Raw genomic sequence first — 133863 nt, forward strand, 5'->3', positions numbered from 1 at the left:
CACTCTCCTGTTCAACAACTTCCTCCTCACCTCCAGCCTCACTCTCCCCACCTCCAGCTCTGCTCCATTCCCCCCACTCCTGCCACTCCCTCACAGCCTCAAAAGTCCCTCCCCAGCTTTTTTGGAGCCCCCTTCAGACCCTGGCAGGCCACAAGAAGGTCCCCTGGGAGCCTCCTCTGCTCCAGCCTGCACAGCCCCAACTCTCTCAGCCTGTGCTCACAGCAGAGCTGCTGCAGCCTCTCAGCACCTTGGTGACCTCCTCTGGCCTGGCTCCAACACTTCCATGCCCTGCTGGTGCTGGGGGCTGCAGAACTGCACAGAGGACTCCCTGCTAGCTTGGGCTCCATTCCAGCAGCCTGATGCTGAGCAGAGCCAAGCTGAGGTCCCTGTCTGGAGCTGCTCTCCCACCCAGCCATGAAGACCCAGCCCAGAGCCCTGCTGGCAGCACTGCCCCAGGCTGTGCCAAAGCTGCTGCAGGCTGGAGCTGGCCCAAAGGACAGTGCCAGCTCCATTAGAGCACCACAGGGAAGGCATCTGCAGGGCTGGCTCCAGCTTCCAGAGCAGGGCAAAGGCAGGCAGCTTTATTTTTCCCCTCTCCTTTTCCTGCTCATTACCTGTGGAAATGAAACAAGCTGTGGAAGTTGGCAAGCAAAATGGATTTTCTGCCTCAGCACCTCCCAGGCTCCCACCCCAGGGAGCAGCAGGGAAGAGCTTTGCTCCTCTGTGGGCATCTTGCTTCCTCCTGGCACCTCTCCTTCCCAGATTCACAAGTCCAAGCCTCTTGCTGTGCCCACCCTTGCAAGGAGGAGTTTTTCCCAGGCTTGGGGTTGCTGCTTAGACAGCCTGGAAACCCTTCCAGGCTCAGGCAAGAGGCTGGGAAAGCCTCTCCAGATCTTGCAGGAGCACAAATGATGGATTGATGGAATGAGTTGGGTTGAAAGGGACCCTCAAGGTCGTCCAGACGAGATGAGGCAGCTTCAGAGCTGCACAGAGGAGGGCAATGGGGTCCTGGGGTTAGTCATAGTGTTGTGGAATGGGTTAGGCTGGAAGGGATCTTCCAGGTCATAGAAGCACAGAATCAGGCAGGTTGGCAGAGAGCTCCAAACTCAGCCAGCCCAACCCAGCCCCCAGCCCTGCCCAGCCACCAGACCATGGCACTCAGTGCCCCAGCCAGGCTTGGCTGCAACACCTCCAGCCACAGCCACTCCACCACCTCCCTGGGCAGCCCATTCCAGTGCCAATCACTCTCTCTGCCAGCAACTTCCTAACAACATCCAGCCTCAACCTGCCCTGACACAGCTTCAGCCTGGGTCCCCTTCTTCTGGCTCTGGCTGCCTGGCAGCAGAGCCCAACCCCACCTGGCTACAGCCTCCCTGCAGGCAGCTGCAGGCAGCAATCAGCCCTGCCCTGAGCCTCCTCTGCTGCAGGCTGCACCCCCCCAGCTCCCTCAGCCTCTCCTCACAGGGCTCTGCTCCAGGCCCCTCCCCAGCCTTGCTGCCCTTCTCCAAACACCTTCCAGCACCTCAACAGCTCTCTGCAATGGAGGAGCCCACAACTGGACACAGCACTGCAGGGGTGTCCTGAGCAGTGCTGAGCACAGGGGCACAAGAACCTCCCTTGTCCTGCTGCCCACACTGCTCCTGAGCCAGCCCAGGCTGCCATTGGCTCTGCTGCCCACCTGGGCACTGCTACCTCCTCTGCAGCTCCTCTCTGCCAGCACCCCCAGGGCCCTCTCTGCCTGCCTGCTCTCAGCCCCTCTGCCCCCAGCCTGCAGTGCTGCTTGGGGTTGTTGTGGCCAAAGTGCAGAACCTGCCCTTGGCCTTGTTCAGTCTCATCCCCTTGGCCTCTGCCCATCCATGCAGCCTGGCCAGGTCCCTCTGCAGGGCTCTGCTCCCCTCCAACAGCTCCACAGCTGCTCCTAGCTTGCTGCCATCTGCAACCTTCCTGCTGCTGGACTCAATGCCCTGCTCCAGCCCATCACCAGAGATGGATCAGGATCCCTTCCAGCCCATCCTAGGCTTCAGTGAAGCTCTCAGAGCTGCTTTCCCAAGGGGCAGCCTGGGCTGCTGTCATTTCCCACAGCTCCAAAGCTTCACCTTTGTGTCTGCTCCCAGCTCATTGCTTCCACAAAGCCAACAACCCAAAGCAGCAGCGACTCATTAAGCCTCTTTAATTGCCCTCGGGGCTGGGCTCAGGCAGGCAGGATTTAATTCAGCTAAGAGCTGATTGTCATTAGGAGGTGGAGAGAGACAGACTTGGCCTGTGCTGCTCTGGCCCCGTGGCAGCTGCTGGCAGAAGTGCCAGGGGCTGAACCCCCCCACCCCATCCCTGCACCCCAGCTCCCAGCCAAGCTTCCCCTGCTGCAGAATGGGTTGGGTTGGAGCAGAGCTCAGAGCTCAGAGCTCAGCTCCTCCACGGGCAGGGACATCTCTGAGCCAGACTTAGCTGCTCAAAGCCTCATCCAGCCTGGCCTTGAACACCCCCAGGGAGGAGGCAGCCTGGGGAGCCCCACAGAGCCTCAGCACCCTCCCTGGGGAGCCTCACACAGCCTCAGCACCCTCCCTGGGGAGCCCCACAGAGCCTCAGCATCCTCCCTGGGCAGCCTCAGAGCCTCAGCATCCTCCCTGGGCACCCTGACCAGAGCCTCAGCACCCTCCCTGGGCACCCTGACCAGAGCCTCAGCATCCTCCTTGGGCAGCCTCAGAGCCTCAGCACCCTCCCTGGGCAGCCTCAGAGCCTCAGCATCCTCCCTGGGCATCTTCACAGGGTCTCAGCACCCTCCCTGGGCATCTTCACAGGGTCTCAGCACCCTCCCTGGGCAGCCTCACAGAGCATCAGCACCCTCCCTGGGCAGCCTCAGAGCCTCAGCACCCTCCTTGGGCAGCCTCACAGAGCTTCAGCACCCTCCTTGGGCAGCCTCAGAGCCTCAGCACCCTCCCTGGGCAGCCTCACAGAGCCTCAGCACCCTCCCTGGGCAGCCTTAGAGTCTCAGCACCCTCCCTGGGTAGCCTCAGAGCCTCAGCACCCTCCTTGGGCACCCCTCACAGCCTCAGCACCCTCCCTGGGCAGCCTCAGAGCCTCAGCACCCTCCCTGGGCAGGCTCAGAGCCTCAGCACTCTCCTTGGGCACCCCTCAGAGCCTCAGCACCCTCCCTGGGCACCCTCACAGGGTCTCAGCACCCTCCCCGGGCATCCTGACCAGAGCCTCAGCATCCTCCCTGGGCAGCCTCAGAGCCTCAGCACCCTCCCTGGGCACCCTCACAGGGTCTCAGCACCCTCCCTGGGCATCCTGACCAGAGCCTCAGCACCCTCCCTGGGCAGGCTCAGAGCCTCAGCACTCTCCTTGGGCACCCCTCAGAGCCTCAGCACCCTCCCTGGGCATCCTGACCAGAGCCTCAGCACCCTCCCTGGGCAGCCTGATCAGAGCCTCAGCACCCTCCCTGGGCACCCTCCCTGGGCAGCCCCACGGAGTCTCTGCTGTTGCTTTAGGCAGAGTGCCCCAGAGGCAGCTTCCAGGACCTGGTCCTTATCTCCTCACAAGGATCCACTCCACTCAGTGCTGCTGCTCCCAGCCTGGTGTGGAGAGGATTCTGCTGCTGTTGCTTTAGGCAGAGTGCCCAAGAGGCACCAGGATGATTAAGAGTGAGGGAACCCATCCAGAGGCAGAGTGCCCCAGGAGCCAGGGCCCAGGCAAGCTGCCAGCCTGCAGTGCTGGCAGCCAGGTGGAAGTGAGCTGAGTCCAGAGCTGCACTTTGGATCTGCTGCCAGCAGCCTTTAGGGAGGCTCTGGTGGGGCTCATAGACTCCTAGGACCACAGAACCAGTCAGGGTTGGAAGGGACCAGAAGGATCAGGCAGTGCCAACCCCCTGCCAGGGGCAGGGCCACCCTACCTGTGGACCCTCAGAGCTCAGGCACCCTGCTGGAGGGCAGCAGAAGCCTCTCTGTGAAGGGTCAGGGCTGGCTCTGGGCTCCTGGCTGCAGGCAGTGCCCAGAGCCATGGGATGGGTTGGGCAATGTGCCCCTGGGCCAGGGCAGATGGGACTTGGCTTGGGGATGAGGTCACCTGAAGGGTCCTGCTCCACCTGGCTGAAGCTGGTCCCAGTCTCAGCTCCAGACTGGCACAGAGCAGGGTTTAAGAGCCTCAGGGAGGGCTTCAGGCAGCTGCAAGGTCTCCAGGACCTAAAGCTCCTCTCTTGCTTGCAGCTCTTCAGAGAGCTTCAGTCTGGGCTGGATTTGAGGTCCCTGGGGAAGCCTTCCTGAACCAGGTCCTGTCCAGGCTCAGCCAAAGGGCCAGGAAGCAGCAGGAGACCCTGATGAGCTTTGTCCTCTCCCTTGTCCCCACCAGGATCCTGCCAGCAGGCTGGGGCCAGAGCAGTGTGCCCAAGGGTAAGAGCTGTGCCCTCCTGGGGCAGCTGCAGGCAGCTCAGCAGCACAGAGCAGGGCAGCAGAAGCTGCTGGGTCACAGAGTGGCTTGGGCTGGAAGGGACCTTCAGGATCAGGCAGTTCCAACCCCCACACTGCCACTTAGACCTGGCTGCTCAAAAGCCTCCTCCAGCCTTGGGCACCTCCAGGTGTGGAGCTCCTGTGCTGGGTGCTGAGCAGGGAAGCACTCACAGGTTTGGGCTGGGGGATGGAGCCTCCTACAAGTCCCTGCAGAGCCCCAGGGAGCTCTCCTCGACCCAGGCAGCAAAGGGAGGAGGAAGAGGAGGAAGAGAGCTGCTGTGGAGGAGAGGGAGGCCTGGCTGCTGCTCCTGGAGGGGCTCCTGCCTCAGGGGTGCTCTGCCCCTGAGCACAGCACCTATGAGCTAGGACCTGCTGGCTGCTGAGCAGCCTGGAGGGGGTTGCTTAGCTTCTGTGCCTGCTGCTGGCCTGGGAGTCACTGCAGAGGAGCCTGAGCAGGGTCCTGGGAAGAGATTTCCTCCTCCTTCAGTGTCTGCAAGCTGTGTGCCCCCCACAGCCCCATGGCACTGCAGCCTCCCTCTGCCTGGTGCCACAGCACCCCAGAATGGGTTGGGTTGGAAGGGACCTCCCCAGCCCTCTGCCATGGGCAGGGACACCTCCACCAGCCCAGGCTGCTCAGGGCCTCATCCATGCTGCTGGCTCCTCTTCAGCTCCTCTCTCCCAGCACCCTCAGGTCCCCTTCTGGAAGGCTGTTCCCAGTTTTCCTCTGCTCCCCTTTAAGCCCTGGCAGCCAGAAGTGCTCTTTTTAACCATTCCCTCACCTTTCCTCCTCTCCTTTCCCCTCTCTGTGCTGCTTTAAAGCCTTCCCCAGGGAGCTGAGGTTAGAGTTTGGCTTTCTTAAGGAACAGCCTCCCCAAACCTCTCCTCCAGCTGCTGCTGAGGAGCAGCAGAGAGGCCCCAAGCTCCCTGGCAGATGCTCCCCTGGCAGCTCTCATCCCCTCTCTGCGAAGCACAGGAGATCAGGAGCTGTTCCTGACTCCACAGGGATCCATTCTGCTCAGGTCTGGTGCTGGGGGAAGCTGAGTGCTGCTCTCAGCAAGGTCAGAGCTCTCCCTGCCTGCAGAGCAAGCCCTGGGGGTGAGTCTGTGCTCAGCTCCAGCAGCGTTTGCTGGTGCTGGGGAGAAGCCTCACCCCGGGCTGGGATGCTCCAGCTCCTGAGCAAGGCTGGGCTGGAACTAAGAGAGCTCAGGAAAACACTTCCCAGAGTCCCAGCAGGGAGGGGCTGGAAGGGACCTCTGGAGCTCAGCCAGTCCAAGCCCTCCTGCCCCAGCAGGGCACCCACAGCAGCTTGCCCAGCAGCACAATGCCCAGGGGGGGTTGGAAGCTGTGCAGAGAAGGAGACTCCACAGCCTCTCTGGGCAGCCTGCTGCAGGCCTCCAGCACCTTTACACCAAAGCAGTTTCTCCTCTTGGTCAGAAGGAACCTCCTGGGTGCCAGTTTGTGCCCACTGCCCCTTGTGCTGTCCCTGGGCACCACTGAGCAGAGTCTGGCCCCAGCCTCTTGTGCCCCACAGCAACTTCAGCTGTTGCTGAGCACTGCTCAGCTCCCCTCTGGGGCTGCTCTCCTGCAGGCTCTCAGCCTTTGGCTCCTCACAGAGCTGCTCCAGGCCCCCTCAGCAGCTTTGCAGCCTCCTCTTGCTCCCCAGTCTTTCTCTTGCTCAGCTGCCCTCTGGGGCTGCTCTTCTGCAGGCTCTCAGCCTTTGCTCCTCACAGAGCTGCTCCAGGCCCCCTCAGCAGCTTTGCAGCCTCCTCTGGACTCTCTCCAGCAGTTCTCTGGTCTCTTGAACTGGGGAGCCCAGAACTGGTCCCAGCAGCACAGCTGTGGCCTCTGTAGGACAAAGCAGAGGCAGGTGAGAACTGCTCCAAGCCCAGCAGGCTGCAGAGAACAGCCCAGAGAGGGCAAATTCTGGCAGCAGAGAGGGCAGTGCACTGCAGCAGAGAGGAGTCTGCCCCTCAAAGCCCAGGGATGCTGCTGGCCTGGCTGCAGCTCTCTCCAAGGGCAGGGAACCAACTCCACCTGACTTGAGGAGCCTGGAGCAGAGGTGCCCTCCTCTGCCAGAAGTGCTGACCGAGGCAGGATGGTGCCTGCAGGCTGCCTGCAGTCACCTCTGTCATGCTGCCTGCCTTGTCACCTCTGTCACGCTGCCTGCAGTCCCCTCTGTCATGCTTTGTCCCCAGCTGAGAGCTCCAAGAGCCCAGGGCAAGGCCAGGCAGGGGACAAAGCAGCAAACACCAAGGGGCAGCTCTGCCAGCAGTTCCACTCAGCCTTCCTTCCAAGGGGGCCAGAGTTTGGGAGATGAGAGGTGAGTCCCAGAGGTGACTTCTCCAAGAGTGGCTTCCAGCTGTGGCCCAGATCACAGCCCCTGGCTGTGTGCTGCAGTGTCCCTGAGCAGCAGAGTGGCTCTGGAGGAGGGGGGGAAGGAGGAGGTGAGAGGCAGAGCCTAGGAGCAGGAAAGAGCTGCAGTGTCTGTGGGGGAGCAGAGGTGTTGGAGGGGAGAGGAGGAGGAGGCCAAGGGGAACAGGGAGAGGTGGATGAGGTCAGGAGCAGCTGGATGGACCCAGGACAGCCTTGGAATGATGGAACTGGCACCTCCAAGACCATCAACTCCTCCTCTCAACCAAACACCACCATGGCCACTAAGCCATGATGTCCCCAGGTGCCCTGGCCAAGGCTTCCTGGTAGCCTCCTCTGGATCTTCTCCATCTCCTCCTTGTGTTGAGAGCCCCAGAGCTGGCCCCAGCCCTGCAGGTGAGGTCTGAGCAGAGCAGAGCAGAGCAGAGGGGCAGGATCCTCTCTCCCCATCTCCATCCACACTGCTTTGGATGCAGCCCAGGCTGCCCATGGCCTTCTGTGCTGGCAGTGCCCACGGCTCATGCCCAGCTTCTCACCCACCAGCACCCCCCCAAGCTCCCTCTGGCACCTTCTGCACTTGGTTCCTATTTCCCAGGCAGCTTTGGAGGGGGTGATGGAGCTGAGGAGGTGCCACCAGCTCTGTGCCCCCCTCCAGCCTGTTCAGCACTACCTAAGCCCCCCCAGCTGAAGGTCCTGAGGCCCTCCTGGGCAGGAGGCTTTGCTGTGAGCTCAGGCAGTGCCACCAAAGCCTCTCTCAGTTGATTTCCAATGCATGAGGAGCAGGAACAGCTCAAACCCTTCCTGTGAGCACCACATCCCAGTGGCTTTCATCTCCCACCCTGCTGCCCAGCTGCCTCCATTGCTTCTTTGTCCTTCCAAGGATCCTTCCAAGCCTCCCTGAGCTGAGGCTGTTCCAAACTCTCTCTCATCTGCATGGTTTGCTGTGAGCCATCTGGTTTTGACAGCCACTCACTGCTGCCTTTTCAAGGCAAGCTCTGAGCAGCTGCAATTATCCTGCTCCTTGCACAGATTGGTAGGGCTCAGAGCTGCTCAGCCCTGGCCAGGCTGAAGTTTGCTTCTTCAATCTCCTTCTGGGTTGGGTTCTTCTTATTTCCTGACTGATTTCCTCATCTATGAGAACTTTGAAGTCCCCAGCAGGAGGAGGACACAGAGATGCTGGGTGTGAGGCCAGAGGAGGCCACAAAGGTGCTGCAAGGGCTGCAGCAGCTCTGCTGTGAGCACAGGCTGAGGGAGCTGGGGGGGTGCAGGCTGCAGAGGAGAAGGCTCCAAGGGGACCTCAGAGCTGCTGCCAGAGCCACCAAACCCTGGCCCCAAGTGCCATGGCCACAGGGGTCTTGGGCACCTCCAGGGATGGGGACTCCACCAGCAACCTGGGCAGCCTGTGCCAAGCCCTGACCACTCTGGCAGCAAAGGTTTTCAAGGTCCTGCTTTTCTGGGAGCCAAACTGCTCCCAGCACTGCTGCCCTCACCCCCAGGACACAGCTGCTGGAGTGAGGCCACAAAGATGCTCCAAGGGCTGCAGCAGCACTGCTGTGGGCACAGGCTGAGGGAGCTGGGGGGGTGCAGGCTGCAGAGGAGAAGGCTCCAGGGGGACCTCAGAGCTGCTGCCAGGGCCTGAAGGGATCCTGCAGGGAGGCTGCAGAGAGACTTTGCTGAGCCAGGCCAAGGGAGAATGGTTTGGAGCTGAGGCAGAGCAGGGGGAGAGTGGAGCTGAGGAAGGAGTTGTGCAGTGTGAGGGTGCTGAGAGCCTGGCCCAGGCTGCCCAGGGAGGCTGTGGCTGCCTCCTTGCTGGGGGTGCTCAAGGCCAGGCTGGGTGAGCCTGGAGCAGCCTGGGGTGGTGAGAGATGTCCCTACCATGGCAGGGGGTTAGACCCTTCCAACCCACCCCATCCTGTGACTAACCACAGCACCACATTGCTCTTCTCTGAGCAGCTTTGAGGCTCCATCACCTCAGCTGAGATCTTATTTGTGTCCAGAGAGCTGCAGGGTGGGTGCCAAGCAGGAGCCAGGCTGCTTCCTGCTGCCCATCTACAAGGGGACAATGAAGAGGCAACAGGCTCTAAGACCTCCACTTTATTACTGGGTGGTGGCTGCTGGTGAGCTGAGCAAACCCCAGCCCTCACTCAGCAGCAGGGAAGGGTTTGTCATCAAGCTGCTGGGCCCCAGGAGCACCTGGGCAGGAGCTGGAGACAGGACTGTAAGGGTAGTCCCATCCCCACAGCATCTGGCCAGAGCCCCCCCAGCCTTTGGTCACCCCAGAGAAGTGGAACCTGAGCCCCATAGAGGGGGCAGGAAACAGCTGGAGCCAGGGAAGTGGTGATGGAAGCCACACAGGTGGGTGATGAGCCCCAGAGAAGGCTCACTGGGTACCCAAGGCCAGGGAAGTGGTGATGGAATCCACACAGGTAGGAGCTGAGCCCCACAGGTGGGTTAGAGGACAGCCAGGGGCAGGGAAGTGATGATGGAAGCCACACAGGTGGGATCCAAGCCTCACAGCAGGGGCAGGAGGCACCAGGGAAGTGATGATGGAACCCACACAGATGGGATCTGAGCCCCAGAGAAGGCTCATTGGGTACCCAGGGCCAGGGAAGTGGTGATGGAATCAACACAGGTGGGAGCTGAGCCCCACAGTTGGGTTAGAGGACACTCAGGGCCAGGAAAGTGATGATGGAAGCCACACAGGTGGGATCCAAGCCTCACAGCAGGGGCAGGAGGCACCAGGGAAGAGATGATGGAACCCACACAGGTGGGATCTGAGCCCCAGAAAAGGCTCATTGGGTACCCAGGGCCAGGGAAGTGATGATGGAACCCACACAGGTGGGATCTGAGCCCCAGAGAAGGCTCATTGGGTACCCAGGGCCAGGGAAGTGGTGATGGAAGCCACACAGGTGGGATCTGGGCCCCACAGCAGGGGCAGGAGGCACCAGGGAAGTGGTGGTGATTGGTCCTCCCATGGCACAAAGAGGGGTGCTGAGCTCCTGCCCTCACCCTCCTGCCTCCAGGGACACAGGGTGGCAGGGAAGGAAGGCTCTCAAGTCCCTTTTGTTGCTGTGGTGGGGGTCACTGTGTCCCAAAGCCTGGCCCAGACACAAGCAGTGTGAGGTTGAGACACCACCAGGATGGAAAAACTGCCCCTGGGCCACCCCCAGCAAGCTCCAGACACATCCCAGGTGCAGAGCTGGGACTGGCTGGAAGCTGGGTTGGGACACAGCCAGCCCAGGACAGTGGCAGAGCTCTCCACCAGCTGCAAGGTAAGGTCCTGGGAGCAGCTCTCTCCTCAGGCAGCTCCTCAGGCTTCTCTGCCTCCCCTCCAGGCTGGGCAGGTGAAGATGAAGGACTCCAGACAGTCTGGAAACCCTGATGGCTTTGATGCCAGCTCCAGGTGGGGCTCTGGGGAGCATCTGCTGCCAGCTGGGAGTGGGGACAGTCCTGTGAGCCAAGCTCTGGGCTGGCTTGGGGGCTCCTCAGTCACTGCTGCTGTCCTCACTGTCTGAATATGCCCCCAGCAAGCCCAGGGAGGAGGAGGAGGAGGTGCCCGTGGGGAAGGAGCCTGGAAGAGAGCAGACCCCAGCAGTTAGGAGGCAGCAAACCCTGCAGTGGGAACAGGACCCTGCCCACAGCTGCAGGGGAGGCTGCCAGAGCCTGGCCTCCAGCAGAACCTCAACTCCCAGCCTACATTCCCAGCCCAGGTGAGATCAGGTGGACAAAGAGACTCTGAGCTCCCCTGCTGGAGCCTCTTGCTTCTGCCCTGTGCAGAAGGAAGCAGCAGGAGTGGCCCTGATGGTCTGTCCCCAAGGCCTGGGCTTTCCACCGAGGGCCAGGAAGGAAGATCTCCCCCAGCACATCTCCTGCTCCAGCAGGACCTGAGGGCATTCAGGCTCTGAGAGGAAGCCAAACACCACATGGGTGCTGCCAGACCCCTCCCCAAGGCCCACCCCTCCCCCAGAGGGACAGTTACCAGTGCTGGCTGTGGTGCTTTGGTTCCCTGCCCCATTAGGCAGGGCAGGGCCTGGCTTTGGCTTCCTCACTGCCACCAGCCCTGCCAGCTGGGCCTTGCTGTGCAGCTTGCCCACGCTGCGCTCCCAGCTCTCAGTCTTCAGCTTCTTACTCTGGGGCTGAGGCTCCTGCAGAGGAGAGCAGGAGGTGTGAGGGTGCTCTGGTTTTGGAGGGGAGGAGGAGGAAGAGGAGTGGGGAAAAGCAGCAGCAGCACAGAGAGCAGAAGGCAGGGGAAGGCTGCTGGAGGCGGCCAAGGGGAGGTGCTCTGCACAGAATCCCAGCGAGGAGCCCCCAGCAGGCTGGGATCACAGAATCACTGAACCAGCCAGGATGGAAGAGAGCTCCAAGCTCAAACAGCCCAACCTAGCCCCAGCCCTGGCCAAGCAACCAGACCATGGCACTCAGTGTCTCATCCAGGCTTGGCTTAAACACCTCCAGGGACAGCAACTCCACTGCCTCCCTGGGCAGCCCAGGGATGCTTGGGGGAGCCTCTGCTCTGCTCTGCTCTCCTCACTCACCCCCCTGGGCAGCCCAGGGATGCTTGGGGGAGCCTCTGCTCTCCTCACTCACCTCCCTGGGCAGCCCAGGGATGCTTGGGGGAGTCTCTGCTCCGCTCTGCTCTCCTCACTCACCCCTCTGGGCAGCCCAGGGATGCTTGGGGGAGCCTCTGCTCTGCTCTGCTATCCTCACTCACCCCCCTGGGCAGCCCAGGGATGCTTGGGGGAGCCTTTGCTATCCTCACTCACCTCCCTGGGCAGCCCAGGGATGCTTGGGGGAGCCTCTGCTATCCTCACTCACCTCCCTGGGCAGCCCAGGGATGCTTGGGGGAGCCTTTGCTATCCTCACTCACCTCCCTGGGCAGCCCAGGGATGCTTGGGGGAGCCTTTGCTATCCTCACTCACCCCTCTGGGCAGCCCAGGGATGCTTGGGGGAGCCTCTGCTCTGCTCTGCTATCCTCACTCACCCCCCTGGGCAGCCCAGGGATGCTTGGGGGAGCCTCTGCTATCCTCACTCACCTCCCTGGGCAGCCCAGGGACGCTTGAGGGAGCCTCTGCTCTGCTCACTCACCCCTCTGGGCAGCCCAGGGACGCTTGAGTGAGCCTCTGCTCTGCTCTGCTCTCCTCACTCACCTCCCTGGGCAGCCCAAGGATGCTTGGGGGAGCCTCTGCTCTGCTCTGCTCTCCTCACTCACCCCCCTGGGCAGCCCAGGGACGTTTGGGGGAGCCTCTGCTCTGCTCTGCTCTCCTCACTCACCTCCTGCAGGATGTCTGTAGGTTTAGTTTTGGCCACAGGCTTCAGGTGTGACTTTGCAGGCTCCTCGTCGGAGTCGGAGTCCACCAGCAGCCGCCGGTTCTGGGCCTCCTCCAGCATGGCTCTGGGAGGGAAGGCCACACACAGAGGCTCAGAGGTGACCTCTGCCACCACCACAGCCAGCAGGCCTGGCTGAGCCCCACGCCTGTGCTGGCTGCTGTGAGGGCAGCTGGAGCTCAGCAGCACCGCAGCAGGATCCAGCCCCTCAGGTGCCAGAGTCAGGCAGCGGCAGAGGCTGAGGGCTGCAGCCTCAGGCAGCTGCAGGACACTTCTCAGCTGGCCCAGTGGGACCAAAAACCCTCTGACTGCACCTCCCTGAGCACTGGGGCAGGACAAACTGTCCTCAGAGCCTGCTTAAGACCACCTCCCACCCCCACAGCTCCCCTGACCTCAGGCTCTTCAGGCAGGACACTCTCAGGGTGCTGAGGAGCAGGGGAGATGCAGCCCAGCACGGTCAGGTCCACCCTGGCTGTGGTCACAGCCCCATGAACCCTTCCAAGCCACTCACTTCATCTCCTCCTCATCCTCCTCTTGCTCCTTGCGCTTCTGCTCCTCCTCATACTCCTTGTACTGCTTCAGCATGGCCTCAAAGTCCACATGTGCCTGGCGCTGGTTGAGTTCCTTCAGCTCCTGGAGGTTCTCCAGAACCTCCATCTCCAGCTTGGAGTCCTTGGTTCGGTTCTCCAGGACCTGAGGGAGCAGAGAGAAGTTGGGCAGAACTTGGCAGCCACCCCCCAGCACCACCTCTCCATGTAGAATAGGGCAGGAAGCATTAAGAGGATCATCACCATCATCATCATCATCATCATCATCATCACTTTGAGGTCTTAATAGCACAGCAAAAGCAGGGGCAAGATGCAGCCTGTCACAAGCTGCAGCACAGGAGGAAAGCTCCTGGGAGCAGAGAGTTGTCTGCTGCCTGTCCTGAGAGCCTGCAGAACTAAATCCATGGCTACCAAACCAGCTGGTGCCAGGGCAGCAGAGCAGTTTGCCCTCTGCAGAGGGCCATAGAATCCAGAATGGTTGGAAGAGACCTCTGGAGCTCACCCAGCCCAACCCCCACCCTGCTCCAGCAGGGCACCCACAGCAGCTTACCCAGGAGGACAATGGCCAGAGGGGGTTGGAAGCTGTGCAGAGAAGGAGACTCCACAACCTCTCTGCTCCAGTCTGCTCCAGGCCTCCAGCACCCTCACACCAATCAGGGTTCTACTCCTGCTCAGGTGGCACCTTCTGGCTTCCACTTTGTGCCCATTGCCCCTGGGCACCACTAACAAGAGTCTAGCCCCAGCTTTGTAGCCTCCACTGGACTCTCTCCAGTAGTTCCCTGTCCCCTTTTAAGTTGGGGAATCCAGAACTGGAGCAGATGTGATGTGAACTCACTAGGGCAGAGCAGAGGGGCAGGAGAAGGTCACGTTTCATACCTTCATAGGATTGTTGAGCTCTTCCTCTTCCCTCTCCTTCTGCATCCTTTTCTCCTCTTCCTCCAAGAGCTTCTCAGCTTGGAAGTTGCGAGTGGCACCGTGCTCCATGGTGTAGTCTGTGTTCTCTGGGTCTGTCTGAGGGTGAAACCAGACAGCCTCAGGCCAGCTCTACCCTAACCACACACACAGGGCAAGACAACCAACCCACAGCCCTTCTGCCCTGCTCCAGCTCTGAGACAGCCCAAAGCTCCCAAGAGCCACGGGAAGGGAAGAGGAATCAGAAAGCGACAGACTCAAAGAGTCATAGAAGGAGTTGGGTTGGAAGGGACCTCAAAGCTCAGCCAGTTCCAAGTCCCTGTCACAGGCAGGGACATTTCCCACTAGAAGAGGTCACTCAAGGCCTCATCCCACCTGGCCTGGAATAGCTCCAGGGAGGTTGTGATCAAAGATCACATTGGGTGCTTCTGTGCTCCACAACCTCCCTGGGAAACCTGTGCCAGGGTCTCAGCATCCTCCCTCTCTGTGCTCCACAACCTCCCTGGGCAACCTGTGTCAGTGTCTCCCCACCCTCAACCTGTGCCAGTGTCTCATCACCCTCCCCCTGTGTCAGTCTCTCACCACCCTCAACCTGTGCCAGTCTCTCCCCACCCTCCCTGCCAACAACTTCTTCCTAACATCCACTTTCAATCTCCCCTCTGCCACTCCAAACCCATTCCTCCTCCTCCTCCGCCTCTCATTCCAAGCCCTTGTCAATAGTCCCTCCCCAGCCCTCCTGTAGCCCTTCTTCAGATCCTGGAAGGTCTCCACAAAACCTTCTCTTCTCCAGGCTGCACAGCCCCAACTCTCTCAGCCTGTCCTCAGAGCAGAGCTGCTGCAGCCCCTCTGAGCATCTTGGTGGCCTCCTCTGGGCTGGCTCCAACACTTCCATATCCTTCTCGTGTTGGAAGCTCCCGAACCGCACGCTCAGGCTCAGACCTTGCTTGGACATCTCCTTCCACATGAGATTCAGCAGCCACTCACCTCCAATGACTGCAAGGACCTCCTCAGAGAGGCAGAGAAGAGGTGAGAGGAGGAGGAGAAGGGCTCACCTTGAAGGTGATCTCTGCCAGGCAGCGAGTGCACTTGATGTAGAAGCGGAAGATGGGCAGCCCCAGGTACACCTCGTTCTGCACCGTCTCCTTGCGGGCATTGAACTTCTTCCCCTTGTAGATGTATTCACCACAGGTCTTGCAGCTAGGGAAAAGCAGGAGGACAAGTCAGAGAAGCCTAGAAACACTCAGGGAGCACAAGGAGCAGGCAGTGCCAACCCCTGCCATGCCCAGGGACACCCTACCCTAGAGCAGGCTGCACACAGCCTCAGCCAGCCTGGCCTCAAACACCTCCAGCCATGGGGCCTCAACCTCCTCCCTGGGCAACCCCTGCCAGGCTCTCACCACTCTCCTGCTCAACAACTTCCTCCTCACCTCCAGCCTCACTCTCCCCATTTACAGCTTTGTTCCATCCCCCCAACTCCTGCACTCCCTCACAGCCTCAAAAGTCCCTCCCCAGCTTTCTTGTAGCCCCCTTCAGACCCTGAAATGCCACAAGAAAGTCACCTGGGAGCCTCCTCTGCTCCAGCCTGCACAGCCCCAACTCTTTCAGGCTGTGCTCACAGCAGAGCTGCTGCAGCCTCTCCTCACAGGGCTGTGCTCCAGGCCCCTCCCCAGCCTTGCTGCCCTTCTCCAAACACCTTCCAGCACCTCAACAGCTCTCTGCAATTCAGGAGCCCACAACTGGACACAGCACTCAAGGGGTGGCCTGAGCAGTGCTGAGCACAGGGGCACAAGAACCTCCCTTGTCCTGCTGCCCACACTGCTCCTGAGCCAGCCCAGGATGCCATTGGCTCTGCTGCCCACCTGGGCACTGCTGCCTCCTCTGCAGCTCCTCTCTGCCAGCACCCCCAGGGCCCTCTCTGCCTGCCTGCTCTCAGCCCCTCTGGCCCCAGCCTGTAGTGCTGCTTGGGGTTGTTGTAGCCATAGAATCATAGAACCAAGCAGGTTGGAAGAGACCTCCAAGCTCATCCAGTCCAACCTAGCACCCAGCCCTGCCCAGTCACCCAGACCATGGCACTGAGTGCCTCATCCAGTCTTTGCTTGAACACCTCCAGGGACGGTGCCTCCACCACCTCCCTGGGCAGCCCATTCCAGCAGTCCTTTCCCTCTGCCCTCTTCTGATCTCTGTCACCTCCAACGGCCGCTGGCAGCGGCTGGAAGGCAAAGCAGCTCCCAAGCAAGCTCCTCCTTCCCCTGCCACTCCCCCCCGCAGCGCCGCAGCCTCTCTCACCGCATGTTGAAGGGGGCCATGAGCCGCACCACATACTGCCGGTCCTTGGGGAGCTTGAGCTTGGGGATCTTAGCCGGGTCGAAGTCCGGGGGGTAGTATTTCTGCAGAGACAGGGCAGAGGTGGGCAGAGTGCTGCCCGCTGGGGGCAGTGGGGGCAGGGCACAGCCACCGCACCCCAGGGAGCAGCTTCACACAGCCTTGGGCCACCGCTCCCTGCCAGGGCCACGCCACGCCGGGGGGGGGCTGCCTGCCTGCCTGCCTGCCCTCAGACCCAGGCCACCCCAACCCCCTTGCATGATGCCAGCCCCCTGCAGCGCCGCTGCCAGTCCTCAGCCTGAGGAGCCCCAGCCCAAGCGCCCCCAGCCTGAGCCTGAGGTTCACCTCAGGGCTCCCTTTCCACCTCAGGGCTCCCTTTCCACCTCAGGGCTCCCTTTCCACCTCAGGCCTCCCTTTCCACCTCAGGCCTCCCTTTCCACCTCAGGACCCCTTTCCACCTCAGGGCTCCCTTTTCACCTCAGGGCTCCCTTTCCACCTCAGGGTCCCCTTTCCACCCCAGGGCTCCCCTTCCACCTCAGGGCTCCCTTTTCACCTCAGGGACCCCTTTCCACCTCAGGGACCCCTTTCCACCTCAGGACCCCTTTGCAGCTCAGCACCCTCTGCCTCTGCCCACCCATCCAGCCTGGCCAGGTCCCTCTGCAGGGCTCTCCTGGGCGCCCCAAGGCTGCAGACCTCCGCCCTCACCGCCCCCCCCGCCCCGTTCTCCACCTCGGGACCCTCCAACCGATCGAAGGCCTCACTCAGCGACCACAGTCCCCTCCCGAGACCCGGCCCAAGTCTCCAGACCCTCTCTCCAGTTAAGGGAACACCTCCCTGCCCCCAGACTCACGTTCAACACTTTCCGTTCCGACATAGCTGCGACCTCTCTCCGCTGCCGCCCACCGACAGCCCCCGGTGCCGCCGGGCACTTCCCGGAACACAGCCCCGCCTCCGCCCGCCGCTCATTGGTGCGGCGAGAGAGTTCTCGGCCCTTATTGGCTAATTTAGATGCCTCTCAGAGAGCTCCGCCCACCGCCGCTGCAGCACGACTAAAGGGTCCGTCGGTGCACCGCGGCCGCGTAGAAAGGTTCCGCTGCCTTTGCCCTCGGAGGCATTTTGGGGTTCGCCTTCAGGGCAGGAAAATATCAACTTAATGATCGCTAAATACAGCAGAAACAGCACTGGGGGGGAGGGGAGATCCTGTGGCCGAGTGCTCTGCTGTGCTCCCGAACCAAGGGGGAGCTTACTGACGATTTCCTGCTTTAATGTTTCATAGAAGCCCAGAGCCAAGCAGAGAGAGCTCCAAGCTCCAACAGCCCAACCCAGCCCTGCCCAGGCACCAGACCATGGCACTCAGTGCCCCAGCCAGGCTTGGCTGCAACACCTCCAGCCACAGCCACTCCACCACCTCCCTGGGCAGCCCATTCCAGTGCCAATCACTCTCTCTGCCAGCAACTTCCTAACAACATCCAGCCTCAACCTGCCCTGCCACAGCTTCAGCCTGGGGCCCCTTCTTCTGGCCCTGGCTGCCTGGCAGCAGAGCCCAACCCCACCTGGCTACAGCCTCCCTGCAGGCAGCTGCAGGCAGCAATCAGCTCTGCCCTGAGCCTCCTCTGCTGCAGGCTGCACCCCTCCCAGCTCCCTCAGCCTCTCCTCACAGGGCTGTGCTCCAGGCCCCTCCCCAGCCTTGCTGCCCTTCTCCAAACACCTTCCAGCACCTCAGCAGCTCTCTGCAATGGAGGAGCCCAGAACTGGACACAGCACTGCAGGGGTGGCCTGAGCAGTGCTCCGACTTCGTGAAAGGAGGTTAGAGCCAGGTGGAGGTTGGAGCCAAGTGGAGGTTGGAGCCAGGTGGAAGTTGGAGCCAGGTGGAGGCTGGAGCCAGGTGGAGGTTGGAGCCAGGTGGAGGTTGGAGCCAGGTGGAGGTTGGAGCCCAGTGGAAGTTGGAGCCAGGTGGAAGTTGGAGCCAGGTGGAGGTTGGAGCCAGGTGGAGGTTGGAGCCAGGTGGAGATTGGTCTCTTCTCCCATTAACAAGTAACATTACAAGAGGAAATGGCTTCAAATCACACCAAGGAAGGTTTAGATTGGACAGAAGAAGACATTTATTCACCATAAGGGTTCTCAAAGACTGGAAGAGGCTGCCCAGCATGGTGGTGGAATCCCCATCCCTGCAAGGGCTTAAAATCTGCTGAGATTTGGTGCTGACCTGTGGTGTGTTCAGCACCAGACTCAGCAGAGTTAGAGGATGCTTGGCCTGGATGATCTCAAAGGTCCTTTCCAACCAAAACCATTCTGTGACTCTATGTCCATGAGGAAGGAAGAGCTGCACTTGCAGTGTCTTAAGGGGAGCTACAAGAAAGCTGGGGAGGGACTTTTGAGGCTGTCAGGGAGTGATAGGGCTGGGGGAGATGGAACAAAGCTGGAGATGGGGAGAGTGAGGCTGGAGGTTAGGAAGAAGTTGTTCAGCATGAAGGTGGTGAGAGCCTGGCAGGGGTTGCCCAGGGAGGTGGTGGAAGCCTCATCCCTGGAGGTCATAGAATCATAGAATCAACCAGGTTGGAAGAGACCTCCAAGCTCATCCAGTCCAACCTATCCCCCAGCCCTATCCAGTCAACCAGACCATGGCACTAAGTGCCTCATCCAGTCTTTTCTTGAAGACCCCCAGGGACGGTGCCTCCACCACCTCCCTGGGCAGCCCATTCCAATGGGAGGTGTTTGAGGCCAGGCTGGCTGAGGCTGTGTGCAGCCTGCTCTAGTGTGAGGTGTCCCTGGGCATGGCAGGTGGCTTGGCACTGCCTGCTCCTTGTGCTCCCTTCCACCCCTGCCTGGTTCTCAGATGATTCTCTGCACCTCTCTGCTGTCTGCAGTCACAAACACTTCTTATGCCTCAAGTCACAGCAGATGAGAAGCTGCAAATCCTTGCACCAAGCTGTCAAGCCCTCAGCCCACCCCACCAGCAGCCCACACACAGCTGGCAACGTTTGCCCTTAGCCCCTTCAAATGCTCCTTCAAGCCAGAACCTGCCTCCTCTTTGCCAGCATCCCTGGTGGTGCCCAGGGACAGGCCAAGGAGCAATGGACACAGAGTAGAAGCCAGGAGGTGCCAGCTGAACAGGAGGAGAAACTCCTTTGGTGTGAGGCTGCTGGAGGCCTGCAGCAGGCTGCCCAGAGAGGTTGTGGAGTCTCCTTCTCTGCACAGCTTCCAACCCCCCCTGGGCATTGAGCTCCTGAGTGCCCTGCTGGGGCAGGGAGGGTTGGACAGGAGGAGCTCCAGAGGTCCCTTCCAGCCCCTCCATGGCCTCTGTCACTGCTGTGGTGGCTCTGAAAGGTGCCAGGCTGAGCTGGGCTAAACCCAAGGCTGAGCTGACGGCGGAGCAGGGAGGACACTGCAGGGGGACAGAGGAGCAGGGAGAGGAACTTCCACCTGCCTCAGGAGTGCTCCGCACAGGCCTGACGGGGCTGAGGGCAGGGCCGGGGCAGGCTCAGCAACTCCACTCCCGCAGCAGCTTCGCCGCCTCTGAGCTCCTGACGCCTGTACGGGCCCGAGGGCGCCTCACGCCGGTACCGATCCCCTCAGGGCTCCCCACGCCGGTACCGACCCCTTGAGGCTTCTGAAGCCAACACCGGCGCCTCAGTTTCTGACGCCTGCACCGCTCCATCAGGGCTCCCCACGCCGGTCCCGACCCCATAAGGCGCCTTATGCCGGTACCGGCGGCTCAGGGCGGGCAGTGCACAGGCGCAGCGCGGGGAGGTGTTGGGGGGGGGCAGTGCGCAGGCGCATCAGGGTGTGGGGGGGAGGTGTGGGGGGGCAGTGCGCAGGCGCAGCGGGCGGGAGGGGGGGAGGTGTTGGGGGGCAGTGCGCAGGCACAGCGCAGGTGTTGGGGGGCAGTGCGCAGGCGCAGCGCAGGTGTTGGGGGGCAGTGCGCAGGCGCAGCGCAGGTGTTGGGGGGGCAGTGCGCAGGCGCAGCGCAGGTGTTGGGGGGGCAGTGCGCAGGCGCAGCGCAGGTGTTGGGGGGGCAGTGCGCAGGCGCAGCGCGGGGAGGTGTTGGGGTGCAGTGCGCAGGCGCAGCGGGGGGAGGTGTAGGGGATGCAGTGCGCAGGCGCAGCGCAGGTGTTGGGGGGGCAGTGCGCAGGCACAGCGCAGGTGTTGGGGTGCAGTGCGCAGGCGCAGCGGGGGGAGGAGTTGTGCCCCAGTGCGCAGGCACAGCGCAGGTGTTGGGGGGGGGGCAGTGCGCAGGCGCAGCGCAGGGAGGCGCTGGGCCCCAGTGCGCAGGCACAGCGCAGGTGTTGGGGTGCAGTGCGCAGGCGCAGCGCAGGGAGGTGCTGGGCCCCAGTGCGCAGGCGCAGCGCAGGGAGGTGCTGGGGGTGCAGTGCGCAGGCGCAGCGCAGGGAGGTGCTGGGCCCCAGTGCGCAGGCGCAGCGGGGGGAGGCGCTGGGCCCCAGTGCGCAGGCACAGCGCAGGTGTTGGGGTGCAGTGCGCAGGCGCAGCGCAGGGAGGTGCTGGGCCCCAGTGCGCAGGCGCAGCGCAGGGAGGTGCTGGGCCCCAGTGCGCAGGCGCAGCGGGGGGAGGCGCTGGGGGTGCAGTGCGCAGGCGCAGCGCAGGGAGGTGCTGGGCCCCAGTGCGCAGGCGCAGCGGGGGGAGGCGCTGGGCCCCAGTGCGCAGGCGCAGCGGGGGGAGGCGCTGGGCCCCAGTGCGCAGGCGCAGTGCGCTGGCTCCCGGCGTGCCCCGCGCTCGGCTCACACAAAGGCGCAGCGCTGGGAAATGGCGACCACGGCGGCGGCGGTGGCGGCGGCCGCGGAGAATGCCGGCCTCAAGATGGACGAACCGGCAGCGGCTCCGGTGGCGGCGGCGGCGGTAGTGGTGGTTCCGCCACCGCCTAACGGGGCTGGCGTGCCCGGGGATCAGCCTCCCAAGAGGTAAGGCGGCCGCGGTTAGGTCGCGCCGGCTACCGGGGCCTGGCGCGCCGCATGCGGCCTGCGCGCCGCGGGCCTTGCGCTGAGCCCGGGCGTGGAGGGGAGGCCTGGAGCGGGGCTGGCGGGAGCGGGGGCGGCCGCGGAGGGAGGTTGAACAGGGATTGAGGCCAAGGCCGTTAGTGCGGCGCTGGTCGCTGCTCGCCCCGGGAGCATGGGCGCGGCCTGGCCGCTGCGGGCATGGAGCCGCCCTGGGGGGGCGAGTCCTCAGAGGCGAAGGTTTGGAGTGGGGAAGGAGCCGATCCCTCAGCCTGGCACACAGGGGGAGCTTGGGGGTTGTTGCCTGTGCTTAAGAGATATTTCTGCGGGGCCTTAAGGGTCCACTTAAAGCTTTTGTTAGAGCTGTATCCCGTGCCGGAGGGATCGTAGAATCAGGCAGGTTGGAAGAGAGCTCCAAGCTCATCCAGTCCAACCTAGCACCCAGCCCTGGCCAGTCAGCCAGACCATGGCACCGAGTGCCTCATCCAGGCTTTGCTTGAACATCTCCAGGGACGGTGCCTCCACCACCTCCCTGGGCAGCCCATTCCAATGCCAATCACTCTCTCTGCCAACAACTTCCTCCTCACATCCAGCCTCAACCTGCCCTGGCACAGCTTCAGCCTGGGTCCCCTTGTTCTATTGCTGGTTGCCTGGGAGAAGAGCCCAACCCCACCTGGCTACAGCCTCCCTTCAGGTAGTTGTAGACAGCAATGAGCTCTGCCCTGAGCCTCCTCTTCTCCAGGCTGCACACCCCCAGCTCCCTCAGCCTCTCCTCATAGGGTTTGTGTTCCAGGCCCCTCACCAGCTTTGTTGCCCTTCTCTGGACACCTTCCAGCACCTCAACATCTCTCTTGAATTGAGGGACCTAGAACTGGACACAGCACTCCAGGGGTGGCCTGAGCAGTGCTGAGCACAGGGGCACAAGAACCTCCCTCAGCCTACTGGCCACACTGTTCCTGAGCCAGCCCAGGATGCCATTGTCTCTGCTGCCCACCTGGGCACTGCTGCCTCATCTTCAGCCTACTATCTGTCAGTACCCCCAGGTCTCTTTCCTCCTGGCTGCTCTCAGCCACTCGATCCCCAGCCTGTAGTGCTGCTTGGGGTTGTTGTGGCCAAAGTGCAGAACCCTGCACTTGGCCTTGTTAAATCTCATGAAGTTAATTGCCTTTGTTTCACCCTATTAATGGCAGGCTGTAATAACAGAGCCCTTCTCGGGCAGGCATTTCCCCTGCACATGCAGGAGGATTGAAACTCGATTATTTTCAAGGTCCCTTCCAACCCAAACTGTTCTATAATCTGCCTTTTTTTTATGGTAGTTGATGATTTACTTGTGGAGTAGGTTAGGAACACGAGAGACACTGGCACAAGTTGCTGAAGGAGGTTGTGGATGTTTCCTCCCTGGAGGTGTTCAAGGCCAGGCTAGGTGAGGTCTTGAGTGACCTGGGCTGGTGGGAGGTTTAAACTGGATGGCAGAGGGGAGATTTAAACTGGATGGCAGGAAGAATCTCATTACAGTGAGGGTGGGGAGAGACTGGCACAGATTGAGGGTGGTGAGACACTGGCACGGGTTGCCCAGGGAGGTCTTCAGGACCAGGTTGGATGAGGCCTTGAGCAGCCTGAGCTGGTGAGAGGTGTCCCTGCCCATGGCAGGAGGGTTGAAACTGGATGATCTTGAAGGTCTCTTCCAACCCATTCCATGAATCTTAAGTGCCTGTAGAGTGAGAGATTGAAGGTGATGCCTAGCACTGAGTGAAGGTTGTGTGGCTGATAGAATACTACAGAAGTGGAAAATAGAGGTCACAGTTTTTGATCTGTAAGTATGGGGATAATGAGCAGGAGAAGCTTGAGCTGTTTGTCACTTCCCTATGTTAATGCCAACCTCATTTTGGAAGAGCTTAAGAGTTAGCAAAGCCTTTTAAATGTGGAATAAAGACACCAAGCTAGGAGCAGGTGTTGATGTGTTGGAAGGTAGGAGAGCCCTGCAGAGGGACCTGGCCAGGCTGGATAGGTGGACAGAGGCCAGTGGGATGAGATTTAACAAGGCCAAGTGCAGGGTTCTGCACTTTGCCCCCAACAACCCCAAGCAGCACTACAGGCTGGGGCCAGAGTGGCTGAGAGCAGCCAGGCAGAGAGGGCCCTGGGGGTACTGAAAGATAGTAAGCTGAAGCTGAGCCAGCAGTGCCCAGGTGGGCAGCAGAGCCAATGGCATCCTGGGCTGGCTCAGGAGCAATGTGGGCAGCAGGGCAAGGGAGGTTCTTGTGCCCCTGTGCTCAGCACTGCTCAGGCCACCCCTGGAGTGCTGTGCCCAGTTCTGGGCCCCTCAATTCAAGAGAGATGTTGAGGTGCTGGAAGGTGTTGAGAGAAGGGCAACAAAGCTGGGGAGGGGCCTGGAACACAAACCCTGTGAGGAGAGGCTGAGGGAGCTGGAGGTGTGCAGCCTGCAGAACAGGAGGCTCAGGGCAGAGCTCATTGCTGTCTACAACTACCTGAAGAGTCATTGTAGCCAGGTGGGGTTGGGCTCTTCTCCCAGGCAACCAGCAATAGAACAAGGGGACACAGTCTCAGGTTGTGTCAGAGGAAGTGTAGGTTGGATGTGAGGAGGAAGTTGTTGGCAGAGAGAGTGATTGGCATTGGAATGGGCTGCCCAGGGAGATGGTGGAGGCACCATCCCTGGAGGTGTTCAAGCAAAGCCTGGATGAGGCACTTAGTGCCATGGTCTGGTTGACTGGCTAGGGCTGGGGGTTAGGTTGGACTGGATGATCTTGGAGGTCTCTTCCAACCTGCCTGATTCTATGATTCTTTGATTTTCCTCAGTCCTGTTTTGGCCCTAGGCCTCAAATGCTGTGCTTGATAAGAATCAGCATTTTGAACCTGATGTTCTATGAGTAATGTTTCTAACTTGAGGTCACATTTCCTTATCTGCTCTTCCTGAGGTGTTCCCCATAGCTGTGTTGGTTGGGCTGTGGCTTGTCCCGCCCAGGCTTGTGGCATGTTTGCCCCAGAGCTGCCAGATGTGAGTGACCAAGGCCAACTTCATGGTCTGTTGTGAACTGGAGATAAAATGGTTTGAGTTGATGATGGTTTGAAAGAAAACTCCCATTTTCCTCTGCTTCCTGGAGGATTTGTGATTCTCAGTGTGATAAGGAGCATGGGCTAGGCTGACACTTGTCTGGAGTGGATGCTGCTGTGGCTTGGCTGAATTCTTCACAGGTATATCAATTTGAAGTTGACTTGGGAGCCTTAAATGCAGAAAATATCTGCACTGTGCCACATCTGTTGGCTGAACATGACCCTGAGTGTGCCCAGCTGGCAAAGAAGCCCACCAGCATCCTGGCTGGGAGTAGCAAGCAGGAGCAGAGTAGGGATTGCTCCCCTGTCCTGGGCGCTTCTGAGGCCACACTGAGTACAAGGTTTAGTTTTGGACCCTCACTCCAAGAAGGACACTGAGGGGCTGGAGCAGGTGCAGAGAAAGGCAGCAAACCTGAAGAACAGGATAGATGAAGAGCAGCTGAGGGACCTGAGGCTTAGTCTGGAGAAGAGGAGGCTGAGGGGAGACCTCATTGCTCTCTAGCTCTCTGAAAGGGTGCTGGAGTAAGGTGGGAGTTGTGCTCTTCTCATCCTCGTAGCCTCTGCTGGACACTCCAGTAGTGTTTTGTCTCTTTTGGCTTGGGGAGCTCAGAACTGGACCCAGTGTTGCAGATGTGCATTTAACTGATGTATTCTCCTGAATTCTTTCTAGAGCTGTGTTTGCAAATCTTCTCAACCAGCACAAAGACAACTAATTGGATTAGTTAAGACAATCCTGTCAGGCTGAAGCTGCAGTGTTTCATTGTCCTGCCTTTTAAAATGCAGTTATTCAGGGGCAGTTGTGTCCTGGCAAGACCTGATCTAGCTTGAGAAATGATCTTCATTCCTAATTGTCAAATTATGGACCTCTTAGAGCTGTAATTCTAAATCCAAAGAATTTGGACTGCTCCAAGGCTTTCAAATTTCTGTTTTGTAAAACCTTTATTAATTGGAGGAGGGATTAGGAAAAGAGTGGTTAGGAAAGAGTCATTGACTTGCAGGGGTCACTTACCTGAGGGTTTAATTGAGTATGGGATTAGTTTTGTTAAATTCTTCTAGTGGAAGGCCAGAAATGTGGTGGCTTGAGGTGTTCTGGGAGTGAAAGGTGTGTAAGGAGAGAATAAATAGGGTGGCCATCTGCACTTTGGCCACAACAACCCCATGCAGAGATACAGGCTGGGGTCAGAGTGGCTGCAGAGCAGCCAGACAGAAAGGGATCTGGGGGTGCTGATTGATACCCACCTGAACATGAGCCAGCAGTGTGCCCAGGTGGCCAAGAGAGCCAGTGGCATCCTGGCCTGCATCAGGAATGGTGTGGCCAGCAGGAGCAGGGAGGTCATTCTGCCCCTGGACTCTGCACTGCTTAGACCACACCTTGAGTGCTGTGTTCAGTTCTGGGCCCCCCAGTTTAGGAGGGACATTGAGATGCTTGAGTGTGTCCAGAGAAGGGCAACGAGGCTGGGGAGAGGCCTTGAGCACAGCCCTATGAGGGGAGGCTGAGGGAGCTGGGATTGGTTAGCCTGGAGAAGAGGAGGCTCAGGGGAGACCTTATTGCTGTCTACAACTACCTGAGGGGAGGTTGTGGCCAGGAGGAGGTTGCTCTCTTCTCTCAGGTGGCCAGCACCAGAACGAGAGGACACAGCCTCAGGCTGCACCAGGGGAAGTTTAGGCTGGAGGTGAGGAGAAAGTTCTTCCCTGAGAGAGTCATTGGACACTGGAATGGGCTGCCCGGGGAGGTGGTGGAGTCGCTGTCCCTGGAGCTGTTCAAGGCAGGACTGGACGTGGCACTTGGTGCCATGGTCTGGCCTTGAGCTCTGTGGTAAAGGGTTGGACTTGATGAGCTGTGAGGTCTCGTCCAGCCTTGGTGATACTGTGGTACTGTGAGATCATGAGGAGACTGATCAAAGCTTGGGAGGTATTAGAGATTTAGTGAGGGTGATGAGACACCAGAACAGACTGCCCTGGGAGGTTGTGGATGTTCAAGGCCAGGTTGGATGAGGTCTTTAGCAACCTGGACTGGAGAAGATGTCCCTGCCCATAGCAGAGGGTTGGAGCTGGGTGACATTTAAGGTCCTTCCCAATCTATCCCAACACTGAAGTGTTTGATTTCATAAAGGTGGAAGAAAATGCAGGCTCTTCATGGCACAAGGGTGTCTGCTGGCAGGAGGTCTTTGTCCCAGCACAGCCTGTGCCACTGATTCTGCCTTTGCAGCTTCGGTTGGAAGGTCTCCATCCTTTCCAATGACCTGAACAGATGAACTTAGGCAATTTAGCAACTTCAAATTGAATTTGAAGCATGCAGCAAGCTCTGTTTCAAGAGCTGGTGTGCCATGGGTGGGATGGCAGCGTGGTTTGTGTGTGTGATTATCTCCCTTTGCTTGCAGCGACGGAGAGCGACCGAGCCAGAACGAGAAGAGGAAAGAGAAGAGCGTCAAGAGAGGAGGCAATCGCTTCGAGCCCTATGCCAACCCTGCCAAGAGATACAGAGCCTTTATCACAAACATCCCCTTCGATGTCAAGTGGCAGTCTCTGAAAGACCTGGTCAAAGAGAAAGGTAATGTACAGCTGAGGTGGCCAAGGGATGTCTGTCTTCCGACTCGTGGCTCACTCTGTGTGTCTGTTCTTAAGAGCTGGAAGCTCTGGGTGGACTTTAGTGCCACAGGCTCTGTGAAAAGGTCTTCTTGAAGCCTTTTGGGGTTGTTTTTTTGGGTGTTGCAGAACTTCTGCTTCCTGGCAGCTTTCCAGATGGCTTAGTTCTTTAGAGGCATGCTGGTGTAGTGCTTCATTGGAGAGCTAAGGGTACTTATTTTAGAGGGGATAAACTGAGTCTTTGATCAGATTTTAGCCTTGACATGCAACAAGACTTTGTGAAGCATTTGAATGTCTTTAGGGTGAGGGAGGTAGGTAGTTACTACTGATTGGCTGTGTCTGTGTGTACCTAGCTGTGTCCCCACACTGTGTAGTGGCTTGCGCTTAGATAAAGATCCCTGCTGCTATTTGACAGCAGTAAAATGTATTTAAGGGTGACCTGCAGAAAGAGAAACATCAGGTTTTGTGCTTTGGCATCTGCTGCAACAAAGTCAGGGCTCTGGAAATCCTCTTTCTGGTGTTTCCCTCTGTCCTCACTTCTATTTAACTGACCCATGTGAGTGGGAGCTGCCTCAGTTTTGCTGAACTTAGTGTCTTCATCTCTTGGAGGAGATGATGAAGTGGAGCTAATTACTCTCAGGTGGTGACATGGCTAAATGTAGAGTTATTTCTTTAAGCTGCTGAGTTTAAGTCACCTTGCAAATGCAGTAGAGTGGCAAGACAATGCTTGGCTTCTCCATCACTCAGATGTCTCCAGAGCAGTTCAGAGTCACTTAAGAGAATCAGTCCTCTTGTGGGTCATTTCTAAAACACGTCTCAGCAGTCAGCAGGATCTCAATGTTCGCTCGTGTTTGAGCTAGGTGAGGAGAGAGAGTTCAATGTCTCCACAAGCTGTGACCTAATAAGTCTCTAAAGGGTTTGAAAATGATCTGTCTTTGGTGGCCAACTGGAACTTGGTGTAACAAATTTCAGGACTATAAGCCCTGGGAAACTTCCCTAATTAGAGGCTGTGAAACGTTGATGCTTTGAGGTTCAGCAGTGGCTTTCTGTAATGGGAAGAGTTACAGGTTGAAAAGCTGCTTGAACAGGCCCTAATTAGGAACAGTACCTTGCCTGAAACTCTGCTTTCCCCTTGCTCCACCAGCCCCATGGTTACCAGGCGTGTATCTATGTGTGGATGTCTTTAATTGTTTTTAAGCTCTGTGTTGAATTCCCTTCCAAGTGTCTTGTGGTTTCTCTCCAGTTCACGTGGATGGAAAGAGTCCGGGGGTGAGATTGTTTCCTGCCTTGCTGTCCAGCAGATAACTCCTAGGGGAACGTTGCAACCTCTCCCTTCTGTCCTCAGGGCTTTGTTCTGCCTTGGCCAAGCCTTGCTGGTGGTTATTTTTGGGGTCTACTCGTTACCAATCCCAGCAGTTGTTGAGATTTCACTCCCCATTAGCCACTCAACTCCTACCGACTTGGTGCTCTGGTGCTGTGCTTGAACTCGCTCCATCGGTACTCTTGAGTAGTTCCAAGAACCAGGAATGTGACTGTGGCACAATCTAAACGTTGGCAATTCTTTTTGGTTTGCAAGTGTTTTTAAGCATTACAGGGCCAAGCCTTCCAAGGTTTTTGGCAGCCCAAAGGGTAACCATAGGTGTTCCGTGACCGCTCCAGCGCTTGGCAGCCGTGAAGACTTTCTTTTGAGCTGTTAGCAGCAGGTTGCTGAAAGGAGGAGGAGTTCCCCTCCCTCGGCTGGTTGGTGGCAGTAAGTATTGGCTTAGGAGCCCAAGAGCTTGGAGGTCTTGCTCATGTTTTCTGCAACCTGGTTCTTCTCTCAGATGTGTTACAGTCTGAAAAGGTGATCCCTCCCCCCCCTAATCCAAGAGGAATTTTCCTTGGTTCAGCCATTCCAGTGTGTTTGGTGGTGAAACTCAATTACAGGTATGCAGTAGGATGGAGTTAATTAATGTCATCAAAAGATGTTCTTGTTTGTAACTCCCTTGTATTGGTTGACAAACCCCCATGGTGCTGCTGAACCGTGGTGGTTGAGCTGGAGTTGCTGGCTGGCAATTGGTGAATGGCTTCAGCAGGAGGAGGAGGAGGAGGCAGCAATTGAGTCTAAACTTAAAATGATTGACTGTAAATAGCTGTCTTCACCTATACCCCACCCTAAACGGCTCTGTCTTGGGAAAGAAAAGGGTTGTGCTTCATGGCAGCCGGCAGCAGTGAGGTGATAACCACCTCATAAACAAGAGCTTGAGAGCTTTTCCTTTGCCTAATCCAGGATTTAACCCTTATTAACCCCTTTTTCCTGCCTGGAGCAGCAGGGTGGCAAGAAGAAAGCTGTCAAATGAGGCAATAACTGTGTTCTGCTCTCTTGCACAGCAGCTGCAGTCAGTGCCAGGCTCATGTCACATTCAGAGACCCTAGGGATAGTTTGTTTTCATGTGGCTATGCCCAGTTTGACACGGGGCAGTGCTGTGGCATGGAGCAGGCGTGCAGACCTCTTCCCATGTGAATGGATGGGAGGAAAAGCAGCCAGAAAGCTTATCCAGCCTGAATTCTCTCTGAAGAGCAGCAGCTGCTCAGCGTGATGTGCTGTGCTGCAGCTCCAGAAATGCTGCAGCCCCCTAAAGATGTATCTCATGCCCTCTTGCTCCTGTCCTACATCACACCAGTGCTAACAGCTCTTACACCAGTACCAGAGGACAGCTGCTGAGTTTGGTGCTGAAGAGTCTGTCCCAGGCTGAACTTTTAGGTGGACAAAGAGAACAACATGGAAGTGCTGAGCCACATCTGACTTGTTTGCCTTACTTCAGTAGATGCTCTGTTTTCCTTCACCTTCAAGGAGGCTCTGGGCCTTCCTCAGTGGCTGCAACAATCCTCTTCACTTCCTTTTTAGTGCTTACCTTTGACCCTGTAGGCCAAAGTAGTGATTCATAGAATCCCAGCTAGGGTTGGAAGCTCTGCAGAGGAGACTCCACAACCTCTCTGGGCAGCCTGCTCCAGGCCTCCAGCACCCTCACAGCAAAGCAGTTTCTCCTCCTGTTCAGATGGAACCTCCTGGCTTCCAGTTTGTGCCTATTGTTCCTTGTCCTGTCCCTGGGCACCACTGGCAAGAGTCTGGCCTCATCCTCTTGCCCCCCACGAGCCACTCAGCTGTTACTGAGCATTGCTCAGCTCCCCTATGGGGCTGCTCTTCTGCAGGCTCTCAGCCTTTGCTCCTTACAGAGCTGCACCAGGCCCCACAGCAGCTTTGTAGCCAAATAACTGTGGGATGAAGCTTTTCCTCCTCTCAGTTTCTGTGCTCCTCCTCTTGCTGAGACTTGCCTTTGCACCTTTCATGCCTTTGAGAGCTGCTTGGTTTATTGCTTACTATTAAAATCATATTGCCAAACTTTGGTATCTTCAAAGTTGACATTATGTCTGAGCTTGTTGTTCAGTTACTTCCCAGACGTGTCTTCAGGGCTGGGTGAGTCCATCTGAGCCTTGCCTCGGGTCCTCACAGGGCTGTACTTATCTGAGCTGGCATTCTGACAGACCAGCCTGACTTGGGCATCTTAAATATCTGTGCAGATAAACTTTGGGAATCCCAACATGCAGTGGGTTGAGAGGGACCTCTGGAGCTCAGCCAGTCTGAGCCCCCTGCTCCAGCAGGGCACCCACAGCAGTTTGCCCAAGAGCACAATAGCCAGGTGGAGATGGAAGCTCTGCAGAGAAGGAGACTCCACCACCTCTCTGGGCAGCCTGCTGCAGGCCTCCAGCAGCCTCACACCAAACAAGTTTCTCCTGTTCAAGTGGAACCTCCTGGCTTCCACTATGCCCTTTGCCTGCTGGGCACCACTGAGCAGAGTCTGGCTCCATCCTTTTGCCCCCCCAGGTCCTTTACCTCCTGCTAAATATGGCTCAGGTCCTCTCTGGGGCTGCTCTTCTGCAGGCTTTCAGCCTTTGCTCCTAACAGAGCTGCTCCAGGCCTCTCAACAGCTTTGGAGCCTGTGTTGGACTTTTCTCCAGCAGTTCCCTATCTCCCTTGAATTGGGGAGCCCAGAACTGGACTCACTACTGCATATGTGCCCTAAACAAGGCAGAGTAGAGGGGAAGTAGAACCTCCCTTGACACAATTCTTTATGCACCTAAGTGGCTATGAAGTGGATAAGAATTTTGAGGGTCAGGAAATGACCCTCCAGGGTCAAGAGCCCTGGAGATCCCTTTGGTTTGTGTTTCTGCTTGCTGCAGTGATTTCTGCTTCAGTCTCCTGTAGGAAGTGCTGAGTTTCTAAACTTTCTCAAGTGTGAAGTTCAGAAAATCAATCAATCAATCTGCTCTGTTAAGGCACCATGGGGAAAGTGTTGCTTAGTTAAGCTTGCATTGATTTTGAGCTACTCTTTATTTTCTGTGAGTTTTATCTCTCTTTGGAGGCTGAAGCAGTAAGAAACTGAAGTTCCTGAAGTAGGAGTCTCTTGTGCATGAGTGGAATTTCTTCTTTTATGGCTACAGGATCAGTTTCCTGATCCAATCCAACTTCTCCATCAGGAAGAAGATCTGCCTGGATCACTGTGCAGGTGCCCTCTGGAGCAGGTTCATCTGCCCTTGGAGTTTCCAACTGTCTTAGGCTGCCCTTGGCTGCTCTTCTGCTTTATCCCAGTGCCTCTTCTTCTGATGCACTGTGGGCTAGCATCTAGAACATAAAGCCAAATAAACATTACCCAGCTCCTTTGGCAGCCTCAAACCATGTCCTGGAGGAACCTTTGAATGGTTTTCCATGATTTCCAAGCTGGGGGCAAAAGCATTTTAATTGGACTTGTTGTGTACTCTGGACTTGCTGCCTTGGATTGCTGTTACAACTATTTGTGATGTTCCCTTCCCCTTGCTCTTTAAATTGTGGCTGGTTTAAGAAGTTCAAGAGTCCTGAGAAGGAATCAAACCACCTCAGGATGGATAATTAGCTTTTAATAGAGGTGTCTCTTAAGGCTTGACCATGAGGCACGTAACAAAACTGGTGCATAATAGAAACTTCCAAGTGCCAGCCAGTGGCTGCTGTGACAGACTCCTGGGAATCTTGTGGCTCAGAGATTCCCTTCCATGAGGAAATGTTAGTTTCTCTGGAATTGCTTGCATTCAAGCTTGGCAAACTCCTTTTGGAAGGGTTTGTGTGGAGCTAAATTGGATGAGTAGTTAGGACTGAGGGCTCTACTTTCCCGGGACTCGGGAGTGTTACTAAGAGCAGAGTCCTCCTGCCCTGTGACTTTTTGGCCTCTCTGTGCCCTGGAGTGGTTTTGTGCTGTAGGGAGCTGGGGAAATTTATCTTCCCACCTAAACTGTTAGCTGATGTTTGCCTTCTTGCTCACAGTTTGGTTGGATTGGCTGCTGCTGTTGATGGATGGCTTCAGAACAACTTATTTCTGCTGAAGAACATTTGGCCTGGCTGCACAGCCACCACTTGCCACTAAGGAGTAGGCCAGGAGGGCTTCTATGCAGTGCAATCCCTTCTGCTACACACAGACAATTCCATGTCCACTCAACACCATTCAGGTTGCAGGATGGGGTTCATTTTGTTGGGTTTTATTTCAAGAGAGATTATTTAGCTAACTCAATAACCCATGGTGGTCACTCTGCTCTGTCCCTTTCAAAGGGACTTGCTTGTAAACCTCTGCCAGTCCCAACCACCATCCTCATTAATAACACCAATGAATCCAAGTTGGTTTATTCTCCCTAGCTAATTATTCTTTGCCTGGAATGTTGAGACTGCTAAATTATTCTTTTAACCAAGAAATAAAGATTAAACTCTCCCCAAAGAGATAGACTCCTGAACGTGAGGCTCTGGTTCCTTGCTCACTGGGATGTCAGTATCCAGGCTGGGTCATACTTTGCCACACAGGCTGCTTCCACCTTTCAAACAATGCCTCATGGAGTCCTTCTAGCTTGAACTTCAAAACTGAAACTTCTAAAACCAGGCAGAGAAAGTCCAAAATGGTTCTTTTTGATGATTCTTCTGGATGCCAGTCACTTCAAAGGCAGCAGCCATTTCGGTAGTTGCATTCTGGGGGTCATGATCTGATGCTGTGGTCATGAAGAGGCAGTCCTCATTTTGTGAGGAAAGGTGCAGGTGTAGTTTACCAACCCTTTTGTCATGACAGCCTTTAAACACTACTTGTTGAAGCCTTAAAGAAATGCCAAAACACTTTTCTTTGCTTGTGGCTTCACAAAAGGCTGAAAACCTGTTGAAATAGATAGTGGGCAGTGAGTGATCTCTTGGTTCAGCCTGATTCCCTCTTTGGAAGTTGAAATCCAGAGGAGAGCAAGTAACTGTTTGGGCTCTGGAGATTGGAATCCAGAGAGCAGGTAGCTGTTTGGGCTCTGGAGATTGGAATCCAGAGAGCAGGTAGCTGTTTGGGTTCTGGAGATTGGAATCCAGAGGAGAGCAAGTAACTGTTTGGGCTCTGGAGGATTGGTATCCAGAGGGCAGCAGGTAGCTGTTTGGGCTCTGGAGGACTGGAATCCAGAGGGCAGCAGGTAGTTGTTTGGGCTCTGGAGGATTGGAATCCAGAGGGCAGCAGGTAGCTGTTTGGGCTCTGGAGGATTGGAATCCAGAGGGCAGCAGGTAGCTGTTTGGGCTCTGGAGGATTGGAATCCAGAGGGCAGCAGGTAACTGTTTGGGCTCTGGAGGACTGGAATCCAGAGGGCAGCAGGTAGCTGTTTGGGCTCTGGAGGATTGGAATCCAGAGGAGAGCAAGTAACTGTTTGGGCTCTGGAGGATTGGAATCCAGAGGGCAGCAGGTAACTGTTTGGGCTCTGGAGGACTGGAATCCAGAGGGCAGCAGGTAGCTGTTTGGGCTCTGGAGGACTGGAATCCAGAGGGCAGTAGGTAGCTGTTTGGGCTCTGGAGGATTGGAATCCAGAGGGCAGTAGGTAGCTGTTTGGGCTCTGGAGGATTGGAATCCAGAGGGCAGCAGGTAGCTGTTTGGGCTCTGGAGGACTGGAATCCAGAGGGCAGCAGGTAGCTGTTTGGGCTCTGGAGGATTGGAATCCAGAGGGCAGCAGGTAGCTGTTTGGGCTCTGGAGATTGGAATCCAGAGGGCAGCAGGTAGCTGTTTGGGCTCTGGAGATTGGAATCCAGAGGGCAGCAGGTAGCTGTTTGGGCTCTGGAGGATTGGAATCCAGAGGGCAGCAGGTAGCTGTTTGGGCTCTGGATAGCAAAGCAGTGAAGGAAGCTTTGTTCTTGCAGACTTCCCCATGGATTTAGATTGCCTCAAATAGTGGACACTAAAGCTGAAGGAAAGGACTCCTGTGGCAAGAGCTGGTTCTGTGAAGCGGAGGAGAAGCAAGAACATGCTTGAACCATTTGAAGCCTTTACTGCATACCTGTAATTGTCCCGTTTTTGTGCTCTGCAGAACACGGAGTGTGTTTCTGGGCTTTCTTTTAGGGCAGAGGCTCCATGCACGGTCGTTGATTGTTCTAAATTCCCATTGTTTTCTTGGCTTTTCTCCCTTGGTATATGTGTCGTCTGGAATCTGATTTGTAGTTGGTGAGGTAACATACGTGGAGCTCTTAATGGACGCTGAAGGAAAGTCAAGGGTAAGTGTCTTGAGAGATATTTCTTCTGTGGATTTTCTACATGACAAATGTAACTTGTGGCCGGTGGCGTGGAACCAAAGCAAGCCAGGAGAGGCAGGGGATGTGTCTCTGCTTAGAGGTTCTAACCCAGGAGTGCTTAGAGCCGCTGTTGGGGGCGGGGAGGAGGTGGGCTCGGGGCTTTGTAAGCAGCCTTTTTAGGTAGGGTGGTTTTCAACCGCGTTCAGTTGGTGTTTTGGCTGTTGGAACAGAGCCAGGGACCCTAGCAGCATGTGAAGAGTGGTTCTGGGAGAATTCCTCCTCTTCGTGCTTTGGAAAACGTCACTGGAGCGGTTTGCTGACTTCTCGTTTAAGGCCAGGGTCTGTAAGCTACACCTCCCGTGCAGGGAGCCTCCAGCCCTACACCCGACCCCACTGCCTGCAGAGGGAGCCAAGTCCTTTAGTCAGCATCTTACCAGGGAAAGGAAAAAAAACGGAGGCATGCTCAGGTGTCCTGGAAGAGATGGCTTTAGGGTGAGAGATCCTGGGCAGGGCTTTGCTGGACGAGCCAGAGTGCAGGTGACAGGCAGCGTGTGGTTATGTTGTGGTTGGAGAAGCCGGGACTTAGCTCTGTTTTGTTCCACCTTGACAAGTGACAGCTTTAATCCCGTTCCACAGCAGGCAACTCTGGAAGGCTTTATTGGCTGAGGCCACAGGTATTTTCACTGCTAGGGCTAACTGATGTGATTTGGCTTTTGAAAACAAGCAACAAAACAGACTCTTTTTTTTTTTGGGGGTGGGTTTTTGGTGCTTTTACTCACTTTATGTCTTCTTTTCTTCCCTCCTCTCCTCCCTGTTACTCGCCTGGGAAACCATCTCGCCAGGGATGCGCGTAAGTTGGCTTCTGAATTTCTAGCAAAGAAACAAGGCAAGCCTTAAAGCAGTGTTCTTAGGTGTTTTGTTGTCCCCCCTCACAGTGTTGTTGAGTTCAAGATGGAAGAGAGCATGAAAAAGGCTGCAGAGGTTTTGAACAAGCATAGTCTTGGTGGAAGACCTTTGAAAGTGAAAGAAGTAAGACGTGCATCTGTTCTATCAGTATGTTGAGTTCTGAAGGTGAAGGGGACTTCTTGGTTGTCATTTATGGCTGACTCAATAGTGGGCAAAAGAGGGTTAAAAATAGATGCTCATGCTTTTTTCCACCCACCCCACCCACCCATCAGCACCTACTGCCAAACTGGAGTTTGAATGTGATGGAGAAATTGTGTAGAGTGAGGGTGGGGAGACACTGGAACAGGTTGTGGATGTCCCCTCCCTGGAGGTGTTTGAGGCCAGGTTGGATGAGGCTTTGAGCAAGCTGGGCTGGTGGAAGGTGTCTTCCAAAAATAAACTCAGAATGGCACTGAAAAGGTCAGACTTTGAGACAGCTGTGGCTGAGGTTTGGTGTTGGTTTATTCTGAAGACTTTAATTGGTTGACTTGAGGAGTAGTTAAAAGAAACCAAGCGAGTAGCTGGCAGTGATGCATGAAGCAGTTTGACTGGGGCTGTGTTGGGAGCAGACAGCCCTGGGTCAAAGGAAGGCTTCTCTTTTGGAGATGGCTTTAGCCATGCCCCTAACCCCCCCAAGATATGGAGCCCAGGAGGAGCTGAGTTTGTGCTTTCTGTCTCTGCAGGACCCCGATGGTGAGCATGCCCGCAGAGCCATGCAGAAGGTGATGGCAGCTGCTGGTGGGATGGGCATTGGGCCGGGCCCCGGCGGCCCGGGCATGATCAATATCCCACCCAGTATCCTGAACAATCCCAACATTCCCAACGAGATCATTCATGCCCTGCAGGCAGGCAGGCTTGGGAGCACTGTCTTTGTTGCAAATGTAAGTGCTGTGTGATCCAGGAACCACATCTGGCTCTGAGCTGGGGTGATTCTGAGCAGGAGTTTGGTGTGTGGCTGAGCCTCTGTGCTGCTGAACTCTCCTTTGTGTTACTGTGTCTCTCTGTTTGAGTTTGAGCAAAGCAAAGAACTCTGCATTAAGCTGGGCCATATTCTGCCCCAGTCTGGCCACAGCTGCACTACTGGGTCCAGTTCTGGCCTCTTCAGTTCAAGGGAGGCAGGAGAACTGCTGGAGAGAGCCCAGCATGGCCAAAAAGCTGCTGAGGGGCCTAGAGTAGCTCTGTGAGGAGCAAAGGCTGAGAGCCTGCAGAAGAGCAGGCCCAGAGGGGATCCGAGCAATACTCAGCAAGAGATTAAGACTGAGGGGCAGGAGGATGGGTCCAGACTCTGCTCCGTGGTTCCCAGTGGACAATGGGCACAAACTGGAAGCCAGGAGGTACCACCTGAACAGGAGAAGAAACTTGTTTGGTCTGAGGCTGCTTGGGGGCCTGGAGCAGGCTGCACGGAGAAGTTGTGGAGTCTCCTTCTGTGCACAGCTTCCAACCCACCCTGGGCATTGTGCTCCTGGGCAAGCTGGTGTGGGTGCCCTGCTGGAGCAGGGGAGGTTGGACTGGCTGAGCTCCAGAGGTCCTTTCCAACCCCAGCATGTTGGGATTCTGGGATTCCCAACGCTAGCTAAGCTTTATCCTGAGTGATTGCTGAGATACTGCCAAATAAAACATAACACAGCTAAAGCTGGTTTTGGAAGGAGCTTTTCCTCATGCTTCCAATCTGCTTTATCTTGCAGCTGGATTACAAGGTTGGCTGGAAGAAGCTGAAGGAGGTGTTCAGCATGGCTGGGGTGGTTGTCCGGGCGGACATCCTGGAAGACAAGGACGGCAAAAGTCGCGGCATCGGCACCGTCACCTTCGAGCAAGCCATTGAGGCTGTGCAGGCCATCTGTATCCTTGAGCAGTGGGGGTGGGAAACCAGGCAGAGAAGCTGGGGAACAAAAGAATCAAAAGAGAAAGTGTAGTGGTGCAGGTGAGGATGTTGCTGGGTCACAGCACCACCATGATTTCATCGTGGTGGAAATATAGGTAGGTGCAGGGAGAGCAGAGGATGTAATCTGTCTTGATCTTAGCAAGGCCTTTGGCACTGTCTCCCATAATATTCTAGTGTGCAAGCTCAGGAAGTGTGGGATGGAAGAGCAGGCAAGAGGAATTGTTTCAGCCCCACCGTGCCCTGCCTGGCAGCCCAGAGCTGATCTGATAGGATCACTCTGTTAGGTGAAAGTGGTTGCCAGAGAGAGTGATTGGCACTGGAATGGGCTCCCCAGGGAGGTGGTGGAGTCTACAGCTGCCTGCAGGGAGGCTGTAGCCAGGTGGGGTTGGGCTCTGCTGCCAGGCAGCCAGGGCCAGAAGAAGGGGCCCCAGGCTGAAGCTGTGGCAGGGCAGGTTGAGGCTGGATGTTGTTAGGAAGTTGCTGGCAGAGAGAGTGATTGGCACTGGAATGGGCTGCCCAGGGAGGTGGAGTGGCTGTGGCTGGAGGTGTTGCAGCCAAGCCTGGCTGGGGCACTGAGTGCCATGGTCTGGTGGCTGGGCAGGGCTGGGGGGGGCTGGGTTGGGCTGTTGGAGCTTGGAGCTCTCTGCCAACCTGCTTGATGCTGTGGTAAGATTTGATTATCTGTTGGTTTGGAAATGTTGAGAGCTTTTGCATGATTTAAGTGTCTCAGGCTGCTTGATGAAACAGTTGAACAGCAAAGATGGTTTGGAGTTTACCTCCATGAACCTGTTCTTAACCAGAAGAGGTTTTTAAGCTTCATAAGCAATATTTTATCTCTTCAGTTGTTTGACTGTCAAATCTTTTGAATTCTGGAGCAGGCAGAAGGGAGTTGGGATAATCTCTGGATGATAGCTGGAGAGGGGAGGGTTTTCTGTCTCTCTTCTGCTTCAGAGAGCACTTCAAGCTTGAAGGCTTTGATTCTAGCTCCTGAGTGATGATCCTTAATGAGGCCAAAGCGATGTTCAATGGGCAGCTGCTGTTTGACAGACCCATGCATGTGAAAATGGTGAGTAGCTTCCAGCTGCCTGCTTTGGGGCTGCCTTTGAGTGATGTCTTGATCTAAGGTTGGGTTAAAATATGAGAGGGAGATGTGAGCCTTGCCTGATTCCCTGATGAGCTCAACTCAAACCATCAGGGAAGGTTAATGCTGATTCTTTTGCTACAAGGCAGTCATAATGCACCTGGGGTACAGCAAACCTACTTCAGGCTTGGATCAAGGTAGCTGGAAACTGCCCAGCAGAGAAAAACCTGGGGGTGCTGCTTGATCATGACTGGAAAGGAACCAGTGTGAGCTCAGGTGGCTAAGAAGGCCACAAGCATCCTGGCTTGGATCAGGAAGAGTGTGACCAGCAGGAGCAGGGAAGTGAATGTCCCCTTGGACTCTTCACTGATGGGGACACATCTTGAGTACTGGGATCAGATTTGGGCCACTTACTCCCAAGAATGACACTGGGAGGCTGGAACAGGCCCAGAGAAGGGCAATGAAGCTGGGGAAGAGTTTAAAGAACAGAGCTGGGGAGGAGCAGCTGATTGAGCTGGGAGTGTTTAGCCTGGGAAAGAGGAGGTTTGGGGCAGACCTTGTGGCTCTTTGCAAGTCCCTTAAAGGAGACTGGAGCCAGTTGGGGGTTGGTCTCTTCTCCCAAGCCAGAAATGATGGGATGGTGGCTTGAAACTTGAAGAGGGGAGATTTAAACTGGATGTTAGGAAGAAGCTCTTTACAGTGAGGGTGGGGAGACACTGGCACAGGGTGAGGGTGGGGAGACATTGGCACAGGTTGCCCAGGGAGGTTGTGGAGCACAGAAGCACAGAATGGGATCAAAGATCCACAACCTCCCTGGAGGTGTTCTAGGCCAGCTTGGATGAGGCCTTGAGCAACCTGTTTTAGTGGGAGATATCCTTGCCTATGGCAGGAGGTTGGAACTGGCTGATCCTTAAGGTCCCTTCCAACCTAAACCATTCTATGATTTTATGAAACAGCCTCAAGTTGTGCCAGGGGAGGTTTAGTTTGGACATGGGAAGAACTTCTCCACTGGGAAGTGTTCTCAAAGACTGGAGCAGGCTGCTCAGGGATGTGACTGAATCCTCATCCCTGGAGGTGTTCAGCTGTGGTGCTGAGGGTCAGGGTTTAAGCCCCAGTTCTCAGTTAGAGAATGGTTGCACTGGATGATATTAAAGCACTTTTCCAACCAGAACCATTCAATAAAGCTAAAGAGATCTTCACTCTCCTTTAAATTTCTGTGTTTTAATTAAAAAAAGAAGACATTTCCTTACTCTTCTCCCAACCATTCCTGCTTTGAATCCTTTAGGATGAACGAGCCTTTCCCAAAGGAGATTTCTTCCCTCCAGAGAGACCCCAACAGCTCCCTCGTAAGTATCTCCTCCATGCCTCAGCAGCATCTTTGTCTTTTTGTTTTGCTGGTTCACAACTGGGACTTAAATCCCAGCCCCAGGAAAACTCTGGGGAATCCAAACAGCTGAATCCAAGGGGAAAGAACAAAGAGCAGCTGCTCAGTCCTGCCTTGTTTGGGGTTTTGGGGGATACTTCTCTCAGCTCATAGCTAGAAGCTTGTCTTAAAACAACACAGTTCACCTTCTGGAGGCTTCCACATCTCTCAATTGCAAGGCAGAGGCCCCAGTGCCTTGTAAAACCACTGCTAACAGTGGGATTTAATGGGAACCTAAGGAATCAGTCAGTAGGGCAGAGTGTGCCTGCTCCTGCCTACAGGTGCTCTGCTTTGCCTTTATTTAAAGGACCTGAGAATTGAGAACCTGAGAATCTTCCAGGCCTTCAGGATTCTTGTCATGAAAGGAGAATATAAAGAGGGGGACCAGGCTCTTGTGGTGCCCAGGGACAAGGCAAGAGGCAGTAAACAAACCACAGGAGACTCCTTTTATGTAAAGAACTCTCAGGTTGCCTGTGGAGCCTCTGTCCATGGAGATGCTCTAAAGCTGCTTGGACATCCTGGGTAACCCTGCTGAAGCCAGTGGGGTCAGAGCCAGGTGATCTCCAGAGCTCCCTTCCAACCTCAACCATCCTGTGATAAGCTCCTGACAGAACTAAACAGGAGCAATCAGGTTGGAAGGGAGATGGAAGGCCACAGACTTGATGTCTTCAGACATAGCAACACCCTGAAGTGTGGCTGGGAGCTGTTCATGAAGCCAGATGTGGGAACCAAACCTGCTGTGTGCTGAAGCTGCACAATCTGATGGTCACTCAATGCCTCCATCCCAGGCTGGTGGTCAGTCAGTCAATGCCTCCATCCCAGGCTGGTGGTCAGGCAGTCCTTGCCTCCATCCCTCAACTAGTTGAGTTTTGTGCCTCAAAGCCTTGAGTATTGGTTGTGATCTTCCTGCTGCTTTGCCTTTCTCTTGCAGTCTCTTTCTCTTCCAAGAGAAAGTTGTTGGGGGCTGCAGCTGGGGAGAAGCCTGGGGGCTGCAGCTGGGGTTGTCTTACTCTGTAAGCCCACAAAGGCCAGCAGAAGCCTTTCCTGGGGTGGGGATCCTGTGTTGTTTTAAAACAAGATTCAAAGCTTCCTATGTCGTTGATGCTGAGCTATAAATGAGAGAAGCCTCCTTCTGCTAGGCCAAGAATGCTGCTAAGCTGTTTGATGTGCAAGCAGAGAACTCTCTCTTCTTCCTGATTTAAGGAAAACCAGGAGGGCTTCTTTTTTCCCTTCTCTCTTTTGGACTTGGGGGAGGGGAATCCTGGATTCATTTGGCTACAGGAAGGTTCCAAATTCTGCCTGGGGAGGGAGGTGGGGGAGGGGCTGATCTCGAATGCCCTTTTTTTTTGTGCTCAGAGAAGAGGCTGGCTGTGTGCTCTGAATTCTCTAGGTGGCTATAAAATAGGGTTGAACTCTGTGGTGAAATTCTTTTGACCTAGGTGAGAAGTAAACCTTGCCAAAGGTTTGTCAATCAAGGGTGATCTTGGTCAGAGGTTTAGAAGACCTCTCTACTAAATTGCCCACTCTCCTCTCCTGAGATTTGAGGAGTTGTACAACAACCAAGCAGTGTTCTAGCCAGTTGCATTTTTTTTTCTCCCAGGAGTCAGTTTCAAACCAGGTTTGCCCATCCCTGGAAGTTTTTTAAAGCCAGGCTTGATGTGGCTCTTGAGCAACCTGATCTAGTAGAAACAGATCCCCTGCCTTACAGCAGGGGAGTTGGAACTTAAATGATCCTTAAGGTCCCTTCCAACCCTGATAAATCTGTTAAAAATAGATGATGGAGTTAAAAACAAAAAACCCCACAAATAAAATGAACTACCTGAGAGAGTTTTTAGTCTGTTTCAAGACCTCTACTCTGGATTTACTCTACACTTGGCTGCTTTAAGTACACACCCTGCAGCTGGGGGCCATGGAAAATGGAAAGCAATGAACTTTGAAGCATAAACCTTGCTGTATATTTTTTTTTTGGTCAAACTCTGGCAAAGAAGGCTTTTTTGATATCTGAATATTTCCTTCAGATGGTCTTGGTGGTATTGGAATGGGCTTAGGACCTGGAGGTCAACCTATTGATGCAAATCATTTAAACAAAGGCATGGGAATGGGCAACATGGGACCTGGAGGTAAGAAGATTACTCCTATGCTTTTGTTTCATGAGAGCTTTAAGCTGTTTAGAAGGGGTTTAGATAGCTTTGGTTTGCCTACACTGCAACAACAACCCCAAAAGTTGGAAGTGTCTCAGGAGGGCTTCAACCTAATTCAGAGCAATTTGACCTTTTATTATCATCATTATTTTTTTTCCATTTAGTTTTTCTATCCTTTTGATTTCTCTCCCATTTGTGGTCTCAAGGCAACCAAGCTCTCATTTTCTGACTCTGTGAGCAGCAGACACTGCAAAAACTAAACCAAAACCAAACCAACAAACCAGACATGAAACTGAAAAGCAAAAAGCAGAGCAAACAAACAAAAAAACCCTAATCTCACTTTTGGTTTTAACACTCAGCTCAGCAGTGGGCTTGCAAATCTTTTCCTTCAGGGCATATTTAAACAGCACAACTTTCTCAAGAGCCACCTAAAAAGTAGCACACATTCAGCTTTCAATTTCTTGATGGGTTGGGTGTTTGGGTTTTATTTTTCCTCCTTCCCCTCCCCTGCTTTGTTGTCTCAGAAGGGATTTTGCCATCTCCTTTAGAGTTTTGAGCCAGTCTCAGATCTTCAGTCCAAGCACTGGATGTGATCTGTGGTGTCTTGTTTCTGCAGTCAGTTTTAAAGGGCTGCATTTTTGTTGGTGGGGTTGGGGGGTTTGATTTGGGGTTGGGTTTTTTTTGGGGGGGGAGGGAGGGGAGAGGTAAATCTGCTACATAAAAGTTTTCTCTTTTATTTTGAGGCATGGGAATGGAAGGCATGGGCTTTGGAATGAATAAGATGGGAGGTAAGCAAGAGTTGTGTTTTGACCTGTCTACAGCTGAAAAGGTCACAGAAACTTGGCTGTGTGGCTAGCAGGGTGCTGTGACCCCTCAAAACTTCAGCAGTTTACTCCTGACTTGTTTCTTCCTCAGCTTTGCAACTCTCATAGCTGTTTGGGGAAGGGTTAAAATCTCAGAGAGAGACCTAGGAGTGTTGGTTGACTGCTCTGAGGCTTCTCAAGAAGGCCACCAGTGTCCTGGTCTGCAGTGATGTAGCCAGCAGGAGCAGGGAAGTGATTGTGCCCCTGTACTCAGCACCTCTGAGGCCATACCTTGAGCCCTGAGGTCAAGTCCTCTCACAGTACCACAGTATCACCAAGGCTGGAAGAGACCTCACAGCTCATCAAGTCCAACCCTTTAGCACAGAGCTCAAGGCCAGACCATGGCACCAAGTGCCACGTCCAGTCCTGCCTTGAACAGCTCCAGGGACGGCGACTCCACCACCTCCCCGGGCAGCCCATTCCAGTGCCCAGTGACTCTCTCAGGGAAGAACTTTCTCCTCACCTCCAGCCTAAATCTCCCCTGGTGCAGCCTGAGGCTGTGTCCTCTCGTTCTGGTGCTGGCCACCTGAGAGAAGAGAGCAACCTCCTCCTGGCCACAACCTCCCCTCAGGTAGTTGTAGACAGCAATAAGATCTGCCCTGAGCCTCCTCTTCTCCAGGCTAACCAATCCCAGCTCCCTCAGCCTCTCCTCGTAGGGCTGTGCTCAAGGCCTCTCCCCAGCCTCGTTGCCCTTCTCTGGACACGCTCAAGCATCTCAATGTCCCTCCTAAACTGGGGGGCCCAGAACTGAACACAGCACTCAAGGTGAGGTCTAACCAGTGCAGAGTACAGGGGCAGAATGACCTCCCTGCTCCTGCTGGCCACACCATTCCTGATGCAGGCCAGGATGCCACTGGCTCTCTTGGCCACCTGGGCACACTGCTGGCTCATGTTCAGGCAGGCATCAATCAGCACCCTCAGATCACTTTCTGTCTGGCTGCTCTGCAGCCACTCCGACCCCAGCCTGTATCTCACTCCAAGAAGGACATTCAGGGGCTAGATGACGTCCAGAGAAAGGCAACAAAGCTGGGGAAGGGTCTGGAGAACAGAGCTGGGGAGGAGCAGCTGTGGGTGTGCAAGCCTGAAGAAGAGGAGGCTGAGGGCAGAGCTCATTGCTCTCTACTTCCTGAAAGGAGCCTGGAGCCAGGTGAGGATTGGGCTCTTCTCCCAAGGAACAAGTGATGAGACAAGGAGAAACATCTTCAGGCTGCCCCAGGGGAGGTTTAGGTTGGACATTAGAAGAAACTTCTTCCCTAAAAGGGTTCTCAAAGCCTGTCCCAGGCTGCTCAGGGAGGTGGCTGAATCCTTGTCCCGGGAGGTGTTTCACAGCTGTAGTGCTGAGGGCTGTGGTTCAGCCCCAGCCTTGGCAGAGCTAGAGGGTGGCCTGGATGATCCTAAAGGCCTTTCCCAACCCATTCTGTGCTTCTGTGGCCAATGTTTGGGGTTTCTTTTACCCTCCCACCTTGTTCCAGCTGCCCTTGGAGATCTGCCGTGACCAAATTCTTACCCGGGTAGGGTTTTTTGTCAGTCTGTGATGCAAACTTAACCCATCCTACCTGTGTGGAAGCAGCTTTGTGGGGGTGAAGTTGTAGCCTGAAGCTGATCCTCTTGCTCAAGAACCCCTGAACTGCTCTTTTCTTTCAGGAATGGAAGGTCCTTTTGGTGGCATGGAGAACATTGGTCGCTTCCCAGCTGGGATGAACATGGGTCGAATGAGTGGTAGGCGTGAGTTGTTTTAATGTATTCTCCTCCTGCTCTCTGGAAGTGAAGCACTGAAGAGGAGGGATTCTCCTGAGCTTTTGAGTGGAAAAGCTTTTAAAAGCTAAGAGCTGATGTCTACAGGTTGGTCACAGCCTGTGGGGCTGTGGAAAAGGAGAGATTCCTTTTTGAGGTTGCTGTAAGGGACTGGTTGTGAAGGAGAGGAGCTGTGTCTTGTCTCTTCAGCACCCAGAAAGTGCCTCCAGCTTTGCCCATCTTCACAGTACCACAGTATTATCAGGGTTGGAAGAGACCTCACAGATCATCAAGTCCAACCCTTTACCACAGAGCTCAAGGCCAGACCATGGCACCAAGTGCCACATCCAACCTTGCCTTGAACAGCCCCAGGGACAGCGACTCCACCACCTCCCCGGGCAGCCCATTCCAGTGTCCAATGACTCTCTCAGGGAAGAACTTTCTCCTCACCTCCAGCCTAAATCTCCCCTGGCACAGCCTGAGGCTGTGTCCTCTCGTTCTGGTGCTGGCCACCTGAGAGAAGAGAGCAACCTCCTCCTGGCCACAACCACCCCTCAGGTAGTTGTAGACAGCAATGAGGTCTGCCCTGAGCCTCCTCTTCTCCAGGCTAACCAATCCCAGCTCCCTCAGCCTCTCCTCGTAGGGCTGTGCTCAAGGCCTCTCCCCAGCCTCGTTGCCCTTCTCTGGACATGCTCAAGCATCTCAATGTCCCCCCTTAACTAGGGGGCCCAGAACTGAACACAGCACTCAAGGAGAGGTCTAACCAGTGCAGAGTACAGGGGCAGAATGACCTCCCTGCTCCTGCTGGCCACACCATTCCTGATGCAGGCCAGGATGCCACTGGCTCTCTTGGCCACCTGGGCACACTGCTGGCTCTTGAGCCAAGTCCTGCTTTTTGTTGAGGTTTTTGGTCTCAAGGGCACTTGAGAGGGACTTGGAGCTGTTCAGCTTGGAGAAGAGGAGGTTGAGAAGAGACCACTCTGCTCTCTGCAGCTCCCCGAAAGGAGGCTGGAGCCAGGTGGGGTTGGTCTCTTCTCCCAAGGGATAACAGACAGGATAAGAGGAAACAGTCTGAAGTTGCTCCAGAGGAGGTTTAGGTCGGACACAAGGAACAATTTCTTCCCCAAAAGACTTGCCAAGTTCTGAATCAGGTTGCCCAGGACAGTGGTGGAGTCCCCATTCCTGGAGTGCTTTCCAAGCCCTGGTGCTGAGGTGTTCAGTGGTGAGCTGGCAGTGAGTGCTGAGTAAGGGATTGAGCTCCATGATCACAAAAGGTCTCTTCCAACCCAAACCATTCTGAGATCAAACACTTAGTGGAACCTCCTTGGTGGCTGTTTATAGAGACCCTGAAGACCACTTCATCCTTCATCTTTTCAGAGATGGATCATGCTTTGAGGGAAGGTTTTAAGAGTTTGGAAGAAGTGAGATGGGAATAACTCATAGTTTTGGAGAGACCTTGGAGAGAGGAATAGGTAAAGAAGGACACAAAGCTGAGCATTTCTGCTTGCTGCTTTTCCTTGTGACTCAACAGGAGCTGGTTTATTCTTTTGCAGTGCTGAAGTTGATTTGATAGCTGAAATCCTTCAGACAACAGCAACATGCCCCCAAAATGTGGGGCAGGAACTTGAGGAGTCTGTGGAGGAAGCAGAAGAGCTCAGGGCAGGGATGTTCTGTAGCAGACATAAACTCCCTCCTCTTGTGTTTCATGGCACAGTCAACCTCTTGCTGTTTCTTCTCATGCTTGGTGACTTAGAGCTTCTGGTGTGGAATTTAGGTTCTTTTTCTTGGAGCTCTGACTAGAGGAGCTCTCAACTTTGGGCTTTTCTTGTCAAAGCCTCTCCCTCAGCAGGCAGCCACAGTCTGAGTTAAGGTGGCAGGGAGGATGTGATCTCATTCCTCTGCCAAGCAATCTGGGCTCTCATTTCAGCTCCTAAATTTCTACTCCTGCTGTGCAGTCCCCAGTGTGCTGCCCAGGCCAGCTAGCAGCTAAGGTTAGATTCAAGATAGTCCTTTGGCCACCTTCTCTCAGCTTTGCATCTGCCTTCAGAGGAGACAACCTGGAGTGGTTTTGGAAGGCTTTCTTGGTGTGAGCAGAAGTCAAGCTCCTTAGTGAAGGGATGAACTCTTCTCCATCCCAGCTGTAGTCTGTGGCTTGACTGCTCCCCTAAATCATGTCTTGCAGTCAGGATGCTTCATGGCATCAACCACAGGACTCTTTTGGCTTCATATTCTGTTGATCCTGCAGCCTGAAAGAGGTCTTCTGAGTGGCCTGATGTTGTCCCAGGGAAGCATTAGGTTGGAGATGAGGAGCAGCCTCTTGCCAGGGCTTGAAACAGGCTGCCCAGGGAGGTTGTAGAGTCACCATCCCTGGAGATGTTCGAGGAAGGTATGGCCATGACAACTTGAGGACAGGATTTAGTGTGGCCATGGTGGTCTTAAGCAAACAGTTTGGACTCAATCTTTGAGGTCTTTCCCAACCAAAACAATTCTGTCATCCATTTAGGGTCCAACAGTCTCCAAGCAGCTCCAGCTCAACCCAGAGGTTCTGCCCACTTCTTTTTGAGCCAAAGACTTCAAAGGCTCAACAACAAACTCACTCCAGGTTATTTGGGTGGCACAGGGCCTTGTTTTCCTGGCTTCAGTGTGGGGAATGAAGCATTGGATGGCAGAAGGCAGTTGTGGGGCTTGGGTGGTTGGCTGGGCCCAGGAGCTTGGGGACTTGGGTGGTTGGCAGAGCTCAGTGGTTCATAGCTTCAGAGAATGGTTTAGGTTGGAAGGGACTTGCAAGCTCATCCAGCTCCATGGGCAGGGACACCTCCACCAGCTCAGCTTGCTCCAAGGCCTCATCCAACCTGGCTTGGAGCACCTCCAGGGAGGTTGTGGAGCACAGAGGCACCGAATGTGATCTTTGATCACATTCGGTGCCTCTGTGCTCCACAACCTCCCTGGGCAACCTGTGCCAGTTGTCTCCCCACCCCCTATGGCATCTCATGGCCTTGCCTCCCTCCAGGAAAGAGGCATCCACAACCTCCCTGGGCAACCTGTGACTGAGCCTCCCAAGCATGCATTGGCTTCTTTCATCCTTCTGTGCCCACTGACCCTACCTGTGTCTTGCGTTTGCAGGTGGCGCCAACGCCAGCATCCCTGGCATCGAGAGGATGGCACCTGGCATCGAGAGGATGGGCACAGGAATAGAAAGGATACCTTCAGGAATGGGGCATGGGATGGAAAGAGTAGGGACAGAAATAGACAGGATGGGGCTGGTTTTGGATCGGATGAGCTCCAACATGGAGAGGATGGGGTCAGGCATCGACCGCATGGCCCCGTTGGGCATCGACCACATCGCTCCCAACATCGAGAGGATGGGGCCAGCCATTGAGAGGATGGGCACTGGCATAGAGAGGATGGGCACTGGCATAGGCTTTGGGATAGAGAGGATGGGAGCTGCCATCGACCGTGTGGGCACCACCATGGACAGAATGGGCTCGGGCGTAGAGCGGATGGGATCCGGCATGGAGAGGATGGGAATAGGTATGGAGAGGATGGTCCCTGCTGGGATGGGCACGGGAATGGGGCAGGTGATAGAGAGGATGCCAGCTGGCTTGGATCGTATAGGTGCCACCCCTATGGAGAGGATAGGAATAGAAAGGATGGGAGCTGCTGGCATGGAGAGGATGGGCCTGGAGCGCATCGGAGCCACCAACATGGAACGCATGGGCCCAGCCATGGGGCAGGGCATGGGGGCTGGCATCGAGCGGATGGGACTGGCCATGGGCACCAACTTTGAGAGGACCATGGACATGGAGCGAGGCAACTTTGCAGGCAACTTTGCAGGCACCCTGGGAGGAACTGGAGGACCTGCAGCTGGGGTGGCCAGGAAGGCCTGCCAGATATTTGTGAGAAACGTGAGTAGCCTTCTACTAGCCCACCCCTGAGCTCCAGAACCTGCCTGCTGGGCTCTGCTGGCCTTGTTTGGTCTCAGCCTGCCAGCCCCTGAGCTCCAGAACCTGCCTGCTGGGCTCTGCTGGCCTTGTTTGATCTCACCCTGCCAGCCTGGGCTCTGCTGGCCTTGTTTGGTCTCAGCCAGCCAGCCCCTGAGCTCCAGCACCCGCCTGCTGGGCTCTGCTGGCCTTGCTTGATCTCAGCCTGCCAACCCCTGAGCTCCAGCACCCACCTGCTGGGCTCTGCTGGCCTTGTTTGATCTCAGCCTGCCATCCCCTGAGCTCCAGCACCCACCTGCTGGGCTCTGCTGGCCTTGTTTGATCTCAGCCAGCCAGCCCCTGAGCTCCAGCACCCACCTGCTGGGCTCTGCTGGCCTTGTTTGATCTCAGCCTGCTAAGCCCTGAGCTCCAGCACCCACCTGCTGGACTCTGCTGGCCTTGTTTGATCTCAGCCAGCCTTAGCTCCAACACCCACCTGCTGGGCTCTGCTGGCCTTGTTTGATCTCAGCCTGGGCTCTGCTGGCCTTGCTTGATCTCAGCCTGCCAGCCCCTGAGCTCCAGAACCTGCCTGCTGGGCTCTGCTGGCCTTGTTTGATCTCAGCCTGCCAGCCTGGGCTCTGCTGGCCTTGTTTGATCTCAGCCTGCCAACCCCTGAGCTCCAGCACCCACCTGCTGGGCTCTGCTGGCCTTGTTTGATCTCAGCCTGCCAGCCTGGGCTCTGCTGGCCTTGTTTGATCTCAGCCTGCCAACCCCTGAGCTCCAGCACCCACCTGCTGGGCTCTGCTGGCCTTGTTTGATCTCAGTCTGAATGGCTTAAGTTGGGGAGCTGCCAGAGATGGAGCTGGGGTTGGGGAGGGCTGTGTGTGGCAACCTCCTCCTGAGCAGCACAGGAGCTTGCTGCAGCTGCACCTGAAGGTGCTGAGGAGTGGCTGGGCCAGGAATGGACATCCCAGGGAGCGACATCTGCTCCCTGGGGAGAGGGGAGATTGAAACTGGTGTTAGGAAGAAGTTGTTTGCAGTGAGGGTGGTGAGACACTGGCACAGGTTTGCCCAGGGAGGTGTTCAGGACCAGGCTGGATGAGGCCTTGAGCGACCTGTTCTAGTAGGCTGTGTCCCCCTGGGGTTTGGAACTGGCTGAGCTTTGAGCTCCCTTCCAACCTAAACCATTCTGTGTTTGGAAGTGCTGGGAGTGCTTGCAGGTCGTCACCAGCTCCTCAGTGCCTTCTCTGCTCTCCTCTTTTCACAGCTGCCTTTTGATTTCACATGGAAGATGCTGAAAGATAAATTTAATGAGTGTGGTAAGTTAATCACTGCTCATTACCCTGAGAATGGGCGAACTAAGCACTACCTCCTGGCTCTTTTGTTTCCGTGATGATAGTATCTTACAAGGGCTTGTAGTGATAGGATGAGAGGGAATGGATTGAAGCTGGGGGAGGGGAGATCCAGACTGGAGATGAGGAAGAAGTTATTTACAGTGAGGGAGAGGAGACACTGGAGAAGGTAGCCCAGGGAGGCTGTGGATGCTTTCTGCCTGGAGGTGGAGGAAACCATGGCTTGGAGTGTGACATGGATAGGCTGAGGGGTCCTGGAGATGACCTTCACTTGCTGGGCAAGGTCAGGGAGAAGCTTGGATAGGGAGCTCCAAGCACCACTGCAGGTCTGAGATCCACTCCAGTGCTGTGTCCAGTGCTGGTGTCCACATCATGGGAAGGACACAGAGCTGCTGGAGTGAGGCCAGAGGAGGCCACAGACATGATCCAAGAGCTGCAGCAGCTCTGCTGTGAGCACAGGCTGAGGGAACTGGGGGTGTGCAGAAGACTCCAGGGGGACCTCAGAGCTGCATTCCAACAGGTGAAGGGATCCTGCAGGAAGGCTGCAGAGAGACTTTTGCTGAGGGGCTCTGAGCCAGGCCAAGGGGGAATGGTTTGGAGCTGAGGCAGAGCAGGGGGAGAGTGGAGCTGAAGCAGACATTCCAGTGCCTGAAAGTGGCATACAGGAAGGATGGAGAGAAGCTGTTTCCAGAGGCCTGTAGTGACAGCATGAGGAGCAATAGGTGCAAGCTGGAGAAGAGCAGAATGAGACTGGATGCTAGGAACAAGTTCTTTACTATGAGGGTGGTGGAGCACTGGAACAGGTTGCCCAGGGAGGTGGTTGAGGCCCCTTCCCTGCAGACATTCCAGGTGAGGCTTGAGGGGAACCCAGGGTGACCTGGGCCAGTGGGGATGTCCCTGCTGACTGCAGGGGGCAGGACTGGATGACCTCCAGCCTAGACCATGCTATGATTCTTCAGTATGAGGGTGGGGAGACACTGGCACAGGTTGCCCAGGGAGGTTGTGGAGCACAGAAGCACCCAATGTGATCAAAGATCACATTGGGTGCTTCTGTGCTCCACAACCTCCCTGGAGGTGTTCAAGGCCAGCTTGGAGATGAGGATCCACAACCTCCCTGGAGGTGTTCAAGGCCAGCTTGGAGATGAGGATCCACAACCTCCCTGGAGGTGTTCAAGGCCAGCTTGGAGATGAGGATCCACAACCTCCCTGGAGGTGGTCAAGGCCAGCTTGGAGATGAGGATCCACAACCTCCCTGGAGGTGTTCAAGGCCAGCTTGGATGAGGCTTTGAGCAGCCTGAGCTGGTGGAGGTGTCCCTGCCCATGGCCGGAGGGTTGCAATAAGTATCTCTGAGGTCTCTTCCAACCTGAGCCATTTAAAGTCTCTCTGCCTCCTGTTACTGAGCTCAGTTTGAAGTCTCCTCACCACCTGTGTTGCTTGGAGTTCCAAACTGTGCTTCTGTGATCCACAACCTCCCCTGGAGAGGTATTCAAGGCCAGGCTGACTGAGCCCCTGAGCACCTGAGTCTAGTTCAGACGCATCCCTCACCCAACAGCGCAGAGAGAAGGGGGTCACAGTAACCCATCTCTTGACCTCCCTTTCCAACCTGCTGCCCACCCCAGCTTCTCCCAACCCCTTTCCTCTTCCTTGGCAGGCCACGTGCTGTATGCTGACATCAAGATGGAGAATGGCAAGTCCAAAGGCTGTGGGGTAGTGAGGTTTGAATCCCCCGAGGTGGCAGAACGAGCCTGCCGCATGATGAACGGCATCCAGCTGCGGGGCAGGGAGATCGACGTCCGGATCGACAGGAACGCCTAAAGTCAGCTGCCTTTTAATCACCCATCCCAACTCCCTGACTCTCATTTGGGGGGTTCTATCTGTTTGGTTTTTTTAATTATTATTTTTTTGAGGGGGGGGTTGGTTTGGTTGTTTTCTTCCCTCCCTTCTCTCCTTCCCCCCTCTTTTTCATTTGCCTCGATGTAAAAGTGGTTTCCGAACGACTTCGGTTGCTTCCCTGGGAGTAATTTTAATTCCTTTTTTTAACAACAACAACCACCAAAAAAGGATTTGTTTTTTTTTTTCCCTTCCCTCCCCCTCCCCCCTCCCATTTTACTGGTTTTTTGCCTTGGGGAAAAAAACAAACAAACAAACAAACCTGCAACTGTGCACAATCCTTTCTTTTGTAGTTGTGGCATTGTTGTCATTACAGATGTAAACAGTATGACTTTGATAATAAACGCGAGTTAAAGAGCCCAGGTACTGCATCCCATTACTGGCAGCTCACCCTGCAAAGCAGCTCAGGGAGTTGGAGGTGTGTGAGGTTGTCTCTTTTCATCCTTCTTCCTATCAGTGAGTCCTTGAAATGATGCTGTTGTGCAGTTAGGTAGGTGGGCCTTGAGCACAGCCCTGCACTGGTTAGACCACACCTTGAGTGCTGTGTTCAGTTCTGGGCCCCCCAGTTTAGGAGGGACATTGAGATGCTTGAGCGTGTCCAGAGAAGGGCAACGAGGCTGGGGAGAGGCCTTGAGCACAGCCCTACGAGGAGAGGCTGAGGGAGCTGGGATTGGTTAGCCTGGAGAAGAGGAGGCTCAGGGCAGATCTTATTGCTGTCTACAACTACCTGAGGGGTGGTTGTGGCCAGGAGGAGGTTGCTCTCTTCTCTCAGGTGGCCAGCACCAGAACGAGAGGACACAGCCTCAGGCTGCACCAGGGGAGATTTAGGCTGGAGGTGAGGAGAAAGTTCTTCCCTGAGAGAGTCATTGGGCACTGGAATGGGCTGCCCGGGGAGGTGGTGGAGTCGCCGTCCCTGGAGCTGTTCAAGGCAGGACTGGACGTGGCACTTGGTGCCATGGTCTGGCCTTGAGCTCTGTGCTAAAGGGTTGGACTTGATGAGCTGTGAGGTCTTTTCCAGCCTTGGTGACACTGTGACACTGTGATACTGTGAATGGAGACTCGGCGCCTGCGCTCCCGGGGGGCTCTGCCCGCAGGCTAGACCCGTGCCCGCCGGCCCCGCTTTTGCCCGCAGGCCGAGGCCGTGCTTGCCGGTCAGGTCCCTCCAGCCATGCTCCCGGAGCAGGCCCGGTCCGACCCCGTCCGGGCTGCCCCTGCCGCTCCCCGGCCACGTGGCGGCGGGCGGCGCACGGCGATGACGTCAGCCGGCGGCGCCAGGCGAAGGTCACGGCAGCGCTGCGGGGATGGCGGCGGCGGCGGCCGGCGGCTGCCGGGTGAGTGCGGAGCGGCGCTCACGGCCTGGGCAGCCGCAGCCTTCCCCGGGCCCGGGCCTCTCCCGCGGGGTGCGGATGCGCCGTGAGGCTGTGTCGGGGCGGAGGGAGGCAACGGCGAGGCGCGGGCGGGAGGGAGAGCCCCGGGGCTGAGCGCCGTGGCGTGGCCGGGCTGGCCCCGCAGCCGGTTCCGTTCTCCTCTCTCCTTCCTCGCTTCTTCCCGGGCTGCACTGGCGCCGCGGGAGGGCTGCCCGGGGCTGCTGAAGCAGCAGAGCCACCGAGAGAGCGGAGCTCAGGGGTAGTGGAGTTGCTGAGCCTGCCCCGGCCCTGCCTCAGCCCCATCAGGCCTGTGCGGAGCACTCCTGAGGCAGGCACTGAGTCCTGGGCAGCATCTCTGGGGGTGCCATGGGCAGAGGCACTGAGTGCAGCCTCAGCAGGTTTGCTGCCCACACCGAGCTGTGTGCTGCAGCAGCCAGGCTGGAGGGCAGGGATCCAGCCAGAGGGAGCTGGGCAGGCTGCAGAGGTGGGCACAAGCCAAGCTCAGGAGGTGCAACAAGACCAAGGGCAAGGTCCTGCAGCTGGCTGGAGGCAATGCCAAGCACCGATCCAGGCTGGGCAGTGCCAGGCTGCAGAGCAGCCCTGAGGAGAGGCACTTGGGGGTGCTGCTGGAGGAGAAGCTCAGCAGGAGCCAGCAGTGAGCACTTGCAGCCCAGAGAGCCAAGCAGAGCCTGGGCTGCAGCAGCAGCAGTGTGGCCAGCAGGGCCAGGGAGGGGATTCTGCCCCTCTGCTCTGCTCTGCTGAGAGCCCACCTGGAGTGCTGCATCCAGCTCTGGAGCCCCTGGGACAAGAGGGCTGTGGAGATGCTGGAGAGTGTCCAGAGCAGGGCCAGGAGGATGCTGAGAGGCTGCAGCAGCTCTGCTGTGAGCACAGCCTGAAAGAGTTGGGGCTGTGCAGGCTGGAGCAGAGGAGGCTCCCAGGGAACCTTCTTGTGGCCTGCCAGGACCTGAAGGGGGCTCCAAAAAAGCTGGGGAGGGACTTCTGAGGCTGTGAGGGAGTGGCAGGAGTGGGGGGAATGGAGCAGAGCTGGAGGTGGGGAGAGTGAGGCTGGAGGTGAGGAGGAAGTTGTTGAGCAGGAGAGTGGTGAGAGCCTGGCAGGGGCTGCCCAGAGAGGTGGTTGAGGCCCCATGGCTGGAGGTGTTTGAGGCCAGGCTGGCTGAGGCTGTGTGCAGCCTGCTCTAGGGTAGGGTGTCCCTGGGCATGGCAGGGGTTGGCACTGCCTGCTCCTTGTGCAGCCTCTTCCAGTAGCTCTCAGGATGTGTTCCCAGCCCAGTGGCTTCTTTCCTTTCTTCTCCCCAAGGCTTCCTCTGCTGCCCTGTGCTCCCCTGACCTTCTCTTTGCCTTGCAGAAGTGTCTCATCACTGGGCTCTGGCTCACCTCCAGGAGATACCCAGGTCCTTCCCTCCACAGGGGCACAGTGTATGGATTGAGCAGGCCTGGGCTGGAGCTCCTCCAGGTTGGTTCATGGCTGAGAGGTTTTATTTCAGGCTCCTATTTAGAGGAGACCTCCCCCATGGGTCTGTTGGGAGGGGGGTAGGTGGTTTTGAGAAGCCCATTCTGGGCTGAAAGCTTCCACTTCTGCTGAACCCTGCTGAGGTTTTATTTCAGGCTCCTATTTAGAGGAGACCTCCCCCATGGGTCTGTTGGGAGGGGGGAAGGTGGTTTTGAGAAGCCCATTCTGGGCTGAAAGCTTCCACTTCTGCTGAACCCTGCTGAGGTTTTATTTCAGGCTCTTATTTAGAGGAGACCTCCCCCATGGGTCTGTGGGGAGGGGGGAAAGTGGTTTTCAGAAGCCCATTCTGGGCTGAAAGCTTCCACTTCTGCTGAACCCTGCTCAGATGGGTGGTGAGGAGCAGCTGAGGGAGCTGAGGTTGTGCAGCCTGGAGAAGAAGAGGCTGAAGAGAGACCTCATTGCCCTTTAAACTCTGGAAGGAGGTGGGGTTGGGCTTTCCTCACTAACAAGTGATGGGGTGAAAGGAAAACAGCCTCAGGTTGCCCCAGGGGAGGTTTAGGTTGGGCATGAGAAGAAACTTCACTGGAAGGGTTCTCTAAGCCTTGCCCAGGGAGGTGACTGCATCTCTGTCACCCTGGAGAGCTTTAGAAGCCCTCAGAGCTGTGGTGCTGAGGGCCAGGGTTTAGCCCCAGGCTTGGCAGAGTTAGGGAAGGGTTGGGCTGGATGATCTGAGAGAACTTTTCCAACCAAAACAATTCTCTGCTTCTGACTCCAAGGATTTCCTGGGAACTGAGTCCTCTCTGGGGATTTCATTTCCCAAAGTGTTTAAGCCTGAAGTAACCTCTGGGGTTAAAACTCCTCTGCAGCAGCAGCAGCAGCAGCAGCAGCAGCAGCAGCAGCAGCAGCAGCAGCAGCAGCAGCAGCAGCAGCTTCTTGCTGCCTGCAGTGACAGGATGAGGGGCAGGGGTTTGGAATGAGAGCAGAGCAGATTCACAGAACCAAGCAGGTTGGCAGAGAGCTCCAAGCTCCAACAGCCCAACCCAGTCCCCAGCCCTGCCCAGCCACCAGACCATGGCACTCAGTGCCCCAGCCAGGCTTGGCTGCAACACCTCCAGCCACAGCCACTCCACCACCTCCCTGGGCAGCCCATTCCAGTGCCAATCACTCTCTCTGCCAGCAACTTCCTAACAACATCCAGCCTCAACCTGCCCTGCCACAGCTTCAGCCTGGGGCCCCTTCTTCTGGCCCTGGCTGCCTGGCAGCAGAGCCCAACCCCACCTGGCTACAGCCTCCCTGCAGGCAGCTGCAGGCAGCAATCAGCTCTGCCCTGAGCCTCCTCTGCTGCAGGCTGCACCCCCCCAGCTCCCTCAGCCTCTCCTCACAGGGCTGTGCTCCAGGCCTTGCTGAAGTCAAGGCAGACTCCATCCACAGCCTGCCCCACCTCTTGAGGGGCAGCTGCTGCTCTTTGAGGCTCTCTGGGTGGTTTCTCACCATGTTGACTACTTCAGGAATCCTTTTGAGTGCACGAAATCAAACCTGTTGCTGCCTTTGCTGCTGCTGCTTTCAATTCCTTCCTCCTCTGCCTGCTCCTCAACTCCTTGCTGCTTTGTCTCCAGTCTAGATGCTATGCTTCAGGAGGAAGGAAAGGTTTTATCTCAGGCTTTGTGGAGAACATCAAACAGGAGCTGGCAAAGAACAAAGAGATGAAAGAAAGCATCAAGAAATTTCGGGATGAGGCTAAAAAACTGGAGGAGTCTGATGCCCTTCGGGAAGCAAGGAGGAAATATGTGAGTCTGTGTCCCCTCCCCGTGGTGGTCTCCCTCCCTGGGCACTCAGCTGCATGCCAGGGGTGAGGCATTCTGCAGCTGACCTGTTTAGTTGGGAAGAAGATGTCCAAGGAAGACCTGGAGCTGCTGGAGTAGGTCCAGAGGAGGTCATCCCTCCCTGTGGTGTTCTCCCTCCTTGGGCACTCAGCTGAATGCCAGGGGGGAGCTTTCTGCAGCTGACCTGTTTAGTTGGGAAGGTGTCCAAGGAGGACAGCCAGTTCCAACCCCTGTGCCATAGACAGGGACACCAGAGACAGGCTTGGTTTGGGGCTGGTGTGGGGTTGGTTTGGGGCTGGTTTGGGGTTGGTTTGGGGCTTGTTTGGGGTTGGTTTGGGGTTGGTTTGGGGCTTGTTTGGGGTTGGTTTGGGGCTGGTTTGAGGCTTGTTTGAGGTTGTTTTGGGGCTGTTTTGAGGCTTGTTTGGGGTTGGTTTGGGGCAGGTTTAGGGTTGGTTTGGGGCTGGTTTGAGGTTGGTTTGGGGCTGGTTTAGGGTTGGTTTGAGGTTGGTTTGAGGCTTGTTTGGGGCTGGTTTGAGGCTGGTTTGGGGCTGGTTTGAGGTTGGTTTGGGGCTTGTTTGGGGTTGGTTTGAGGTTGGTTTGGGGCAGGTTTGGGATGGTTTGAGGCTGGTTTGGGGCTGTTTTAGGGCTGGTTTGAGGTTGGTTTGGGGCTGGTTAGGGGCCAGTGTGAAGCTGGTTTGGGGCTAGCTTGGGGTTGCTTTGAGGCTGGTTTGAAGTTGGTTTGGGGTTGGTTTGAGGCTGGTTTGAGCTTGGTTTGAGGCTATTTTGGGGCTGGTTAGGGGCTAGTTTGAGGCTGGTTTGGGACTGGCTTCAAGTTGGTTTGGGGCTGGTTTGAGGCTCGTTTGAGGCTGGTTTGAGGTTGCTTTCTCTCCTGATGCTTCCATGCAGGGTGAGGTTATTTTTGGTTTGGGTTTTTTTCTCTCTCTCCCCACAGAAAAGCATCGAGTCTGAAACAGTGAAAACCTCAGAGGTGATTAAAAAGAAGCTTGAAGAAATCACTGGCACAGTTAAAGAGGTAAAAGGCAGCTGGGGAAGGACCTTGCCCAGGCTGGCTTTGCTGGGAGGTTCTGGTTCTCTTCTCTCTTGCTGGTTGTACTTCTACTCAGTCTTTGACTCTACTCAATCTTTGAGGCCAAAGAGGCCACCAGCAGCCTGGACTGTGCCAGGTGTGGGCCAGCAGGGTCAGGGCAGGATTGGGCACTGGGGAGGCAGCACCTGGCACACTGGGTTCAGGTTTGGGCAGTCCGCAGCAGGGCGCAAGAGCTTTGGTTCCTTAGCTCCTCACTTCTGCTCCTTCTCCATCTGAGCACCAGTATGGAGTCAGTCAGGAGGAGGAGGAGTGGACACTGCTGCCTCTGCCCACCCCTCCTCAGCCCCTGCCCCTGCCCTCTGCTCCCCTGCCCCTGCCCTCTGCTCCCCTGCCCCTGCCCTCTCCTCTTTGGCCCTTGCCCTCCCCTCCTCCTTGGCCCCTGCCCTCTCCTCCTTGGCCCCTGCCCTCTCCTCCTTGGCCCCTGCCCTCTCCTCCTTGGCCCCTGCCCTCTCCTCTCTGGCCCTTGCCCTCTCCTCTTTGGCCCCTGCCCTCTTCTCCTCTGCCCCTGCCTCCTCCTCAGCCTGCTGAGTGTCCCCTGCGCCACGCAGCTGTCATGACCTCAGCTCTGGGAGGCCTTGTTGGGTGTGCATGAGGAGACCTTCAGCATCCACAAAGAGGACATCTCTGAGTAAGTCTTCCCCTGAGGTGGCCCTGAGTGACCTTTTGCTTTGCTGTTTGCTTTGTTCTGCTGGGGCAGAGTTTGGATGAAGTCAGCAGGAGTGACCTTGGGCGGAAGATAAAGGAAGGGGTGGAAGAAGCAGCAAAGACAGCAAAGCAATCTGCTGAGTCTGTCAGCAAAGGAGGGGAGAAGCTGGGCAAGACAGCAGCCTTCAAAGCTATTTCTCAGGTACCTGAGTCCTGTCCCTTGGTAGGAGCCAGCTGGTGGAAGGCCTAGACCCACACAGTGGGTTGGGTTGAGTTGGGTTGGGTTGAATTGGATTGGGTTGGGTTGGATTGGGTTGAGTTGGGTTGAATTGGATTGGATTGAGTTGGCTTGGCTTGGGTTGATTGGGTTGGATTGGGTTGAGTTGGGTTGAATTGGGTTGGGTTGGATTGGATTGAGTTGGGTTGAATTGGATTGGGTTGAGTTAGGTTGCGTTAGGTTGAGTTGAGTTGAATTGGATTGGGTTGAGTTGCATTGGGTTGAGATGGGTTGAATTGGATTGGGTTGGGTTGGATTGGGTTGAGTTGGGTTGAATTGGATTGGATTGGGTTGGGTTGGATTGGGTTGGGTTGAATTGGATTGGATTGAGTTGGGTTGAATTGGATTGAGTTGAGTTGGGTTGAATTGGATTGAGTTGAGTTAGGTTGGATTGGGTTGGGTTGAGTTGGGTTGAATTGGATTGGGTTGAGTTGGGCTGAATTGGATTGGGTTGGGTTGGAAGGAACCTTAAAGGTCATCCAGTTCCAACCCCCTGCCATAGTGGAGTTCAAGAATGATTGGAGTCTTGCCCTGTCCCTTGGGAGCAGAGCCCAACCCCCACCTCCTTCCAGCCTCCTCTCAAGGAGCTGCAGAGAGCAGTGAGCTCTACCCTCAGCCTCCTCCAGGCTGAACATGCTCAGCTCCCTCAGCTGCTCCTCCCCAGCCCTGTTCTCCAGACCCTTCCCCAGCTTTGTTGCCTTTCTCTGGGCCTCCTCCAGCCCCTCAATGTCCTTGGCATGAAGGCTCCAAACCTGAGCCCAGGACTCAAGCTGTGGCCTCAGAGGTGCTGAGTACAGAGGCACAACCACTTAGAATCACAGAGCCAAGCAGGTGGGAAGAGACCTCCAAGCTCATCCAGCCCAACCTAGCACCCAGCCCTAGCCAATCAACCAGACCATGGCACCAAGCCAGGATGCTGGTGGCCTCCTTGGCCACCTGGGCACACTCTGAGCAGTCAACCAAGACCTCCCCACCCAGGTCCTTCTCTTTCCCCTTCCCCATCCCCCTGCAGCAGTTGCAGCGCTCAGGAAGAACCCAGGCAGCTGCTGAGGTTTCGAAGGGACTCAACCTCCTAACAGCCACACAGCCAAGTGTGGCCTCTTCTTTTGGAGGTAGAAAAGGGTGGGAAGGGGAAAAAAAAAACCAACTGAACCTGAGTGGGATATTTTCCTTTCCCAGGGAGTAGAAAGTGTGAAGAAGGAGCTGGATGAAAGTGTTCTGGGGCAGAGTGGCCCTTACAGGCGGCCGGAGCGGCTGCGCAAGAGGACAGAGTACTCAGGAGACAGCATGAAAGAGGAGAGAGTCTTTGAAGCTAATGAGTGAGTCCTGAAGCTCCTTGAGGGTGGATATTTCTCTGCCTGAGTTCATTACAGCTCGATGATAAGGCTGGGGAGGGGGGGAGGGTGGTTAAAATCCCTTGTGCTGAAGTGAAGCTGTGGGGCGATGCTCTTGGGTCCGAGAGGGAATCCTCAGCGTGGGTCTGCTGAGGCTGAGGCTGAGGCTAGGTCCTCGAGTTCCTCACCAGCAAAGTGGGGACATTTCCTTGCCCACTGAGGACATTTCCTTGCCCACTGGGGACATTTCATGACCCACTGGGGACAGCATCACTTGAGGTGACTTCTTGACTCATGCATGTGTTGTGTTTCCTCACCTTGCTGTTAGGTTGCGTTTGGCTGCGTCTGAGCTCCTTTGCTCCCTCTGCTTCCTTCTGCCTTAAGTCCTCACTCATCTCTGTGTGGTGCCAGCCTCTGGCACTGCCTTGGGAGGCTCTTTTCACTCCTGTCATGGTTTTCTCCATGCTTTCTGTCCTTTCCAGGGAGGCCATGGGTGTGGTGCTGCACAAGGACTCCAAGTGGTATCAGCAGTGGAAGGATTTCAAGGACAACAATGTGGTCTTCAACAGTGAGTCCTGCAGGGGCAAAGCAGCAGCACACTGCTGGCCCTGTCCTGCTTCTTGCTCTGTTGGATCTGCCTTCAGCAGAAGAGGGACATGGAAGTGCTGGAGCAGGTCCAGAGGAGGCCACCAAGATGCTCAGAGGGCTGGAGAACTTCCCCTGTGGGGACAGGCTGGGAGAGTTGGGACTGGAGAAGAGAAGGCCCCAGGGAGACCTTAGAACAGCTTTCCAGGACCTTAAGGGGTTCAGGGAGAGCTGGGGAAGGACTTGTGCCAAGGGCTGGGAGTGGCAGGAAGAGGGACAATGACTTTGAGCTGGGGAAGGGGAGAGTGAGAGTGGAGAGGAGGAAGAAATTCCTGACAGTGAGGGTGGGGAGAGGCTGGCACAGGGTTGAGGGTTGGGGGTTAAGGATTGGGAGTTAGGGGTAGGTAGTGAGGTTAGGGTTAAGAGCTGGGGGTTAAGGATGAGGGTTGAGGGTTAGGAGATAAGGTTAGGGTTGGAGGTTAGGGTAGGAGAAAGGTTAAAGGTTGAGGGTTAGGGTTAAGAGTTGGGGTTTAGGGGTAGAGGAGGGTAATGTGTTAGGGTTAAGGTTGAGGCCAGAAGGAGCATCCCACTGGTGCCAGTTACTGCTGAGGAGCATCCCAGAGAGATGGGCATGAAAAAGAGAGAAGTGCCTGTGGGTGGGCAGAGGCCAATGGGATGAGACTGAACAAGGCCAAGGGCAGGTTCTGCACTTTGGCCACAACAACCCCAAGCAGCACTACAGGCTGGGGCCAGAGTGGCTGAGAGCAGGCAGGCAGAGAGGGAGCTGGGGGTGGTGGGAGAGAGGAGCTGCAGAGGAGGCAGCAGTGCCCAGGTGGGCAGCAGAGCCAATGGCAGCCTGGGCTGGCTCAGGAACAGTGTGGGCAGCAGGACAAGGGAGGTTCTTGTGCCCCTGTGCTCAGCACTGCTCAGGACACCCCTGGAGTGCTGTGTCCAGGTCTGGGCTTCTCCATTGCAGAGAGCTGTTGAGGTGCTGGAAGGTGTTTGGAGAAGGGCAGCAAGGCTGGGGAGGGGCCTGGAGCACAGCCCTGTGAGGAGAGGCTGAGGGAGCTGGGGGGGTGCAGCCTGCAGCAGAGGAGGCTGAGGGCAGAGCTGATTGCTGCCTGCAGCTGCCTGCAGGGAGGCTGTAGCCAGGTGGGGTTGGGCTCTGCTGCCAGGCAGCCAGGGCCAGAAGAAGGGGCCCCAGGCTGAAGCTGTGGCAGGGCAGGTTGAGGCTGGATGTGAGGAGGAAGTTGTTGGCAGAGAGAGTGATTGGCACTGGAATGGGCTGCCCAGGGAGGTGGTGGAGTGGCTGTGGCTGGAGGTGTTGCAGCCAAGCCTGGCTGGGGCACTGAGTGCCATGGTCTGGTGGCTGGGCAGGGCTGGGGGCTGGGTTGGGCTGTTGGAGCTTGGAGCTCTCTTCCAACCTGCCTGAGTCTGTGATGATTCTATGATGAAACTGAAACTTGTCCAATCCACACAGAGCTGGAGAAGAGAACTTGGCAGCTCTGATCTGCAAGCCCCAGCACAGGTCACCTCCTCCCGCAGGCCCCTGGTGGTGGAAAGGAGGCTGCTGGCTGCTGGCTCACCTCTGCTCTGCTTTCAGGGTTCTTTGAAATGAAAATGAAGTACGATGAGAGTGACAATGCCTTCATCCGAGCCTCCCGAGCTGTCACAGACAAGGTCACTGACTTAATAGGTAAAGGCACCTCCTGCCTTGCAGCCCTGCCCCAGCTGCTGCTGTCCCCTCTGTGTCCCCAACCTGTGGGACACCTTCTGGAACTGGTTTAGATATCAGAGCTGGGTTTGCTCTGCAGAGGGAGAGAAAATCTCTGAGGGTTTTGGTAAGAGAATACAGACCCAGAGTCTGGCAGCTGCCCAGGGCAGGTGGTTGAAATCCTCAGCCCTGGAGGGGTTACAGCTCTGAGGTGCTGAGGGCCATGGCTTAGTCCTGACCTTGGTTAAATCCTCAGCCCTGGAGAGGTTGGAGAGCCTCAGAGCTGTGGTGCTGAGGGACATGGCTTAGTCCTGGCCAGCCCTGGAAGGGTTTCAGAGCCTCAGAGCTGTGGTGCTGAGGGCCATGGCTTAGTCCTGGCCAGCCCTGGAAGGGTTTCAGAGCCTCATAGGTGTGGTGCTGAGGACCATGGCTTAGTCCTGACCTTGGTTGAATCCTCAGCCCTGGAGAAGTTTCAGAGCCTCAGAGGCTCTGAGGTACTTAGGGCCATGGCTTAGTCCTGTCCTTGCTTGAATCCCCAGCCCTGGAGGGGTTTCAGAGCCCCAGAGCTGTGGTGCTGAGGGCCATGGCTTAATCCTGTCCTTGGTTGAATCCCCAGCTCTGGAGGGGTTTGAGAGCCTCAGAGCTGTGGTGCTGAGGGCCATGGCTTAGTCCTGTCCTTGGTTGAATCCTCAGCCCTGGAGAGGTTTGAGAGCCTCAGAGCTGTGGTGCTGAGGGCCATGGCTTAGTCCTGTCCTTTGTTAAATCCCCAGCCCTGGAGGGCTTTCAGAACCTCAGAGCTGTGGTGCTGAGGGCCATGGCTTAGCCCCACTCATGGCAGAGTCAGGGACTGGTTGGGCTCAAAGATCTTTTCCAACCCAAAGCTCTTTGAGGCTCTCCTGACCCAGAAGGCTGCTGAGAGCTGCTCGTATGGGACCCTTCCCTTGCAACACTTCTCAGCTGCCTGCTCCTGCCCAAGGCTTTAAACTGGATGCTAGGAAGATGTTCTTTATAGTGAGGGTGCTAAAGACACTGGCACAGGTTTGCCCAGGGAGGTTGTGGAGCACAGAAGCACAGAATGGGATCAAAGATCCCATTCTGTGCTTCTGTGCTCCACAACCTCCCTGCAGGTGTTCAAAGCCAGGTTGGAACTGGCTGAACTTTAAGGTCCTTTCCAACCTAAACCCTTCTGTGAGTCTTTACCTCTTGCTTGCTGTGCCAGCAGCCTGACACTGAGCTCTTTTCCTAGGTGGTTTGTTCTCCAAGACAGAAATGTCTGAAGTCTTGACAGAGATCCTCAAAGTGGATCCCTCCTTCGACAAGGATCGGTTCCTGAAGCAGTGCGAGCGAGACATCATCCCCAACGTGCTGGAGGTGAGCTGGGGCAGGGCAGGAGCCACCTCTGCCTCCTTCCTCTGGTGGTTTGGGTTGAGAACAAGGTTTTTCTTGTCACTCTTCTGATGCTGAGTCAGTTTTTGCTTATCCATTATCCAGACTTGCACCCACAGCTAGAATCAGAGAAGCAGGCAGGGTTGGAAGGGAGCACAAGGAGCAGGCAGTGCCAACCCCCTTGCCATGCCCAGGGACATCATACCCTAGAGCAGGCTGCACACAGCCTCAGCCAGCCTAGCCTCAAACACCTCCAGGGAGGTTGTGGATCCTCATCCAACCTGGCCTTGAACACCTCCAGGGAGGTTGTGGATCCTCCTCCAGCCTGGCCTTGAACACCTCCAGGGAGGTTGTGGATCCTCATCTCCAAGCTGGCCTTGAACACCTCCAGGGAGGTTGTGGATCCTCATCCAGCCTGGCCTTGAACACCTCCAGGGAGGTTGTGGATCCTCATCCAGCCTGGCCTTGAACACCTCCAGGGAGGTTGTGGATCTTCATCCAACCTGGCCTTGAACACCTCCAGGGAGGTTGTGGATCCTCATCCAGCCTGGCCTTGAACACCTCCAGGGAGGTTGTGGATCCTCATCTCCAAGCTGGCCTTGAACACCTTCAGGGAGGTTGTGGATCCTCATCCAGCCTGGCCTTGAACACCTCCAGGGAGGTTGTGGATCCTCATCTCCAAGCTGGCCTTGAACACCTTCAGGGAGGTTGTGGATCCTCATCCAACCTGGCCTTGAACACCTCCAGGGAGGTTGTGGATCCTCATCCAGCCTGGCCTTGAACACCTCCAGGGATGGAGCCTCAACCACCTCCCTGGGCAACCCATTCCAGGCTCTCCCCACTCTCATGCTGATCAGGTGAGCAGCCTGCTCTAGGGTAGGGTGTCCCTGGGCATGGCAGGGGGGTTGGCACTGGCTGATCCTTGTGGTCCCTTCCAACCCTGACTGATTCTCTGGGATGTTCATTCTGGTTTCATTCCTCTCTGCTAGGCTCTGATCTCTGGGGAACTTGACATCCTCAAGGACTGGTGCTATGAAGCGGTGAGTAGAGCTGCTGGGGGAGGGTCTGGAGAGGTTTGGTAATGGTAGAATAAATTAAACTGAATAAACCTAACTCACTGGGGAGGTTTGAGGCTTCTTGAACAGGCTGAGCAGGAGGAAGAGCTTCTTTAGAATGCTGGAATGGCTCAGGCTGGGAGGGAGCTCAGAGCTCAGCTCCTGCATCCTCTTCGCCACAGTCAGGGACAGCTCTCAACTAGGCTCAGCTGCTCCAGGCCTCACCCAGCCTGGCCTTCAACACCCCCAGCAAGGAGGCAGCCACAGCCTCCCTGGGCAGCCAGGGCCAGGCTCTTAGCACCCTCACACTGCACAACTCCTTCCTCAGCTCCACTCTCCCCCTGCTCTGCCTCAGCTCCAAACCATTCCCCCTTGGCCTGGCTCAGAGCCCCTCAGCAAAAGTCTCTCTGCAGCCTCCCTGCAGGATCCCTTCAGGCCCTGGCAGCAGCTCTGGGCTGCTCCTGGAGCCTTCTCCTCTGCAGGCTGCACCTCCCCAAGCTCACTCAACCTGTGCCCACAGCAGAGCTGCTGCAGCCCTTGGAGCATCCTTGTGCCCTCCTCTGGCCTCACTCCAGCAGCTCTGTGCCCTTCTTTTAGAGACACCAAAATGAGAGCTGAGCTCAGACTGCTCTGCCCAGCTGTGGAGAGAGCCACAAGGGTGCTGAAGGGACTTGAAGCAAGCCTGAGAGTCCCTCTACTGGCACAGGTTGAGGGTGATGAGACACTGGCACAGGTTGCCCAGGGAGGTTGTGGAGCACAGAAGCACCCAATGTGATCAAAGATCACATTGGGTGCTTCTGTGCTCCACAACCTCCCTGGAGGTGTTCAAGATCAGGTTGGATGAGACCTTAAGCAACCTGTGCTGATGGGAGGTGTCCCTGCCCATGGCAGGAGGGGTTGGAACTGGATGATCTTGAAGGGTCCCTTCCCTTCCGTGCATGTTCTCCTTGGTGCCCACCAGCAGAGGGCTGGAAGAAGCAATTCCTGATGGTTAACATCTTACCTAGCAACACTGCCCCGTGGAGGAGTGAGCTAAAGCAGCCTGCAAGTCAGGAAGAGTTCTTTATTGGTTCAAACAACCTTTGAAAATGACCCTCCAGGATTCCTCTTGGATCTCTGAAGGGAAGCAGCAGATCCAAGTTCAGTTTGCTAAGCCAAAAAGCAAACCCAGCTAAGCTCCTAAGGCAAAAATCAGCTCTCAAGGTAAAAACCAGGAGAGGAAATGAGGCTCCTGTGATGTGAGTCCAGGAGATAAAGGCTCTGGAACAGAAGCAGACCACAGCATCTTAGCAGGGATGGGATGGAAGGGACCTCTGGAGCTCACCCAGCTCCTTGCCCCAGCAGGGCAACCACAGCAGCTTGCCCAGGAGCACAATGCCCAGGGTGGGTTGGAAGCTGTGCAGAGAAGGAGACTCCACAACCTCTCTGGGCAGCCTGCTGCAGGCCTCCAGCAGCCTCACACCAAAGGAGTTTCTCCTCCTGTTCAGGTGGCACCTCCTGGGTGCCAGTCTGTGCCCACTGCCCTTCCTGCTTCCAGTCTGTGCCCATTGCCCTTCCTGCTCCCAGTCTGTGCCCATTGCCCTTCCTGCTCCCAGTCTGTGCCCATTGCCCTTCCTGCTCCCACTCTGTGCCCATTGCCCTTTCTGCCTTCCAGTTTGTGCCCATTGCCCTTCCTGCTCCCAGTCTGTGCCCATTGCCCTTCCTGCTTCCAGTCTGTGCCCATTGCCCTTCCTGCTCCCAGTCTGTGCCCATTGCCCTTCCTGCTTCCAGTCTGTGCCCATTGCCCTTCCTGCTCCCAGTCTGTGCAAATTGCCCTTCCTGCTCCCAGTCTGTGCCCATTGCCCTTCCTGCTCCCAGTCTGTGCCCATTGCCCTTCCTGCCTTCCAGTTTGTGCCCATTGCACTTCCTGCTTCCAGTCTGTGCCCATTGCCCTTCCTGCTTCCAGTCTGTGCCCATTGCCCTTCCTGCTCCCAGTCTGTGCCCATTGCCCTTCCTGCTCCCAGTCTGTGCCCATTGCCCTTCCTGCTCCCACTCTGTGCCCATTGCCCTTTCTGCCTTCCAGTTTGTGCCCATTGCCCTTCCTGCTCCCAGTCTGTACCCATTGCCCTTCCTGCTTCCAGTCTGTGCCCATTGCCCTTCCTGCTTCCAGTCTGTGCCCATTGCCCTTCCTGCTCCCAGTCTGTGCAAATTGCCCTTCCTGCTCCCAGTCTGTGCCCATTGCCCTTCCTGCTCCCAGTCTGTGTCCATTGCCCTTCCTGCTCCCACTCTGTGCCCATTGCCCTTCCTGCTCCCACTCTGTGCCCATTGCCCTTTCTGCCTTCCAGTTTGTGCCCATTGCCCTTCCTGCTCCCAGTCTGTGCCCATTGCCCTTCCTGCTTCCAGTCTGTGCCCATTGCCCTTCCTGCTCCCAGTCTGTGCCCATTGCCCTTCCTGCTCCCAGTCTGTGCCCATTGCCCTTCCTGCTCCCAGTCTGTGCCCATTGCCCTTCCTGCTCCCAGTCTGTGCCCATTGCCCTTCCTGCCTTCCAGTTTGTGCCCATTGCACTTCCTGCTTCCAGTCTGTGCCCATTGCCCTTCCTGCTCCCACTCTGTGCCCATTGCCCTTTCTGCCTTCCAGTTTGTGCCCATTGCCCTTCCTGCTCCCAGTCTGTACCCATTGCCCTTCCTGCTTCCAGTCTGTGCCCATTGCCCTTCCTGCTTCCAGTCTGTGCCCATTGCCCTTCCTGCTCCCAGTCTGTGCCCATTGCCCTTCCTGCTCCCAGTCTGTGCCCATTGCCCTTCCTGCTTCCAGTCTGTGCCCATTGCCCTTCCTGCTTCCAGTCTGTGCCCATTGCCCTTCCTGCCTTCCAGTCTGTGCCCATTGCCCTTTCTGCCTTCCAGTCTGTGCCCATTGCCCTTCCTGCTTCCAGTCTGTACCCATTGCCCTTCCTGCCTTCCACTTTGTGCCCATTGCCCTTCCTACCTTCCAGTTTGTGTCCATTGCCCTTCCTGCTCCCAGTCTGTGCCCATTGCCCTTCCTGCCTTCCAGTTTGTGTCCATTGCCCACTGGGCACCATTCAGCAGAGCCTGGCCCCATCCTGCTGCCTTTCAGCCTTTATCTCTTGCTGAGCCCTGCTCAAATCTCCCCTGGGGCTGCTGTGCTGCTGCTTTTCCAAACCCTGCTTCTTATTCATTGCCTTCTTTTCCATCCCCTGGAGGTTCTCTCTAAGCAGCAAATCCCTTTCTGTGGGTTTTGTTTTCCTTTCCTCCTTTGTGACAGACCAAACTCAAACCTCTAACCCAACTTTGTTGCTCCATTTAGACTTACAGCCAACTTGCCCACCCAATCCAGCAAGCCAAAGCCATGGGGCTGCAGTTCCACTCCAGGATTCTGGACATTGACAACCTTGATGTGAGTCCTCTCCTGTCTCACCTCGGGCTGGGAGTGAATAAGCATCAGCATCACAAAGGGCTTTGGGTGGTGGGAAGGGAACTCTCAAGGTCACTCAGTCCACAACCCTCCCCTGCAGTCAGCTGGGAGCTGGTGGAGGCCTTATCCCTGGAGATATTCCAGGTGAGGCTCAGCAGGGCTCTGGACAGACTGATCTAGGTGAGGACACCAATGGTGTGCCCCAGGGAGCAGTGCTGGGCACAGTCCTGGTCAGTGTCTTTAGTGATGATCTGGAGCAGGGGATTGAGTCCAGCAGCAGTCAGGTTGCAGATGGCACCAAGCTAGGAGCAGCTGTGGAGCTGTTGGAGGGGAGCAGAGCCCTGCAGAGGGACCTGGCCAGGCTGGATGGGTGGGCAGAGGCCAAGGGGATGAGACTGAACAAGGCCAAGGGCAGGTTCTGCACTTTGGCCACAACAACCCCAAGCAGCACTCCAGGCTGGGGCCAGAGTGGCTGAGAGCAGGCAGGCAGAGAGGGCCCTGGGGGTGGTGGCAGAGAGGAGCTGCAGAGGAGGCAGCAGTGCCCAGGTGGGCAGCAGAGCCAATGGCAGCCTGGGCTGGCTCAGGAGCAGTGTGGGCAGCAGGACAAGGGAGGTTCTTGTGCCCCTGTGCTCAGCACTGCTCAGGACACCCCTGCAGTGCTGTGTCCAGTTGTGGGCTCCTGAATTGCAGAGAGCTGTTGAGGTGCTGGAAGGTGTTTGGAGCAGGGCAGCAAGGCTGGGGAGGGGCCTGGAGCACAGCCCTGTGAGGAGAGGCAGGTTGGGGGGTGGTGGCTGGAGGGCAGGTAGGGTAGTAGTTGGCCCTGGCAGTGATGTGGAGCTGTTGCTGCTTCTCCCTGGAGCTGCAGAGGTTTGCTGAGTGCTCTCTTGGCTCTCTTGCAGTTGGCCATGGGGAAGATGATGGAGCAGGGACCAGTGCTGATCATCACCTTCCAGGCTCAGGTGGTGATGGTGATCAAGAACCAGAGCGGGGAGGTGGTGGAAGGAGATCCAGTAAGTGCTGCCTGTGGCTCTGCAGGGCTCCTGCCTCCCCAGCTGGCAGCACCACAGGCTTTAATTCTGCCTACATCCAGCTGGGATAAATGCTGGAGACCACCCAGGCTTCTGCTGGGCACCTCTGGAGCTGGGCACCTCTGCCAGGGGCTGACTTGAGCAGCAGATCTCTGCTTGTCCTCCCCTGTGCTCTAGCTCCTGACACAAGGAGCCCAACCTGTGTGAGTGATCCCAAACTGATCCAGACCCAAACACAGAAGGTTCTTGAAGCTCTGGAGCTGAGAACCTCTCTTGGGCACTGCTTTGAGCAGCAGATCCCTGCCTGTCCTCCCCTGTGCCTTAGCTCTGGACACAAAGAGCCCAACCTGTGTGAGTGATCCCAAATTGATCCAGACCCAAACACAGGAGATCCTTGAAGCTCTGGACCTGGGAACCTCTGCCAGGGACTGACTTGAGCAGCAGATCTCTGCTTGTCCTCCCCTGTGCTTTAGCTCCAGACACAAAGAGCCCAACCTGTGTGAGTGATCCCAAACTGATCCTAGACCCAGCCACAGGAGGTCCTTGAAGCTCTAGAGCTGGGAGCCTCTCCTGGACACAGCTTTGAGCAGCAGATCTCTGCTTGCCCTCCCCTGTGCTTTAGCTCCAGACACAAAGAGCCCAACCTGTGTGAGTGATCCCAAACTGATCCTGGACTCAACCACAAAAGGTCCTTGAAGCTGGAGAAACCAGGAGGGGCATCAACAGAACCTCCACACTGGACTTCCGAAGGGCAGACTTCAGCCTATTTAAGGAACTAATTCAGAAAGTTCCTTGGGAAATAGCCCTTAGAAACAAAGGGGTCCAGGAAGGTTGGACCTGCTTCAAGAAAGAACTCCTGAAGGCACAGGAGCAGGCAGTGCCACTGAGCCGGAAGATGAGCCGACGAGGGAGGCAGCCAGGCTGGATGGGCAGGGAGCTGCTGAAGGAATTAAAGATTAAAAAGAGAGTGTATCACCTTTGGAAAAGAGGGGAGGTGTCCCAGGAGAAGTTCAAGGAGGTTGCTAGGTCTTGTAGAGGAAAAATTAGAGAGGCAAAAGCCCACTTGGAGCTCAGGCTGGCCACAGCTGCCAAGGAAAATAAAAAGTGTTTCTTTAAATATATGAATAGCAAGAGAAGGGCCAAGGACAACCTCCAGTCCTTGTTAGATAGAGAGGGGAATAGAGTGACAAAGGATGAGGAAAAGGCAGAGGTGCTTAACACCTTCTTTGCCTCAATCTTCACTAGTGGGACAGGTTGTCTCCAGGACAGCTGGACTCCTGAAGTGGTGGATGGAGTCAGGGACCAGTACAGTCCCCCTCTAATCCATGAGGAAGCAGTAAGGGATCTGCTAAGTCACTTGGATCCTCACAAGTCCATGGGACCGGATGGGATCCACCCTAGGGTGCTGAGAGAGCTGGCAGCTGAGCTGGCCAAGCCACTCTCCATCATTTATCAGCAGTCCTGGCTCACTGGAGAGGTCCCTGAAGACTGGAAGCTGGCCAATGTGATTCCCATACACAAGAAGGGTCGTAAGGAGGAGCCAGAAAACTACAGACCTGTGAGCCTGACCTCAGTGCCAGGCAAGGTCATGGAACAGGTCATCTTGGGTGCCATCACAAAGCACCTACAGGATAGCCAAGGGATCAGGCCCAGCCAGCATGGGTTTAGGAAGGGCAGGTCCTGCCTCACCAACCTGATCTCCTTTTATGATCAGGTTCCTGCCTGGTGAATGTGGGGCAGGCTGTGGATGTAGTCTACTTGGACTTCAGCAAAGCCTTTGACACTGTCTGCCACAAGAAGCTCCTAGCCAAGCTGGCAGCTCATGGTTTGGACAGATTCACTCTGTGCTGGATCAAGAACTGGCTGGATGGCAGAGCTCAGAGAGTGGTGGTGAATGGTGCCACATCCAGTTGGCAGCCAGTCACAAGTGGTGTTCCCCAAGGATCAGTGCTGGGCCCAGTCCTGTTCAATATCTTTATTGATGATCTGGACGAGGGCATTGAGTCCAGCATCAGTAAGTTTGCAGATGACACCAAGCTAGGAGCAGGTGTTGATCTGTTGGAAGGTAGGAGAGCCCTGCAGAGGGACCTGGACAGGCTGGATGGGTGGGCAGAGGCCAATGAGATGAGATTTAACAAGGCCAAGTGCAGGGTTCTGCACTTTGGCCACAATAACCCCAAGCAGCGCTACAGGCTGGGGACTGAGTGGCTGGAGAGCAGCCAGGAGGAAAGGGACCTGGGGGTACTGATAGATAGTAAGCTGAAGATGAGCCAGCAGTGTGCCCAGGTGGCCAAGAGAGCCAATGGCATCCTGGCCTGCATCAGGAACAGTGTGGCCAGTAGGACAAGGGAGGTTATTCTTCCCCTGTACTCAGCACTGGTCAGGCCACACCTTGAGTACTGTGTCCAGTTCTGGGCCCCTCAATTCAAGAAAGATGTTGAGGTACTGGAACATGTCCAGAGAAGGGCAACGAAGCTGGTGAGGGGCCTGGAACACAAATCCTATGAGGAGAGGTTGAGAGAACTGGGCCTGTTTAGCCTGGAGAAGAGGAGGCTCAGGGGTGATCTTATTACTGTCTACAACTACCTGAAGGGACATTGTAGCCAGGTGGGGGTTGGCCTCTTCTCCCAGGTAACCAGCAATAGAACAAGGGGACACAGTCTCAAGTTGTGCCAGGGTAGGTATAGGCTGGATGTTAGGAAGAAGTTTTTCACAGAGAGAGTGATTGGCATTGGAATGGGCTGCCCAGGGAGGTGGTGGAGGCACCGTGCCTGGGGGTCTTCAAGAAAAGACTGGATGAGGCACTCAGTGCCATGGTCTAGTTGACTGGCTAGGGCTGGGTGATAGGTTGGACTGGATGATCTTTGAGGTCTCTTCCAACCTGGTTGATTCTATGATTCTATGATTCTCTGGAGCTGAGAACCTCTCCTGGGTACAGCTTTGAGCAGCAGATCTCTGCTTGCCCTTCCCTGTGCTTTAGCTCTGGACACAAAGAGCCCAACCTGTGTGGCTGATCCCAAACTGACCTTGTCAGACCCAGCCAGAGGAGGTCTCTGTCAGCAGAGCTGAAGCCACAGCAGTGTTTGCTGCAAGCTTCCTGTCCTCAGCACCCAGACAGCTCCAATTTCAGTAACTCAACCATCCCTAATGGGGAGGAGGCTGTGGGGGGAGCTGCCTGGAGCTGGCCACTTGCAGCAGCTTTTCCTTTCAAGTGAGGAGAAGCATTGAACAGATCTTGGCTTTTGACACCTCTGCTCTTGGGGACGTCTTGGAAGCTTGCAGGGAGTGGAGGGAGGGAAAAGAGGAAACCCAAGGCCTAATTTTAATGATGGGACCCATCTGGGCCTGATTTACAACCTGTCAGGGTGACTGCAAGGGGGGGCCCCAGCTGATGGAGGGATTACTTGGTTTAAATGAGTGCCTTGCTAGGAGCTGGATGTTGATGTGATCATTACTGAACAGGATATCAAAGTCTGTTTGCTGTCTGCTTGCTCAGGAGCAGCCATAAATCAAGGAGATGCATGAAGCAAAAAATCCTCCAGAGGAAGCAAACTTCAGCTTTAATCAAGTGGCAGAGGCAGGGCTGGGAGCTGTGATCTACACTTAGCTGCTGAGCTGCCCCTGCAGAGGGCTTGGATAAATGATGGGTGAGGGAGGGGGGGAAAAAGAGCCTCAGATCCTGCAGTCTTGGAAGCATTTAGGTTGGAAAAGACCTTTCAGGTCATCCAGTGGCAAGCCTTGCCCCAGCACTGCCAAGTTGTGGCCCTCAGCATCACAGCTCCATGGGGTTTAAAGTCCCATTCAGGGATGGGGACTCCATCACTGGCTCTGGGCAGCCTGGGCCAGGCCTTGACAACGCTCAAGGGGAAGAAATTGTCCCTCAAGTCCAACCTGGACCTTCTCTGGTGCAATCTGAGGCTGTTTCCTCTCATCCTGTCACTTGATCCTTGGGAGCAGAGCCCAACCCTCACCTGGCTACAGCCTCCCTGCAGGCAGCTGCAGGCAGCAATCAGCTCTGCCCTGAGCCTCCTCTGCTGCAGGCTGCACCCCCCCAGCTCCTTCAGCCTCTCCTCACAGGGCTCTGCTCCAGGCCCCTCCCCAGGGCTCATTGCAGAGAGCTGTTGAGGTGCTGGAAGGTGTTTGGAGAAGGGCAGCAAGGCTGGGGAGGGGCCTGGAGCACAGCCCTGTGAGGAGAGGCTGAGGGAGCTGGGGGGGTGCAGCCTGCAGCAGAGGAGGCTCAGGGCAGAGCTGATTGCTGCCTGCAGCTGCCTGCAGGGAGGCTGTAGCCAGGTGGGGTTGGGCTCTGCTGCCAGGCAGCCAGGGCCAGAAGAAGGGGGCCCAGGCTGAAGCTGTGGCAGGGCAGGTTGAGGCTGGATGTGAGGAGGAAGTTGTTGGCAGAGAGAGTGATTGGCACTGGAATGGGCTGCCCAGGGAGGTGGTGGAGTGGCTGTGGCTGGAGGTGTTGCAGCCAAGCCTGGCTGGGGCACTGAGTGCCATGGTCTGGTGGCTGGGCAGGGCTGGGTTGGGCTGTTGGAGCTTGGAGCTCTCTCCCAACCTGCCTGATTCTGTGACTCTCTGCCCAGCAGAGCTGGCAGGAGCTCAGTGCCCACCCCCCAGGCTCTAACTGCTCTCTCCTTGCAGGACAAGGTGCTGAGGATGCTCTATGTGTGGGCACTCTGCAGGGACCAGCATGAGCTCAACCCCTACGCTGCCTGGAGGCTCTTGGACATTTCCTCCTCAAGCACTGAGCAGGTTCTCTGATTGCTGCCCCCCAAAAGGGGCTTCCTGCACCTCTCTTGCCACGTTGCCATCTCTGGACTTGCACCACCCTGGTGGACTGTGTGGGAAAGAGGCTGGACTGGTCCCTTGCAGCCCCAGAGCCTGTTGGCTGTGCCCTCATTATACCAATCTGAGCAGTCTGCCCTCTCTGCCTTAGCCTCCCTGTGTCCTGGCACACCAAGGGTGGCTGCTAGGGCCCAGCTTGGGGTGAGCTGAGACAGCAGCAGCTGCTGTTGGCTCCTCCTCTAGCTCTGCCTTGGGCTCTGTCTGTTTCTCAGTGCTTCCAGTGCTGGCCAGAGGTGGCTGTGGGAGAGTTGAGATGTGCCAGGTCTGGTGCCCATCCTCCATCATCCTTTGGTGGCCTCACAGCACTCCTGAGAAGATCTTGGAGGTGCTTTTAAGGCACAGTGGTCTCAGCTCCATCCCGTGGAGGGGTACACCAAGGAGCCTTCTCTCACTGCAGTGTCTTGCACTTCACCAAGCCAAATCCCCCCCCCAGGCCTTTGCAGGTGGCTCTGGTGTGGTCTGGAGGTAGTTGGCATCACCAGGAAGCTCCTGGAGGTTGGGTGCAGGGCTGGAGTGTGCTGCCAGGGAGCTTTACCCACAGCTTTAGGGTGAGACACTGCTGTTGTGTGGGGGGAGTCCTGGTCACTGTCAGCTGGTGCCAGGGACAGGCACACAGCAGAGCAGGAGCTGGGCTGGGCCTGGCCTTGAGGGGGCACCCAGAGGGGGAGCAGTGGTGAGGAGCAGGGATGGAGCAGCAGAGGAATCTGACAGGCAGCAGCAGGTAGAAGATCACCTCCTGGAGCTCAGGGGCTGGGGGAGAGGAGACAAAGGCTGGGGGAGGTCCAGTCCCAGTGTGGCTTTCTTCTGCAGGGTGGGGGGGGATGGGGACCTGAGCTTCAGGAGGTGTCCCAACTGGCCCAGGGCTTGCAGGCAGCACTGGAAGATGCTGGAGGCTGAGCTCCTGGCACACAGACTCCAGGTTCTGGGCTTCTGCTGGAGGCTTGGTTTGGGAGCTGTGCCCTGGGGGCATGCAGCAGCTGCCTGCTGGCCATGCAGAGAGGTGTTGGGGGGCAGAAGAAGTGCAGGGGGGGGACAGGGAATGAAAGGACTCCTCTGCTGCCATGGGCACCTGGCAGGGCCCTTCCTTCCTCTGATGATTAAAGACATGGATTGCCAGCTCAGTGCTTCTCTCAGTGTCCACTCACTTCCCTGGCAATGTGGATTGCTGATCCCACAGCCCCTTGGGTGAGGCCTGCAGCTCCAGGAGCTTCTGTAGCAGGAGGGGTGAGGAGTGAGGCAAATTCCATCACTGAGTCCCCCCAGAAGGTAGGACACGAGAGGAAATGGCCTCAAGTTGCCCCAGGGCAGGCTTAGGTTGGGCATGAAGAACAATTTCTGCCCCTGGAAGGTTCTCAGGCACTGGCCCAGGCTGCCTGGTGGAGTCCCCAGCCCTGGAAGGGGATCACAGAAGGTGGCAGCCCAACCCCAGCAGGGCTGGTGCCAAGCCAGCACCACACCTGCAGGGCTTTGAACCCCCTCCAAGCACCCCTGAGCAGCCTGGGCCAGGCCTGGACTACCCTTTGGGGGCAGAAATTGTTCCTCATGGCCAATCTAAACCTCCCCTGGGGCAACTGGCTTGAGGGCTGCACCCAAAGAGTGGCTGCCAATGGCTCCATGGCCAAGTGCAGGCAGTGCCAAGTGGAGTCCCTCAGGGATCAGTCCTGGCACCACTCTTGGTCAGCATCTCTGTGGGTGCCATGGGCAGAGGCACTGAGTGCAGCCTCAGCAGGTTTGCTGCCCACACCAAGCTGTGTGCTGCAGCAGCCAGGCTGGAGGGCAGGATCCAGCCAGAGGGAGCTGGGCAGGCTGCAGAGGTGGGCACAAGCCAAGCTCAGAAGGTTCAACAAGACCAAGGGCAAGGTCCTGCAGCTGGGGCGAGGCAATGCCAAGCACCAATCCAGGCTGGGCAGTGCCAGGCTGGAGAGCAGCCCTGAGGAGAGGCACTTGGGGGTGCTGCTGGAGGAGAAGCTCAGCAGGAGCCAGCAGTGTGCACTTGCAGCCCAGAGAGCCAAGCAGAGCCTGGGCTGCAGCAGCAGCAGTGTGGCCAGCAGGGCCAGGGAGGGGATTCTGCCCCTCTGCTCTGCTCTGCTGAGAGCCCACCTGGAGTCCTGCATCCAGCTCTGGAGCCCCTGGGCCAAGAGGGCTGTGGAGATGCTGGAGAGTGTCCAGAGCAGGGCCAGGAGGATGCTGAGAGGCTGCAGCAGCTCTGCTGTGAGCACAGCCTGAAAGAGTTGGGGCTGTGCAGGCTGGAGCAGAGGAGGCTCCCAGGTGACCTTCTTGTGGCCTGCCAGGGTCTGAAGGGGGCTCCAGAAAAGCTGGGGAGGGACTTTTGAGGCTGTGAGGGAGTGGCAGGAGTGGGGGGAATGGAGCAAAGGTGGAGGTGGGGAGAGTGAGGCTGGAGGTGAGGAGGAAGTTGTTGAGCAGGAGAGTGGTGAGAGCCTGGCAGGGGTTGCCCAGGGAGGTGGTTGAGGCCCCATGGCTGGAGGTGTTTGAGGCCAGGCTGGCTGAGGCTGTGTGCAGCCTGCTCTAGGGTAGGGTGTCCCTGGGCATGGCAGGGGTTGGCACTGCCTGCTCCTTGTGCTCCCTTCCAACCCTGCCTGGTTCTATGGCTCTAATTTGAGACCCTTTCCTCTCCTCCTACCTCTTGCTCCTTCCACCCAAACCATTCCATGCCTGCATGAAGTTCTCTTGTCCCCCCTCCCCCAGCTCTGGCTGCTCTGTGCCTTGCTCACAGGTTCAGGAGTTGATGTTGCTTCCCTGGGCTGGGTTCTGCAGACACATTTCCACCACCTGCAGAGGCCTCTTCTGTCTTCTCCTGCCTGGGAGCAGAGTCTGGCTCCACCCTGCTATAAATACTCAGTGCCAGTTGTTGTGGAGCTGCTTCCTTGCTGCTCTCCAGCTTGAGGAGTTGGAGATAACTCAGGAGCTGCCTGGAACCTCCTGTCCTCAGCTGCTGTTGCTGGGGAGGTGGTGCTGCTGCTGCTGCTGCTGCTGGAGACAGATTTAGCCATGGGTACCTTGTGCCAGCACATGAGAGAGTTGTGATGGCAGCAGATGGTCTCCTGGGGGAGAGCAGCCTTGAACCCTGAGCCTGGCACCACAGAACCCTGCAGCTGCTGAGGCTGGAAGAGACCTTTCAGACCATCAAGGTCCAAGCCCTCACCTGGAGCTCCCAATCCCACCACTGCTGCTGAGCCACCACCACCAGCTGGAGAGCTGAGACCAGTGGAGCCCCCCCCCCAGGGCTCAGTGCTGGGTCCAGAGAGCCAGGAGGCCTCCCAGCAGCTCTTCAGCCTCCCAGCAGCTCCTCTTCCTCCCAGCAGCTCTTCAGCCTCCCAGCAGCTCCTCTTCCTCCCAGCAGTTCTTCAGCCTCCCAGCAGCTCCTCTTCCTCCCAGCTGCTCCTCTGCCTCCCAGCAGCTCTTCAGCCTCCCAGCAGCTCTTCAGCCTCCCAGCTGCTCCTCTGCCTCCCAGCTGCTCCTCTGCCTCCCAGCAGCTCTTCAGCCTCTCAGCAGCTCTTCAGCCTCTCAGCAGCTCCTCTTCCTCCCAGCAGCTCCTCTTCCTCCCAGCTGCTCCTCACCCTCCCAGCTGCTCCTCACCCTCCCAGCTGCTCCTCACCCTCCCAGCTGCTCCTCACCCTCCCAGCAGCTCCTCTGCCTCCCAGCAGCAGTGGGAGGAAGGGGTCCAGGCTGCACGGGGCAGGCTGTTGGTGTCCCCCAGCCCCTGCTGGTGGCTGCCATCCCCGGGCTGGCTCTGCCGTCAGGGGGTTGCCATGGGGACGGTGACTCAGGGCTCTGCCAGCAGTTGCCTGCTGAAAGGCTGCTCCACAGCTTGGGGAGGGGAGTGGGGGTGGGCTTGGTGTCCCGTGGGCTGTCTCCCAGAGTGGGTGGAGGTGACCTCTGCTCATGGGATCTCAGAGTCATCCAGATTGGAAAAGACTTCTGGGATCATCCAATCCAAGCACATCTCCACAGCTTGGAAACCCCTCCAGGGATGGAGACTTCATTTTCATCCCTGGAGTAGCCTGGGCCAGGCCTGTAGGGCAAGAAATTGTCCCTTAGACATCAGCAGTGCTGTGCTGTGAGCTGGCTCTGGCTGCAGAGGCTTGGGGGTCCTCAGCAGGCAGCTCAGCAGCTTGGCACCATGCCCCCTCCACCCTCTTTAAGCTGTGAGCTTTGATCAGCAGGAGGTGAAGCATGGAGAAGGTCTCCAGATGGTCCCAAATGGATTCTGCTGCCCTGAGGGGAAGCCTTGAGGACAATTCTGCCCTGCAAGAAGCTCACTTGAAGGATCTCCACTTAGCAAAGCAAGGTGGGGGTTTGGTTGCTTCTCAGTGAGAGGGGAAATGGCCTCAGGGTGCCCCAGGGGGAGGTTAGGTTGGGCTGTAGAACATCTTCAACATCCTCATCAGTGCCATTGCTGAGGGCACAGACAGACAGAGTCTGCTCAGCAAAGTTTGCTGCTGACACCAAGCTGGGAGGCTTGGCTGAGAGAGCTGCAGGCTGTGAGGCCATCCAGAGAGCCCTGGAGAGACAGAGCTGGGCACAGGGAGCTGGGCACAGAGCCCTGCAGAGACAGAGCTGGACACAAGGAGCTGAGCACAGAGCCCTGGAGAGACAGAGCTGGGCACAGGGAGCTGGGCACAGAGCCCTGGAGAGATAGAGCTGGACACAAGGAGCTGAGCACAGAGCCCTGCAGAGACAGAGCTGGACACAAGGAGCTGAGCACAGAGCCCTGCAGAGACAGAGCTGGACACAAGGAGCTGAGCACAGAGCCCTGGAGAGATAGAGCTGGGCACAGGGAGCTGGGCACAGAGCCCTGGGCAGACAGAGCTGGGCACAGAGGAACCAGCTGAGGTCCAACAAGGCCAAGTGCAGAGTCCTGCACCTGGGGAGGAGAACTAAACTGCAGCAGTGCAGGCTGGAGGTGACTGCTGGAGAGCAGCCCTGGGCAGAGGGAGCTGGGAGTGCTGAGGGCCCAGGGGCTGCTTAGGCTGCAGAAGAGAAGACTGAGAGGAGATTGAATCAATGTCTGTCAATCTCTGAGGGCTGGGGGTCAGGAGGGGGGGACAGGCTCTGCTCACTGCTCCCTGGCACAGGACAAGCAGCAGTGGATGGAAGCTGCAGCACAGGAGGTTCCAGCTCAGCACAAGGGCAACTTCTTGGCTGGAAGGGTCCCAGAGCCCTGGCACAGGCTGCCCAGAGAGGTTGTGGAGTCTCCTTGTGTGGAGCCTTTGCAGGCCTGTCTGGATGTGTTCTGTGTGCCCTGAGCTGGGTTGGATGCTCCTGCTCTGGCGGGGGGAGGGGGTTGGACTGGATGAGCTCTTTGGGTCCCTTCCAACCCCTGATACCTGTGAGTAGAATCAACTCCTCCACTGGAAGGGTTCTCAAAGCCTGGCACAGGCTGCCCAGGGCGGGTGGCTCAATCCCCATCCCTGAAGCTGTGGTGCTGAGAGCCATGGCTCAGAATCACAGAACCAGGCAGGTTGGAAGAGAGCTCCAAGCTCCAACAGCCCAACCCAGCCCCCAGCCCTGCCCAGCCACCAGACCATGGCACTCAGTGCCCCAGCCAGGCTTGGCTGCAACACCCCCAGGGATGGGCACTCCACCACCTCCCTGGGCAGCCCATTCCAGTGGCTCAGCCCCAGCCTTGGCAGTGCCAGAGGAGGGTTGGGCTGGATGCTCTTGAAGAGCTTTTCCAACCTTTCCCAAGGTCCCTCAGCACCACATCCTTACAAAATCATCTCATTCCAACCCCCCCCCACCATGCCTAGGGACACCCTCCACTAGAGCAGGCCCCCTCCAGCCTGACCTGGAATGCTTCCAGGGATGAGGCATCCCCCACCTCTCTCAGCAACCCATCCCAGGGTCTCACCACCCTCTTCCCAGGGAAGCATCTCCTCCTCTTGGCTCATCTAACCCCAACTCCACCTTCTTTTAGCCTGAAACCTTTCCCCCAGGCCACATCTGACTCTTTGGAGCTGCTGCTCCTTGGCAGTTGTGCTTGTTGGAGGCTGACTGGAGAGAAATTAGATCCCTTGGGCAGGTGGAGGCTCAGGGTCACATCTGAGGGGGAGGAGGGACACACATTGAGGAGCCTTCCTCCATCTGGGAGCTGGCAGTCAATGAGTGATGGTGACCTGGCAGCCTGGGATGCCCTGGCTGAGCTCATTCCCATGCTGATGAGGCTCCCCCCCCTCAGCCAGGAGGCTTCTCTGCTGCAGGAGGATGTGGCAGTGATGGATGATGCTGAGCTCCCCAACCTCCCTTCCCAGCTGCCTGCAGAGCAGCTTCACCTCCCAGAGGTGATGGGAAGGAGCTCTAGGGGCAAGCAGGGGGCTCAGGGCAGCACTGGCCACGGGCAGGCTTGGAGCCTCTGCCCACAGGGAGGGGAGTGTGGAAGCAGGAGGAAGTGTGGTGGTGAATGGTGCCACATCCAGCTGGCAGCTGGCACTAGTGGTGTCCCTCAGGGATCAGTGCTGGGCCCCATCCTCTTTGACATCTTCATTGATGATCTGGATGAGGGCATGGAGTCAGTCATCAGCAAGTGTGCAGATGACACCAAGCTGGGGGCAGATGTGGCTGGGCTGGAGGGCAGAAGGGCTCTGCAGCAGGACCTTGACTGCCTGCACAGATGGGCAGAGCCCAAGGGGATGGCTTCAATAGCTCCAAGTGCAGGGTGCTGCACTTTGGCCACAGCAACCCCATGCAGAGATACAGGCTGGGGTCAGAGTGGCTGAGAGCAGCCAGACAGAAAGGGATCTGGGGGTGCTGATTGATACCTGCCTGAACATGAGCCAGCAGTGTGCCCAGGTGGCCAAGAGAGCCAGTGGCATCCTGGCCTGCATCAGGAATGGTGTGGCCAGCAGGAGCAGGGAGGTCATTCTGCCCCTGGACTCTGCACTGGTTAGACCACACCTTGAGTGCTGTGTTCAGTTCTGGGCCCCCCAGTTTAGGAGGGACATTGAGATGCTTGAGCGTGTCCAGAGAAGGGCAACGAGGCTGGGGAGAGGCCTTGAGCACAGCCCTACGAGGAGAGGCTGAGGGAGCTGGGATTGGTTAGCCTGGAGAAGAGGAGGCTCAGGGCAGACCTCATTGCTGTCTGCAACTACCTGAGGGGAGGTTGTGGCCAGGAGGAGGTTGCTCTCTTCTCTCAGGTGGCCAGCACCAGAACGAGAGGACACAGCCTCAGGCTGTGCCGGGGAGATTTAGGCTGGAGGTGAGGAGAAAGTTCTTCCCTGAGAGAGTCATTGGCCACTGGAATGGGCTGCCCGGGGAGGTGGTGGAGTCGCCGTCCCTGGAGCTGTTCAAGGCAGGACTGGACGTGGCACTTGGTGCCATGGTCTGGCCTTGAGCTCTGTGCTAAAGGGTTGGACTTGATGAGCTGTGAGGTCTCTTCCCACCTTGGTGATGCTGTGACACTGTGAAGACTCCCCCCTGGCCTCTGCTAGGCCTGCCCTGGGCAGTCCTTGCTGGGGCTGGCTTCGTGCAGCCTCTCTGCAGCCCTCCCTGAAGATTTTCTTTGCCCACTTGCAAGTTTTCTGCCCCATTTTGGGTGACCTCTGCCCAGCAGGACAGCTCAGAGGTGATCTTATTACTGTCCACAACTACCTGAAGGGACATTGTAGCCAGGTGGGGTTGGGCTCTTCTCCCAGGCACCCAGCAATAGAACAAGGGGACCCAGGCTGAAGCTGTGTCAGGGCAGGTCTAGGCTGGATGTGAGGAGGAAGTTGTTGGCAGAGAGAGTGATTGGCACTGGAATGGGCTGCCCAGGGGAGTGGTGGAGGCACCGTCCCTGGGGGTCTTCAAGCAAAGCCTGGATGAGGCACTCAGTGCCATGGTCTGGTTAACTGGTTAGGGCTGGGGGCTAGGTTGGACTGGCTGAGCTTGGAGCTCTCTTCCAACCTGCCTGATTCTATGGTTCTATGGTTCTATGATTCCAGTGCGTGGTCCCCAGTCAGCTCCTCGGTAGCCTTTGCTCCTCTGTCACCCTCCACCAAAATGCCATCTCCCGGGGCCTCAGCTCTTGCTGCCAGGTGGCACTGCCCTCCCTTGGGCTTCCTGGCACTGGCTTGCTTCTTTCCAGCCTCCAGCAGGCGAAAGGTTTCGCTGCCAGCACCGCAGCCCCGAGGAGAGCTCCGAGCCGAGCCTGCCGCTTCCACCTCCCCTCCGAGCAGCTCCGCAGGGACGAAGCTTCTCTTGAGCGAGGCTTTTTATTTTGTCAGCTCGGGAACCTTCCTGCTGGCCCAGAGACAGCTCCTTGCGACAGAAACGTTCGCTGCCGTCTCTCAAGATGCTCATCTCGGCTGCCAGAGCCTCTGAGATGAGCTCCTTTTAGCAGCGAACGGCTCCGGAGTGCTGCTTCTCCATCATTAAAGCAGCCCAAAGCGCTGCAAAGCTCTCCCTGGGTGCTGCTGGAGGCACCTGGGGGGGGGATGGGGATGAGGATGGCTCAAGCCCAGCTCGTTGGAGGAATCAATTAGCAGGAGCTGTGTGGATGGAGGAAAAACTCTTCCTGCCACCAAACGCTGCGCCGGGGGTGGGTTGGTGCCTCCTTGGCTGAGCTCTGCCGGCTCAGGGAGATGCTTCCTGGTGCTTGAGTGGGGTAAGGGAGCAGGGGGGGGGGTTTGAAATTGGGGAGTCACTGTGGTGCCCTCCCACCGATGGTTTGAGCCCCAGCAAGCCTGGGGAGGACCATGGGGAGCAAACCTGCAGCTGGCAGCGCTGAGGCAGGAGCTGGGCAGCAGCAGCAGCAGCAGCTTGAAGATGCCAGCAGCGATTCGCTTCCCGGAGGGAAAAGTGCTCAGCACTTCCAACCCCCGCGGCCACCAGGAGGAGGGTGGGAGTGGAGAAGAAGGTGTGAAGAGGCTTGGAGGAGCCAGCAAAGCTTCTTGTGGCCTCCTGAAAGCCATCAGAGCTCCACGCAGTGCTGCTGCTGCTGCTGCTGCTCCCGGACAGCTCCGCTGAGGGCAGGAGGCAGCCGCAGGCAGTTTGTTGCTGGTGCCAAGCTGGGAGGAATGGCTGAGACCACCTCGGGCTGTGCTGCCACGCAGGGAGACCCTCCTGGGCTGCAGAGCTGGGCAGAGGGAAGCTCAGGAGGTTCAAGCAGGGTCCTGCACCCGGGGGAAGAGGGGGAAGAGCCTCCTGGTCCAGGGCAGGTGAGGGTGAGCTGCTGGGGAGCAACTCTGAGCGTGCTGGGGGGTGGAAAGGACTTCTGAAGTCCAACCTCTGCACCAGCCCAGGTGCTGCTGCTCCATCCAAACGCCCTGACAGGCTCCAGCTATGGCAGGACCATGAAGGCAGGGCAGGAGCAGCTCTCCTAGAGGATAGGTAGGTTTAAACTGGGAGGAGTGGCTGGGACCACCTCAGCCACAAAGGGAGACCGTCGCAGGCTGCAGAGCTGGGCAGAGGTTCAGGAGGCTCAGGAGGTTCAAGCAGGTTCAGGAGGTTCAAGCAGGCACAGGAGGTTCAGGAGGCTCAGGAGGTTCAAGCAGGCTCAGGAGGTTCAGGAGGCTCAGGAGGTTCAGGAGGCTCAGGAGGTTCAGGAGGCTCAGGAGGTTCCATCAGGCTCAGGAGGTTCAGGAGGCTCAGGAGGCTCAGGAGGTTCAAGCAGGCTCAGGAGGTTCAAGCAGGCTCAGGAGGCTCAGGAGGTTCAGGAGGCTCAGGAGGTTCCATCAGGCTCAGGAGGTTCAGCAGGCTCAGGAGGTTCAAGCAGGCTGAGGAGGTTCAAGCAGGCTCAGGAGGTTCAGGAGGCTCAGGAGGTTCCAGCAGGACAAGTGCAGAGTCCTGCACCCGGAGGAGGAGGAGGAGGAGGAGGAGGAAGAGCCTCTTGCCCCAGGGCAGGTGAGAGTTTGCTGCTGGGCAGCAGCTCTGAGCACGCTGTGGGGTGGAAAGCACCTCTGAAATCCAGCCCCTGTGCCAGCCCAGCTGCTGCTGCTGCTCCTCCATCCCAACCCCCTGTGGCAGGACCATGAGGGCAGGACAGGAGCAGCTCTCCCAGAGGATATAGGTAGGTTTAAGTTGGCAGAGAGGAGATTCAAACCAGAAAGGGTTCTTTGCAGTGAGGGTGGGGAGAGACTGGCACAGGTTGAGGGTGGTGAGAGATTGGCACAGGTTGAGGGTGGGGAGACACTGGCACAGGTTGAGGATGCTGAGACCCTGGCACAGGTTGCCCAGGGAGGTTGTGGAGCACAGAAGCACCCAATGTGATCAAAGATCACATTGGGTGCTTCTGTGCTCCACAACCTCCCTGGAGCTGCTCAGGACCAGCTTGGATGAGGCCTTGAGTGACCTGTTCTAGCTGGAGGTGTCCCTGCCTGTGCCAGGAGGCTTGGAATTGGCTGAGCTTTGAGCTCTCTTCCAACCTAACTCATTCTCTGATAGGTGCCAGGCGCTTCTGGCAGCAGGTAGCACCAGCCCTACCCTGCCCACCTCTCTCTCCCCCTCTGCAGGTTGCTTTCTTCACCAGCACACCCCCTGGCAGCTGCTTTTAATCCCCTTTGCTGTGTGTGGGTCTGCACTGAGCATCCTAAGCCTGCCCTGCTGGAGGATGAGGCTGCCATGGTCTCTGTTGGCACCATCACGTTTGATCGCCCCGGTAGCGTCTGGCATCCTCTGCCACCATCTCCTGTAACCATAGAGACAGAGAAGCTGTGCACAGCAACCCTGATCCACAGCCTTTGGGTGCTTGGAGGGGTTGGGTTTCCTTCCCCCCCCTCCCCCTCACCTCTCCCTCCTCCTCTTCCATGCTGTCATCCTCCTCAGGAGCACGACTGGGGCTGGAAACCTGAAGCAAACACAAATGTCAGAGTGCTGAAATGGCTCAGGCAGGAAGGGAGCTCAGAGCTCATCCCCTGCAGCCTCCCCACCACGGGTGGGAACTCTCAGCTTGGCTGCTCAAGGTCTCACCCAGCCTGGCTTTGGATAGCACTCAGCAAAGAGGCAGCCACAGCCTCCCTGGGCAGCCTGGGCCAGGCTCTCAGCACCCTCACACTGCACAACTCCTTCCTCAGCTCCACTCTCCCCCTGCTCTGCCTCAGCTCCAAACCATTCCCCCTTGGCCTGGCTCAGAGTCCCTCAGCAAAAGTCTCTCTGCAGCCTCCCTGCAGGATCCCTTCACCTGTTGGAATGCAGCTCTGAGGTCCCCCTGGAGTCTTCTGCACCCCTCCAGCTCCCTCAGCCTGTGCTCACAGCAGAGCTGCTGCAGCCCTTGGAGCATGTCTGTGGCCTCCTCTGGCCTCACTCCAGCAGCTCTGTGTCCTTCCCATGATGTGGACACCAGCACTGGACACAGCACTGGAGTGGATCTCAGACCTGCAGTGGTGCTTGGAGCTCCCTACCCAAGCTTCTCCCTGACCTTGCCCAGCAAGTGAAGGTCTCTGACTCACCTATGGGCATGACCTGAGCATCAGCTGTGGCCCCATCCTGCCCCAGCACCAGCTTTGAGCACCCTCCCAATCCATCCTTCACCCTCTACATCTGCTCTGTACCACTGCAGGGGACAGGAGTCTGAGTGACACCTTCCAGCTGCTGGCACAGGAGATGGGAGGCTACTGGGCAGGCTCAGGAGCTCCAAGGCCCTTTAGAAAGAGAGTAAAGGGCAGCATGGACCCTGCCTGTGCCCTGCTCCTGGGCTGGGGCAGGAAGCCAGAGCTGGTGCAACGCTCAGGAGAGCTGAGGGATGGATCCAGCCAGGGATGGCTGCGGTGCAGCAGCTGAGCTTGGCTGCAGGGATGGGCTGAGGCTGTGCTGTGCTCTGGGCTGGGCAGGACCAGCAGCTCCCTCATTGCTCTCCTGCCACCTCCAGCTGGCCCTGCAAGTGCCCTGGAGATGCCCCAGCAGGACAGGGGAGCTCTGCTGAGCTGTGGCAGCAAAGTGCATGCCCAGCCCGAGCTGGTGCTGAGCAGGAGCAGCAGCACTGCTGTGGCCCCACCCTGCCATCTGAGAGGCATCTGACCCAAAACCCCCACGGGACTTGAGCCTGGATGCTCCTGCCCGTCCCAGCAAGTGGTGTCTGTCAAGGTTGTGCCTCCTTCCCTGGCATCCCCTTGGTTGTGCCTCCTCCCTTGCTGCCCACAGGTGCCACCCCCTCCCTCCTGCTCTGATCCCTGGCAGCGATGCCACCTTCCTTTGGTCCCCTGCCTCCTCCCTTGCTGCCCACAGGTGCCACCCCCTCCCTCCTGCTCTGACCTCTGGCAGCGATGCCACCTTCCTTCTGTCCCCCTGGCACACCTGGGACCCTCCTCTGTGGCTCCCAGGCCCTATCCACCCTGCACAGCCCCCCCCCCCCCCCCCCCCTCCTCATGGCACCCTGCAGCACCCCTGCCACCCCCAAGGCCTTGCCTACCCCCACTCTCCGTGGCACTGCCACTCCTCATCCCACTCCCCTCACGCCTTACCCAGGGCACTGCTCCTCCCTGCGGTCCTCCCCTCCACATAGCCCCCCTCCAGCTCCTCCAGTCCTCCCACACCCACCGCAGCCCCCCGGAGCATCCCCACAGCTCGGGTGGGGGGCACCACATCCTCTGCACGTCCCACACCCCCTGCAATCCCCCCACCCCACCCCTCCTAGCACCCCTGTACCCTCCCCAGAGTGCCACCTCCCCCTGCATCCTCCGGGGTACTACATCCTCCCACGTCCCCCTGCATCCCCCCCCCCCCCAACACTCCCTTCATCCCCCACATCCCTCTGGGTACCACATACCCCTTGAACCCCTCCTTCCACACCTTCCCCCCCCCATCCCCTTGCACCCCTGGGCACAGCATCCCCCTGCCCTCTCTGCATCCTTTGGGTACCACATCCCCCTTGCACCATCACCTCCACACCTTCCTCCCCCCCCCCCCCCTCATCCCCTTGCACCCCTGGGCACAGCATCCCCCTGCCCTCTCTGCATCCTTTGGGTACCACATCCCCCTGCATCACCTCCTCCACACCTCCTGCATCCCTCACATCCCCCAACCCTTCCCCCGCATCTCCCAGGTACCACATCTCTCTCTCTTCTCCCTCCCTCCCCTTCCCATGCTCCACACCTTCCCGCATCCCCCCCCACGTTATCCCACCCCTCCCCTCCCATTATCCCCCCACCCCGCCAGTACCACCCTCCCCCGCATCCCCACATCCCCCCCCACCCCAAACGCCCTCCTGCCTCCTCCCAGCCCCCCCCACCCACCCCAGCTACCACACCCCCAACATCCTTCCCCTCCCCGCATCCCCACCCCCCCCCCCCTCCCTTCCCAAAACATCCTGGGCCCCACCCCAACCATTCCCACCCCCCCCACCCCCCCCTTCCTCAGCCCAATCAGGGCGGGTTGGACGAATTCAAACCCAGCCCCGCAAGCACCGGCGGCGGCTCCGCTGCCTTGCCCGTAGCCGGCGGAGGATGCGCCGCTAAGGAGCCGCTAACGGGGGCCGCTTCGGATGGGCTCGGAGAGCTGCGGGGTGGCTACGGCCCCATCCTGCCCACCCGGAGAGCAGGTGAGAAAGGGACTAGGGAGGGGATGGAGGTGTTGGGGAGGGGTGGGGGGGACCGGGAAAGGGAGGAAACCGGGAAAGTTTGATCGCAGCATCCTCGGGGCGGCGGCTGAGAGCCTCCGGAGCTGCACCGGGAGCTGCAGGGGCGGGGAGGGTGGTTTGGAAGCGGGGGGGGGGTGTGGGGGGTGTGGATAAGGAGGGGGCTGTGTTTTGGGTGGGGGGCGTTGAGCTTCTCGCTGTGCCCCCATCCCGGTGTGCTCCCCCCCGCCCAGGCCCGTTTGAGGAGGGGGTACCCGGGGAGGTGAGGTCTGCTTAAAGGGGAGGGTGGGGGTGGAAGAAATGTGCTGCTGGGAGGGTTCGTGGGAGCGACACGAGTGGGGAAAGCTTCCCCCTTAGAAGGGGAGAGGGAAATGGGGAGGGGGCAGAAATGTGGCTGCTGCCCCTTGGCACGGCAGGGCTGGGAGGGGATCCGGCAGGGAAGGGATCAGGCAGGGAGAGGATCAGGAAGGGAGGGGATCCGGCAGGGAGAGGATCTGGTAGGGAAGGGATCAGGCAGGGAGGGGATCCGGTAGGGAGAGGATCCGGCACGGAAGGGATCAGGCAGGGTAAGGATAAGGCAGGGAGGGGATCCGGCAGGGAGGGGATCCGGGAGGGAGATCAGGCAGAGAAGGGATCAGGCAGGGAGGGGATCCTTTAGGGAGATCAGGCAGCGTAGGGATCAGGCAGGAAGGGGATCAGGCAGGGAAGGGATCAGGCAGGGAAGGGATCAGGCAGGGAAGGGATCAGGCAGCGAGGGGATCAGGCAGGGTAGGGATCAGGCAGGGAGGGAATCAGGCAGGGAGGGGATCAGGCAGGGAAGGGATCAGTGAGGGAGGGGATCAGGCAGGGAAGGGATCAGACAGGAAGGAGATCTGTCAGGGAGGGGTTCTGAGGGAGAACCGGTGGCAAAGCAGAGCAGTTCTGCAGCTGCTGGAAGCGATGGCTGGGAAAAGACCCTTGGGCTACAGGCTGGGGTGGGGGCTTGGTAGGTGCCCACCCTTCACCCCACCCCCCCCCCCCCCCCCCCCCCCCCCCCAAACTGCTTCCCTCCCTTTGGGTCTGGAGAACTGGCCTGGATGGGAGAAACTTTTGGCTGAAATGGAGGCGATTCCTCCCTCCTGGAGCTGCAGGTCTGCTGGGGGTGGGGGACACTGCCCAGAGCCCTGGCACAAAGGAATGAGCCACAGCAGCCTCCCCCAGGAGCTGAGCTGACTGAAACCATCCCCGACCCCCCCGACACCCCCCCCCCCACACACACACACCATCACCCTGGGGAGCTGTGGGAGCTGTGGGAGTGGTCCCTGCCGTGCTGGGAGCCTTGGTGAGCCCTGGGAGGGGGTTGAGCACTGGGAGGAGTGGGCTGGAGCACTGGGCTGGAGCACTGGGCTGGTTGGAGGCAGTTTTGGTGCAGAGCCTCCTGTTAACCATGAACTGTTGGCCACGGTGGGGGGGAGAGGATGATGATGCTAATGATGATGATGATGATGGGTTTAGGAGCTTCACTCCCAGCCCTTAGCATTTGCCACCCACCCACCCCAAAGCAGAGCCAGAGCAGCAAGCAGGGCAGAGCCTGGGGAAGCAGCACCCCAGTTCCACCACTGGGTTGGCTCAGTCCCCTCTGTGTGTCCCCCTCCACGAGTGCTCTGTCACACGGAGCTGGGCTGAGATGCTCCAGCAAAGCTCTGGAGGCCTCCACCCGTTCAGTTCCACCCAGCCTGGGGCATGGGCTTGGAGCTGAGCAGAGCCACTGCAGGCTGTAGGAACCTGTTGGTCCCCAGTAAGGGCCAGTTTGGGGCTCCAGCAAACAGGCACAGCTCATCTGGCACGAACCTGGGTGGTTCTCCAGCCCCTGGGAGCATGAGCCACAGCAAACCTGCTGATGATGAAGCAAAGCTGGGGGGTGGGGAGAGTGAGGCTGGAGGTGAGGAGGAAGTTGTTGAGCAGGAGAGTGGTGAGAGCCTGGCAGGGGTTGCCCAGGGAGGTGGTTGAGGCCCCATGGCTGGAGGTGTTTGAGGCCAGGCTGGCTGAGGCTGTGTGCAGCCTGCTCTAGGGTAGGGTGTCCCTGGGCATGGCAGGGGTTGGCACTGCCTGCTCCTTGTGCTCCCTCCCAGCCCTGCCTGGTTCTGTGGTGATGATGTAATTAGCATCACAGCAGTCCCTTCCTCGGCTCTTACCCCAAAGCAAAGCCTCTCAAGGAGCACTTCTCCATCCTTCTGTGTTGTGTCCCCCCCCCCAGCAAGTGCACTCAGATGCTTTGAGCCCAAACAATCTCCAGGCCCCACCTGGAAGGTGAAGGAATCCTTCTGCTGGGGTTACCTCACTGTGGGTGCTGGTAAGGAGGGTGCTTGGTCCTCCACTTGGAGGCTGGGAGGTGGCAAAGAGGCCAACAGGGACAGCCCAAGGGTGGCTCTGGTGGTGCCTGAGGCAGGTTGGTGCATGGGATGGCAGAGGGGGAAGGTCCTGGCTGGTGGAGTGGGTGCCAGCTGGTTGTGTCTTGCTGCACCTCCAGCAGCACAGCAGGCACAAAGTGGAAGCCAGGAGGTGCCACCTGAGCAGGAGGAGAAACTCCTTTGGTGTGAGGCTGCTGGAGGCCTGCAGCAGGCTGCCCAGGGAGGTTGTGGAGTCTCCTTCTCTGCAGAGGTTCCAACCCCTCCCCTGGGCATTGTGCTGCTGGGCAAGCTGCTGTGGGTGCCCTGCTGTGGGGCAAGGACTGGGTGAGCTCCAGAGGTCCCTCCCAGCCTCTCCCTGCGAGCCAGAAGGCTGTGGCAGCAGAGCTGTGCTGTCAGCTCCAAGGTTCCTCCACGGGCACTGAGGTGGGTGACAGGAGCTGGTGGCATCCTCTGGCCCGTGGCTCTGAGCTGTCTCATGGTGCCAGCAGTCAGCAAACCCTTGCTGGGCTCTCTGAGCTGCTGCTCCTCAGGGAGGAAAAGGGGGGGACAAGACAGCAGTGCTGGGGCTGGCAGGCGCCTGGGAGCTGCTCTGGTTTCACAGCAAAACATCCTCTCCAGAGTCAAATTGCTGATGGATCCGAACCTGATATTCCAAAGGGGAACTTAATGGCCATTAGGCAGCTCCATCCCAGCTCCCCTGGGCAGGGCTGCAAAGGTTGAAGGCATCAAGAGAAATGGAGAAGCTGCCAGATGGGTGGAGGGTGGTGAGGAGCTGATTCCTCCAGGATCAAGGGAAGGAGCTGGGGGAGGCTGCTGGGAGGTCTGTGAGAGGAGGAGTTGTGGAAGGAGAATGAGGAAGAATTCCCTCTTCTGGAACAGGCTGTCCAGGGAGGTGGTGGAGTCCCCAGCCCTGGAGGGGTTCAAGGAACATAGAAGCACAGAATCAAGCAGGTTGGCAGAGAGCTCCAAGCTCCAACAGCCCAACCCAGCCCCCAGCCCTGCCCAGCCACCAGACCATGGCACTCAGTGCCCCAGCCAGGCTTGGCTGCAACACCTCCAGCCACAGCCACTCCACCACCTCCCTGGGCAGCCCATTCCAATGCCAATCACTCTCTCTGCCAGGAACTTCCTCACATCCAGCCTAGACCTGCCCTGCCACAGCTTCAGCCTGGGGCCCCTTCTTCTGGCCCTGGCTGCCTGGCAGCAGAGCCCAATCCCACCTGGCTACAGCCTCCCTTCATGTGGCCATGGCAGCTGAGGACATTGGTGGCCAGGGTGGTGTTGGGTTGCTGCTTGGCCTGGATGATCTCAAAGAGCTTTTTCCACCCCCATCAGCTCTCTGATGCTCTAGGGAGGAGCTGCAACCTCTGCTGACCCAAAGAGGGACCCATAATGGGGCTCTGGAGTAACCAAACCTCCAGGGAGAAGCATCCCTGAGGTTCCCATCCTGGCTCTGCTCTCAGGCAGTGTTCTTGTGGCTCTCAGACCTGCAGAACCCTTCTAGGTCAAGCTTCTTGACCAAGGCCACTTCTTGTTCATCCTTCCCCCTGACACTTAAAAGCTGAACCTGAGCCTGAAGGTGGTGAAGAACCTCCTCAGGTCCTGGCTGCACTCTGCTGCTGGCTCTGACCAGGCTTGGGCACCCCAACCCCAAACAGCTTTGCTGGCCAAGGGCAGTCCTTGGTGGAAGAACCTTTCTGGTGAGGCAGCTCAGAGGTTTCTGCTTGTTAAGTGCTGCAGGGACTTGTTGGCCACCTGGGCATGGGGTGGATGGATGCAACCTGCCCACTCACACTCCAGCAGCAGCTGATGCTGGCTCCCAGTTACCCCTCTGCTGGATCTGCCTTCTCCAAGGGCTGTCCAGAGGATCTCTGGGCACACCTGGGACATCCTGAGTGAGGGATCTGTGAGGCCATTCTGCAGCTGCCTCCCAGCACAGCTGGAAGGTCTCTGCTGCATGTGGAGGCAGGATGCTGGTGTCAAACTGGGCTTCTGGAGTAACCAAACCTCCAGGGAGCAGCATCCCTGAAGTCCCCATCCTGGCTCTGCTCTCAGCAGTGAGTTCATCCTTCCTCCTGACACTTAAAAGCTGAGCCTGAGCCTGAAGGTGGTGAAGAACCTCCTCAGGCCCTGGCTGGAAGGATGCTGCTGTGTGTGGAGTCAGGATGCTGGTGTGAAGCTGGCACTTAGCTGAGGTGGTGACCTGGAGGCTGGGAAGCTGCCAAGCTCCAGCACAGATGTGGCCATGGATATTGATGACCTCTGGAGCCCCTCTTTGCTCTTCTCCTCCTGTCCTGGCAGGGCTCAATGCCTTTTGGGTCCCTCCAAAGCAGAACCTCCTTTGGGGGGAGGCTTTCTGCACTCTCTCTGGAAGCACTTTGCTGCTTGGATTACTCAGTGCTTAGGAGCAGGAGGCAGTTTGAGGTGAGATCATTGTGACCACAAGAGTGTGGTCCCTTGAGCCCGTGGACAGGAACAAACAGCTCCTGAGGGCTCCAGAGCAGGCAGGAGCTGATTTATGGAGCTCCTCTTGCAGCCCTGCTTGGGGCTGTGGAGCACCAAACGCCTCTGAGCAGCAGGCTGGGGAGCAGAAGCAATCCAAGCTCTGCTCTCCTCCCACGCTCCAGAGGTGTCACAGCTCCCTGGCAGGGGCCCTGGCAGAAGGGGGGTGCTGGGGGGGTGTTGGTCTGCAGTCTCACATGCCAGCAGGAGGTGCAGTGTTGGGGGGGTGCAGTGCTGGGGGGGTGCAGTGCTGGGGGGGTGCAGTGCTGGGAGGGTGTAGTGCTGGAGGGTGCAGTGCTGGGAGGGTGCAGTGCTGGGGGTGCAGTGCTGGGAGGGTGCAGTGCTGGGAGGGTGCAGTGTTGGGAGGGTGCAGTGCTGAGAGGGTGCAGTGCTGGGAGGGTGCAGTGCTGAGAGGGTGCAGTGCTGGGAGGGTGCAGTGAGCCTGCTGCAGCTTCGCCTGCTCCTATGGCAGCCTGCAGGGGGCTTTGGATCGGAGAAGCTCTTTCAGCCCCTCCAGCCCAACCCTTCTCTAGCTCTGCCCAGGCTGGGGCTGAGCCATGGCCCTCAGCATCACAGCTCTGCCCCTCCTGACACCCCTGCAGGGATGGGGATTCAGCCACCTCCCTGGGCAGCCTGTGCCAGGCTGGCCTGCCCCGGGGGGAGGCATTGCCCACGCACTGCCAGGCTGGCATTTGCCAGGGCTGCCTGCACACCTCAGTGCCACTTTTGCAAGGGAGAAGGAGGTGAGCAACAGGACCTGCATCTCCCCATCTGGCCTCCAGGCTGGAGGTGCTGGAGATGCCAACTCTCCTGCGGTGCTCAGCTTGGGCGTGGGCAGGGCTGAGCTCATCTCCAGGCTCTTCAGGCAGCTCCGGAGCAGCCTCCAGTCAGAGCACTGCTTGGGGAGGAGCAAACTGGGTTTAGGCTGGAGTCTGGAGTTCCCAGGAGGGACTGCAGAGGCTGGTGGCTGGTGGCCAGCAGCCCCTTCCAGGGCCAAGTTCCTGGAAGAGAGGCTCGCCCCGGGACAGGAATAGGATGCTGAGGCAGCGTTACCATGGCACCGTGGGCATCACACCCCTGGGCATCTCCTGTATCTTGGCTCACACCTGGCAGCAGTGGCCCTTGGCCAGCTGGGCCACCTGCTCCAGACAGGGTCTTGTGAACCGTGGCCACCACCTGGGGACAGAGGAGGGCTGGCAGCATCCCACGGAGGGCATCCTTGGGCTGTGGTGCAAGGGCAGAGCCTCTCAGCTCGGGAGGGCTCAGGCAGTGCAGGGAGGAGCTGGGAGGACCCTCGCTGGTGCAGCCAGGCTGCATTGCAGGTTTGGGAGGTTAATTGTGTGCTAATGAGGGGATTAAGGCCCGGGAGGGTGATGCTGGCCAGCTCCTGCTCTGCCTCTTTCAAGGGCTCCTGTTTTGTAATCGTCTCCCTCTCTCTCTCTCTCTCCTCTCTTTTCCCTTCCTCCTCTCTGGAGTAGCCTTTTGGGTTTCCCTCCCCCACTGGGATCCAGATTGGTCTGGATGAGCTTTAAAGGCCTCTCCTTGCCCTCTTCATTGCAGGTCAGGAGTGCATGGCATGCAACCAAGGCTTGGCAGATGTTCTGCCTCCTCCAACACCCCCCACTGGAGGAAGCTGGTGGCTGAGAGCTGCTGCCTCGGGTAGAGCCAGCAGGCACCAGCAGACTCCTGTCTGGATGGAGTTGGTGCCAAGGGTGGTGGAGCTGTGGTGGGGGGACACAGAGAGTAGAGCTGAGCTGGGCACAGGGCAGAGAAACTCATCCTCAGCAGCCAAGGGCAGTCCTGCCCTCCCTTGGCGGTGCCAGGGCTTGGGGCAGAGCCCACCTCTGGGTTGTGACTCTCTGTTCCAGTCAGAGCAGTGTCTCCAGAGGGCTGGGACCAGTCACCCTCCCTGCTGTGCCAGGCTGCTTCCAGGAATGCTCATGGGGCTGGGATTCTGGGCTGCAAAGCAAGGAGCAATGACAAGCACTTGGCACTGAGATGGCACAAAGTGTCCTGGCACAAGGGGCAGGTCCAGCACTGCTCTCTGAGCTTAGATGGTTGGCATTGGGCCAGAGCCTGGCTTGATGGGCACCCAACTGGCTGCAGCCCAAAGCAGGTGGGTGAATGGGACAGGCTTGGGCAAGCAAGCTGGGGAAGGAGCTGGAGAGCAGGGCTGGGGAGGAGCAGCTGAGGGAGCTGGGGGTGTGCAGCCTGGAAGAGAGGAGGCTGAGGGAGACCTCATTGCTCTCTGCAGCTCCTTGAGAGGAGGCTGGAGCCAGCTGGGGTTGGGTTCTGCTCAAAAGGAACAGGAGATAGGATGTGAGGGAATGGCCTCAAATTGTGCCAGGGGAGGGTTTGCTGCCAGAGTGGTCAGGGGTTGGCACAGGCTGCCCAGGGAGGTGGTGGAGTCCCCATCCCTGGAGGTGTGTGGCCATGGCACTTGGGGCCATGGTTTGGTGCCCATGGTGGGGTTGGGCTGCCAGGGGCCATGGTTTGGTGCCCATGGTGGGGTTGGGTTGCCTGGGGCCATGGTTTGGTGGCCATGGTGGGGTTGGGTTGCCTGGGGCCATGGTTTGGTGGCCATGGTGGGGTTGGGTTGCCTGGGGCCATGGTTTGGTGCCCATGGTGGGGTTGGGTTGCTGCTTGGACTGGATGACCTCAGAGGTTTACAGCAGCAAGGTCCTGGCCCCCCAGGAGCACTCAAAAGCCTTCAGCCAAGCCAGGAGGGCTCAGCCTGGCTGCCCTCTTCCACCACTGCAGCACAGCTGCATCCTTGGCCATGGAGCCACAGCCTGGAGGAGCCCTGGGGAGCTTTGGCTGCAGCCTGGGGTCAGGAGGTGTTGGTGGCTCAGTGGGACCTGCTCAAGCCCTCTCTGAGATCCAGCACAATGCAGTCCCTGCAGCAGGTCCATGCTTGCCCTGCAGCTGCTTTCCCGTGCCAGATGCCATCTGTGTCCACCCCCAGGGCAGGCTCTGGGTCTGGTTAGGCTCAAGAAGTTCAACCCCCTCGGGGCAACCACTTTGCCCCATACAGTCCCTGTGCTGTGTGGCTGCTCTGCTGCTTGGGGTTGGGGGGGAAGCATCATCTGGGCTGGAGGAGAGCTTCAAGTGGCAGGAGTGAGATTGGCTTAGCAGCCTGCCCTGAGGGAAGCAGAGATGGGCCAGGGGTGGCCTCCTGCAGCTCTGCCTCTCGCTGCTGCTGGGAGATAACATCCCCCGGAGCCGGCAGCAGTCTGCTCCAGCCATGGGAGCAGCATCGATTTCCAGGAGCTGGAGGAACCTGCCCCTGCAATCGACCTGCATTTTTATCAGCTCATCTCAGCTGATGGAGATGCTTTGACACTGCTGCTGCTGCTGCTGCTGCTGCTGGGGAGGAGGAGGAGGAGGAGCTCAGCTGGGGGATTGCTGCTCTCGGTTGCCTCAGCTCTTCAGGTCTTCTGTTTGGTCCTGCACTGTCATGCCCCTGCCTGTGACAGCCAACCCCAGAGGCGTTTGGCAGGGATGTTCTCCAGGCTCAGGCTGGCCCAAGGGGCTGCAGCAGGGCTGGGCAGCTCCACACACAAACCTCTCACAGGCTGGCAGCAGCTGTGGTGCTTGGAGGTTACAATCACAGAATCAAGCAGGTTGGAAGAGACCTCCCAACCTTTTCCCTCCACCTGCCTCTCTGTAAGGGTCCCTACAGTGACCCTCCCAGACCTGTCCTTTCCTGGATAATGTCCTCACTACCTTCTGAGCTCAGCTGCAGTCACTCAGAGCTGGGTTGAAGCCATCACTGTCCCTGTTGGATTGTGCCCACCCTGATTGCAGAGGGGTTGGACTGGATGAGTCCCTTCCAACACAGCCCAAATGGTCTCAGAGGTCCCTTCCCACCTTGAGCCATTCATAGAATCACAGAATCAGGCAGGTTGGAAGAGAGCTCCAAGCTCCAACAGCCCAACCCAGCCCCCAGCCCTGCCCAGCCACCAGACCATGGCACTCAGTGCCCCAGCCAGGCTTGGCTGCAACACCTCCAGCCACAGCCACTCCACCACCTCCCTGGGCAGCCCATTCCAGTGCCAATCACTCTCTCTGCCAGCAACTTCCTAACAACATCCAGCCTCAACCTGCCCTGACACAGCTTCAGCCTGGGTCCCCTTCTTCTGTTGCTGCTTTCCTGGCAGCAGAGCCCAACCCCACCTGGCTACAGCCTCCCTGCAGGCAGCTGCCGGCAGCAATCAGCTCTGCCCTGAGCCTCCTCTGCTGCAGGCTGCACCCCCCCAGCTCCCTCAGCCTCTCCTCACAGGGCTCTGCTCCAGGCCCCTCCCCAGCCTTGCTGCCCTTCTCCAAACACCTTCCAGCACCTCAACAGCTCTCTGCAATTCAGGAGCCCAGAGCTGGACACAGCACTGCAGGGGTGGCCTGAGCAGTGCTGAGCACAGGGGCACAAGAACCTCCCTTGTCCTGCTGCCCACACTGCTCCTGAGCCAGCCCAGGATGCCATTGGCTCTGCTGCCCACCTGGGCACTGCTGCCTCCTCTGCAGCTCCTCTCTCCCACCACCCCCAGCTCCCTCTCTGCCTGCCTGCTCTCAGCCACTCTGTCCCCAGCCTGCAGTGCTGCTTGGGGTTGTTGTGGCCAAAGTGCAGAACCTGCCCTTGGCCTTGTTCAGTCTCATCCCCTTGGCCTCTGCCCACCCATGCAGCCTGGCCAGGTCCCTCTGCAGGGCTCTGCTCCCCTCCCACATCTCCACAGCTGCTCCTAGCTCGGTGCCATCTGCAACCTTACTGCTCCCTGAGCTGTCTCACATCCCTCTCCCAGCCCTGCAAATAAGCTCTCAGGCTGGACTCAATCCCTGGAGACAGCTGGGAGCAGAAAGTCTTGGCACAGCTTCTCCTGGTTCCCTGCCTGAGGTACATCCCCCTCTGTCTCTCCAACACACTTCCCACCCTGCTGGAGCATTCAGCAGGCCTTGAAAGGGTTAAGAAGGAGCAGGAGGGGTGGATTTGATTAGCAGAGCAAAGGCAGTGAAGTCTTTCCAACAAACCAAGCTGTTAGAAAGGGATCAATTGTTCTGTGCCTCTGCTGGGACAGGAGGAGCAGTGATCAGCTTAATTTGGAGCTAATGAGCTTTAGGTTAGATAGGAGGAGATGTGGCTGGAAGATGAGGAGCTGCTGGGAGAATTCCCTCTTTAGTTACAGCCCAGCAAAGCCAATTCACTGTCTGGAGCATCCTTGGACTGCTTCCAGTGCTGGGCAGGGTGGGATTGGGAGATCCAAGCTGGCCTTGAAGATTTCCAGGGAGGTTGTGGAGCACAGAAGGGAGAAGGAAATGTGTCAGTCTGGCAGACTGGGGGGAGCAGCTGAGGGAGCTGGGGGTGTGCAGCCTGCAGGAGAGGAGGCTCAGGGCAGAGCTCATTGCTCAGCTCCCTGCAAGGAGGCTGGAGCCAGGTGGGGTTGGGCTCTGCTCCCCAGGAACAAGGGACAGGGCAAGAGCAAACAGCCTCAAGCTGCCCCAGAGGAGGTTTAGGTTGGGCATGAGAAGAAACTTCTTCACTGGAAGGGTTCTCCAAGCCTGGCACAGGCTGCCCAGGGAGGTGGCTGCATCCTCAGCCCTGGAGGGGTTTCCAAGCTTCTGTGCTCCACTACCTCCCTGGGCAACCTGTGCCAGAGTCTCAGCACCTTCCTGATGTGCTCCACAACCTCCCTGGGCAACCTGTGCCAGAGTCTCAGCACCTTCCTGCTGTGCTCCACAACCTCCCTGGGCAACCTGTGCCAGAGTCTCAGCACCTTCCTGATGTGCTCCACAACCTCCCTGGGCAACCTGTGCCAGGCTCTCAGCACCTTCCTGCTGTGCTCCACAACCTCCCTGGGCAACCTGTGCCAGAGTCTCAGCACCTTCCTGATGTGCTCCACAACCTCCCTGGGCAACCTGTGCCAGAGTCTCAGCACCTTCCTGATGTGCTCCACAACCTCCCTGGGCAACCTGTGCCAGAGTCTCAGCACCTTCCTGATGTGCTCCACAACCTCCCAGGGCCAACCTGTGCCAGAGTCTCAGCACCTTCCTGATGTGATCCACAACCTCCCTGGGCAACCTGTGCCAGTGTCTCACCACCCTCACTGCAAACAACTTCTTCTTCCTCCTCCTCTCCAGTCCCAATCTGCCCTCTTCAAGCAGTCTGTTTGGCAGGAGGACACGAAGGGAAAGCTTTGATCTGTACAGGAACATGCACAGGAGCAGAGAGCATCCCAGAATGGGTTGGGTTGGAAGGGATCTTGAAGATCAACCCAGTGCCAACCTCTCCTGCCATGAGTAGGGACAGCTCCCACTAGAACAGGTTGCTCAAGAGCTCATCCAGCCTGGTCTTGGACACCTCCAGGGAGGTTGTGGAGCACAGAAGCACCCAATGTGATCTTTGATCACATTGGGTGCTTCTGTGCTCCACAACCTCCCTGGGAAACCTGTGCCAGTGTCTCCCCACCCTCAACCTGTGCCAGTCTCTCCCCACCCTCACTCTCAAGCATTCCTTCCTCCTCTCCAGTCTCAATCTGCCCTCCTCAAGCAGATTCTTTGTGAGTCAAGGAGGTTCCTTGCTTGAAGCCTCCCTGGAGATCCTCCTTGTGTGGTTTTGTTGGTGCCAGCTGTGCCTGTGCTGCAGGAGGGGAGGGCAGCTGGGCAGGCTGGGGTGGCAAATCCAACTCTTGCAGGGCTTGGGGTTGGAAAAGGCCTTTTAGAGCATCCACTCCAAGCCTTGCCTAACTCTTCCAGGGCTGGGGCTAAGCCCTGGCCCTCAGCAGCTTGGAAACCCCTCCAGGGCTGGGGATGCAGCCACCTCCCTGGGCAGCCTGGGCCAGGCTTGGAGAACCCTTCCAATGAAGAAGTTTCTTCTCATGCCCAACCTAAACCTCCTCTGGGGCACCTTGAGGCTGTTTGCTCTTGCCCTGTCCCTTGTTCCTGGGGAGCAGAGCCCAACCCCCAGCTGGCTCCAGCCTCCTTGCAGGGAGCTGAGCAATGAGCTCTGCCCTGAGCCTCCTCTCCTGCAGGCTGCACACCCCCAGCTCCCTCAGCTGCTCCCCCCAGTCTGCCAGACTGGCTCATTTCCTTCTCCCAAGGGATGTTCACAATCATAGAATCAACCAGGCTGGAAGAGAGCTCCAAGCTCATCCAGTCCAACCTATCCCCCAGCCCTAGCCAGTCAACCAGACCATGGCACTAAGTGCCTCATCCAGGCTTTGCTTGAAGACCCCCAGGCACGGTGCCTCCACCACCTCCCTGGGCAGCCCATTCCAATGCCAATCACTCTCTCTGTGAAGAACTTCCTCCTAACATCCAGCCTAGACCTACCCTGGCACAACTTGAGACTGTGTCCCCTTGTTCTATTGCTGGTTACCTGGGAGAAGAGGCCACCCCCCACCTGGCTACAATGACCCTTCAGGTAGTTGTAGACAGCAATGAGCTCTGCCCTGAGCCTCCTCTTCTCCAGGCTGCACACCCCCAGCTCCCTCAGCCTCTCCTCATAGGATTTGTGCTCCAGGCCCCTCACCAGCTTTGTTGCCCTTCTCTGGACATGTTCCAGCACCTCAACATCTCTCTTGAATTGAGTGGCCCAGAACTGGACACAGCACTCCAGGGGTGGCCTGACCAGTGCTGAGCACAGGGGCAGAATAACCTCCCTTGTCCTACTGCCCACACTGCTCCTGATGCAGGCCAGGATGCCATTGGCTCTCTTGGCCACCTGGGCACACTGCTGGCTCATCTTCAGCTACTACCTACCAGTACCCCCAGGGCCCTTTCCTCCTGGCTGCTCTCCAGCCACTCAGTCCCCAGCCTATAGCTCTGCTTGGGGACCTCACAAGCCTGAGGTCCTTCCTGTGCAAGCAGCTTCTGGGCAAGGCTCATTCGTGTTCCACCTTGCTTGGGCTCTGAGCAGCAGAGCAGTGCCTGGGACCTGTGGAAGGGGCAGCAGAGTGGGTCCTGAGCACACCAGGCTGAGCTGCTGCCTGGGGCAAAGGCATCTCTGGAGGCTGTCAGTGGCTGTCCAGTTGCTTGGAAATGAGCCCTGCAGCTCTGGCACCTTCTGCCCTTTCTGTTGCTGCCTCATTTCACTCTCCAGTGGAGCTCTTCTCCTCATCTGTGCTTTGGTTGATGGCTTCAGCTGACAACTGCCCTACATCAGCCAGCAGCTGAGCTGCATCTGCCCAAGGGCATGCAGCTGACTTTTGGCCAAGGTGTCCACCAGGACCTCCATGTCCTGTGCTGCAGATCTGCTCTCCAGCCACTCAGGCCTGCTGGACAGCACTGAGCAGGCTCAGCTGCAGGACTTTGGCTCTGCTGAGGCTTCTGTGAGTCCTTTCCTCCAGCTGCCTGAGGTGTGCAGGTTCCATCTGCAGCCTGTGGGAAACACCAGGAGAGAGCAAGCAACAACAGAGCTCTGAGTCCAGCAGCCTTTGGCATTGCCCAGCCCAGCTCACCTGGCTGCAGGGCTGGGCCCAGGGATTGGTGGTGAATGGTGCCACAGGCAGCTGGCAGCTGGCACCAGTGGTGTGCCCCAGGGAGCAGTGCTGGGCACAGTCCTGGTCAATGTCTTTAGTGATGATCTGGAGCAGGGGATTGAGTCCAGCAGCAGTGAGTTTGCAGATGGCACCAAGCTAGGAGCAGCTGTGGAGCTGTTGGAGGGGAGCAGAGCCCAGCAGAGGGACCTGGCCAGGCTGGGGGGGTGGGCAGAGGCCAAGGGGATGAGACTGAACAAGGCCAAGGGCAGGTTCTGCACTTTGGCCACAACAACCCCAAGCAGCACTACAGGCTGGGGCCAGAGTGGCTGAGAGCAGGCAGGCAGAGAGGGAGCTGGGGGTGGTGGCAAAGAGGAGCTGCAGAGGAGGCAGCAGTGTGCCCAGGTGGGCAGCAGAGCCAATGGCATCCTGGGCTGGCTCAGGAGCAGTGTGGGCAGCAGGACAAGGGAGGTTCTTGTGCCCCTGTGCTCAGCACTGCTCAGGCCACCCCTGGAGTGCTGTGTCCAGGTCTGGGCTCCTCCATTGCAGAGAGCTGTTGAGGTGCTGGAAGGTGTTTGGAGAAGGGCAGCAAGGCTGGGGAGGGGCCTGGAGCAGAGCCCTGTGAGGAGAGGCTGAGGGAGCTGGGGGGGTGCAGCCTGCAGCAGAGGAGGCTCAGGGCAGAGCTGATTGCTGCCTGCAGCTGCCTGCAGGGAGGCTGTAGCCAGGTGGGGTTGGGCTCTGCTGCCAGGCAGCCAGGGCCAGAAGAAGGGGACCCAGGCTGAAGCTGTGGCAGGGCAGGTTGAGGCTGGATGTTGTTAGGAAGTTGCTGGCAGAGAGAGTGATTGGCACTGGAATGGGCTGCCCAGGGAGGTGGTGGAGTGGCTGTGGCTGGAGGTGTTGCAGCCAAGCCTGGCTGGGGCACTGAGTGCCATGGGCTGGTGGCTGGGCAGGGCTGGGGGCTGGGTTGGGCTGTTGGAGCTTGGAGCTCTCTCCCAGCCTGCTAGGTTCTATGATTCCAAAAGCAGCTCCTCCCAGGCCACTGCTGCTGCAAGCCTCAGGGCCTGATCCCTGCCCTGCCAACCCAGGCTTTGGAGCTGCTGGATGCTCAGTTTGGGACTTCCCTCCAGGGAGCTCCTGGGAGCTGACAAAGTGGATTTTGGGGCTCTCTTTGTGCCAAGCCTGGGTCCTGAGGAGAGGACACTGCATCAGCTCCTCACCTGCAGTGTAGAGGCAGAGGCCTTCCCTGCCAGCATGCTCATTAGGGTGTTTTAATTATGGAGATACTCAGCCTAATTGTGTCCCCTGGTCCCTGCTCTGCCGAGATTACATCTGCTGCTCAGCCTCTGCACCCTGGCTCCTCTCCAAGCCTCTCTCTGCTGTGCAGATGGAGCCTGCACAGGGGAACCTCACCCAAATGAAGCAGGCAGAGCAGGGATGCTCCTAACCACCTGGGAGATGAGTTGGAGATACCACAGAGGGTCCCAGTGCAGCTCTGGTCCTGGCTGGGGACAGCTTCTGGAGGTGGAACTTGTGCTGCTGTGTGCAGCTCTGTGGAGGTGCAGCCCTCAGGAGGCTCAATGAGGCCAAGTGCAAGGTTCTGCACTTGGCTTGGGCTATCCACACAGGATGGGGCATGAAGGGCAGGATGGCAGCCCTGGGGAGAAGGATTTGGGGCTGCTGGGGTGGGGTGAAAAGCTGGAGGTGAGTTGGCACCAAGAGCTGCTAGCTGTGCCCTGGGCAGCAGGGGCAGGGAGGGGACTCTGCCTCTCTGCTGAGACCCCTCCCTGCAGGGCTGGGGCAACTCTGGAGTCCCCAGGACAGCACAGACAGGGACCTGCTGGAGCTGGGCCAGAGGAGGCCATGGGAATGATGAGAGACTGTCCAGGGAGGCTGTGGAGTCTCCTTCTCTGCAGAGCTTCCAACCCTCCCTGGGCACTGTGCTGCTGGGCAAGCTGCTGTGGGTGCCCTGCTGGGGCAGGGGGGTTGGGCTGGGTGAGCTCCAGAGATCCCTTCCAACTTGGGGGGGAGTTGGAGAGGGCCTGGTTCAGGAGACCTGTCAGGGGCTCAGGATGCTCCTTCCTGGCTGGGTGAGCTCCAGAGGTCCCTTCCAGCTTTGGGGGGGTTCTGGGCGTGGTGGTTCAGGAGACCTGTCAGGGGCTTAGGATGCTCCTTCCTGACTGGGTGAGCTCCAGAGGTCCCTTCCAGCTTGAGGGGGTTCTGGGGGTGGTAGTTCAGGAGACCTGTCAGGGGCTTAGGATGCTCCTTCCTGGCTGGGTGAGCTCCAGAGGTCCCTTCCAGCTTTGGGGGGGTTCTGGGCGTGGTGGTTCAGGAGACCTGTCAGGGGCTCAGGATGCTCCTTCCTGACTGGGTGAGCTCCAGAGGTCCCTTCCAACTTGGGGGAGGGTCTGGGGGTGGTAGTTCAGGAGACCTGTCAGGGGCTTAGGATGCTCCTTCCTGACTGGGTGAGCTCCAGAGGTCCCCTCCCACCCCCAGCACGCTGGGATCTGCTGCTTCTATGTTTGCTGCTGCCCAGAACAAGGAGGAGAGCACTCAACAGGCTGCAGTCATCTCCCCTGCCCCAAGGCAGCCAGCACTGACACACACCCCCCCCCCCTCAGTGCTGTCTCCCAGGAGAGTCCAGCAGAGATGATCCAGTCCTGCTGATTCAAGCAGCTTAGAGCCCAGCCTGATGCTCAGCTTAACCAAGCTGCTCCCCCTGGCCCACTGCCTCTCTCTCTTTCTGTCTTGGCAGCCTTCTGCTGTCCCTTTGGCTGCAGCTCAGGTTCCCAGAGCAGTTAAGGTGAAGGCAGTAGCCCTCTGAAACCCAACCAGGACAGGATATCTGTGCCTGCCCAGACCCAGCAGCTCCACCTGCCACTCAGGTTCAGCTCTCTGCTGATTTCTAGGTAGCCTGAAGCAAAAGCAGGCAGCAACTTCCTTGCCCTGTGCCCAACAGCCTTGCCCTGAGCATGGAGCTGCACAGGTTGGAGAAGACCTTCAGGATCCAAACACTAAGTCCAAACCCTCTGATTCTTCTGCCATTGGAGTGCCAGGATGAGGGCAATGGATTTGAGCTGGGAGAGGGGAGACTGAGAGCAGAGAGGAGGAAGAAATTCTTCAGTGTGAGGATGAGGAGGCACTGGCACAGGTTGCCCAGGGAGGTTGTGGAGCACAGAATGTGATCAGAGAGAGGTTGGACTTAATGGTCTCAGAGGTCATTGCCAACCTGGTTCATTCTGTGCCTCTGGGATGAGCTGAGTTCAGTGGGATGAGCTGAGCCCAGTGGGATGAGCTGAGCCCAGTGGGATGAGCTGAGCCCAGTGGGATGAGCTGAGCTCAGTGGGATGAGCTGAGCCCAGTGGGATGAGCTGAGCTCAGTGGGATGAGCTGAGCCCAGTGGGATGAGCTGAGCCCAGTGGGATGAGCTGAGCTCAGTGGGATGAGCTCTAACAAAGCCAAGGGCTGGGTCCTGCACCTGGCTCACAACAACCCCAGGAAGGCTCCAGGCTTGGTGGAAACTGCCTGGTGGGAAAGGACCTGGGAGGCTGTTGGTCAGCAGTGGCTGAGGATGAAGCAGCCCAGAAGGCCACCAGCAGCCTGGCAGTGGTGTGGCCAGCAGGAGTGGGCAAGTGATGGTCCCCACCCTGTGCTGGGCACTGCTGAGGCCACAGCTTCAGCACTGGCTTCATTTTTGGGGGGTCCTTCTTCCAAGTAGGATATTGAGGGGTTGGAGCAGGCCCAGAGAAGGGCAAGGGAGCTGGGGAAGGGTCTGGAGGCTGCATGAGGCACTTAGTGCCAGGGGCTAGCTGAGCAGAAGGGTTAGGTGCCAGGTTGGCCTCGATGATCCCAGAGGTCTTCTCCAACCTGATTAATTCTGTGCTCCTCTGACCTTGAGTGTGGCCAGGAGCTGTGCCAGGCCAGGCTGAGATGATGAGGACCACCAGCTCCAGCAGGGTGGCTAGAGAGGCTGTGCCATCCCCTGGCTGTTGATGTCAATGCAGTTCAGGTACACCCTGGGTACCATGGCAACCTGCGCTGGCCACCGGCTCCGCTCCAGCCGGAATGCTGCAGGAGCTGGCAGGCAGAGAGGAGCTGGGAGTGCAGGCAGGCAATGAGCAAAGCACAGGTGCAGAAACCCTTCTGAGACCCTGCAGTCCAGCCAGCAGCCCAACACCACTGTGGCTTCTAAACCGTGCCCCCAAGTGCCATGCCCACAGGTTTCTTGGATGCCTCCAGGTGTGGGGACTCCACCACCTCCCTGGGCAGCCTCTGCCAATCATACAATGGTTTAGGGTTGGAAGGGACCTCAAAGCTCAGCCAGTTCCAACCCCCTCCCAACCAAGATGTTTAGAATCATAGAAGCAAGCAGTGTGGAAGAGAGCTCCAAGCTCATCCAGTCCAACCTAGCACCCAGCCCTAGCCAGTCACCCAGACCATGGCACCAAGTGCCCCATGCAGGCTTCTGCTGAACACCTCCAGGGACAGTGACTCCACCACCTCCCTGGGCAGCCCATTCCAGTGCCAATCACTCTCTCTGGGAAGAACTTCCTCTTAACATGTGATGGCTTGAAACTAAAAGAGAGAGATTCAGCCTAGGAACCATGACCCCATGATGATCTGGAGCAGGAGATTGAGTCCAGCAGCAGTGAGGTTGCAGATGGCACCAAGCTAGGAGCAGCTGTGGAGCTGTTGGAGGGGAGCAGAGCCCTGCAGAGGGACCTGGCCAGGCTGCATGGGTGGGCAGAGGCCAAGGGGATGAGACTGAACAAGGCCAAGGGCAGGTTCTGCACTTTGGCCACAACAGCCCCAAGCAGCACTGCAGGCTGGGGCCAGAGTGGCTGAGAGCAGCCAGGCAGAGAGGGCCCTGGGAGTGCTGGCAGAGAGGAGCTGCAGAGGAGGCAGCAGTGCCCAGGTGGGCAGCAGAGCCAATGGCATCCTGGGCTGGCTCAGGAGCAGTGTGGGCAGCAGGACAAGGGAGGTTCTTGTGCCCCTGTGCTCAGCACTGCTCAGGCCACCCCTGGAGTGCTGTGTCCAGTTCTGGGCTCCTCCATTGCAGAGAGATGCTGAGGTGCTGGAAGGTGTTTGGAGCAGGGCAGCAAGGCTGGGGAGGGGCCTGGAGCAGAGCCCTGTGAGGAGAGGCTGAGGGAGCTGGGGGGGTGCAGCCTGCAGCAGAGGAGGCTCAGGGCAGAGCTGATTGCTGCCTGCAGCTGCCTGCAGGGAGGCTGTAGCCAGGTGGGGTTGGGCTCTGCTGCCAGGAAAGCAGCAACAGAAGAAGGGGCCCCAGGCTGAAGCTGTGTCAGGGCAGGTTGAGGCTGGATGTTGTTAGGAAGTTGCTGTCAGAGAGAGTGATTGGCACTGGAATGGGCTGCCCAGGGAGGTGGTGGAGTGGCTGTGGCTGGAGGTGTTGCAGCCAAGCCTGGCTGGGGCACTGAGTGCCATGGTCTGGTGGCTGGGCAGGGCTGGGGGCTGGGTTGGGCTGTTGGAGCTTGGAGCTCTCTGCCAGCCTGCTTGGTTCTGTGCTTCTATGACCTGGATGATTTTGAAGGTCCTTTCCAACCCAAACCATTCCATGAATCTCTTCTGATTTTCAGCGTGGCTGAGGAGTGAGCTGAGGATCCTCAGCAGAGCCCTCCAGGGATTTAAGTTCAACCTCCAGCTGCTTCATGGCTTGGCCCTGGAGGGGATCTCAGACTGGCCCCTCTGTTCCTGCCCAACCACTACTCCTTACTCAGCAGCTCCACTCCAGCCTAAGAGGGAGGAAAGGAGAGAAGTTAATTTATTACTGCAAACGACCCTGGAGTAATTAATTGCTCTTGTCAAAGGCAGGGAATGATTCCACAGCTCTCTAATCCCAGCAGCAAGTTCCTTCTTGTGCCCTGACAAGGCAGCTTTGATAGAGCTGTTCCACCTCCACAGGCTGGAGTCAGGAAAGGGACATTCCAATTAATGAGTCATGTTAATTAGAGCGAGGCAGGCGAGGTCCCTCTGCCCCCAGCCACCAACCCCCTCTTCCCTATCCTGCCTGGGGGCATCAGCCTGTGCCACAGGGGCAGGAAAGGTGGCTGAGCATCTGGGCGTGGATGTGGTGGGCATGAAAGAGCTGGAAAGGATAAAGGGCATCAGTAGCTAAAGGGTGAGAGGCATAAGGATGGAGGAAGGAGGCATAAGGATGGAGGAAGGGTTTGGAGGTGCAGCAGCTGAGGGAGAAGAGGAGGCTGAGGGCAGAGCTCTTTGCTCTCTGCAAGCCCCAGCTCCACCGTGGAGAAGTCGACTGCTCCTGAGGAGCCACCACAGGGATGCTCTCTGCCCTCACTGTCAGCCAGGCACGTTGAGGGATGTGTCCTCAGCTCTCAGGAGCAAGGCTCAGGGCAGCACTTGGTTCTTTCCAGGAAAGGAGCTGGGAGTGTGCCACCAGCCCTGCCAGCCACGGGGGATGAGGAGAGGGATGGGAGCTTCCAACCTGGCTCCTGGCTCCTTGGCAGGCTGCAGCAGCTCAGCACTGTTGCCTTCAGAGCAGGGAGAGGTTTGCCTGAGTTATGGAACCAGAGAACTGCTTCAGCTGGAAAAGGTCTCCAAAATCACCCAGTCCAAGCAGCAACCCAACCCCACCGTGGCCACCAAACCACAGCCCCAGGTGCAATGCTCACAGGGTCCTGGAACCCCTCCAAGGATGAGGACTCCACCACCTCCCTGGCCACCAAACCATGGTCCCAAGTGCCCTGACCACAAGGTTCTGGAACCCCTCCAAGGATGAGGACTCCACCACCTCCCTGGCCACCAAACCATGGCCCCAGGTGCCATGGTCACAGGGTCCTGGAACCCCTCCAAGGATGAGGACTCCACCACCTCCCTGGCCACCAAACCATGGTCCCAAGTGCCCTGACCACAAGGTTCTGGAACCCCTCCAATGGTGAGGACTCCATCACCTCCCTGGCCACCAAACCATGGCCCCAGGTGCCATGGTCACAGGGTCCTGGAACCCCTCCAAGGATGAGGACTCCACCACCTCCCTGGGCACCAAACCATGGTCCCAAGTGCCCTGACCACAAGGTTCTGGAACCCCTCCAATGGTGAGGACTCCATCACCTCCCTGGGCACCAAACCATGGCCCCAGGTGCCATGGTCACAGGGTCCTGGAACCTCTCCAAGGATAGGGACTCCACCACCTCCCTGGGCAGCCTGTGCCCACTCCCTGACCACTCTGGCATCTAAGAAACTGTTCTTCATCTCTGCCATGCCTGGAGGTGTTGAGGTCAAGCCTGGCTGGGGCGCTGAGTGCCATGGTCTGGTGGCTGGGCAGGGCTGGGGGCTGGGTTGGGCTGTTGGAGCTTGGAGCTCTCTTCCAACCTGCCTGACTCTGTGATTCTATGATTCTAAGCTGCCCCAGGAGAGGTTTAGGTTGGAGATTAGGAACAAATGTCTTGACCAAAAGAGGCAGTGGCAGTGGCACTGGGCACTGGCTCAGGCTGCCCCACTGCAGTGGTGTAGTCCCCAGCCCTGGAAGTGTTCAGCAGACGTTTGGATGAGGAGCTCAGGACTTGGCAGAGAGGTGTTAGCTTTGTGGCTGGAGTGGATGATCCCTCAGGTCTTTTCCCCCCTCAGGTGATGCCAGGAAAGCTGAGCCCTGAGTGCTTACCAACTCCTTTCAGGCCAGGCAGAACCAACTCCACGATGCCATCAGCTCAGCATCACCTCGAGCCTGGACCACCCCTGCCGGTGCTGTGCTGGGGCGGTGCTGATGCAGCGCGGGCAGGAGCAACGCTTCTGGATGGCCTCCCCAAGCCCCAGGGCATCTCTGCCCCCTCCCAAAACATCGACCCCCAGGGGCTGAAGCAGCGCAAAGCTCCGGCAGCCGCCGCTGGGCACGGAGCAGGCTCAGCCCCCAGCCTGGCTCTCTGTGCCACGGTCTGGCTCTCCGGCAGGCAGGCAGGCAGGCAGGCAGACAGGCAGGCAGCTCTCCGAACTTCTCCTGGCTCCACATGCTGAGCTCTACCTTTTATTCTAATCGCTCCTGCATCGCCATAGGAACCCGTGGCCGCCGGAGCGTCGAGCGGCAGCTTCCCCCCGGCAGCTTCCCCCCGGCAGCCTCCCCTCGGCAGCTTCCCCCCGGCAGCTTCCCCCCGGCAGCCTTCTCCCCTGCAGCCTTCCCCCCCCGGCAGCCTCCCCTCGGCAGCTTCCCCCCGGCAGCCTTCTCCCCTGCAGCCTTCCCCCCCCGGCAGCCTCCCCTCGGCAGCTTCCCCCCGGCAGCCTTCCCCCCTCGGCAGCCTCCCCTCGGCTGCTTCCCCTCGGCAGTCTTCTCCCCTTGGCAGCCTCCCCCCGGCAGCCTTCCCCCCTCGGCAGCCTCCCCTCGGCTGCTTCCCCTCGGCAGTCTTCTCCCCTTGGCAGCCTCTCCTCACCTGCTTTCCCTCGGCAGCCTTCTCCCCTGCAGCCTCCCCCCGGCAGCCTCCCCTCAGCTGCTTCCCCTCGGCAGCCTTCTCCCCTGCAGCCTCCCTCCAGCAGCCTCCCCCTGGCAGCCTCTCCTCAGCAGCCTCTCCTCAGCAGCCACCCCTCGGCAGCTTTCCCCTCGGCAGCCTCCCCTTGTCAGTCTCCTCCTGGCACCCTCCCCCTAGCCACCTCCCCTGGCAGCCTCCCCCTGGCACCCTCCCCCTGGCACCCTCCCCCTGGCAGCCTCCCCTTGTCAGTCTCCTCCTGGCACCCTCCCCCTGACACCCTCCCCCTGGCACCCTCCCCTGGCATCCTCCCCTGGCATCCTCCCCTCGGGGCACTCCAGCAGCTGCCTCTCCCAGGGTGCCAACCGATGGAGCCAGCAGCCCCGGGCAGCTCAGGTACCCTCTCCATGCCCCCGGGCAGAGCAGGGGGGGTGCGGGGGGGGTGTTTAATTCCCCCTAGGATGGGTTTCCAGCCCCCCCCCCCCCCCCCCGCGGTGGTGGGCTCAGGGGTTGGGGCTGCTTGTCTGGTGTTGGGGTGCTGGAGGTCTTCTGATGGGTGGCAGGGGAGGGTGGGGTGGGTGGGAGCAGCTGTTCCTGGGGTGTTACCTCCTCCCCCTCTGCTTTGGCTTGGCAGGGCAGTGGTGTCCGTGTGTGCCAGGGTGGCAGTGGAAGGGATGGCACAGGGTGGGGGGGGGGTGATGCAGAGCCCTGTGCTTGGCGCCCCCTGGGGCAGATTGGGGGGGGTCAGCATCTCTGCTTGGCTGGGGCTGGGCTTCCCCCTCGGCTGAAGGGTTGCCAAGGCACTCCCAGGACCTTGGCTGGATCCAGCTTCTGGGTTTCACTCCTGGGTGCCTCAGACAGGTTGGTTTGGGGAGGGGAGAAGCAGATCTGTGCTTACAGCCTGATGGTTTTGGCCTCAGAACCATCTCTGCCAGGCACTCCCAGGACCTTGGCTGGATCCAGTTTGGGGTTTCACTCTTAGGTGCCTCAGGCAGGTTGGTTTGGGGAGGGGAGAAGCAGATCTGTGCTTACAGCCTGATGGGTTTGGCCTCAGAACCATCTCTGCCAGGCACTCCCAGGACCTTGGGTGGATCCAGTTTGGGGTTGCCAAACAGTGCCTGGGAGACCTCCCTCAGGGTCTGGTGCTCCTGCCCTGGTTTGTGCCTTCCATGGCTGTGGTCTGCTCCTCCTCTCCTGACTGCTGCTCCTTGGCTGGATCCAGTTTTGGGTTTCACTCAGGTTGGTTTGGGGAGGGGAGCAGCAGGTCTGTGCTTCTACCCTGCTGGTTTTGGCTCCTGACTGCTGCACCTAGTTGCCAGCCTGCCCTTGCAGGGAGAACCTCTCCAGAGTGGCTGCATGGCTGTGGGGGGGTGGTGGGGTTGGTGGGCAAGGTGCCCGTGGGCTGGTTTAGGCTGGTCAGGCTCTTCCATCAGCAGGGTGTGAGGTAGAGGTGTGCTGGGTTGAGGCTCCAGCCTGTCCTGTGGTGGAAGGTGCTTCAAGAGGCAGGTTGGGAGCAGGCTTTAGAGCTGCTTTACACCACACCTGCTTTACACCAGACCAGTTCTATGATCCTGCTGGGATCTGGGATCTGCCCTGGGCACAGGTCCTGGCACCTGGTCCAGACCCATGGCTCCTGGAGGTTGTCCACTCAGATGCTGAGCCCTCAGAGGGTCAAGTGATGATGATGAAGAAGGATTCAGAGGGTTCATGGAAGAGCTCTCAGGAACCTACTGTAGGTAACAAGGATTAGGGAGCCCAGATGTGGGCTGTGGTACCTTGGCAGAGGCTGGCACTGCCTGGTGCTCGCTGGGCAACCACTCTTTAGATGGTTCAACCACATCTGAGGGTGTGGGGAGGGTTTCTCAGCACCCTCCTGGGGTACAGCATCATCTGTGGCCAGCTTGGAGGGGCCAGGAGGGGCTCCCCTTACTGGGGACTTTCAGTCGAGGGTGTTGGGGTTGATGTCTCCCTGGCAGAGTAAGAAGGAAGCTGAGGAGGAGAGGTGGCACCTAGTGTTCTGCCAGCAGGGTGGGCTCCCGAAATGAGGACCAGCTGTGACCCTGCTGGGCCTGGCTGGCTGCAGGGGAAGGGTGCAGGAGGTGGCCTCTGCGTGAGCCTCGCACCAGCGGTTGGTGGCAAAGCCAGGAGCAGGTTCCCAGGGACAAAGCAGCAACGGGGAAGGGATGGCAGAGGTAGACCTAGACAGTGCCAGGAGCAGGTTCCCAGGGACAAAGCAGCAATGGGGAAGGGAGGGCAGAGGTAGATCTGATCAATGCCAGGGGCAGGTTCCCAGGGACAAAGCAGCAATGGGGAAGGGAGGGCAGAGATAGACCTGGACAGTGCCAGGAGCAGGTTCCCAGGGACAAAGCAGCAATGGGGAAGGGAGGGCAGAGGTAGACCTGGACAGTGCCAGGAGCAGGTTCCCAGGGACAAAGCAGCAGTGGGGAAGGGATGGCAGAGGTAGATCTGGACAGTGCCAGGAGCAGGTTCCCAGGGACAAAGCAGCAATGGGGAAGGGATGGCAGAGGTAGATCTGGACAGTGCCAGGAGCAGGTTCCCAGGGACAAAGCAGCAGTGGGGAAGGGAGGGCAGAGGTAGATCTGATCAATGCCAGGGGCAGGTTCCCAGGGACAAAGCAGCAGTGGGGAAGGGATGGCAGAGGTAGACCTGGACAGTGTCAGGGGCAGGTTCCCAGGGACAAAGCAGCAATGGGGAAGGGAGGGCAGAGGTAGACCTGGACAGTGCCAGGAGCAGGTTCCCAGGGACAAAGCAGCAATGGGGAAGGGATGGCAGAGGTAGACCTGGACAGTGCCAGGCGCAGGATCCCAGGGACAAAGCAGCAATGAGGCTCTGAGAAGCAAGGGAAGAGAAAGCAAAGTTAGACCTGAAAAGTGCCAGCCCTGTTTGCTCACAGGGTGCATCCCATAACAAAACTGGAGGGCACAGCTCTGCACCCCCTGGCAGTCCAGCCTCCCCTGGCAGTCCAACCTCTCCTGGCAGTCCAGCCTCCCCTGGCAGTCCAGCTTCCCCTGGCAGTCCAACCTCTCCTGGCAGTCCAGCTTCCCCTGGCAGTCCAACCTCTCCTGGCAGTCCAGCTTCCCCTGGCAGAGCCTCCAGCCCTTCTCACGTTGGCAGCCACCCAGTGACCCAGCAGGCTCCATCCCTGTCACCCAGCAGCAGCAGCAGCAGCTCTGACTGAAAAAGGCAATGAAAACCCTGCACAGAATCCAGCTGCTCTCTGGGCTCCTTCTGTGGCCACCAAGCACCAGGTTGCCCTTCCCAAAAAGGCTTCCAACTGCCTCAACCCCAGCAGGGACCAGCAGCCCCACCTCAGACATACAGACAGACAGACAGACAGACCCTCTGCTGTGGGAGTGACAGAGGGAGCACAGCAGCCCTGCTAAAGCCTTTTCCCATCTCCAAGGTGCCAGAAATCCTCCTGCTCAGGCAGCAGCTTGCCTGCCTGCAAAGCCCAGCCAGGATGTTTGCTTTCCCAGCTCCCTGCAGATCAGATTTGCTGCCTGCTTGCAACAGGCTGCTGGGCACCTTGGGCAGCTGTGCAGTGAACATCAGCCAAGGGGAGGTCCTTGGAGACACTGCCCAAAGCCCCCAGAGCAGCTTTCAGCCCTTTGCTAGCCCTTATGCTCTGCAGATCCCTTATGCTGCTGGTCCTAGCCACAGAACCATCTCTGCCAGGCACTGCCAGGACCTGGGGTGGATCCATCTCCTGGGTTTCAGTCCTGTCCTCATTCTCCTTGCAGTGCTTTTCTTGTGGCCTCCAGGAGAAGGCCATTTGGATTTCAGCATGGAATCATAGAATCATGGAATCATGGAATAATGGAATCATAGAATCATGGAATAATAGAATCATAGAATAATGGAATCATGGAATCATAGAATCATGGATTCTTAGAATCATAGAATCATGGAATCATAGAATCATGGAATCATGGAATCATAGAATCATGGAATCATGGAATCATAGAATCTTAGTATCACAGAATCAGGCAGGGTTGGAAGGGACCACAAGGATCAGCCAGTTCCAACACCCCCTGCCATGCCCAGGGACACCTCACACTAGAGCAGGCTGCACACAGCCTCAGCCAGCCTGGCCTCAAACACCTCCAGGGATGAGGCTTCCACCACCTCCCTGGGCAACTCCTTCCAGGCTCTCCCCACCCTCATGCTGAACAACCTCTTCCTAACATCCCATGGATGCTGCACTAACAGTGCCCAAATCCCAGGGTGGAGGGGTGGGAAGGGACCTCTGGAGATCATGTCCAACCCCCCTGCTCCAGCAGGACACCCACAGCAGCTTGTCTAGGAACACATTGACCAGGGTAGGGGATTGGAGACTCCACAACCTCCCTGGGCAGCCTGCTGCAGGCTTCCAGCAGCCTCACACCAAAGGAGTTTCTCCTCCTTGCTGAGATGGAACCTCCTGGCTCCCAGTCTGTGCCTGGTGCCTGTTGCCTGGGGAGCAAGGGATGACTTCACCAAGCTTCATCTTTTATCTGCTGGTGGGAGTAAGCTGCTTGAAGGAGGAACAGATTTTCCTTTGAGCAAGGTTCCTCCACCATAGATGGGAAGTGAGCAGCACCCAAAATGTTAGCACTCAGAAACTGCTTCCTGCCTGGCACAGAAGATTTCTCCCTTTGCTTTTCCTCATTAGGCTTTGGACCCTTCTTGGAATCTCAGACTGCTTTAGGTGGGAAGAGACCTTTAAAGCTCATCCAGTCCAACCCCCCTCCCCCTGCAGCCAGCAGGGACATCCCCAACCAGAGCAGGTTGCTCACTGCCCCCACACCACTTGAGCTGGAATGATGGCAGGGCTGGGGCAGCTCCTGCCTCTCTGGGCAGCCTGGGCCAGGCTCTGCCCACCCTCAGTGTTAAACATTTCTCCCTTCTCTCTAGCCTGAACCTCCCTCTTTGAGTTTCAAACCATTCCCCCTTGTGCTATCACCAAGAGATCCTGCTCAAACCTTTGCCCTCAGCTTCCTTCTGAGGAGCTGCTGGGGGAGTCCAGCCTGGAGAAGAGGAGGCTGAGGGCAGCCCTCATTGCTGTCTGCAGCTCCCTGAGAGGAGGCTGGAGCCAGCTGGGGTTGGGCTCTGCTCTATAGGAACAAGTGGTAGGAGAAGAAGAAGTGGCCCAAGGGAAGGTTCAGCTTGGGAATGAATCACAGAATGAACCAGGTTGGAAGAGACCTCTGAGGTCATCGAGTCCAACCTGGCACCTGAGCCTTCTGAGGAGCTGACCCCTGGCACCAAAGCCTCCTGCAGCCTCCTCTTGAACACCTCCAGGCACTGCTTATAGAAGCACAGAACCAAGCAGGCTGGCAGAGAGCTCCAAGCTCCAACAGCCCAACCCAGCCCCCAGCCCTGCCCAGCCACCAGCCCATGGCACTCAGTGCCCCAGCCAGGCTTGGCTTCAACACCTCCAGCCACAGCCACTCCACCACCTCCCTGGGCAGCCCATTCCAGTGCCAATCACTCTCTCTGCCAACAACTTCCTCCTCACAGCCAGCCTAGACCTGCCCTGGCACAACTTGAGGCTGTGTCCCCTTCTTCTGGCCCTGGCTGCCTGGCAGCAGAGCCCAACCCCACCTGGCTACAGCCTCCCTGCAGGCAGCTGCAGGCAGCAATCAGCTCTGCCCTGAGCCTCCTCTGCTGCAGGCTGCACCCCCCCAGCTCCCTCAGCCTCTCCTCACAGGGCTCTGCTCCAGGCCCCTCCCCAGCCTTGCTGCCCTTCTCCAAACACCTTCCAGCACCTCAACACCTTTCTTAAACTGAGGAGCCCAGAAACCTCTTCACTGAGAGGGTTCCCAAAGCCTGGCACAGGCTGCCCAAGGAGATGGTGGAGTCCCCATCCTTGGAAGGGTCCAAAAGCCACCAAGCTGTGGTGCTGAGAGCCCTTGGTCGAGTTGGGCAATGCCTGCCCTGGGGTGATCCTCAAGAGCTTTGCCAAGCAAGACCTTCCTGTGGTTCTCTCTGCCCCCTCTGTGCACTGGAAGGCCACAAGAAGGTCTCCCAGGAGCTTCCTCTCCTCCAGACTCCTCCTCTGGAGCTTGCAGAAGAGGAGCCTGAGAGAGTGACCCCATTCATGGGCCAGGTGAGTGCCCAGAGGCTGGAGCCAGGCTCTGCTGGCTGATGCCCAATGCCAGGACAAGGGGCAACAGTGGAAGCTGAGGCAGAGGAAGCTTCATTTAAACACAAGGAGGAATTTTTGTCCTGAGAGGATGGCAGAGCCCTGGCACAGGCTGCCCAGGGGGGCTGTGGAGTCTCCCTCTCCGGAGATACTCGAGATGCATTCATGTGGGAGCTGGCACAAAGCCCTGCAAGGCCTGGGAAGGTGGCAGGGCTGGCAGCAGGAGCTAGGTGGCAAGGGTGGCAGCAGGATCTGGGTGCCAGGCTGGCAGCAGGAGCTAGGTGGCAGGGCTGGCAGCAGGATCTGGGTGCTAGGCTGGGCAGCAGGAGCTAGGTGGCAGGGCTGGCAGCAGGATCTGGGTGCCAGGCTGGGCAGCAGGAGCTGGGTGCCAGGCTGGCAGCAGGAGCTAGGTGGCAGGGCTGGCAGCAGGATCTGTGTGCCGGGCTGGCAGCAGGAGCTAGGTGGCAGGGCTGGCAGCAGGATCTGGGTGCCAGGCTGGGCATCAGGAACTGGGTGCCAGGCTGGCAGCAGGATCTGGGTGCCAGGCTGGCAGCAGGAGCTAGGTGGCAGGGCTGGCAGCAGGATCTGGGTGCTAGGCTGGGCAGCAGGAGCTAGGTGGCAGGGCTGGCAGCAGGATCTGGGTACCAGGCTGGCAGCAGGATCTGGGTGCTAGGCTGGGCAGCAGGAGCTAGGTGGCAGGGCTGGCAGCAGGATCTGGGTGCCAGACTGGGCAGCAGGAGCTAGGTGGCAGGGCTGGCAGCAGGATCTGGGTGCTAGGCTGGGCAGCAGGAGCTAGGTGGCAGGGCTGGCAGCAGGATCTGGGTGCCAGACTGGGCAGCAGGAGCTGGGTGCCAGGCTGGGCAGCAGGATCTAGGTGCCAGGCTGGCAGCAGCAGCTGGTTGCCAACCCAACCGAGCAGGCTAAGTCACGCCGTGGAGCTGCGCAGCTCCATCCCCAGCCGGACCCCCTTCAGCACCCACTCCGCTCCCCTCCTCGGAGCTCTCTGCCGCGGGAAGCGTTGGAGCCTCCCTCCCGCAGCGCTCCGCAGATGGCATCCGGCGGCGGCGGCCAGCACCGCGCCCGCGGCTGCCGCTTAACCAAACATCTCCTTAGCTGCTCCCAAATTAACCTTTCATTGGGGCTTCGGAGCCGGGGAAGGCAAAAAAGGATCCCCCCCACTGCGGCCCGGGCTGGGCTCTCGGCGCTGAGCTTCTTCCTTCATCACTTCTGCCCCTTCGAAGCGATTTCTTTGCTTCCCCCCCCCCCCTGTTTATTTCTTCTTTGGGTTTTTTCCCCTTTCTCTCTTTTTTTCCCCCTCCTGTTTTTTTTTCCCTCTCCTTTATTTAATGTTTTTTTCCCTTTATTTTTAATTATTTTTAGTGATTTCATTTTTTTTCCTCTCTTTTTTCTTCTTTTGGTGGGTTTTTTCCCTCCCTTTTTTTCCCCCTTGGGTTTTTTCCCTTTCTCTTTTGTTTTCCCTCCTTTTTTTCCCCCTCACGCTCCTTTATTTAATGTTTTTTTCCCTTTATTTTTAATTATTTTTAGTGATTTAAATTTTTTCTCTCTTTTTTCTTCTTTTGGTGTCTTTTTTTTCCTCCCTCTTTTTCCCCCTTGGGTTTTTTCCCCTTTCTCTTTTTTTTTTTTTCCCTTCTGTTTTTTTTTTCCTCTCCTTTATTTAATTTTTTTCCCTTTATTTTTAATTATTTTTAGTGATTTAATTTTTTTCTCTCTTTTTTCCTCTTTTTCCCTCCTTTTTTTCCCCTCCTGTTTTTTTTTTCTTTTATTTTTTCCCTTTATTTTTTATTAATGGTTTTGGTTTTTTCCCCCTCTTTTTCTCTTCTTTAGTTTTTTTTTTCTTTCTCTTTTTTTTTTCTCCTCCTGTTTCCTCTCTCCATTTTTTTAATTTTTTTCCCCTTTTTTTTTTTTTTTTGTGATTTTGATTTTTTTTCCTCTTTTTTCTTCTTTGGGGTTTTTTCCTTTCCCTTCTCTTTTTTTCCTCCTGTTTTGTTTTTTTTTTTTTTTTTCTCTCTCTCTCTCTTTAATGCTTTGTTTTACCACAGGCACATTCTGCTGGCCACAGGCACGTTCTGCTGGCCACAGGCACATCCTGCTGGCCACAGGCACATCCTGCTGGCCACAGGCACATCTTGCTGGCCACAGGCACATCCTGCTGGCCACAGGCACATCCTGCTGGCCACAGGCGCGTTCTGCTGGCCACAGGCACATCCTGCTGGCCACAGGCACATCTTGCCGGCCACAAGCACATCCTGCTGGCCACAAGCACATCCTGCTGGCCACAGACACATCTTGCTGGCCACGGGCACATTCTGCTGGCCACAGGCACATCCTGCTGGCCACAGGCACATCCTGCTGGCCACAGACACATCTTGCTGGCCACAGGCACATCTTGCTGGCCACAGGCACATCTTGCTCTCCACAGGCACATTCTGCTGGCCACAAGCACATCCTGCTGGCCACATGCACATCCTGCTGGCCACAGGCACATCTTGCCGGCCACAAGCACATCCTGCTGGCCACAGGCACATCTTGCTGTCCACATGCACATCCTGCTGGCCACAGGCACATTCTGCTGGCCACAGGCACATCCTGCTGGCCACAGGCACATCTTGCTGGCCACAGGCACATCTTGCTGGCCACAGGCACATCTTGCTCTCCACAGGCACATCCTGCTGGCCACAGGCACATCCTGCTGGCCACAGGCACATCCTGCTGGCCACAGGCACATCCTGCTGGCCACACTATTCCTGATGGAAGCCAGGATGCTGGTGGCCTTCTCTTGGCCACCTGAGCTCTCAGTGGCTCATCTCCAACCAGCCATCAATCAACACCCCCAGACTCTTCTCTGCTTAGCAGCTCCTCAGCCACTCTGCCCCAAGCCCCTGACGTTCGTGGGGTGGTTATGGCCCAGCAGGGGCTCTGTTGTGTCCTGTGCTGACTCCTGAGTGATGCCTTCCCTTCAGCTTTCTGTTCTCTTTGTCCTTCTCCTTTGCATCCCAAGGAAGTTGGACCCTGGAGATCCCTGCTCAGTGATGTGGCTGGACACAGCCTTCTCCTCCTCCTGCTGGAACAGTGATGCTGCTGTGCCCACGCAGCTGCAGTGAGGTAGGTGCCCTCCTCCTCCTCCGGGGCATGGTGCAACACCAAAGGCAGTCCTTGTGCCAAGGGGGAAGGCAGCAGCTGGGCATGGAGTGTTGCATCCAGTTCTGGAGCCCCTGGGACAAGAGGGATGGGGATGTGCTGGAGGATGTCCAGAGCAGGGCCAGGAGGATGAGCAGAGGACTGGAGCTGCTCTGCTGTGAGCACAGACTGAGGCAGCTGGGGCTGTGCAGACTGGAGAGGAGAAGGCTCCCAGGTGACCTTCTTGTGGCATTCCAGTACCTGAAGGGGGCCACAAGAAAGCTGGGGAGGGACTTTTGAGGCTGTCAGGGAGTGCCAGGACAGGGGGGAATGGAGCAAAGCTGGAAATGGGCAGAGTCAGCCTGGATGTCAGGAAGAAGTTGTTCAGCATGAGGGTGGTGAGAGTAGCTCAGTGGGGGAACAGAACCCCCAGGGCCCTCTCAGCCACTCTGTCCCCCTCTCTTCCCAGAGAGGTTGTGGGGTTCTTCTCTGGAGCCTTCCCAGGCCTGTCTGGATGTGTTCCTCTGTGATCTGTGTTGGATTGGATGGTCCTGCTCTGGCAGGGTGGGGTTGGAGTGGATGAGCTCCTTGGGTCCCTTCCAACCCCTAACATCCTGTGAGCTACTTGGGGTCATCAGGGCCAAAGCAGGGATCACAGTGTCACAGTATCACCAAGGTGGGAAGAGACCTCACAGCTCATCAAGTCCAACCCTTTAGCACAGAGCTCAAGGCCAGACCATGGCACCAAGTGCCACGTCCAGTCCTGCCTTGAACAGCTCCAGGGACGGCGACTCCACCACCTCCCCGGGCAGCCCATTCCAGTGGCCAATGACTCTCTCAGGGAAGAACTTTCTCCTCACCTCCAGCCTAAATCTCCCCTGGCACAGCCTGAGGCTGTGTCCTCTTGTCTGGTGCTGGCCACCTGAGAGAAGAGAGCAACCTCCTCCTGGCCACAAGCTCCCCTCAGGTAGTTGCAGACAGCAATGAGGTCTGCCCTGAGCCTCCTCTTCTCCAGGCTAACCAATCCCAGCTCCCTCAGCCTCTCCTCGTAGGGCTGTGCTCAAGGCCTCTCCCCAGCCTCGTTGCCCTTCTCTGGACACACTCAAGCATCTCAATGTCCCTCCTAAACTGGGGGGCCCAGAACTGAACACAGCACTCAAGGTGAGGTCTAAGCAGTGCAGAGTACAGGGGCAGAATGACCTCCCTGCTCCTGCTGGCCACACCATTGCTGATGCAGGCCAGGATGCCACTGGCTCTCTTGGCCACCTGGGCACACTGCTGGCTCATGTTCAGGTGGGTATCAATCAGCACCCCCAGATCCCTCTCTGTCTGGCTGCTCTCAGCCACTCTGACCCCAGCCTGTATCTCTGCATGGGGTTGCTGTGGCCAAAGTGCAGCACCCTGCACTTGGAGCTATTGAACTCCATCCCCTTGGGCTCTGCCCATCTGTGCAGGCAGTCAAGGTCCTGCTGCAGAGCCCTTCTGCCCTCCAACCCAGCCACATCTGCCCCCAGCTTGGTGTCATCTGCACACTTGCTGATGACTGCCTCCATGCCCTCATCCAGATCATCAATGAAGATGTTAAAGAGGATGGGGCCCAGCACTGATCCCTGAGGGACACCACTAAGTGCCAGCTGCCAGCTGGATGTGGCACCATTCACCACCACACTTCCTCCTGCTTCCACACTCCCCTCCCTGCGGGCAGAGGCAGCTGCCACTCACTCCATGTCCTGCACATAGCCTTGCTCAACCTCATCCCATTGCCCTCCTCCCTCACCCTTTCCTCCCTTTTCCCAGGACCTCTCTGCCCACCTAAAGCCCAAGCCGGAGCCCGTCGGGGCGGCGCTGGCAGCCATGGAGTGAGCGGCGCCGGCGGAGCGCAGGGGCCACGCAGCGGGCAGCATCCCCTGCCCACCCTCAGCGGCGCTCCTCGCCTCTGCCATGAATGATGCATCGACCATGGAGTATGAACTCCTCTCCCCATCGCTGGTGGAGCACCCGGCGGGCTCGGCGGGCATGGATGCCGAGCAGAAAACAGTCTTTGCCTTCGTCATCTTCCTCCTGGTCTTCCTGGTGATGCTGATGGTTCGCTGCTTCCGCATCCTGCTGGACCCCTACAGCCGCATGCCTGCCTCCTCCTGGACTGACCACAAGGAGGGCTTGGAGAGAGGCCAGTTTGACTACGCATTGGTGTAGACCCCCCCCCTCCCCACTGTCGAGGGCCACGGGGGAAGGGAGGGGGCTCTCTGTGCCCCCCAGCCCTTTTTTCCCTCCCCCTCCCTCTCCTTACATCCTTTCCCCCCTCCTCTGTGTTGTTTGCCCCAGCCCAGCAGGGATGCTCTGGGCAGGGAGGTGAGGGCAGAGTTCTTCTTCTCCGGGGTTGGTTGGGGTTTGGGTTGTGTTGGGTTATTTTTTTGGGGGGGGGGTTGTTTTCTAGGGGTTTCTTCTCTTTTCTAAGCACTTTTCAGTTCTGGGGGGACTCTTGGAGCGATGTTCTGGGGTTGGGGGGTTGGGGGGGGGAGGGTTGATGTGTGCTGGTGTGGTCCCTGCTGCCCACCGTGCCCCTATGCCACAGCGAGGGGTGGGAGGTGATAGGGCAGGGGCATGGCTGGACCTGCCCTCAGCCACAGCCCGTGGGGTTTCTGCTGCTCTGGGTGGCTTTGCCTGGTGCCAGGACAGAGCTTTGACCCCCCCCACCTCCTCCTGCCTCCCACCTTTCCCCATCCCCCCCCCATCCCCCTCACCCGTGGCCTCCCGGGAGCGCTGCCGTGGTCCAGTGTGTGTGTGTGTGTGTGTGTGTCCCTGTAGCTGAGCTGTGTCTGTCAGGGGGGTTTGTAGGCACCAGACCCAAGTGCTGGCTTTGTTCTTCTCTGTGTGGCAGCCCCAAGTGAGAGGGAGATGGAGACACCCTCCCCTCACACAACACTCCCCCACCCCCACCTCCATTCCCAGCCCCCTTTTGGCTCCCAGCCCTGCAGCCTGCTCTCTGCTTCACACTCTGGTGCCCTGTCCCTGCCCAGCTGGTGCAAAGGATCTGAGCAAGGTGCACTCAGGAGGCTACCTGCACACCTGCCTGGGTGGCCCTGGAGGGATCAAAGGTCCAACAGGACACATGGGAGATGTTCTTCAGCCAGCCCAAGCCTGGCAACCTCCCACCAGTATCCCATTCTGGCCAGTCCCTGCTCCAGCAGGATCTGGGTGGCCAACCCATGTCCAGCAGGGTGTGTGTGTGTGGGGGGGGGGGTCTGCTGGGGGTGCTCAGCCCTTCCCTGGCCATCCTGCAGCTGAGTAAATAAGCGAGGGGAACACAAAGCTGCCCTCCTGCCCCTCTGTGGGCACCATGCCTGTGTGGAGCAGGAGTGCTGCAGCTAGCCCTGGGGCTAGTAAAAGCCATGATGGGTCATGGCTGTGGGCCACTGAGAAGCTCTGTGCTAAGGGATTTGAGCCCTTGGGGGGAGAGCCTCTGCCCACCCCCCACCCCCCACCGTGGAAATAAAGCTGCACTGTGCTAACCCCATCCAGCTCCTCCTCTGCTCCTTGCTGCCTCCCAGCAGGACCAAGCTGCTCCTCCAGCCATCTGTCAGCTGCAGAGGGATGGGGGCCATGATGGACAGGAGCATCACCAGCAGGCCAGTGGGGCTGGGGTGGGTGGGGGATGCCAACATAACCTGGCACATGCTGTGCCAGGGCCATGCAGGAGGTGTTCCATGGCCAAGTGCAGAGATACAGGCTGGGGTCGGAGTGGCTGAGAGCAGCCAAACAGAGAGGGATCTGGGGGTGCTGATTGATACCTGCCTGAACAAGAGCCAGCAGTGTGCCCAGGTGGCCAAGAGAGCCAGTGGCATCCTGGCCTGCATCAGCAATGGTGTGGCCAGCAGGAGCAGGGAGGTCATTCTGCCCCTGTGCTCTGCACTGCTTAGACCACACCTTGAGTGCTGTGTTCAGTTCTGGGCCCCCCAGTTTAGGAGGGACATTGAGATGCTTGAGCGTGTCCAGAGAAGGGCAACGAGGCTGGGGAGAGGCCTTGAGCACAGCCCTACGAGGAGAGGCTGAGGGAGCTGGGATTGGTTAGCCTGGAGAAGAGGAGGCTCAGGGCAGACCTCATTGCTGTCTGCAACTACCTGAGGGGAGGTTGTGGCCAGGAGGAGGTTGCTCTCTTCTCTCAGGTGGCCAGCACCAGAACGAGAGGACACAGCCTCAGGCTGTGCCAGGGGAGATTTAGGCTGGAGGTGAGGAGAAAGTTCTTCCCTGAGAGAGTCATTGGCCACTGGAATGGGCTGCCCGGGGAGGTGGTGGAGTCGCCGTCCCTGGAGCTGTTCAAGGCAGGACTGGACGTGGCACTTGGTGCCATGGTCTGGCCTTGAGCTCTGTGCTAAAGGGTTGGACTTGATGAGCTGTGAGGTCTCTTCCAACCCTGATAATACTGTGACACTGTGGTACTGTGAAGTGGTGCTGAGCAGGGAACTCTCACAGCCTGCAGGTCCCAGGGCTGCATCTTCTGCATCAGTCTGGGCCACAGGCTCACAGAATGTCAGGGGTAGGTTCAGGTTGGATGTGAGGAGGAAGTTGTTGAGCAGGAGAGTGATGAGAGCCTGGCAGAGGTTGCCCAGGCAGGTGGTTGAGGCTCCATCCCTGGAGGTGTTTAAGGCCCAAGCCCTTCCCCTCCCCAACAGCACCACACCAGAGAGGATTAACCTTGAGCTCTCTTAGCTGAGGTTTCTGGCTGGGGACACACAAACACCAAACCCCTCTCTGCTAAGTCATCATTATTAATAGCTTCTTCTTTTAATCATCTTTAAACACCAAACCAAACCTCCCCCTCCCTCCCCCCCCCCCCCCCCGAAAAAAAAAAGACCCAAACCAAACCAAAAACCCAAACCCAAAGCACCTGTTGGAAATAATAATAATTAACCAAACAAAATATAATATAATATCAAAACCAAACCTCCCCCCCCCAACAAAAAAAATGAACCAAAATTGAACCAAAAATGACTCCAAACCCAATGCAAACCAACACCAACACCACCCCCCCCTCCAAAAAAACACATCAGGGGTCACCCATCCCTATCATCACTCTGGAACTCCTGCCCCAGACCCCAGAGCTTGGAGCTGCACCTTGGAGAAGAAGTTTCAAGTTTGTTGCTTACCCAAATACAGTATTTAAACACCTCCTTCAGGTGAAGAAAAAGACCTCAACAACAACACTTCCCCCCACACCCCACCCTCACCCCCCCCAAAAAAATGACCCCCCAAAAATCCCCTCTGAGCACCACAACAAAATAAAAGCACTGAGAAGATGAAGTCCTCCCAACAGCAGGCAGCTGTTGGGGGTGAGATATAAATATGAGAGGGTGACTGGATCCAGTGCAGAAGGAGCTCCTGGAAGCACCTCAAGGTTTGGTGGGAAGGTAGATTTTGTGTCTAGCACCTTTCTTGCCCCGGGCTGGGGCACAAGGGAGGGGAGGGAGGACCAGCAACAGCTTCAGGAGTAGCCATGGGGAGGGTGGTGAAGAGAGAGAGAGAGAGCAGCTGGAGGAAGAGGGTTTGAAGGTGGAAGAGCCATGGGGATGGTGGAGGGAGAGAGAGAGCAGCTGGAGGAAAAGCCATGGGGATGGTGCTGGAGGGAGAGGATTTGAAGGTGGAAGAGCCATGGGGATGGTGGAGAGAGAGAGGAGCTGGAGGAAGAGCCATGGGGATGGTGCTGGAGGGAGAGAGGAGCTGGAGGAAGAGCCATGGGGATGGTGATGGAGAGAGAGAGGAACTGGAGGAAGAGCCATGGGGATGATGGTGGAGAGAGAGAGGAGCTGGAGGAAGAGCCATGGGGATGGTGATGGAGAGAGAGAGGAGCTGGAGGAAGAGCCATGGGGATGATGGTGGAGAGAGAGAGGAGCTGGAGGGAGAGCTATGTGGATGGTGCTGGAGGGAGAGGATTTGAAGGAGGAAGAGCCATGGGGATGGTGATGGAGAGAGAGAGGAACTGGAGGAAGAGCCATGGGGATGGTGATGGAGAGAGGGAGAGGAGCTGGAGGGAGAGCCATGGGGATGGTGGAGGAGAGAGAGAGAGAGCACAGTTGGAGGAAGAGGATTTGAAGGAGGAAGAGCCATGGGGATGGTGATGGAGAGAGAGAGGAGCTGGAGGAAAAGCCATGGGGATGGTGATGGAGGGAGAGGGTTTGAAGGAGGAAGAGCCATGGGGATGGTGATGGAGAGAGAAAGCAGCTGGAGGAAGAGGATTTGAAAGAGGAAGAGGAGGCCACCTGGAGAGGGGGCTGGAGGAGAGCTCAGGAAGGTTTGGCAGCCTCTCTGTAGTGCATTTTGGTTGCCTGCAGTCACCACAGTCCAGTTGGCACCTTGGGCACGTGTGCCAAGCAGAGGGCAGTGACTGGAGGTGCTCCTGAGCCTGAGGCCATCAGCACCAGGGCTGGCCCAGGGTCAAGGATCAGCCACAAACCCAAGCTGCTCTCTGCCTCCTGCTCCCTGCCAGGCTGCAGAGTCCATCCCCCACCCCAGTCCCATTTTGCTCCTGCTGGTGGGGAGCTTTTCCTGGGATTTCCAAGCACCCAGCCAGGTGGTGCCCAGGAGATGTGCCCATGCAGCCTGCCCCACAGCTCCTGCCATGCCCTCCACCTCCTCTGGCATGGGAAGCACCCAGGTGCCTCCTACCACACTTGGGATATCTTTTCCTGCTTACTTTTGTCCAAGCCCACTCCACAATTTGCCTTCCCTTAGAGCTCCTTGCAGAAGGACACCTTCAGCCCTGGACCTGCTGGAGCTCTGGCAAAGCTCTCCCAGCTCCAGCTTTGGAGGGCATGGCCATGGTGAGCACATGGCAGTGTGGAAACCATGAGTTGCCCACCAAAGGCCTGGCTGCTTCGAGGTGTGAGGTCATCAACCTGAAGTCCCAACAATCACTTGGAGATGACCTCTTCTACTTGGCCAGAGGAGCCCCAAAGGACCAGAGGAGGTGGAGAGCAGCCAGAGGAGCCCCAAAGGACCAGAGGAGGTGGAGAGCAGCCAGAGGAGCCCCAAAGGACCAGAGGAGCCCCAGAGGACCAGAGGAGGTGGAGAGGAGCCAGAGGAGCCCCAAAGGACCAGAGAAGGCAGAGAGGAGCCAGAGGAGCCCCAGAGGACCAGAGGAGGTGGAGAGGATCCAGAGGAGCCCCAGAGGACCAGAGGAGGTGAAGAGCAGCCAGAGGAGTCCCAGAGGACCAGAGGAGGTGGAGAGGAGCCAGAGGAGCCCCAGAGGACCAGAGGAGGTGAAGAGCAGCCAGAGGAGCCTCAGAGGACCAGAGGAGGTGAAGAGCAGCCAGAGGAGCCCCAGAGGACCAGAGGAGGTGGAGAGGAGCCAGAGGAGCCCCAAAGGACCAGAGGAGGCGGAGAGGAGCCAGAGGAGCCCCAGAGGACCAGAGGAGGTGGAGAGGAGCCAGAGGAGCCCCAAAGGACCAGAGGAGGTGGAGAGGAGCCAGAGGAGCCCCAGAGGACCAGAGGAGGTGGAGAGCAGCCAGAGGGGCCCCAGAGGACCAGAGGAGGTGGAGAGCAGCCAGAGGAGCCCCAGAGGACCAGAGGAGGTGGAGAGGAGCCAGAGGAGCCTCAGAGGACCAGAGGACCAGAGGAGGCGGAGAGCAGCCAGAGGAGCCCCAGAGGACCAGAGGAGGTGGAGAGGAGCCAGAGGAGCCTCAGAGGACCAGAGGACCAGAGGAGGCGGAGAGCAGCCAGAGGAGCCCCAAAGGACCAGAGGAGGTGGAGAGGAGCCAGAGGAGCCCCAGAGGACCAGAGGAGGTGGAGAGCAGCCAGAGGGGCCCCAGAGGACCAGAGGAGGTGGAGAGCAGCCAGAGGAGCCCCAGAGGACCAGAGGAGGTGGAGAGGAGCCAGAGGAGCCTCAGAGGACCAGAGGACCAGAGGAGGCGGAGAGCAGCCAGAGGAGCCCCAGAGGACCAGAGGAGGTGGAGAGCAGCCAGAGGAGCCCAGAAGGACCAGAGGAGGTGGAGAGGACAGAGGAAGACAGAGCAGAGCCAGTGGAGGTGTGGGAGGGTTTCTGCAGCACCATCAGGACAAGGCAGAAGCAAAAGGCAGAACCAAAAGCTGTTGGGAAATGCACTGACAGAGCTCCTCCCCAAGCTGCCCCCAGCCCAACCTTCCCCTCCCTGGGCTGGGGGGTGCTGGAGGACCTGTGCCCACCAGAGACAAGCAGCTGCCCCATGGGCATGCCCTTGCCAGCCTAGACCAACAGTCTCTTGGTGAGAGGAGTCAGGCAGGAGCTGAGCAGGGGGAGGGAGCCTCTGCCAGCGAGGTTTGAACCTTTGGCAAAGCTTTCAAGAGCTCTTCTGTGGTGTGGCTTGGTGCTGACTCAAGCACCCCATGAGGTGGAGTACCCTTGGTATGGCCAAGGATATGCAAGATGAGATTTGGAGACATTTAGGATCAGACTTAGGGACACTCGAGACCAGACCTGGGCACACTCAAGACCAGACTTTGGCACACTCAAGACCAGACCTGGGCACACTTCAGATCAGACCTGGGCACACACAAGATCAGATTTGGGCACACTCAAGATCAGACTTGGGGACACTTGAGACCAGACCCAGGCACACTTGAGACCAGACTTTGGCACACTTGAGACCAGGCCCAGGCACACTTGAGACCAGACTTTGGCACACTCGAGATCAGACCTGGGCACACTGGAGACCAGACCCGGGCACACATGAGACCAAGCCTGGGCAGACTCAAGACCAGACCCGGGCATACTCGAGCCCAAACCTGGGCACACTTGAGACCAGACCTGGGCACACTGGAGACCAGACCTGGGCACACTGGAGACCAGACCTGGGCACACTTGAGTCCAGACCTGGGCACACTGGAAACCAGACCTGGGCACACTTGAGATCAGACCTGGGCACACTTGAGATCAGACCTGGGCACACTGGAGCCCAAGCCTGGGCACACTGGAGCCCATACCTGGGCACACTGGAGCCCAAGCCTGGGCACACTGCAGCCCATACCTGGGCACACAGCAGCCCAGACCTGGGCACACAGCAGCCCAGACCTGGGCACACTGCAGCCCAGAGCCGTGCCCCCTCGAGCGCAGCCTCGCCGTGCCCCCGTGCAGCCTGATCCGGCCGGAGCTGCCCCTGGCTGAGTGCAGAGAAGGTTTCCCAAGCTGGCTCTGCCCAAGCTGGTTCCTGAGGGTCCCTCCCGAGCTCGATGCCCTCGGCCCTGAGCCGCGGGGTGCCAGGGGCTGGGGGTGCTGGTGGCGGAGGTGAGAGGGCAGGAGGTTGTCGTTGCTGTTTCCAGGTGCGGGCGGCGAGGCCGAGGGCTGCGCTGGCTGGGTGGGGACTCTGCTGGGGGTTAGTAGAGCTGGAGCTGGAGCTTCATCCTCAGTGCCTGGCCCAGCTCCCCTGCTAAGTAGTCGAGGTGGTTCTTGGCCTCCAGCTCCTGCAGTTCGCGCCGGCGGTACAGGGGCACACTGACGATCTCCAGCAGGTAGGTGCCAGGCAGGACCTTCTTACGGCCCAGGTGCAGGTAGCTGAGCCCTTCCTTCTGGTGGATCCTGAAGTAGCCATCCTCGTTGCCCTGGGAGATCAGGTACCTCACTCGGTTCTCCAAGGGCTCCACGGCTGGCAGCAGCTCCAAGATGTGCTCCTTGTGAGCCAGGTCGGAGAGGTTGAGCGTCATGGTCAGAGGAGCCTCCACGTCCATGCTGGCCAAGTTGACAGCCTGCTCCTGGGGAGGGAAGGAGGTTGCTTAGAGGCAGCAAGGAGAGCTCCTGGCCAGGGCAGGCAAGGATTTGGTCGAGAGGAGTTTGGGCTGAAGTGCCTACAATGACCTCACACTCCAAAATGTCCAGCCCAGGAGTCTGAACTACTTGGGGGAGCCTTGGAGAGAGGCCAAAACATCCCTCAAAGCAGGAACCTGCATTGCCAGGGACCAGCCCTGCTGCCACCTGCATTGCCAGGGACCAGCCCTGCTGCCACCTGCATTGCCAGGGACCAGCCCTGCTCCCACCTGCATTGCCAGGGACCAGCCCTGCTCCCACCTGCGTTGCCAGGGACCAGCCAGGCTTGGCTTCAACACCTCCAGCCACAGCCACTCCACCACCTCCCTGGGCAGCCCATTCCAGTGCCAATCACTCTCTCTGCCAGCAACTTCCTAACAACATCCAGCCTCAACCTGCCCTGCCACAGCTTCAGCCTGGGGCCCCTTCTTCTGGCCCTGGCTGCCTGGCAGCAGAGCCCAACCCCACCTGGTTACAGCCTCCCTGCAGGCAGCTGCAGGCAGCAATCAGCTCTGCCCTGAGCCTCCTCTGCTGCAGGCTGCACCCCCCCAGCTCCCTCAGCCTCTCCTCACAGGGCTCTGCTCCAGGCCCCTCCCCAGCCTTGCTGCCCTTCTCCAAACACCTTCCAGCACCTCAACAGCTCTCTGCAATGGAGGAGCCCAGAACTGGACACAGCACTGCAGGGGTGGCCTGAGCAGTGCTGAGCACAGGGGCACAAGAACCTCCCTTGTCCTGCTGCCCACACTGCTCCTGAGCCAGCCCAGGCTGCCATTGGCTCTGCTGCCCACCTGGGCACTGCTGCCTCCTCTGCAGCTCCTCTCTGCCACCACCCCCAGGGCCCTCTCTGCCTGCCTGCTCTCAGCCACTCTGGCCCCAGCCTGCAGTGCTGCTTGGGGTTGTTGTGGCCAAAGTGCAGAACCTGCCCTTGGCCTTGTTCAGTCTCATCCCCTTGGCCTCTGCCCATCCAGCTCAGCCTGGCCAGGTCCCTCTGCAGGGCTTTTTCAAGCTCAGGGCTGGTCCCTGGGCTCACTCCAGCCCAGCCAGGACACCACAGAGCCCTTACCTGGTGCTGCTCAGTGCCGTTGGTGCTGCGCCGCTGCCGACCCCTCTTGGGGTAGCCATTGATCTTGCACTCGTAGCAGGTGTCAGGGGACAGCAGGTTGTCTTCATCCTCCTCTTGGGGAGCAGGGAGGTAGGGACCCTTGCCAAAGCCCAAGCCAGAAATGCAGTGTCTGGTGGCAGAGGAGCAGAGAGATCCACCTCAGATACATGCTGCAGGAAGGGGACCTTGGCAGAGCCCTCCACAGGGTCTCCACATGGCACCCAGCTGGGGAGACACTGGCACAGGTTGTCCAGGGAAGCTGTGGATGTGCCCTCCCTGGAGGTATTCTAGGCCAGGCTGGATGAGGCCTTGAGCAACCTGAGCTGATGGGAGGAGTCCCTGCCCATAGCAGGGAGTTGGAACTGGATGGTCTTGAAGGTCCCTTCCAAGTGAGCCCATTCCATGAATCATGCCTGGAGTTGGGATGTGGCTTGTGCCCAGGATGGACCTGAGAGGGATCAGGGCACATCTGCTTTAGTTGTGGTCTTCAAGTTGAACCTGGCTGCACCTTGGGCTAGGAGGATCTGCAGAGCAACAGCTGCAGTGCCAGCAGCTGCCCTGCCCACTGGGTTAGTGACACAGGAGAGGAGATGCACATCAGGCTGAGGAGGGCTGAGGACCAGTCTGGCATGGAGCAGCTAAGGATCATGTGGGAATCAAGCAGGTTGGAAGAGAGCTCCAAGCTCAAACAGCCCAACCCAGCCCCCAGCCCTGCCCAGCCACCAGACCATGGCACTCAGTGCCCCAGCCAGGCTTGGCTGCAACACCTCCAGCCACAGCCACTCCACCACCTCCCTGGGCAGCCCATTCCAGTGCCAATCACTCTCTCTGCCAACAACTTCCTCCTAACATCCAGCCTAGACCTCCCCTGGCACAGCTTGAGGCTGTGTCCCCTTCTTCTGGCCCTGGCTGCCTGGCAGCAGAGCCCAACCCCACCTGGCTACAACCTCCCTTAGGACAGCTGCAGACAGCAATGAGAATGGGAGCTCAGAGGCTGCTGGAATCAGCAGCAGAGAGCAGGAGTGTGGTGATGCAGGCACCAGGGGGCACCGTGCCCTCGCCAGGCACTCACAGACTGCTCTTAGGGCAACCTGCTGCTTGCTTCCTTACCCTTGTCCCGCTCGGAAGTAGCCCCCAGGGCAGCCGCAGAGGTAGCCTCCATCCGTGTTGGAACAGCCATAGCTGCAGGGGCTGCCTCCTGCTGAGCATTCATCCACGTCCTGGCACCCACCAAAGGCTTGGTCAAAGTCAAAGCCAGAAGGACAAACACACTTGAAGCTGCCCAGGGTGTTGTAGCAGGAGGCAGAGCCACAGGCACTGGGGCTGGAGCATTCGTTCTCATCTGCAGCCAAAGGACAGCACAAACTCAGTGGCCAGGAACCTCCTGGAGCTGCTCCAGAGGAGGCCACAGCAGTGCTGGCAGGGCTGGAAGGGCTCTGCTGGCAGGTCAGGCTGAGAGAGTTGGGCTTGGGCAGCCTGCAGAAGAGAAGGCTCCAGGGAGACCTTCTGGTGGCCTTGTGGTGCTTAAAGGGGCAGAGAAGAAAGCTGGGGACAGACTTTGGAGCAGAGCCTGTTGGGATAGGACAAGGGAGGATGGTTTGGAGCTCAGTGAGGAAGGTTCAGGTTCAGAGAAGGGAGAAATGTTTGATGCTGAGGATGGTTTGGAGCTCAGTGAGGAAGGTTCAGGCTCAGAGAAGGGAGAAATGTTTGCTGCTGAGGATGGTTTGGAGCTCAGTGAGGAAGGTTCAGGCTGGAGAGAAGGGAGAAATGTTTGCTGCTGAGGATGGTTTGGAAGTAAATGAGGAAGGTTCAGGCTCAGAGAAGGGAGAAATGTTTGATGCTGAGGATGGTTTGGAGCTCAATGAGGAAGGTTCAGGCTCAGAGAAGGGAGAAATGTTTGCTGCTGAGGATGGTTTGGAAGTAAATGAGGAAGGTTCAGGCTCAGAGAAGGGAGAAATGTTTGATGCTGAGGATGGTTTGGAGCTCAGTGAGGAAGGTTCAGGCTGGAGAGAAGGGAGAAATGTTTGATGCTGAGGATGGTTTGGAGCTCAGTGAGGAAGGTTCAGGCTGGAGAGAAGGGAGAAATGTTTGATGCTGAGGATGGTTTGGAGCTCAGTGAGGAAGGTTCAGGTTCAGAGAAGGGAGAAATGTTTGCTGCTGAGGATGGTTTGGAGCTCAGTGAGGAAGGTTCAGGTTCAGAGAAGGGAGAATTGTTTGCTGCTGAGGATGGTTTGGAGCTCAGTGAGGAAGGTTCAGGTTCAGAGAAGGGAGAAATGTTTGCTGATGAGGATGGTTTGGAGCTCAGTGAGGAAGGTTCAGGTTCAGAGAAGGGAGAAATGTTTGCTGCTGAGGATGGTTTGGAGCTCAATGGGAGAAATGTTTGATGCTGAGGCTGCTGAGAACCTGGCTCAGGTTGCCCAGAGAGGTGCCCCAGCCCTGGCACCTTTCCAGCTCAGGTTGTCTGGGGCTCTGAGCAGCCTGCTCTAGTTGGGGATGTCAGTGCTGGCTGCAGGGGCTTGGCCTGGGTGACCTCACCCAAACCATTCCATGCCTCTCTGCTGCTCCTACCACACCTGGCCAAGGGCCTCTGCCCGCAGCCATGGCTGGGCTGGCACCAGGCTCCCTTCTCCTGCAGGCTCCCAGCCCGTGCAGGTCCCTGAAGGGCTTCCTTGGCTTCTTCACCTCCTGCAGCACAGGCAGCTGCTGGTGCCAGGAGCTCACCACCCCACACAGCAGCTTCCTGCCGCTGCCCACTGCGGGCAGAGCCTGGCACAGGGCAGGGTCACCACCTCTGGGGCTGGCTTGCTCGAGATGAACCCAGACTGCAGACTCAGAGCCACTCAAGAGCGACTGGGGAGGGGACTGCGAGCTCAGCTGCAGGGCAGGGAGGTGCCCACCCCCGCACTCACCCACGCACTGGTTCCATTGGTAGTGCTGCACATAGCCCTGCGGGCAGCCGCAGCGGTACCCGCCCAGCACGTTCTGGCAGCCGTGCTGGCACCGGTGGTTCCCATCACACTCGTCCACATCTGCAGCAACAACAGCACAGAGGGGGGTGGTGAGACAACTCCTGCCTGTCCTCTGCAGCCATGGGCACACGGTACAGGCCTGCTTGGCATCCTCCTTGGGGGTGCTGGTGTGTGGCTGGGGAGGTTTTTAGAACCCCAGAGCTGGAAGAGACCTTTTAGGTGGTGGAGTCCAAGTCCTGAGCTCAGCACTGGCAGGGCACTACCAAGCCACGGCCCTCAGCACCACAGCTGCACAGCTTTGAAACATCTCCAGGGATGAAGACTCCATCATTGCCCTGGGCAGCCTGGGCCAGAGCTTAGAATCACAGAATCAAGCAGGTAGGAAGAGAGCTCCAAGCTCAAACAGCCCAACCCAGCCCCCAGCCCTGCCCAGCCACCAGACCATGGCACTCAGTGCCCCAGCCAGGCTTGGCTGCAACACCTCCAGCCACAGCCACTCCACCACCTCCCTGGGCAGCCCATTCCAGTGCCAATCACTCTCTCTGACAGCAACTTCCTAACAACATCCAGCCTCAACCTGCCCTGACACAGCTTCAGCCTGGGGCCCCTTCTTCTGTTGCTGCTTTCCTGGCAGCAGAGCCCAACCCCACCTGGCTACAGCCTCCCTGCAGGCAGCTGCAGGCAGCAATGAGCTCTGCCCTGAGCCTCCTCTGCTGCAGGCTGCACCCCCCCAGCTCCCTCAGCCTCTCCTCACAGGGCTCTGCTCCAGGCCCCTCCCCAGCCTTGCTGCCCTTCTCTCAACACCTTCCAGCACCTCAACATCTCTCTGCAATGGAGGAGCCCAGAACTGGACACAGCACTCAAGGTGTGACACCCCTCAAGGGGAAGAAATTCTTCCTCACAGCCATTTCCAGATCTGCTCTGTCCCAGGCTGCCCTGTGCTGCACACAGACTTCTTAGCATGGACCACAGTAGGCTGTGGCCAGCAGGAGCTCTGCCCTAAGGACACACAGGACCACTCTTTGCCCAGCCTTGGCTGCTATGGTTGCAGCACTGAGACCTTCACCTGCTTGTCCCAGTGCCAACCTTGCCCCAGGCAGGTCAGGCTCTGACCTCTCCTTTGCACCAAGGCTTCTAGTGTGGATTTCTGATGCCTCACAGTAAGGACCAGCCCCTTCTGGTCCACACTGAGCCTGGGGAGTGAACCAAGAACTCCCCCACATGGCACAGGCAGCTGGCAGAGGCCCAGAGGTGCAGACTCACCTTCACAGTTGACACCAGAGCTGTCCAGGGAGAAGCCCTTCTGGCACTCACAGTTGTAGCTGCCTGGTGTGTTCAGGCACTGCCCCTTGGCACCACACAGGGAGGGCTGAGCTGTGCACTCGTTGTTGTCTGCAAAACACCCACAGCCACTTAAGAGCCCACTCCCAACCATGTGGTTGTGTGGAGCTCCTTGAACCATGGAGCTTAGACCCCAGGCAGACAGGTCAGAGGCACAGCTCCAGGCTAGCTGGAGAGGGGAATTGCTCTAGAGCCAAAGCTGGGGGTAGAAAGATTCTCCTGGGCTTAAAGGCATGCAGTGGGCACCTCACTTGTGCTCTAGAGCCCTTGGGCACCTCACTGGTGCTCTGCAGCCCATGGGCACTTCATTGGTGCTCTGCAGCCCATGGGCACCTCACTGTTGTTGCACAGCCCATGGGCACCTCACTCATGATCTACAGCCCATGGGCACCTCACTGTTGTTGCACAGCCCATGGGCACCTTGCTGGTGCTCTACAGACCATGGGCACCTCACTCAGGATCTACAACCCATGAGCACCTCACTGCTGTTGCACAGCCCATGGGCACCTCACTCATGATCTACAGCCCATGGGCACCCCACTGCTGTTGCACAGCCCATGGGCACCTTGCTGGTGCTGCACAGCCCATGGGCACCTCACTGCTGCTGCACAGCTCATGGGCACCTCACTCATGCTCTAGAGCCCATGGGCACCTCTCTGGTGCTCTAGAGCCCAAGGGCACCTCCCTGGTGCTCTACAGCCCCTGGGCACCTCTCTGGTGCTC

General features: G+C 57.9%; 6 protein-coding genes across 12 annotated transcripts in view; 4 read left to right on the top strand and 2 right to left on the bottom strand.

The window, feature by feature from the left end:
- Positions 1–8891: 8891 nt before the first annotated feature.
- On the bottom strand, positions 8892–16852 carry YJU2 (YJU2 splicing factor homolog). Its single transcript, XM_064175199.1, has 8 exons — positions 16770–16852; positions 15884–15984; positions 14650–14794; positions 13562–13696; positions 12649–12830; positions 12084–12204; positions 10792–10957; positions 8892–10383 (listed from the first exon to the last, which is right to left on the bottom strand). The coding sequence occupies exons 1-8, from the start codon at positions 16791–16793 to the stop codon at positions 10298–10300; spliced, it is 960 nt and encodes a 319-aa protein (XP_064031269.1). The 5' UTR covers positions 16794–16852; the 3' UTR covers positions 8892–10297.
- A 3775-nt stretch (positions 16853–20627) lies between these two features.
- LOC135192227 (heterogeneous nuclear ribonucleoprotein M-like) lies at positions 20628–34721 on the top strand. Its single transcript, XM_064175208.1, has 3 exons — positions 20628–20835; positions 26319–26488; positions 34032–34721. Exons 1-3 carry the CDS (start codon positions 20681–20683, stop codon positions 34280–34282), a joined length of 576 nt encoding a protein of 191 aa, XP_064031278.1. The 5' UTR covers positions 20628–20680; the 3' UTR covers positions 34283–34721.
- Positions 34722–34823: 102 nt separating this feature from the next.
- Positions 34824–51696, top strand: LOC135192187 (heterogeneous nuclear ribonucleoprotein M-like). 5 transcript variants are annotated; one of them, XM_064175142.1, is made up of 12 exons: positions 34824–34952; positions 35038–35155; positions 35731–35928; positions 36733–36886; positions 37946–37995; positions 39296–39356; positions 41452–41553; positions 42318–42362; positions 44082–44162; positions 47295–48076; positions 49359–49410; positions 51096–51696. In XM_064175142.1, the coding sequence occupies exons 1-12, from the start codon at positions 34885–34887 to the stop codon at positions 51257–51259; spliced, it is 1875 nt and encodes a 624-aa protein (XP_064031212.1). In that variant the 5' UTR covers positions 34824–34884; the 3' UTR covers positions 51260–51696. The 5 variants fall into 5 exon arrangements, with proteins under 5 accessions (XP_064031212.1, XP_064031213.1, XP_064031215.1 ...); XM_064175143.1 differs by having other exon boundaries at positions 34826–34952; positions 44082–44156; XM_064175144.1 differs by having other exon boundaries at positions 34859–34952; positions 35038–35131.
- An 898-nt stretch (positions 51697–52594) lies between these two features.
- Positions 52595–74501, top strand: TIMM44 (translocase of inner mitochondrial membrane 44). Of its 2 annotated transcripts, XR_010308928.1 has the most exons (14): positions 52595–52665; positions 54068–54175; positions 55789–55959; positions 56948–57028; positions 57801–57950; positions 59205–59344; positions 59842–59927; positions 61548–61640; positions 62905–63029; positions 64034–64084; positions 67400–67489; positions 68407–68517; positions 73177–74101; positions 74224–74501. XR_010308928.1 is itself a non-coding variant. In XM_064175169.1 (13 exons), exons 1-13 carry the CDS (start codon positions 52636–52638, stop codon positions 73294–73296), a joined length of 1356 nt encoding a protein of 451 aa, XP_064031239.1. In that variant the 5' UTR covers positions 52595–52635; the 3' UTR covers positions 73297–74501. The 2 variants fall into 2 exon arrangements, 1 of the variants encoding a protein (XP_064031239.1); XM_064175169.1 differs by having other exon boundaries at positions 73177–74501.
- Positions 74502–86655: 12154 nt separating this feature from the next.
- Positions 86656–121473, top strand: CTXN1 (cortexin 1). Of its 2 annotated transcripts, none has more exons than XM_064175220.1 (3): positions 86656–86851; positions 117838–117941; positions 119754–121473. In XM_064175220.1, the coding sequence occupies exon 3, from the start codon at positions 119898–119900 to the stop codon at positions 120150–120152; it is 255 nt and encodes an 84-aa protein (XP_064031290.1). In that variant the 5' UTR covers positions 86656–86851; positions 117838–117941; positions 119754–119897; the 3' UTR covers positions 120153–121473. The 2 variants fall into 2 exon arrangements, with proteins under 2 accessions (XP_064031290.1, XP_064031291.1); XM_064175221.1 differs by lacking the exon at positions 86656–86851 and adding an exon at positions 108974–109069.
- Positions 121474–127051: 5578 nt separating this feature from the next.
- Positions 127052–133863, bottom strand: part of LOC135192172 (fibrillin-2-like) — a 99150-nt gene continuing 92338 nt past the window's right edge. Inside the window, exons 56-60 of the mRNA XM_064175097.1 lie at positions 133063–133191; positions 131740–131859; positions 129941–130172; positions 128792–128960; positions 127052–127676 (exon numbers count right to left, since the gene is read on the bottom strand). Coding sequence (XP_064031167.1) covers positions 127302–127676; positions 128792–128960; positions 129941–130172; positions 131740–131859; positions 133063–133191 — 1025 coding nt within the window. The 3' untranslated portion in view covers positions 127052–127301. The remainder of the gene's footprint in view (positions 127677–128791; positions 128961–129940; positions 130173–131739; positions 131860–133062; positions 133192–133863) is intronic.

This window comes from Pogoniulus pusillus, chromosome 41 (genome assembly GCF_015220805.1).
Source record: "Pogoniulus pusillus isolate bPogPus1 chromosome 41, bPogPus1.pri, whole genome shotgun sequence".
NCBI lineage: Eukaryota > Metazoa > Chordata > Aves > Piciformes > Lybiidae > Pogoniulus > Pogoniulus pusillus.

What these genes read in the sequence shown, in the direction of transcription:
- YJU2 (XM_064175199.1), bottom strand. Translation starts at nt 16,793, where the DNA reads ATGTCGGAACGGAAAGTGTTGAAC. An exon ending in AGCTCAACAATCCTATGAAG is followed by an intron (nt 12,831 to 13,561) that starts GTATGAAACGTG and finishes CTGCTCCCTCAG; the next exon opens with GTCCTGGAGAACCGAACCAA. An exon ending in GAGGATGAGGAGGAGATGAA is followed by an intron (nt 12,205 to 12,648) that starts GTGAGTGGCTTG and finishes CTTCCCTCCCAG; the next exon opens with AGCCATGCTGGAGGAGGCCC.
- LOC135192227 (XM_064175208.1), top strand. Translation starts at nt 20,681, where the DNA reads ATGGCGACCACGGCGGCGGCGGTGGCGGCGGCCGCGGAGAATGCCGGC. An exon ending in GGGGATCAGCCTCCCAAGAG is followed by an intron (nt 20,836 to 26,318) that starts GTAAGGCGGCCG and finishes CTTTGCTTGCAG; the next exon opens with CGACGGAGAGCGACCGAGCC. An exon ending in AGACCTGGTCAAAGAGAAAG is followed by an intron (nt 26,489 to 34,031) that starts GTAATGTACAGC and finishes TCTGATTTGTAG; the next exon opens with TTGGTGAGGTAACATACGTG.
- LOC135192187 (XM_064175142.1), top strand. Translation starts at nt 34,885, where the DNA reads ATGTCTTCTTTTCTTCCCTCCTCTCCTCCCTGTTACTCGCCTGGGAAA. An exon ending in TGAGGCTGTGCAGGCCATCT is followed by an intron (nt 36,887 to 37,945) that starts GTATCCTTGAGC and finishes ATGAGGCCAAAG; the next exon opens with CGATGTTCAATGGGCAGCTG. An exon ending in GACCCATGCATGTGAAAATG is followed by an intron (nt 37,996 to 39,295) that starts GTGAGTAGCTTC and finishes TGAATCCTTTAG; the next exon opens with GATGAACGAGCCTTTCCCAA.
- TIMM44 (XM_064175169.1), top strand. Translation starts at nt 52,636, where the DNA reads ATGGCGGCGGCGGCGGCCGGCGGCTGCCGG. An exon ending in TCATCCCCAACGTGCTGGAG is followed by an intron (nt 63,030 to 64,033) that starts GTGAGCTGGGGC and finishes CCTCTCTGCTAG; the next exon opens with GCTCTGATCTCTGGGGAACT. An exon ending in AGGTGGTGGAAGGAGATCCA is followed by an intron (nt 68,518 to 73,176) that starts GTAAGTGCTGCC and finishes CTCTCCTTGCAG; the next exon opens with GACAAGGTGCTGAGGATGCT.
- CTXN1 (XM_064175220.1), top strand. Translation starts at nt 119,898, where the DNA reads ATGAATGATGCATCGACCATGGAGTATGAACTCCTCTCCCCATCGCTG.